The sequence below is a fragment of the Sitophilus oryzae genome, unplaced genomic scaffold (genome assembly GCF_002938485.1).
Source record: "Sitophilus oryzae breed Bouriz unplaced genomic scaffold, Soryzae_2.0 scaffold_2014_pilon_pilon, whole genome shotgun sequence".
Classification (NCBI taxonomy): Eukaryota; Metazoa; Arthropoda; class Insecta; order Coleoptera; family Curculionidae; genus Sitophilus; species Sitophilus oryzae.
In genome coordinates this window covers 976,296-1,085,970 of record NW_022146741.1, presented here as the reverse complement: position 1 = coordinate 1,085,970, position 109,675 = coordinate 976,296, and the positions used below count along the sequence as shown (strand labels likewise).

The following is a 109,675-nucleotide window of genomic DNA, read 5'->3' as shown; positions in this document are numbered from 1 at the left end:
TTTGACCCAACCGGTACACATAGTATACTAAATAACTAAACAATAAAGTTACTGGAAAAATTCAAGTGTCGTCCCTAACATATCATTTAAATTAAAAATATAATTAAGAACAAGCACTTCTTTGGTTGCTATACCAACAAAATTTGCCTTATCAATTTTCGCATCACTTGAATGTTTAGATGAATTGCCTACTACTTATATTTATTTATTAATTTTCATTTCAATGCTTTCCTGTTCAATTTTATTGAAGATTATTTTTCTTTAAGATTTTTTTTTCTTTTAAAGAATCTTGAACAGGAGTTAATATGAAAAATTTTAATTTTGCCCGTTTCCTAGGGTTTTCATACCTCCGGATTTACCCGGACCTGTCCGGATTTTTAAAGTATCCGTGGCGATTCGGCACGCATATTTGTAAATTCAAACACAATTTAACTTAGTAAAATATTTTACCCCCCAGTTACAGTTGAATTACTTTCGCAGTTATTTTTTGAATATTTTAGTTTCTACAATGCTACAGCTCTACTTAACCGACGCATGTTCGAAAGTACCCATTTCTACAGGGTTGTTCACCACATACGACACGGAGTATTTTAGCTAAACGATTAGATTTTTACAAATTGTAAGTTTTGGGTTCGTTGAAGGACTATGGAGCTACAATTTAAAAATATTTTTACAAGATACAGAGTGTCCCAAATAAGTAAAAAATATTATAGTTGTATTTTTTCAAATGGAACACCCTGTATATTTTTTGATTAAGATTTGTCACACTTAAACGATACCGTTTTTGAAATATTTTCAATTTTATAGAATTGCAGTAAAAATTTTAAGGCTTCATTTCTCCAAGGGTATCAAAGTTTTTAATACCCTTGTATATATAAGAATATATAAACAAGGTTAATACTAAATATTTACTGAAGATTATTTATTGATCAGATATTGTGATGCAATAATAAAAATTTTACTACCATATACAGAGTGTCCAAAAATTTATATTAAATAATTACTAGCTTTAAACGGCAATAACTTGTTTAATTTAAATGGAACACCCTATATATTTTACGTGAATCAGATGCATAATATAATTGTCTATTAAATTGTATTATACCATTTTTTACCCATCTCTTCAAGTTTTCGTTGAAAATGCATTTTCTAATAATTTAGACTTCATTTATCACTATACCCATGGAATATTGACATTTTAGATTATTTCTAGAGATGTAACAAATTTTCAAAGAGTACATATGCTAATATTGTCGATATAGTTCGCTTATTTCATTAAAAAACTGTTTAAAGATTTTTTTTTAAAGAAGACCAATTAATATGATCCCAGTATTCAAACTACATTAATTGATTGTTTACGTTTATTAATAATAATTGCTCCAAATACTAAAACACTGAATTTTGTGTATGTATTGAACAGTGTGGTAAAAAGTAACACCTTATAAACTTTATTTAATTTTTTGAAGAATGCTTATTTATAAAAACAGAGACGTTCATTTTCATACCTTATTATTATATTGATGATTTCTAAGCCAAATCCACATTTATTTAGAATACTTTATTAATTAAAACAATTTAAAAGTATGTAATTTACTAATTCTTGTTCGGAAATAATGGTGGTATATTTAATTGGTATACTCTTTTACAAAGATCTAAATACTTTTTTTGTATACTAATGGGCTTGCAATATTTACTACCTGTACATTTTGTACATATATGTTGCTTTAAAAAATCTGAAATGTCAATATTCCATGGCTATATTGATAAATGAGGTCTAAATTATAAGAAAATGCATTTTCTACGAAAAATTGAAGGGATTGGGAAAAAAATCTATAATAAAATTTGATAGACAATCAAATTGTGCATATGATTCATGTAAAATATACAGGGGGTTCCATTTAAATTAAACAAGTTATTGCCGTTTAAAGCTGGTAATTATTTAATATAAATTTTTGGACACTCTGTATAAGGTAGTAACATTTTTATTATTGCAACACAATATCTGATCAATAAATAATCTTCAGTAAATATTTAGTATTAAAAACTTTGATATCCTTGGAGAAATGAAGCCTTAAAATTTTTACTGCAATTTCATAAAATTGGAAATATTTCAAAAATGGTAAGGTTTTAGTGTGAAAAACCTTAATCAAATTTACCTTTATTTTAATCGTAGAATCTAAAAATAAAATAATATACAGTGTGTTCCATCTGAAAAAATACAACTATAATATTTTGTTACTTATTTGGGACACTCTGTATATTGTAAAAATATTTTTAAATTGTAGCTCTCATAGTCCCTTAACGAAGCCAAAACTTACAATTTGTAAAAATCTAATCGTTTAGCTACAATACTCCGTGTCGTATGTGGTGAACAATCCTGTATACATTGGCGCTCAAATTTTTCGCTTTTTCTGCATTCCTGGAAAGTGAATGTTTTTTAATATTTTGCTGATTCCGGGACATATTATTTGCGTCTTATAGAAGTTCATCAATAAATGTATAGTTTCTTTTTTGCGACGACCGGATTAGTGACTGATAAAAGATGGATAATAAAAAAATAATAATATGGCAAAAATTTCTATTCATTGAACGTAATTTCTAAGATGACATCGTTTACGATAGTTCTTTATTATTTTAGTTTTTATCTGAAATGAACTTCTTAACATTATTTCTACGCAAAATAAAGTAAAGGTAAAAAAAGAAACATTTGAAATAACTTAGCATTTTATTTAAAACCAATAAGTCATAAGCATGGCACCATCCGCCGCTTTTTGAGTGTCCATGACACTTTCCTGCCTCACTATTTTTTTAATTGAAATCTTCCTCTGTTGTTCCGGAGTGGGATCTAATGGTGTCTCTTCTGTTACTTTGATAGCTGCCATTTCTAAATCTTCATATGAACCGGTCGTATCAGAAGGACTGAAACACATTTCAATAATAAACCAGAATCGGTTACTTTAACTTTGGAGTCACTACTTCAGTCACTACAAGCTACTACTTCAGTTGCCGAGGAATACTTAGAACCCCAGTCAAATTAGTTAAAAAAAGGTCCATCGGTGGAAAAAATTCTCACAGTTTTGAAAATGGTTTTAAACGATTTCTCTAGGCTTGGGCTAATATGTGTCGAAAGTCCCCGAAGATAGACGATGAGTGGGGAGGTGTTAAATGTCAATTTTTTCATATATTTTTTGCTTATATCTCGTAAACTATGACATCTACCGAAAAACGCTCTAAAAATAAAGCTGACAAAATTCTCTATAAAAATTATTCTATACATTTTTGTTTCCAGACTTGTTTCCGAACTATGCTTTTCATAAATTTGGATACTAAATCAAATGGCATATTCCAAATCCGTACAAACACATTTCTTTTTATTGCAAGTTTTCCGTTCAAATAGTGTTGAAGAAGTACGATATCATGATTTTTTAAGTATTAAGTATAACTTTTATTATATACTGTGATGTTATAAATTTTAGACGTGATGTGTTCACACCTTGGCTGCGCAAATTATTTGCTAACATGGATAATGTTTTCTGTTCATTTATTTTGTTTTATATTTTTGTGTAATTAAAAGAATCAAGACCGACATTTATGTACATAATATATTAAAGAAACAAAATAAATAATAATACATTTATAAAATAATAGCACAGATAATAGTGAATTATTATGTTTCTGAATTAATTTTTGTGGAAATAAGAAATACCTTCATAACAATTTTCAATTCAAAAGTATTATAATGAAAATTAAAGCACCTTACCTTTAATAACATAGATTTTTTGTAATTTAAATGTCATAATATATTATACGATATTGTACAAAATTAAAAAATAATTTGAAAGACGTACTAAATTAAAAAAGTAAGCCATACATGCATTATTATAAATAGTAAACTAAAATCATTTTTGTTGATTGAATACAAATTACTTGTTTAAAACGTATAATGTGGAAATAATATAGATAATTTGAAAGTATGGGGACTCATGTTATATATATGTGGATAACATTATTGTATTCAATTATTGTAGGTTGCGAAGATTCAGAAATCACACTTTCATATGCGCTTTTAAGACTCTTTGACTGGAAGACTCGGAAGACTGATAATATATTGGCGAAATAAATTGGGTAGTGCAGATACGTAAATATTTCACTTACGTTAACTGTACCTACAGGAAGAAATCATGTAGAATATCATAGCAATATACAACCTCAAAGAACCAGACCTCAAATGCTAATGCCTCAAATGCTTCGTGTTACTTTATCATTAGAAAAATCTGCTGCAGGCGTGGATAGAAATCTTCAACTCTGAGCAATCATGGACCATAAACCATGATTCTTGATTTTTGTATACTTTGTACAATATTTGCAGCTGCGCTAAATGCTGTAGTATACTTTTTTTTTATCGTACAGCAGGCATGCATTAATCTTTAACTTGCACTTATTATTAAGTCATGTGTGCACTAGTGCTCTCCAACAGAAGATAAAAAGTCACGATGCAATGAAGACTTGAAAGATAACATAAGGACCCCTTAATAATACCATTATTAATATGAAAGGTTAAATTTAGACTTTAATTGGATTTTAAATGCGAAAATACAATAGATATGAGAAATAGTGTTAATTTTGTCAACCCTGTAACTCTTAAAAGGTTAAACCTATGAAAAAAGTGCATTCAACCAATTATTTTGTCAGCTTTACTTCTATATATAGAGCGTTTTTCGGTAGATGCCATAGTTTCCGAGATATAAGCAAAAAAGTGAAAAAAATGACATTTAACTCCTCCCCACTCCTCGAGCTCAACGTCTATCTTTAAAGACTTTTGACATTTTCAAAACTGTGGGATCATTTTCCACTGATTTTTCTAATTTGACTGGGCTATAGAGGAAGAGCGAACTGGAGATGGGACCATGATATTAGGAAATTAGCAGGGATAACTTGGGCCCGCATAGCCAACAATAGACAACAATGGGCCCAACTACAAAGAGAGTATCTAAATATGTGAGGGAGCCTACACCATAGTTGGAAATTGTTGAATAAGCTGAAAATGATGATGATGATGAGTACGTCCCCACTTATTGGAGACAAAACAGGAGAACATTTATAAAGTGAATTATTTATGTCTAAAATTAATATTTTAATCCTCTTCCACTAACAGTCTAGTCAGTCATTGGCGTTCTGATAACCTTTAAGGATTGTAATATCTTTTATAATTTCCAGGGGAATCCAGTTCTAGTTCCGTTTCAGTGGCGATATTCTCAGAAACTTACCAATTACGGTATAAAAGGCAAAAAGGTATTTGCAGAGCATTCCTGCCTGATATTGCATACGAAATTTCTAAAGAAGTACAATAAATCACTGGACTGCTTTATATATATATATATATATATATATATATATATATATATATATATATATATATATATATATATATATATATATATATATATATATATATATATATAATATATATATATATATATATATATATATATATATATACAAATCAGTTTAGAACGTTCTTCGCCGTCTTCTGATTTCCAGTCTCCATTGGTCTCTGTCTGTCCAGAGGTTTTCGTCTATTCCTCTTGTTCTGATGTCCCCGTCTATTCCTTCTATCCAACTCCATCTAGGTCTCCCTCTCTTTCGTCTGCTTTGTGGTGTCCAATTGAGTACCTTTTTCGGGATTCTGCTCTCTTCCATTCTTTGCACGTGTCCGTACCACCTGAGTTGGTTAATTTTGATATCTTCTGATATTCTGTGTTTAACGCCCATGATGTTTTGAATTTTTCAATTCTAACTCTATCCAGTTTCGATTTTAAGGTTTCTTTCTTTCAAAGGCCATACTTCACTACCATAACTAATGATAGTTTTAACTATGCTGTTATATATTTTGTGTTTGTTTTCTTTTGATACGGCCTTATCCCATAAAATACTGTTGAGTTGTCTAATTGCTTGTCTTCCCTGGTTGTTTCTGCACTTAATTTCTTCATCAAGGCTACCATCGTTGGTAATGTGCATGCCAAGATATTTATATTTTTGGCAGTGTTTTATCTCTTGCTGTTGCTGTTCTAGGATTATGTTCTGTTGTTCGCCGCCGATACACATATATTCCGTCTTCTTAAGGTTTACCTCCAGCCCCCACTTGTTATACTCTTCAATTAGTTTGCGGGTCATATATTCCAGGTCCTCGTAGTCTTGAACCAGTATTATTTGATCATCAGCAAAACAAAGAGTGTAAAGTATCGAGTCGTTTAGTGGTATCCCCATCTGTTCGCACTTCCTTTTCCACGTTTTCAGAGCTTGTTCCAAATAGATTTTATGTTTTTTTTATGAAACTAAAGATGTTACACACAGATTTGACCTAGCCCTCTTAGTTCCTGAAATACAGGGCGAATTTGAAAATTTTCCATTTTTTTGACTTCTCTCGTTCCTCGGCTATCCTATAACTTATGGAAAATGTGAAAACTGAGTTTGAAACTTCTATATTAAATGTAAAATCAATCAGCACAATCCAATTCTCAAATGGATACCAGTTATATATATATATATATATATATATATATATATATATATATATATATATATATATATATATATATATATATATATATATATATATATATATATATATATATATATATATATATATATATATATATATATATATATATATATATATATATATATATATATATATATATATATATATATATATATATAAAAAATATATATATATATAATAAAAATATATATATATATATATATATATATATATATATATATATATATATATATATTATGTTGTTTAAAAATGTAGCAAGTAATTGATAAAACAAAATTATAAAAGAAAATAGGCCTATAACTAAATCCTAAATAAATCAAAATGGTTTATTCTAGAAATATTACATGTAATAAATAACTAAATGTCTTAATCATGGAATTAGTAATCTAAAGAAACATGTTACCAATTATTATTGTTTTTTTATATCCTTTTAAGACATATTTATATTTTTTTCTTGAAATAAAACAAATGTTTATTAATCTTGTTTGAACAATGATAATAAAACAAAAATGCTTTCAATATTTTAAAATAATAATACTTTATAACTTCTATGGTTTATGTGAGGTTTTATATACGATTCCAGATCATTTCTTTTTAACAATACTGCCTTTTGCCTCTAGTTCCTGAAAACAAAATGTTTGATATAATTCTATTCTAATCCTTATGGCAATCATGCTTTAGGTGAAAATCATACCATTTAATTGTTAGGAAATATAATTAGTATAGGTTATGTTAGTTTCATTCTGGTGCTCAATATTAACCAGCCTCTACACTATCCCCGAAATATTTTTGGAAATATTTCGTAAAACATTTCTGGAAATACTTTCAGAAGTAATCTCAAATAAAAGCCCGTGTTATAAAAAAACTAACAACCAATCATGGCGTGTCTCGATCAATTTCAGGAAACGTGGGAACTAGTTAACTAAATATCATCGTAACAACAGCTATTTTAGAAACGTCTAGCTTTACGTATTTCACTAAGATTTATAAAAAAAAGTTCTTTGCCTCGGGTACAGATACCGCCACGTTTTGGAAATTGCTCACAACGAAACAAAATTGAACGAGGCAACAAGAATCGCGAAAAAGAATCCCCCCATGCCGTCCTCACGAGTAGTTTTCAGCTGCTTTTAAGAATCGAAAGTAGGTCGAGGCAAACCGAAGTGGGTCAAGACAACTGGAAATAAATCAAAATACCACAAAGTTGGGCGACGAAATGCGACCTTGACCTGTTTCGAAGAGTTTTCCGCATAGTGTAGAGGCTGTTTTACACGAATTGAGCAATTGCTGATATTAGTTTATACCGAGAATCTGAACATGCTTGTCTGCCCTTAAAAACTCATGCATTTTCATGCAAAAATCTATTATGTTAGTGGAGAACCTCTGTCTATCGTCACTGAAACACTGAACTAAACAAATACTTTCTAGTAATGAATTCAAATAAATTGAAATTGAAAAGACCTACATTATTTATCTAAAAGTTGTGTACACATTTCAACAGCCATGCGGTGAGCCAAAAAACACACATGCAAGCCGAGCGCTGTAATGGAATGTAATGTAACACGAGCATTCGCTAATCAATACCGGAAAGTAATCAGCAAACCGAGTATTTCATGAACAACAACAGTGCTCCACTAAGCTGTCGTTTTTTAGCGAATCTCTTTGATAATTACATTACAAGTCAGTACAGGTTAGGCGATTGTATTCCAACTATCATATAAAGACGGAGATTGACTTGAGCCGAACGCTGTAATATACTTTTTCGCTGCTCGCGAACGTTTCGTTCCAAATCGATACGCGAAAATCTCTTTTCGAATGCTTGGCTCTAGAAATTATGGAAAAGGACTATATTATACAGAAAAGAAGCATATGGATAGGACCAAGTGCATTCGCATGCGTGTATTAATATTTTAGTGTAAATGATGTGAACACACAGCTTGAGAGCGCACACAACAGCCTCTAAACCAGAAGATTAGGCTTGCGGATTTAGTCGGCGGACTTGGCCTGTCACGTACCAAAACTCTCGTATTTTAGTCTGTGGACTGGGCCTGCCGATTAGATCTTTGCTTGATTAAATATTCTCGTTTGGGACAAAATTTGACGTTTTATACCAGGATACACGGTGCTACAAATTCGGGGTACGAGCATTTTGGTATCTCGGTAACCGTAATAGATACGAACATGGTTAAATTTGGGCAAAGTTGCGCATGATAAATGTTTATCGGAATAAAAACCGCCGCATACAAAGAAAGAACGTTCGTTTTTTAGAGCAATCTAATTTCACAGATCAAGTCTACGGATATCGCCTGTGACAGGCTTGTCCGCCCCACAAATGCAAAGTTTTTATCCGCAGGCTAAATCCTCTGGTGTATAGAGTATAGAGGGTTAGTAGATAGCGATTACATTGGATGCGAATTCTTAGGGCCGAAACGCATTAGGCTATTAATTGTGGTCCCGTCGCATCGCGGACAAGAACCTTATATATCTTTCCGTCGTTTTCTGCCAAATCGATCGGTTCGATAGTCACAGAATCGGGTTCCTGATTGAGGAGCGAAGGGACTGCGACTGCCTAATGCTGTCTGGCCTTTCGGAATTTTACTTCGTACGATATCATACGATGCAAGCCACTGATGTAAATAAACTGATGTCATTACTTACTTTAAAGGAATACATCTTAAACAATCATCTACTGTGAAATTTTTACCAAATTCTTCCCCTTCCTCTAAAGTTTGTGGTAAGCGGTGATGCAAAGTTTCCGGTAGTCTCAGACCACAGAAACCACCAAATATCGATACTATGCCCATTATTATAATGGGAAGAACTAATACTTCTGAACCCTAAAAATAGTTGAGTTGTTGTAAACAGTCGAAGATATCATTAAAGTAATCTATTCTGTGAGAGCCCTGTAGTTAACGTAATATAGCATTATAGTAAATGGAACCTGAGATAGGTATTCTTACCAAATAAGTCACAAAGGGTATAATTATAAGTCCTAAGCCGGCAATATAAGCTGAAGTTCCGATTCCCAATCCACGTATAGCAGTTGGATATAGTTCTCCAGCAAATGGATATATGATGAAAAATGACGCTGATATGGTTGATTTTGAAATTAAGAATAGAACCAGTGTGGCAACTTCATTATCTAAAAATTGATTATTATTTAAAATGAGGTAAGTAACATAGAAGTTTTAGTCAGCATTATTAACAATTATAGCTTAAACATTTTATTTTTCTAATTTAGTAGTTAGATGGTATGGAAGACTGAAACTCTTTTAATGTTTGTATTACTGGCACTATAAATGAAAAACACGTTACATCAGTAATCTGAAGTTATTCATCAGTAATGTAATCTATACATTAATCTGTTTTTTTTATTATTAACATTGAAAATGTTTCTGTTATCCTATATAAGGGAGCCCAAATCGAATTAAAATGCTACATTTGCCACACCATGACGTCATATATACAAGGGTATAGGAAATCTCGGCGCAGCGGCGGCAGTCGGCCAGCGCGCGCAAAAACCATTACATCGCTAATTGTTTATTGGTATATCTTTATTAGTTTAAAAGCAAAAAATATGGGGTTTGCTTTGATACCTTGTCAAGACATGAGCGAAACTTTTAAATTGTTTCTTTTTTTCATTTAGGCCTTCGTTTTTCGTTAAATGAAAGTTATATTAAAAAAAAATCTCTATTTTTAAACCAAATTTTCGCATGATTGAAATGATTATTCATGTTTAAAGTTTTTTTTTGGTCATAAGCGCTAATGGAAATGTTTTTTTGTAAATAATTATAAAAAATTACTCCCTACGAAGACTTTATTCTGTACTGGATCAAAAAATAAGTATTTGTTTTCTCTATACGGTGGTATTAATATATCGATTTTTGATGATAGTGCCTTTTTACCCTGTTTAATTTTGTACTACTTTCGGAATAAGGGTCCCCATATCATGTACTGTGATGTACTGTACTTCCATCCCTGAAAAATTCAGCTTGTGACACCGAAGTGAGAGGTAACGTCAAAATAAGCTTTAATCTACCTACATCATCATAGGTAGGTGTAGGTACTCTAGGTAAATTCTACCTAGACAGTAGCTGAACTAGCTGACAGTAGTAATTAATTTGTTATCCGATAAGTAGTTGTCATTATATAAGTTTAATCGTCTTATACCTCCTATAACGGTAGGTTTTGGATTTTTCCTGATTGGTTTGTTAAACAAAAATATACTGGGCATATAAATGTCTGTTACAGGTTAATTCGTTAAAGAAATATGTTACACACATATTATTTTAATAATAATAGTATAATAGTAATGGCTATATTATGTTATAACACATTATTGAATTAACAATTGAAAACAGTATTGAATGTACTTATTTTAACCAATGCATTGTTTTGTTTTTTTAATCTCACAAATAAGAAATATTTTATAGTTTTTATTATAAAAAACAGTGATTATACAATTTATTTACACCCCTTACACTGTTTTCTGTAAGGGGTGTAACCAGGAGTATATTTCGTAACCTTTTACGATATAAGAGGGCACAAAGTGTTTTATTACTTAATGCTTAAAATTTAATAATATATTTGTACATAAAATAAAATAGACTAGAAAGTCAATTAATTAATATTGACGTAATTACTAAATAAGTACAAGATTTTTTTTCTAATTATTTTAGTGTATTTTTAGTCACCGAATTATAAAGGAGAGATATCCAACCATTGCATTATTTTACTCACAAATAAATGTTTTATGGTTTTTATTATAAAACAACGATTAATTTATTATACACCCCTTAACCCAAACACTCCAAGGAGGATATTTCGTGACCCCGTATTTAAAGTGGACAAGGTTTATTAGTCAATGTTTTAATTACCCAGCGTCTTTAATAAAAATCTAATGTAATTTTTCATAGAAATGATCTGACATGAAAAGCAAATTTTATCAAAAAACTTTTTGATTATCTACAAGGAGTAAACCGCTGACAAATGTCTGTATACTAATGCCAAAGTAATGCCAAAAATACAAATTAAATACCAAAATTTCTCATATAATGCCCCACTAATGCCAAGCTGATTCCAATATAATACCACTAATACCACGAATAATATGTAACACATTTGTTTCACGAATTAACCTGTAACAATACTGGTAGGTACGTGCACAGATTTTTTCCTAGGTAACTTAAAAGTCGTTAAAAAGTCTAATTATATTTAAAGAAGATATAATTCCAACAAATTACATTATAAGGCCAATAATGCACAAGTAATACCATTAAAATTTTAGCGTTTTTAACTTGTGTAACATATTTCTTTAACGAATTAACCTGTAACAATAGTGGTAGGTACGCGCACAGATTTTTTCGCTAGGTAACTTATTAAGTCGTTAAACAGGCCTATAAAAGCTATAACAACATAGGTAACTAATATTTATAATTTAATTCGAGTTTTAATCTCAAATAATAAATGTTTTTACTGGTGTATTTCTGAAGTGTTCATTATTAAAAGTAGATATTCTTCAAGTTATGCGAAGTAATAAGTAATGTTTCCGGTGAGACCGCGTATATGTCACCGGATTCTGGTTAGTATAAAGACTTTTTCTATAGAAAGAGTTTTTTCTATATTTTCCTTTCAAAATAAGACTAATTTCTTCTTATTCTTTTAAATATTACAGTGTTTCTTTTTCCTAAAATGTTATACTTAATTTTCGCTTAAAATTAAAAAATCACAAATGGAGGAAAATATACGTTATTGAATAAAGTTTATACAAATCACTTTACCATAACAAAAAAGTAAAAACATGTCATGGCGGAAGATATTCAGGTGGCATTTCACACATTTATCTATTAAAATCGAGATTAAAATAATAAACTTGCGTAACATGTTATACACGAGATAGAAAGTTTCAGAATCGATTAATACGCAATACGCTACGCAGTCAACTTATTCCTATGCGCGGATGAGCGTCTTCAAGACTCTTCCTTCGGCCAGGGTCACGACGCCGCCGAAGAGGAATCGGCCTAGTTTGGCTAAACAGGCTGGACACGGTGGAGTACGATATTGGCGAGTCTGAATATTTATAAAAATTTGCAAAGTAAAATATGTTGGAAAAATAATTAATCCATACATATATAAAAGCTCAAAGGGTTTTTTTGTTGCATCCATCCCGCCGAAACCGCTTTACCAATCTTGATGATCCTTTTTTTTTTAAATGAAAGGTATATATGTGTAGATTTGTTATGAAGTATTTTTATAGTGCTTAATGGCTATTTCTTTGTGTAAAACGACTAAATACTAAAACATACCTGAAAAACACATACACACAATACCTCCAGAAAGAAATTATTTGTCATTGTCAGTGGTGTGTCAGTTAGATTATATATTACGTTTTTAGATATTTTAGAGTGAGTTCATGCCGCCAGCTTCAGGTACATAAATATTAGCACAAAAGTTCCTTTAAACGACATTAGTGAATTAGCTACACAAAGCGATTTTAGGAAATTCATCCTCTTAGAGAGTAAAATTATCTCGGAACAGTTTGTTGTATGAAAATTCCTTACTATTTGGTCTAGAAGAATGAAATCCTACAAAAAGAATTAGAAGAAATTTTTGAAATTCATCAACTAAATGGGTAAAGTTAGTAAAAATTTATATAAAACTTGGTGACCTCTGGATTATACACATAAGAATTGGCACAAAGGTAAAGCGAATTTATGAAATTTATACCCTTAGGGAGTAGAATAGGGAATGAAAGTTTGCTGTACGAAAATGCAATACTATAACATTATAAACCAGACAGTAAAAAATTTTATACAAGGGTTTATTTAGTGACATCATAACGAAATATATCTTCCTCAATTATCCTTCAAAGAGTAAGAAATAACCTATAAAGAGAGTATTAGTGCTCTTAATAAATAAAAAAAAAGATGAAAAATAAAAAACATCTATGCTCACTAGCTCTCTATAAAGAAGTAAAAAATCATTTAAATCAATGCATGAACGATTCGAGGTGTAACGCGAACGTAGTCGCGAGAAAAAGCTAGTAATTTATTAAATTATTTTATTTAACTCATTAATTTTCATTGAAAAGGAATTTTTGTAATTCGCCACTATATTAGTTAAAAACTAAGAAACTCATATCAAATTTAAGTTTTGCGATTTTGACTTATACTTTTTACAAAATCTGAACACATTTTACATGGGCATGTTAATCAGTGACGTGACGCACAACAGCCAAGAAAAACAGAAGCGTGGCTAAGAATTTAGTAATTTAAAGAAAAGTCTTTTAGATACAGTAGTAGGAATTAAAAAGTTTTGTGTTTAAATGGGGTTTGCCTTTAACAGTTAAAAAATTATATCGTAAAGTGTAACTTTCCCTAAGAATTCTTTTTTTTTGCTTGCTTGTTTTACGGATAGGTGCGATCGCATAATTATTATTGATAATGTTTTATTTAATTTTAACATTACTACTTTTTCAGTTAATCTTTAAATCTGTTGTTTTTTGTTAAGTTCGTTATTTAAACATATGTATGTAATACACTCATATTAACACTAATCATATTTTTACGTTTTTATTCATCATTTTCAATGCCCCCCCGGTTGCATCTTTGTAAAGGACTGTGAATTTTTAGAAGTTAGAAGTAGTCAATAACATGTAATTTTTTGAATGTGATTCAGTATATACTAAACTACTTCAGTTGATACTAAAATAATCTTGAACGCATTGTCTTTATTTAACTTACACACAATGTTTTGTTCAGATTTTTCACTGACCATTTTCGAGTGTAAACTAATCTAAATCCTCTTCCATAATACATTGTATTATTATCCTCTTCTGCTGAGTTTAAATACCGTATGATCGAAAAAAATGGCGTCAGCGATGGCTATGAAATGAAGATTGCTGTCATTTTATATGTAAATTTATATTGGAAATGTGATCGATTGTCATTTCCGAGCCAACTGGACGCCGTTTTCTTTCGATCATACGGTACTAGAGCAAGTTATTCACCCGTGACGGAGTTGTTCAATCAGGCGTGAGATTGTCTGCTGAGGATGCCAGCACTGGTACGTTTGATAATTGGTGAGTATTGAGGAAATCTCTGGTGGTGCCATATTGAGGCTCCATACTTGAAGATCTCATTGTTACTTGATATAAAAAGGGTTCTTTATATGTGGACAACCCGAAATTCCGATCTCATATTGTGCTGTTTGGACCACACATGATCTTCAATACCAGACTTCATTGTTTCACCTCTTTGTGTATAGTCGTAAATAGTCGTATCGTCGTAACTTTAGAGGACATTCAGTCTCTCGAATGTACGTACACGACATTCAGGTAGATGCACCCTTTCTTTTGTTTTAATGACTCCGATTTTGTTTGCTCGCCTGTATGTCGGACTCGCTAACGCTCGTTTGTCAAACGTACAGCCTCGCCACAAAGAGTGTCATTTTTACTCATAATAAAACAATATACTACTTTTAAATGAAATCCTATATTTTTTATTTCACTAGTGAGAAGATTTTTCAATTCGTTTCTTTTTTTATACATGTTTCTATACCTAAAATAAATCATTTTTAAGTTATTTAAGGTTTAGTGTTAAAGCATTTTTTTTTTGATTTTATCTAACTTCCTTTTTCATCAGAAAATGTATTTCTTTCTGTCATAAAACGAATTATTCGAATTTCATATATTACAAATACTGCTGTGTAAAACTTTATAAAGTGTATTTATGAAAATACTTCTTGTATTTTCGCACTTTAATGATATGCAATAGTAGATATTATTAATAATATACCGTATGATCGAAAAAAACGGCGCAAACAGAGTGTAACAATATGACATGGCCAGATATACATCGCTTGACTTTTAAAGTCATAGGCTACTATATAAAATCAAGAAAAATATACGCTTTAAAACTAAATATTAAATAAATTAATAACGGTTTATTTTAGGTATAGAATACCTAAACCTTTCACCCTTTTCACTAGTAGAATAAAAAATGGTGTTTCCATTCGAAAAAAAATGACTTATGGTAATTTTTTAATCGTTCCATAATAATTCCATTGCAGTTATGGCCAATATTATTTGACATTCGAACAATTTAATTGTTGAAATAGATAGCTACTTTTTTTAGTCCACGGTCTTCTCTTTATGCCACAGTGGATGTGGTAATCACTAAATATGACATTTAGGCTATACAATTTTTTTTCAGACAGGCAGTTTTTTCCTCCAAAAGTTTTAAATATTTTTTTTTTCTCAAAAGCGGTTAAGGTTTGATATAAAGTGTTTGATATCAAAAATGCATAAAATTTTATAGAAAATTTAAATATGAACAAGAATAGGTTGTGAGTTGTTGAGGGCTGAGCCGTTTAATCTTTTCCTTCTTTTTTTATACATTTCCCTCACTATTTCTTTCTTGTTCATATTGGTACCACGGCTAAGGGTATTGCGGCGGGTTGCTGTTGGCTACCTCCGCGGCTGTTCTGGACGAAGCCCACATCCTGGGCTACTCTGGTTCTGGGCTGCAAATTGGGGCTTTAGGCTCCGTTTGCTCCTTTTATTTTTAGATCATTAATTTTCATTTCTTCATCATCTTTTTTTCATCTCCTAGGTTGCACACCGTGCCTCGTGCATCGTTTGCTTCCTGGTTTTTGTATTTTGGGATCGGTTTGATCGCTTCCTGATTCCTTACCGTACTGATGAAGCCTGAAGGCAGTATTGGTGTACACTGGTGTATACGGTTACGAGTTGTTGAGGGCTGAGCTGTTTAATCTTTTCCTTCGAGAATTTAAATATACAGGGTGTCTGAGAAACGAGTGCAGATATTTTAAGGGGTGGTAGATCTGGTCAAAATAAATATATTTTCTCTTTACCATTTTTAAAATAAATTGAAAATAACCGAGTTATTTAACTTTGAAAATTTTAAAAAATAATCGCAACATTTTGAGAACCGCCGGCAGATATCGCCAACTACATCCAATTACCCGGATCAAGCCCGGATTTCAGTTAATTCGACGCACTGTGTTGCCATAGGGACAAGAAAGTATATGTTAAAAGTAAGTCATAAAATCACAACACCTGAGGAGTTTGCAGAGATGCATTACATTTTTAAGATTGTGATATTATTACATAAAATAAATTAAAAGTTAAATGTTTAATAATGTGTTAAAAAATGTTTTAAAAAGTTAAATTAAAAAACTTACCCAACATTAAAAAAGATACTTATGACAGATCGATGTAACTGTGACAGTTCTCTTTTTCGATATACACTTAACTAAAATACACTTCACTGTGCTGCTTTACTTGTACATGCTATTATAATAACTACTAAAATAACAGTCCCCATTTTTAACACATTATTTTCATATAGGCCTCATCACAATTTGAACCACTGATTTACAAAACACCTTGAAAAGCACACATTACTTTGAATACCTTTCTGAATGAATAAATGTTGAGAATTATTGTCTCTTATCGCCCCTTTCCGAACTACTTTCAATCTAAGAAAATACATGTTTCACTCAACAATTTTAAATACGTATTTTGTTTTTTCGCTATTTTTTCTATGTATTTCAACAATTCCATCGTCAGCCAAACCGTCGCGTCGGCCGTCGGTCAAGAGAGCGGCGCATCACTGGTAAAGGTTGTCACCCACTAGACCGCGGCGCGGCGCGGCGCTGGGAAGAGAATATTTTCTGGCTGCGAAGGGACTGCGCCCACTATAGCGCGCTTTTGAAACACGGAAACGCTATTTAGTTATAGTCGAAGTGTTTTTTACTTACTGTAGTTTAGTTTTTAAAGCAATGAGTTCAAGTTCGGACGAAAGCGTATTTTTTGTGCTTTTCTAACAGAGGAAGAGGAAGAGGGGGTGAAGAAGAAAAGGAAAAGTTTGGACTCATACGATTAACAAAAAAAGAAAGAAGTTTGGAGAATTTTACCATCTTTTTCCAGATTTAATAAAAGACAAGAGCATTTTTTTCAGTATTACAAAATATAAAGGAAACATTTTACCCACTTCTCAATTGAGGGTTTTAGAAACAAAACACCGGGTATCTCTATACTTATCATATTTTTTCAAAAGAGACAAATTACTAATACTTTTGATAATTTTTATTTATTCTGATGTGTATATTAGTTATGTGGTGAAAAAACCCTGATCTTTTTTATATATTTAGGTAATTAGAATTTAAAAATTGGAGATTGTCACTTTTGTTAAAAAGTGGAGATTGCCGGTTTTGCCTCTAGACCCCTCAATTATATTGAATCTTTGATAGAAAGGCATTTCGTCCATCTGTCTCTAGTGAGGGGAGACTAAAAAAAATATCATATTCCTTTATGAAAATCGATTTGCCTAATTTACCTTTAAAAATACAATTCTACCATTGATACGTATCACTAGTTCCTAGTCAAAAAGCCAACTGAAAAGACTCGAATGCAAAATTATTTCCGTTGTGAGTACGCACACTGCAACACGCCGAAACGCGGGAGACGGAAAAAAGTTGCTAGAGAAGTCTTCCGACTTCTTGACGGAAATCCCGCGGCGCGCTTCGGCGCTGCGCGCTTCGGCGCTGCGCGCTCTGATGTACGTTGGTCCATTTAAATACATGGCAAGCAGACAAAAGAAATTTCTACATGGTGCCGCGCCGCGTCGCGCTGCGGTCTAGTGGGCGACAACCTTAACTGCTCCTTTGTCGCGCCGCCGTGTCGAGCTTGCGTCAAGCGAGGTTGCCGTAGTTTCAACAATTTCAAATTCAAGACACTCGAAGCAATCAAATTCTTATTAAATTTTAAAAATAAAACAGGAAAACATGAAAGGAAACAAACAAAACACAAATGAATTGGTTACTGATAAGGTCACAAAAAAGAAATTTCTAAAATGTTTATCGTAATTCAGAATTCAATACATCGAAAACAGCCCGACGAATAATCAATTCATTCTTGTTTTATTTATTTCCTTTCATGTTTCTCTGTTTTATTTTTAAAATTTAATACGAATTTGATTGCTTCGAATGTCTTGAATTTGAAATTGTTGTAACTCCGGCAACGTTGCTTAACATCGTCGTCTGACGCAAGCCCGCCACGACGGCGCGACGACCTGCGACTCAAAGGACCAGTTCACACGCGGCAGTTCTTGGCTGACGGTTAGGCTGTCGAAGGAATTGTCGAAACACATCGAAAAAATAGCGAAAAAACAAAATACGTTGTCAATAATTGTTGAGTGAAACATGTATTTTCTTAGATTGAAAGTAGTTCGTAAAGTGGCGGTAAGAGACAATAATTCTCAACACTTATTCATTCAGAAAGGTATTCAAAGTAATGTGCGCTTTTTAAGGTGTTTCGTAAAACAGTGGTACATGAAAGTACAAATAAAACAGAGAAACATGAAAGAAAACATACAAAACAAAAATGAATCGATTATTCGTTGGACTGTTTTCTAAATTTCTTGAATTGAATTCTAAATTACGATAAATATTTTAGGAATTTCTTTTTGTGACCTGATTGTGAATAATATGAATCATTTTATTAAATTTATTCCAAAATAAAGTTATTTTGCAGCATAACAAAGATTTTCGTAAACGTCATCAACGTAAATGTTTTAGTTAATTTTCGGTGGTTTTTGTTAAGATTTCATTGAAAGGGTAATTATTAAAAATAATTAATGTGTTTTTTTTTCTATAATTATTAATGAGCACTGATAAAAGATTAAATTTAACATTCCTAATTTTTTGAGTAGAAATTTGTCTATGAATTTATAAATGTAGAACTATGTTCCGCCGAACTATGTAGAATGTGGATAACATAGGAGTTTGCAACACTGCAAGGTTTAGATACACCGTAGGGAAATCTCAGGTGAATAAACAAGTGGCACTAAAAAGTTTTTTCAAATTTCCCGGAAAATGTCAAGAAAAAATTTAAATTTTCAACATTTTTTTTTCGCAAAAAAAAACCTCATAGGCGTGTTTCTGGCGTTGAACTATACTACCAGTTAAAATATTTGCACTTATTTCTGGGACACCCTGTATAATAAAAAATGGGGGTATCCATTTAAAATAAGAAAGTTGCTGTCAACTTCCGGTATTTCCGGAATTGCCGCCATATTGAAAATATTTTTAATCGATAGACCTCGTTGTGAAACAATGACGGTCAAAACATCTCCGATATAAATATTGTAGTTACTCGTGTAGTACTCTAGAATCTACTAATGCACGCTCAGCCTGGGACATCCTGTATACATATTACGGCCAGTGAATAATCTGACAGAAACGTGTAAGTTAAATCAAATAAAAACAATGGAAGCTCGAATATTCGTTCCGATTTAGTAGAACACCAGTTGTATTTTTGAAGTAGTACCGTATGATCGAAAAAAAAAACGGCGTCCAGTTAGTATCATATAAAAATATGTTAAGCTCATTCAACTTCCAGGATCTACACGCCCGAAGAATCGTGCAATGTTTATTAATATTATACAGGGTGTCCCAGAAATAAGTGAAAATATTTTAACTGGTAGTATAGTTCAACCCCAGAAATACGCCTATGAGTTTTTTTTTTGCGAAAAAAAAATGTTGAAAATTTAAATTTTTTCTTGGCATTTTCCGGGAAATATGAAAAAACTTTTTAGTGCCACTTGTTTATTCACCTGAGATTTCCCTACGGTGTATCTAAACCTTGCAGTGTTGCAACCTCCTATGTTATCCACATTCTACATAGTTCGGCGGAACATAGTTCTACATTTATAAATTCATAGACAAATTTCTACTGAAAAAATTAGGAATGTTAAATTTAATCTTTTATCAGTGCTCATTATTAATAATTATAGAAAAAAATCACATTAATTATTTTTACTACTTACTCTTTCAATGAAAACTTAACAAAAACATCCGAAAATTAACTAAAACATTACGTTTATGACGTTTACGAAAATCTTTGTTATGCTGCAAAATAACTTTATTTTGGAATAAATTTAATAAAATGATTTATATTATTCACAATCAGGTCACAAAAAAGAAATTCCTAAAATGTTTATCGTCAGGGGCGGATACAGAAATTTATTTTAGGGGGGGCCCAAATAAAAAGTAATGTAGAATTTGATTTTTAAGGCGCCATTTTTAACCCAAAAGCCTAATATTTAGCCCAATTTATAAATTTTAGGGGGGGCCCGGGCCCCATGGGCCCCCCCTCTGTATCCGCCACTGTTTATAGTGATTTAAAATTCAATTCAAGAAATTTAGAAAACAGGCCAACGAATAATCGATTCATTTTTGTTTTGTTTGTTTTCATTCATGTTTCTCTGTTTTATTTGAACCACTGTTTTACAAAACACCTTGAAAAGCGCACATTACTTTGAATACCTTTATGAATGAATAAATGTTGAAAATTATTGTCTCTTATCGCCACTTAAGCTAAGAAAACTTCGCCAAGAAAATACATGTTTCACTCAACAATTTTAAATACGTATTTTATTTTTTCGCTATTTTGTCGATGTATTTCGACAATTCCATCGACAGCCTAACCGTCAGCCAAGAGTTCCGCGTGTGAACTGGTCCTTTGAGTCGTCGGTCGCCGCGCCGTCGTGGCGGGCTTGCGTCAGACGACGATGTTAAGCAACGTTGCCGTAGTTACAATCAAATTCAAGACATTCGAAGCAATCAAATTCGTATTAAATTTTAAAAATAAAACAGAGAAACATGAAAGGAAACAAACAAAACAAAAATGAATTGATTATTCGTCGGGCTGTTTTCGATATATTGAATTCTGAATTACGATAAACATTTTAGAAATTTCTTTTTTGTGACCTTATCAATAACCAATTCATTTGTGTTTTGTTTGTTTCATTTCATGTTTTTCTGTTTTATTTTTAAAATTTAATAAGAATTTGATTGCTTCGAGTGTCTTGAATTTGATATTGTTGAAACTACGGCAACCTCGCATGAGGCAAGCTCGACACGGCGGCGCGACAAAGGAGCAGTTACCAGTTATGCGTGGTTCTCTTGGCCGACGCGACGGTTGGGCTGTCGATGGAATTGTCGAAATACATAGAAAAAATAGCGAAAAAACAAAATACGTATTTAAAATTGTTGAGTAAAACATGTATTTTCTTAGATTGAAAGTAGTTCGGTATTCAAAAAGATATTCAAAGTAATGTGTGCTTTTCAAGGTGTTTTGTAAATCAGTGGTTCAAATTGTGATGAGGCCTATATGAAAATAATGTGTTAAAAATGGGTCTGTTATTTTAGCAATTATTATAATACCATGTACAAGTAAAGCAGCACAGTGAAGTGTATTTTAGTTAAGTGTATATCGAAAAAGAGAACTGCCACAGTTACCATAAGTATCTTTTTTTTAATATTGGGTAAGTTTTTTAATTTAACTTTTTTAACTTTTGAACATTTAAGTTTCAATTTATTTTATGTAATAATATCACAATCTTAAAAATGTAATGCATCTCTGCAAACTCCTTAGGTGTTGTGATTTTATGACTTACTTTTAACATATACTTTCTTGTCCATATGGCAACACAGTGCGTCGAATTAACTGAAATCCGGGCTTGATCCGGGTAATTGCATGTAGTTGGCGATATCTGCCGGCGGTTCTCAAAATGTTGCGATTATTTTTTTAAATTTTCAAAGTTAAATAACTCGGTTATTTTCAATTTATTTTAAAAATGGTAAAGAGAAAATATGTTTATTTTGACTAGATCTACCACCCCTTAAAATATCTGCACTCATTTCTGGGACACCCTGTATAATATAATAAATAATTATAAACTCAATAATTCAGATCTAATAAATAATATCAAATTTCATGTCCCAAAAATCAGCCTACGTCGCACAACAAATTCAAATAAAGCATTTAATATCTATACGGTCAGTTCATATATGCGCCACATCCTGGACGAATGTAATGCAGTGTTAAGTCAGTTTAATATAGATATTTTCCATACAAATGTAAAAGAAATAAATAAGATCCTAAATCATACCTCCTTCACCACAGTGAAGTGAGATATCTGCACATTTTTGTTTTTTTACTTTGTATATTTTAGTTTCAATTCAACTACTTTTTTTTCTTATTGCATTCATTGTACAGTAGTTTTAGTTTTGTTAAGTTAATTAATTTAGATTTAAGTCCCTTATCTGTAACAACTATTCTTTTGGTGTTTGTAAGGAGTAGTTTAAAATAAATAAATAAATAAATAATTTACCATATAAAATGACAGCGATCGTCATTTGATAGCCATCGCTGACGCCGTTTTTTTTCGATCGTATGGTATATTTGATGATTCTTGAGATACATATAACTTACCAGGTGGTATTAAAACTGTCGCTATACAGCTGAGTCCACTCAAAATCATGCATATACATAAAGGCCATCGTCTGCCCCATCTATCGATAAGCAACCAAGCTGAAACATAACTTGGCAACTCTACTACAGACGATAGTAAAAAACTCAAATATTCGTTACTTCCTAACGATGGTCCGTAATAGCTCAAACCAACGTAAACCATATTATTTGCGAACCAATTTAACGTAATCAATAACGTTTTTAATCTCATATTCGGAGTTCCACATAAATCGGACAATCCCAAGTTTTTTGGCGTATCATCGTCATAGTCCAAATTTCCTTTGTTCATCATTTTCTGTTTCAGTTGCTGTTTGAAACTAGAGGGCAACTCTTTTTTGTTGGTTCTGGCCAGAGATTCTAATATTGTGGAGGCTTCTTCGAACTTTCCTTTGGCAAGCAACCATCTTGGACTCTCGGGCAAGTAAAACCAATAAATATAATAGAGCACAAAAGGTAGTGAAGTTATTAGGTTCAAATATACCCAATCTCTGACGAGGTAAGTAATTCCGGCCAGCATTATAAGACCAACTGTGTAGAACAGGCATGTTAATACTGTGACGAAGGACCTGTAATTCGGTCCAACCAGTTCTAGAGCTGAAATAATGAGAGTTCTATTGATAAAAATTTCTAAATAAATTCTTAATGGTTATCAGGGGCGGATACAGGATTTTAGGGGGGTGGGGCAAATAAAAAGTAATGTAGAATATGCTTTTTAGTTATTTGCAAATAATAAGAATTTCTAAATTTAACATTATATTCGGTTAGCTAAAAGTCTGGATCCGGCTAATTATCACAAAGACTGGTAATGCGATACTTTTGAAATTTTGGTAGGGGAGTATACCGGGTGCATCTCAAAAGTGGTTCACCTCTATAATTTTCTTATTTTTTCAGTTAAAAAAAAAAGATTTGGTATGTTAGTATATGACATAAATTAGGATTGATTGACGTATTCAATTGTTTTTGGCCACTTCCTGTTTCACCGGAACTACAACTTTTGATTTTTAAATAACACCCCCGGTATATTTCTAGTTTATTCTATAGAAAATGACACCCTGAGTAGAATGTTATATCATATGTCAACTTTTGACATTTTCGCATATCTTCTCTTTTTCCTGTGCCTTGTGCTTAGCCGCACGTTGGCGATTGTCTGTACTCTTCATACAATGTGTAAAGTGCCGTTTTCGGCTCTTCGAAATATGGTGGCTGCGTCGCTGATGTTACACCAATCCCGTATGTTTCTTAGCCAGGAATGTTGTTTTCTTCCTGGGCCTCGCCGTCCCTCTATTTTTCCTTGTAGAATCAGCTTAGGAATATAATATTAGTCTCCTCTAAGGATATGGCCGAGGTATGAAACTTTTCTTTCTTTAACTATATTAAGCATTATATTTTCGCATATGGTTTATTTGAAATTGTAACATGACAAACCTAACCATAACGACAATTTTACTCGAAATAACAAGGGTGTGGTACCAAATTCGTAAAAAAGGCTTTTTCCAAATATGCAAATGAGTCATCCTTGTTCTATCAGAAAAAATTGATATATGATTAAAAATTCGATTTCGCCACCTTTTAACAGGCCAAGACAAGACACGAAAAACATTAGACGATCAAATCTATTTTTCCCAGGCTCCTTGATTAAAAATTAGTGTTTTAAAGACAGCCATGGCACTTGAAATTTAAAATATACCTTTTAAACATACATTTTAAGCGAAAATGATAAAAGTTTTTCTTTTCGATCAAGTAAAGTAGAAATATATCGAGGATGCTATTTAAAAATCAAAAGTTGTAGTCATTTCCGGTGAAAAAGTGACCAAAAACAATTGAATACGTCAATCAATCCTAATTTATGTCATATACTAACATACCAAATCTCGTTTTTGTATCTGAAAAAATAAAAAAGTTACAGGGCTGAGCCACTTTCGAGACGCACCCGGTATTTAAAAAAATGTGTTGTATCTTTTTGAGGTGGAAAAAATTTCAGACTACCCCCGTATAATATTTATTAATAATAAACTTACATATTATAAATGGGATTTGGTAGATTGCTGGTATCGTTAATCCGATAACAAATCTACCCGTTGCCCACCACCAGAATTCCGGTGAAATGGCAGTCATAACGCCTCCAATTATGAAAGTGGTGAGGCAAAAGAAAAAGGTTTTCTTTCTTCCAATCCTGTCATTCAACCAACCAAAGAAATATACTCCAAAGGGTCCTCCCAGGTTAAGGGAAACAAGTCCAAGTGTGGGATAGATAGCTTTATCGCAAACTAAATCAAACTGAAAAAAAATATTATTTTCTCCTGTTTAGTTGGAAAATCCACTTAAATTATTTTTTAACAGAACGTCAACGGTTTCTTGTAGACGTATCTGTTTTAAAAAAGTAAAGTGTTCCCGAATAGTTGAATTTAAATATTTTAAATAGTTTTTTTTCTATATTCTTTGTATTTTTTTTGCTTCCGACGACGGAAAGAGATAACTTTCCGAAACGTTAAGCATTTTTTTTCTTTGTTAGGCAAATTTGTATTACTATAAACATAACTTCTGACAAGCAGCGTCCGTTTAGGTGTAACGCAGAAGTGTCTACAAAAAATAATTATTTTATTTTGTAGATTTTCTTGCAGTGCAGTGGCGAAATACCCATAAAGGATTTTTTTTGGAAAGATGAATCCGCCACATAGGTATAGACATTTTTTATTTTTTTACACTTAGTTTGGTGTGTGTTAAACAAAGCTGCAACAAGTCAATTTTAAAAAGACTTAAGTTTTAAGTCATTTCTAAAATCAGAATTACCTATTTAAGTCTTAAGTCAAATTCAACATAAAGTTCAAATTATTTAAGTCTTAAGTCTTTGACTTAAATCATTTTATTTCAAGTCAAGTCATTTTTGTAAAGACTTAAATCAATATAAGGTTATTTAAGTCGTTTTTATGACTTAAATCTATATTTCTGACTTAAATCATGATAATTTGCAAGTTAAGTCAGTAAAACGACTTAAATCAACATAATTACCCTCAAGTCAAGAGAGCCAAAATTCAATTTAAGTACCTTTTTATAGCAAAATAAAAACACTAAATCACCACAATACACCAAAACACTTTTACTTTTACACTGGACGCGCGTTTCGCTAACCATGTTAGCATCATCAGCAGATGATTATAAACTAAAGTACAATCTACAAGTTGAGCGTTTATATACTTGCCCAGTGGGCACCGAGTGGGCGTGGCAACATCTAGCCAACCGAGTCAGAGCCCACTGAGCGTAACAGTTAGATTTCCGCCACTAGAGTAGTAGGAATAAAGAACTTGAAGGAATTGGATCGTTGTCTCTGTTCATACTATCTTTACATTTATTAATTCTGATGCTTTGATATGCATCTAATTGTCTGTAATTTGAGACTTGTTTAATTAATTTTAAATTATTAAGATCTATACAATGTTCTTTATCAACAATATGTTCGGCAACGCAAGATTTATCCGGTCTACCATATCTTATCTGAGCTAAATGTTCTTTAAATCTAGTTAATATTGATCTTCTAGTTTGCCCAACATATTTCTGGTAATGGTAATCTCTCATTGTTCTCAATTTCATGCGTAAATTTAATGGAAGGAAAACGATTATTTAACTTAGAAATAAAATTATCTATGGTGTCTGAATGTGTGTCAAAAACAACAAAAATATCATCCACATACCTAAACCATACTCTTGGAAAATACTCAAACTGATTCCTAGCCTCCACTTCAAACCTGCTCATGAATAAATTAGCCAAAAATGGAGACAATGGATTACCCATTGCTGTACCTTCCCGCTGTTCAAAAAAGTTGTTATTAAATTGAAAACAATCTTTCTTTAAAGAGGAAATTGCAAGTATCCAATCCCTCATTACCAAAATTATATGCTATGCCAAAAATTCATAAACCGGACAAGTCTATGCGCCCAATTGTTTCGGCTGTGGGTTCTTCGACTTATAATTTGGCAAAATGGCTATCAAGGGAGTTCGAAAATTTACCTGATCATGAAGCTTCTTTCTCAGTTAAAAATAATATTGAATTCATTAACAAAATTAAAGATATAACATTGCAAGAAGGTGAAATTTTGGTCTCCTTTTATGTATCTTCATTGTTCCCAAGTGTTCCAATTCCACATACTTTAGGCTACTTGAAGGAATTACTGAACGCAAATGGTCACGACAACAAAACTGTGAGTGAATATATTGAGCTTACACCGTTATGTATGAAACAAAATTGTTTTCAATTTAATAACAACTTTTTTGAACAGCGGGAAGGTACAGCAATGGGTAATCCATTGTCTCCATTTTTGGCTAATTTATTCATGAGCAGGTTTGAAGTGGAGGCTAGGAATCAGTTTGAGTATTTTCCAAGAGTATGGTTTAGGTATGTGGATGATATTTTTGCTGTTTTTGACACACATTCAAACACCATAGATAATTTTATTTCTAAGTTAAATAATCGTTTTCCTTCCATTAAATTTACGCATGAAATTGAGAACAACGACAGTTTACCATTTCTAGATGTATTAGTTATTAGAAATACTAATAACTGCCTGGAATTTGATATCTATAGGAAAAATACGACCACACGCAGATATATTCCTAATGAATCACATCATAGTGTTGAACATAAAATGGCTAGTTTAAATTTCTTAGTTCATAGATTACTTAGTTTCCCACTTTCCACCGAAAGATATGAAATAGAAAGAGATTACATTAGAAATGTAGCTTAGTGTAATGGATATTTTCCTTCACTAGTTGATAAATTAATTAGAAAATGTAGGTATAGGTTAATGATTTCTGAAAATTCGACTTTTCAAGTGGAGAAAGATGCGTCCAAATATTTTTCGATAACGTTTGATAGAGAGTTATCCCGTGGTCTAAAAGGAATTTTTAAGAATATCAATTATAAACTTGTGTATAGTGCTAATAATAAATTACAACAATTATTAGGTAATCCAAAGGATAAAACACCTCCACTGGAAAGGTCGGGTATTTATGAAATTTCTTGTAAAGATTGTAATCAGAAATATGTTGGGCAAACTAGAAGATCAATATTAACTAGATTTAAAGAACATTTAGCTCAGATAAGATATGGTAGACCGGATAGATCTTGCGTTGCCAAACATATTGTTGATAAAGAACATTGTATAGATCTTAATAATTTAAAATTAATTAACCAAGACTCAAATTACAGGCAATTAGATGCATATGAAAGCATCAGAATTAATAAATGTAAAGATAGTATGAACAGAGACAACGATCCAATTCCTTCAAGTTCTTTGTTCCTACTACTCTAGTGGCGGAAATCTAACTGTTACGCTCAGTGGGCTCTGACTCGGTTGGCTAGATCTTGCCACGCCCACTCGGTGCCCACTGGGCGAGTATATAAACGCTCAACTTGTAGATTGTACTTTAGTTTATAATCATCTGCTGATGATGCTAACATGGTTAGCGAAACGCGCGTCCAGTGTAAAAGTAAAAGTGTTTTGGTGTATTGTGGTGATTTAGTGATTTTATTTTGCTGGGTAACACCAAAGGTTCCAACTCTCAACTGTTACCTTTTTATAAAAAATATTAATATACATTTTCTTGTTTTACCGGTGTTATTGGCGATTTTATTCTTTTTTTATTGTAGGTATAAATGAGACTAGAACCACATAAATTAATTAAAGTTCATAATAAGGACGGTTAAATTTTTTTATAAAATTTAACCGATTTGGAAGTACTTTATATGTATCCATTACATAGATGTTTAGATGTCATCTAATGCATGTCGTTGTGTTAAAAAAAGAAACAAAGGGGTGATGTGTTTTGATCACTATGTAATATGTCGATGGCATAAGCTAAGGGGCTGGAGGATTTCAAGGTACTCTTCAATATATTTGAGATAAATTTCTTTCCTTCGTCTTTCGGGCTACATAATGGAGTCGGGGATTCACTTGAAAGACAACAGACTCACTACGTACGCGTAACGCGACAAATAATCAAAACCGGTTCCGAAAAACTAACGTTTTATTTACTAGTGGTATTGAGCATTGTTTTTTATTTTTCTGCTTGGCTGCCGCCTAACAGTTTAAAAAGGAATGATGCTGTTAAAAAATTACCAAAAAAAATATACCGCTGCTTTCCGTCAAAAGCAACACAACTCAAAACTAATAAACTTTACAGTAGAGGCAATTGAAAATTTTTGAATCGCATTATGGTTTCTTACACAACCAGTTTTTAACTAATCTTTAAAATGGGGTTTTATAGTAAATAAGTATAGTTCTAAGTATATTTTTAATACCTATTGCCTTTAAAAAGTTAAGTATTTAATATTAAAAAAAAGAAGTGACCTTCTTTCTCGAAAAAAAGCCGCAAATGACCGAAAAGTCTTGCTCGAAAATATTATAAAACAATTTGGTCACTTTTTGTTTTGGGACCCTTTACTCTCTTACGGGTTTCAAATGTATCACCTCTGTTTAAACTAGCACTTTTTGGATTGGGACCTTTTTTCACATAAAAATATGACCCAACGTGCACGAATGATGCAACCCTGACGCAACAAAACTGGTACGGTCTTCCACGTTAATCATAGTCCAATACTCAAAAAGTGACAGTTAGTCCAGATGACACCTAGCGGTGAATTATTTAATATTAAATGGGACGGTTTTGCTTATTAAAAAGGCGCTTTTTTATTGCCATGGGTTAGAAAAACCCAAAATCACAAAATTTTGAGTTGTGTCACTTTTGTCGGAAAGAAGCGGTATACAAATCTGACTTGAGCCTTTTATAAAAAGACTTAAAACTTTTTAATGACATAAGTCCATTGTAAGAAGACTGAAGTCATTAAAAAAAGATTTAAGACGACAAATAATTTTGAAAAGGACTTAAATTTTAAGTCTTAAGTCAGCTTTCGAAAAATGACTTACAATCAAATGACTTAAGTCATTAAAATGATTTCATCAAAAAGAGACTTAAGTTTTCTGTAAGCTTGCAGCTCTGGCATAGTATAAGGAACAATTAAATATTTCGGGGTATGGTGAGTGAGATAGAGGAGAGGAGAGGTGCTAAAAGCATTTTTACACCGGGTGATTTTCAAAAAATGCTCACCCCTATAGCTTTATATAAAATTACAGAAAGTGTAACAATACTTACATCTATGACTATACTAGACTGTACCACACTCGTATTGTACTCCCAACCATTTCTACATTCCTCAGTCTTCCATAAACTTCTATTAATCGAATTGCTAGGGTATTCCCAAATTTCTTCTAACACTGTTGTAAAATTAACGGCATATTTAGAACATTTTGAAAATGTCCCATTGGTACGAGGTATGGACAAATCTTTCCTGTCTTCAGCTGTAAGATTCTGTAACTCGGGAACATAACACCAATGCTCCGGTGTATCTGTCATGAATAACTGATTAAATGCGCCAAATCCACAGGGGAAGCAAGCTGGAAGACATATCAGCCACAGCATGAGTTTTTGATACGTTCCAAATTCACCAACTTGTGGAAGGATATCATCCAAATCCATTGAATCCTGGAAACGATAGACTACAGCGTGTTAAATTTAGAAAGGATTCTGTAATATTGAAGAAAAATAATATAGGTACCTACTAATTTCTATGTTTGATTTGTTAGTTTATTTAAGAATAATGTACTCAACCTACGGTAAATACAGAAACCTTTTATTGTATACAATGTTATAATAGAGCATACATATCTAAACCGCGCCAGTAAAAAACGAAAACCTTTAAATGATGCCAGAACATCGCTATAAAAATTTCAAAAGTCGACATACGGTAATTGCAAAACATTTTCCGATGCACGTCATCAATCAAATCGAAATTGACACTAAAGCCTATATAAACCTGACTAAATAAAACTTCGGCCAAAATGTTTAAATTTGTTATATAATTAAGATACCCGCGCAGCTCTTCATTTTACTTTATAGAGCAAATGGTTGTAACAGATATTTTATTTAGATTAAAGCTGCAAAAATGAATTTAAACAGAATTTTATTATCGCTATTTTTGTCACATTGCGCCGTGTTAACGTTGTCGTCTATTATTTGACAATTATCATAATGTCAGTCTTTATTTTGTATAATATCGTGTTGTTGAATCTTTGTGAGTAATCCTCGTTTTTTGCCTATTTTCATAGGTTTTTTAAACTGCACTTTTAAGCAGAAACAGTTCTTTTGAGAACTAAATTTTCGGTGCCCGGTGGCGTAGAGGTACAGGCACAGGCTCTCGTCTACCAATCTCAAGGTGTGGGTTCGATTCCCACACACGGCATTTAATCAGCCGACTATTTTTATTAAAATAAAAATAGTTTGGGTACCTAGGTCGACTCAGCCTTAAATGAGTACTTGAGATTCACAATCCTGAGGTAATAATAGACGGTTGAAGCGTAGTGCTAGCCACATTACCTTCCTTGTATACCGAACGGCTCTAGTATAGAAAGCTGTATCTTGCTACTCCCAAGGCGTTAAACGCTATATACGGGAGCTATTATTATTATTATTTTTTTTTTCTTTTAATTTCGCAGTTTACTGGTTATGATACGGCGCAGATCGGCCAGCATGGCAAGATGCTGCGCTATGAGCCTAATCCAGAAAGTGCCTGACAATGTTGGTGGCGTCCAGCACAACAGACTTCTGCATTTTATGGTAAGTGTTATACGGTATCGATATTATTTTTAAATTTTCTTTTAATGTTGTAGGTATCAGACCCATCGTGGATAAGATCACCGGTACGATGAAGACCGATTCCATCCGCCACATAGCTTTAACTTCTCTACGGAGCTCAGCATACTTGGTAAGTTTCTCAGTGTATTTCTGTTTTAGGTTGTGGTTGTTCGGTACTGATATATCTATCAAAAACGCTTTTTTCTCTTGCTTTAGAATAACTGTTATATCTGGTCTGTTATGCTCCATGCGTTTGTCCGTGATTATATCTTTGTCCAAATATATTTTTGCTATATCGTTCTCAACCACCGGCACGGGGACATATTTATAATAAGGGTTTTCGCTCACAGGCTTTAGATTATATAGTTTGAACAATTCAAGGTATACAATAGTTGCCACCCTATTATGCCTTTCAAGGTACTTCGTATGAGCCAGTACAGAGCATCCCGACAATATGTGCTCTACAGTTTCAGTACATTCATTGCAGCGCCTGCAGAGGTCGTTGGACATTTGTTCTCTTAAAATGTATTTCCTGTGATTTTTCGTATTGGTAACATTGTCCTGGATACTTAACATGAAACCCTCTGTCTCTGGATATATTGTACCATTCTTAAGCCAATATAGTGAGTCTGCTCTATTAACTTCTTCTCGTTGGAGGTCATTGTAAAATCTCCCGTGCAATTCTTTCTGTGCCCAATTTTTCAACTCGTCTTTGACATTTTGATATTCTGGTTGTATCGTTGTTGACTTTAAGTTTAAGGGAGTGTAGTTATCGTCAGTGTTTACGATAGCACGGTGTAGGTTTTCAGTATGGTTATGAAAGTAGGTTCTAAGATTTTTTATCTCAGTGGCACATACATTATGTATATTTAAAATACCTCGGCCACCCAAATGCCTAGGAAGCATGAACCGATGTTTTGATGCACGTGGATGATGCATTCTATGTTTCGTTAATTGTACTCGAACATTCCTATTAAGCTCTTCGAGATCAGTTTTAGACCATGCGATAATGCCAAAAGAATATGCAAGTATAGGAATTACATACGAGTTTATAGCCTTCACTAAGTTTTTGGAGTTTAATTTAGTTCTTAAAACGGCCTTCAGTCTTGCATGAAATTGGTTCGTAAGAGTTTGCTTCATCTTTTTGTGTTCCATCTTATTTGTCTGTAGAAATCCCAGATATTTATATGGGTCCCCGTTGGTCCCCATTGCTGAAATAATCATGCCGTCGAGCTCTACTTCAGGTGCATTTACAACTTTGCCTTTATGAACATTCACTATTTGACATTTGGAAAGACCAAATGTCATACCAATATCTTGACTAATACTATGGACAACTTTCAATAGATCTTGTAGCTGAGTGTTGTTAGAGGCATATATTTTCAAGTCGTCCATGTAAAACAAATGGTTTACTGTTTCAGTTACAGTAGATGCTTTTAATTTGTATCCATGTCCTGTTTCTTTTATGGCATTAGATAGAGGATTCAATGCTATACAGAACCATAAGGCACTGAACGAATCGCCCTGGAATATTCCCCTACGTATTTTAATATCTTCTGTCTCGACGGTTCCAGCGGAGGCGCGAATAACTAGCTTGGTGTGCCATTGTGTCATTGCGTGCTTCAAGAAGGTTGAAAGATTTTCATTGATTCCGTAAATTTTAAGCACGTGCATTAACCAGGTATGAGGGCCAGAGTCGAATGCCTTTTGGTAATCGATGTATGCCATGTTAAGATTTCTGTTTTTCTTTCTGGAGTGTTCTAGTACTACTGCGTCTATGGCCGCCTGTTCCTTGCATCCCCTTGCTCGCTTCCTGCATCCTTTCTGCTCTGGAGTTAAGATGTTGTTCTACTCAAGGTAAGTAAATATCTTGTTTGAAATAATAGCTGAAAGTATTTTGTATAAGGTTGGTAAGCAAGTAATAGGACGGTATATTGAGGGATCATCATAGTTTTCATTCTTCGGGAGAAGGTAGGTATATCCTCTGGCCATAAATTTTGGCATTGTTTCTGGTTTTTGAAGGATGTTGTTGAAACACGTTGCCATATATTCGTGTAGCGATGAAAACTTTTTAAACCAGAAATTATGTACACCATCCAGTCCTGGGGCTCTCCAGTTTGCAAGTGTGCTAACGGTATCTCGAATGTCCTTTTCTGAAAAAGTTACTGGATTCATTTTCTTGTCTTCGTACTTCCTCGTCTCCTCCGCAATCCATGTTTGATGTTCGTTATGTTTTGTATCCACGCCCCATATACCAGTCCAGAATTGTTGTATAGCTTCAGGGGTGGGAGCATTTCGAGGCTCGGGCTTTTTACTTTTATCAAGATCCCTATAGAATTGTCTCTCACTTTGTCTGAAGCGTTTGTTGTCTGTTTTACGCTTGTGGCTTTCCCTGTATCGCTTTAATCGTTTGGTTAATGCAGCTAATCGCTGCTTAAGACTCTCAAGGTAATCGCGAATGACACTATCTTTTTGGGCAGGATTGGAATGCGAAATCTGGTAATAGATTGCTGGTGGTAGGCTTTGAAGTATTCGCGGTTTATTATTTCCCATTGACAATTGTTGTGTTTTGCCTATTTGCTTTCTGAGGTTCTCAATCTTCCGTTTAAGACGAATCTGCCAAGGTTCTCCAATATCTTGGAACTTTTCAGCCCGGGTGTTACTAGTATATATTTTCTGTCCATTACCCTCAATGACTGCTCTTGCACCGCAGTAAACAAGGAGGTGAATATCTTCGAGAGAAGGATCTTGTTCTAACAGTTTTACTAGTTCTTGATTTACAGCTGAGATAACGTGGTTAACGTTTGGCTTGTACAGTAACACAGGTATGCGCGGTCTTTGTAGTGGATCTGAGCCGCGATATTGGATTATGTTCTTCTGGATTAGAGTTCTGTATTGGTTGGTGTTGGTGTCAATACTGCTATTAGTACGACCATGTTGTGGGCCATCAGGTTTATAGTTATTGTCTGCTTCTTCATCTACGGTGTTTATCTCGCCCTCCCCATCTATATCGAGGTTATCCCGGTCAAAGGCACCCAGGTTAGACGGACCACTCTGTAAAATCTCTCTACGGATATCTTCTTTAATCTGATTAATTACCAACTGAGGAAGTAAGTTCCTAGCAACAATAGCCCGTCTTTGGTCTGCTATTCTTTGTTCTGATAAATGCTTGTAATGGGGAAGAGCTGCCGTAAAGTCTTTATGCATTCTTTGCCTGTACATTGTCAGATCAGTTTCAAGAGATGTTACTCTAAAATATGATCGCATGACTTGTTTATTGGTATTATTATCCCATTTCATGCGCTTTTTTTGTCGGTTCTCTGCACGTGTGGGTCCAGCATTTTGTTGCACAACACAATCGACAGTGGAGGATCCCTGGTGTATTTCGGTGTCCTCTGAAAGTTCGGCTGTAGTGTTTTGGTTGACAGGGGTCCGCCTGCTCAACACCCTGCCGCCGATTATTATTATTATTATTATTATAATTTTCGAGTTTTTGTATTGCATTTCTTTAAATTGCATGTTGAAAATATGCCGAAGCATATAAACAGTGGAAGCAAAGAGCTTGTAGCCTTCCCTGATAAACTCTTTTGAACCAGAACGTGACAATAAAGATCCTTTATAATCTTTGACTGCGGTCAGAAAAGTAAGTATGATTGATAAGCACATTACACCACTTTCAAAGTTATTTCTACGTTAGTTTTTAGTAAATTCTGTGATTATTAGTTTGTGCATTAATGGCACCCTCTCACTTGTTATTACCACTGTTGGTGTTGTAAGATGTACATCAATAAGTAAAGTTTACAAATAAATAAATAACCCATAAGAACGCTTAGAGTAATGTGTAAAAAAAGACTCAAAGTCTCGGTCTCAACGTTTATATTAAGTTAAACAGTGACACGTGTTTCGCTCATACGAGCATCATCAGACAAATACAATAAAAGTCAATCCACACACACGTTCACATTTTACATAAAAGTGTTGTTTTAACATGTAAAATATGAACGTGTGTCTGAATTGACTTTTATTGTATTTGTCTGATGATGTCGTATGAGCGAAACACGTGTGACTGTTTAATTTTGGTCTGACATAATTTGAATGTCAATAAAAAAACAGGCTAGTTTTTACAAAGAACTGTTTTTATATAAGTACATATTTTTTTACTGTCAGAGGTCGCGTGGGAATAACGTAATATTATGTAAGTTTATGGTATTTCATGCCATTTTATATTAAAATACATGCTTCGTGAAATATCATAACTTCAAGAAATTAATTATATATCACTGCATTTTAAAACGTTGCGGTGGGACATCTCTCCCATCGTATTGGGAGAGATGCCACATAGAAAGCTGGTAAAGATGCCCTACTAATTCATTTACTAAAAAGTAACTTTTTTTAATCATGCCTACTAAATATAAAATAAAATGTCCCGAAAGCGCTCAGTGGTTTGAAAAATCATTGGCTGCTGCTTTGCAAGCCATTAATACCGACCAAATGGACATAAAAGAATAATGCATGCTTTTGGAATCCCTGCAAGGACTTTGAGACGTAGGGAGGTAAACAACAACACAGAAAAAGCAAGCATAGGGCCATCCTCAACTTTTGGATATTAGTTAAAAAAATTAAAAATAACCTTAGATATTTAACCAATATGTATATGTATTTTTTTGCGGGGCATTTCTCCCATGTTGAAAGGCCATCTCTCCCGCAACGTAGGGAGAGATGGCCAATTTTCTATTTTTTTATTGTTCTCTTACTATTATCCCTATTACATAGGTATACATACTTATTATATTACTATCTTAGTCCTATTATGAAGTATTATTAAAGATAGTTTAGGATTGCATCATTAGTTTCGTTTAAAATTAACTACCAATATGTATTATTAGCCCCAAAAGAAAAGTGGGGCATCTCTACCGGACTTACCCTACTATAGGTCATTTTGATCGTGAAATACAGGGTGGTCCGAATTGTATTCGGGAAACTTCGGCAGCATATATTCTGTTGATAAAAATAAATAAAAAGTTCGTATAAATGTATAGCCTAAAATGCTTCGTTTCGGAGATGCAGGGTGTAGAAATGTTATTTTCATTTCAATTTTTTGCAAATAATTTTTGAGCTAATGTCAATATTTAGATGAATATTGGGATATGGGATTTTTGACATGAGAAATTCGATTTCGATGTCAATATGACTCTTATTTGTAGGGGGCGCCACTTACATCTTTTTAACTGATTTGAATAGTAATAACTTTTCGTCCGTACCTGTATAAAACTACCGAGCGAAAAAATTGGTAAAAATCAGTTTTCAAGATATTTGAAATGGAAATAGTCAATACATATCATTATTGACAAAAAATAAACATGTTGACTAGATAGTTATTTGACTGAAATGATAAATTTGGGAACTTTTTATTTTTTTAAGCTAGTCATGATAAAAAATACAATAAAAAAAGTATCTGTTTAATATTTGACACTGAAATATTTCATATTTATATTTCAGATTCAGACTAATAACTATCCAGCACAACATGTATAATTTTTGTCAATTATGACATGTATTGGTATTTCGATTCCAAATATCTTGAGAACCATTATTCGTAGCGATTTTCATAAAGAAACCTTATTTACGTAAAAAACGGCGAACATTTATATTTTTTCACTTAGTAGTTTTATATGTATATCTAGACACGAAAAATACTGATGGTATAGCAAGAGGAAAAGAAACATCCTAGAGAAAGCCGGGAAAATCCAAGTGGAACTAGGCAGAACAAGAGCAAAATTTCCCAGCAAAGAATCAAATAAATGTTTCAGATGCTGGGAGGCGGGACACGCTGCTACGGACTGCAAGGGTCCAGATAGATCAAGATGTTGCAGAACTTTTAAACGAATGGCATTTTGCCAAGACATTCACCAATAAAAACCTAATACTTTAGAAAAAGGGGGACCTCAAGAAAGTAGCCCGACTGAGCGAAAAAGAGAAGAAGGATAGGAAATGAAATGGAAGAAAAAGAGCTGGTAGCTCTGGGGAATAACAAACCGGCTCTATCCAACGTTTCAGAGGGTTTTGTAAATTTCTGTAAAATTAAAGTAAAGTAAAGATTTCAGTTAACGTCTCCTTTTTGCTGCCAGGGCTAATATGGACGGGGCCTACTTTGTTTACGTGGAATCCGAACCGCAGTCCTCGGCCATATCATGGTCAATGGCCTACCGACTTGGCAAGTGTCTAAATCGACTCTTACTCACGAGATATCCGATCTTATCCGGCCTCGAACCGGCGCGAATGAGCAGTGTGTGTCAATAAATTTTACACTTTTGCCTTTTTTTTGGACAACAGCACGATACACAGTTTCGAACCGGTCACCCGTCCATCCACTAGTACGACGGTAATTTCACAGAGTCCAGGAAAGAAACGTTAGAGATTTTGGCCCAAAAGCACTTCCCAGGCTGCCCGATTCTAGGTGATGAAGAACGACCCCCCAATACTCATGAGTCGCAAAAATCGGCCCAAAAAAGAGGATTGGGAGATAGCGAAGAAAGTAATCACCTATAGGGAGACTAAGGGGGCGATCGAAAGTTTTGACCCATTTAAATCTCCAGGAGAGGACAGGGTGTTCCCGGCCTTATTGCACAAGGCTGAGAGCATTATCGTCCCTCGCTTAGTAAGGATCTTTAGGACAAGTCTGGCATGGTCATACATGCCAGCGGATTGGACGAGAGCAAAGGTGGTATACATACCGAAGGTGGGGAAACAAAACCTACAACCTGGCTCATATCGACCAATAAGCCTTACATCATTTCTGCTGAAGACCCTGGAGAAGGTGTTGGATGGGCATATTAGGGGAAGGATCCTTACGTCTAATCCCCTGAATGTCCGACAATATGCCTATCAGCAGGGGAAATCAACAGAACTGGCCCTCAACAATTTGGTGGGGGAAATTAAGAACACCTTTGTCCCGGAATGGAACATGCCAAGACAATCCTAGTAGGGCCATCCAAACGTAGAACAGATGAACTCCTAAAGGCTGGTAGGAACGGAGCGCGTACGCTTACTGCAGTATACACGGGCCACTGCCAACTGAGATCACACCTACAGAGGATGGGACTGGTGGAAGACGCCGAATGCCGACTCTCTATGGAAGAGGACGAAACAATGAAGCACGTTATGTGTACCTGCCCCACTGGGGGCAGGACCAGGTTTGAGGTGTTTGGCAAACCCACGCTAGACCTATCGGACCTAGAAGACATATCACCCTCGGACATAACGGCCTATGTTAAAAGGCTGGGTCTTGAGGGTGAACTTTAATGCTCTTCTTCTATTAAAGAGCTTGTAGAAACTGAGCCACAATAGGCCCTCGCGGCCTCAGTGGAGAGTCCCACGTGGGACCCTCCACTGAGGCCGCGAGGGCCTATGGGACCACACGTGGTCCCACTCTTAGTAAACGAGTCCCACGTGGGACCCACTCTTAGTAAAAAAAAATACAATCCACTAGTATCGCCTTACGTCGCTTAACTTCGGTGTTCTCATGGGAACCAGTGTTTCGACGTAGCTGGGCCATTGCCCTAAATTTCTGTGATACTGCTTGTGATACAGCCTGCGATCATGTCTGTGATAGCGATACGCACCTCGAGAATAATATTTATACAATGTGTAGTCCCCGTATACTGTGTGTTTCTTTTTTTTTTCTTGTACGTATATTTGTACAAATGTAATACTTTTTTTACAATTAGAGACCTACGAGTATTTCAGGTCTTTATACACCCGTATATCTTCTATATGTGCTGTATATTTTTTATGTATGTTGTACATATTAATCAACTATGTATGTCTGACAAGGTAACTTAAACAAAAGCAAATATCCTGGCCTGAAATATGATGCCAATACTGCACTAGTGTCAGAACCAAACAAAGCTGTCCTTAACAAATACCTCGGATGGGTTTGTAGTGAAAACCTCAATGCAGTTATCTGGCTGAGAAACGGAGCCTATCTGCTGGGAAATGCAGCTATCTGGCTAAGCGCTTAATTAAAGCGGGGCTGCATGTCCACTTTCAGCAAAGGTGGCAGATCAAGCATAGTCGATGTCACCTTCTGGAAATCAGGGGCAAACAATATTAATGCGGAATAGCAGCTATTTGACAAAGATTCCGCGATCGACCACTGAACCATAATCGTTCACACTAGTCTAATATTGAAAGAACATAGTCCACCTCATAGGCAAATAAAATGTAATAACCATGTTACTGCAACATTCAGAGACAGACTCGCTGAATCCATGAATTCATGTTCACTGATCACTGTCAGGGAAAATAATATAGAGGCAATCGAAAAAGCACTAAAGACTGCGTGTTATGTAAGGCCTCAAGGGCGGCTACGAAAAGACACCGTGTATTGGGATTGGGGGACTCCTCAAGTCTCCGATGCTCTTAGATCAAGGAATGCTGCACATCGCAGGCTTGCGAGGTTGCACAAGAGAGGTGTCCCAAATGGTTGCCGCTAGACAAGAACTCGTAATAGCCAGGAGAGCTGCTAAATGCACAATTGAGGCCGTAAAAAAAGATTTGTTTAGAAATCCCATCAACGAAGTGGAGAACGTCATTTGGGGAACGACATGCAGTCTTGTGACAAAGAGATTTGGTAAACAGGCGAGTCCGGTAGTACCGGATAACATTACAAGAGTACAGGTAAAGAGGCTGTTTCCTGACACACCTATAATTAGATGGGAGCTATATAGATTCAATTGATGGAAAGTATCACTTATATTCGCATTTGTATTGGAACCAAACAGCTACTATTACCGTGAATAACAGAGAATCTAGACCTATTAATATTAAACGGGATGCATACTCTTTCCCACCCTCTTTAACGTTTTTTTTAGAAAACATATTTAGATAATCCCTAAGTGGCCGAAAAGGAATTATTGTAATTAGAGTAAAAATAGTAAATAATATCAGATATGACGACGCACGATACCGTAATTATAGCAGAAAATCTCGTAGATCTACAAGAATTAGTAAACAGAGTCAATGAAACTTGTAAGAACTGGGGGCTATCTATTAATATAAATAAAAGTAAATATAATGTTGTGAGTAAAGTAGATGTCGGCGAGACCTCATTATTGTCGAATGAAGAAACGTCGGAGGGAGTGGCGAAGTGTAAATACCTAGGCGGTTGGATTAACCAACATATCGATCCTTCATACGAAATCAGATGTCGCGTAGAACAAGCAAGATATGCATTTCAGAAGTTTAAGTCGCTGCTTTCAAATAGTTCACTAAACATCAAAATACGAGAGAAGTTTACAAAGTGTTATGTGTGGTCGATTCTTTTGTATGGATGTGAGACGTGGAGGCTTAATAAAGAAATGATAAATAAAAACCATTTGAAATGTGACAGACTACTTCTGAATATTATCAAGCGACGAAAACTTGAATACCTTGGCCATATAACTAGAGGATCTCGATATGAGTTTCTCCGCCTAATCCTTAACGGAAAAAGCGAAGGAAAAAAGTGGATTGGGTGCAAGAGGATTTCGTGGTGGAGGAACGTGCGGCAATGGACAGGCTTGAGCGCGGATGAAGTACTCCATGTAGCGCAAGATCGAGAGCGATTTTAGAATTTAGAATGAGTGGGAGGGGGGTTAATCACTGGGACCTTACAGATCTATTGTGTCCCCCTTTCTTGAGTTATATCTCATCTTCTCCCTCTCCAATATCAGTCGCACCAAAGTTCATGGCACGAATGGTTGTCGTCTCGGCACACTCCGTGATGAGGTGTTCTGATGTTTCCCCATTTTCCCCACAGAATCTGCATTCGCCGTTTCTTCTTAATTTCAATCTACTGAGGTGTTCATTAAGGAGACAGTGTCCTGTTAAAAACCCCGTGAAAATCCGAAGATTGTTCTTACTTTATTCCAGGAAGTTCTTTGATTTTTTTTATCGTAAGCCCTCAGAAACTTCTTCGAGTGTCTTAGACCGTTGCTAGATTCCCATTCCAGGTTGCGGATGGAGCCTTTCAAGTTCTTGAGTTCCGCCTTTAGTTGGTTACCACTTGGGAAGCAGAACGGTTCTGTTCCTGTTAGTGGAGTGTTTGCTCCTTTTCTAGCTAGATCATTTGCTTTTTCATTGCCTTCTATCCCTTGGTGAGCAGGCACCCAGAGTACGAGGACTTTATTTTCTTTGCCCCTAATTTATTCACCTTCTCTAGGCATTCTTTGACCAATTTCGAATTGATTGATACTAAGTTGATCGTTTTTAATGCTGTTTGACTATCAGATAAGATGGCAATTTCTTTTTTCCGACAGTTCCTATCTAAGATAAGTTGTACGCATCTGTCGATAGCGTAGATTTCTGCCTGTAGGATGCTAGGGTAGGTACCCATTGATTCGGAGTATTATCGAGAGCGAGATATTGTTAACATGGCAGTCGTCAACGTTCACTAAGAACATGACACTTGAAGAAGAAGATGCGGCCAGAGATACGGCGGAGAATGCCAACTGCCAACAACTGGTATCGTACTGTCGCATCGAACCCCACACCTCGGCGCCGGCGGTAAATTGCTTCCCCTCTTCTCCAACAAAAAAAGGTATATTAGTATTGAAGATTCATAAGTAAGTTAATATTTTTTCGTAATTTAAAGCAATCTGAAAATACCTTAGTTTGCTCTAACCCACTCTAACTTCTTTATTCTGTTTAAAACAGTGAGTCACCAATTAGTGATTTAAAAAAAATGTTTATGAATACAATGCCATGGGAATCCAAGACAAATTAATTTTCAGTTGCGTATTTGGCTGAAGGAATTTCTGAACTGCTTCTATCTCCTTTCATTGGCTTTATTCCACTTCAATTAGATTCATTAAGTGATATTCTCTTCAGATCATCCGATAGTGACTCATCAAATAACAGTTACAGATTGTTGTGATACATAATGATTGATGGTTAAATATATACTGCCAATAAGCATATTTTGCTATAGGTATTTAAAATAATTAACAATGAATTATGGTGCGAGAAATTTTAATAATAAATAATGAAGTACTACACTGCAGCGAGAGATATAGGTTACCTACTATATCTAGTGTGTTATAATTGAAAAATAAGACTATAAAGAAATCATTGATGTATGATTTTAATAAGAGCCCATATAACATTCTATTATATTTTTATGGTTTCAGTTTATACTTGATTCTTTAATTTTATAAAAGTATGTACATATTATAAGGTGCCTTTTTATACAACTATCAATGAATAATAAAAACTGTTTTTGTTACAAAAATTATTAATAAATAATATTAACAATTTTTGTCAATATTATCATTCTTCAAAATCCTTTAAAAATCAGAGCAATTTATTTGGTAGCATTCGGCAGAATAGAATTTACAGGAATAGTATGTAAAACATCGTTAGAAAACTATCGATTCATCGATAGTTTACAGTAGTAGTACTAAAAATTTAGGATCGATGGTAAACATGTATGTTTTTTGTTATTGAAACATCAATGTTTTAGAAACATCTTAACAGGCATCATTGTATTGTTTCCATTCCTATTAGTTTAGTCAAATTGTACTGGAAAAACTTACTTTTGGAGGAAATTTTAGGGTCATTTTGATTTCTTTTATTTATTATTTTTATTGGGGTGTTAAATTTGAATCTAATCTCTTTTTGAACAAAATTTCGTGACGAAAAATGGAAAAAACTGAAAAACATTGGATTTTTTGTTTATAACTTTAAAAAGCTTTTTCGCAAACAATCTTTTGTATTCAAAATTAAAGTACATACAGTTTTGTATAATTTTTGTTATTTAAGTTTTTTTCCGGAAGAATTCTTCGGGTTCAACAGCCAGTTGAAAATTAGCGTTTTTTTGGTTGGCAAATACCTACTTTTTGTACTCCAAAACTCTTACTCCTTACTTCTTAATTTATTATTAAATTCTAGTATGTTTTTTAGGTTTGAGGGTGGTAACTATGGGTGATAAGTCTTAAACTATCAAATTTAAATGAAAAAATAAAATCCCGTGAATATATGTAGAACTCTGTACAGAAAACAGAATTATTATAATTCTGTTTTCTGTACAGAGTTCTACATATATTCACGGGATTTTATTTTGAAATCCAACCATACTCCCCCATAATTGACAAGAATGCAAAGAAGGCAATCTGCTGTAATACTATTTGCTGAGTACATAGTGCCTACTGTCTCAGAGAAAAAACACATATTGTATCACATCAAGACGAGGCGGATGCCGATGTCCTTATTGCGAGAAGCAATTAGGTTGGCTCCATTAAATAATTGCGTCACAATAAGGGGATGTTCATCTTTTGGTAATTTTGATTGGCCTATGTAGCCCTGATATAGAGAATGTAGGAAAAAAAAACAGACAAAGGACAGGTATCTCAAACATTCTATGATCCCCTTTCTTATATCCGACAAAACTGTGTGTCCTGATACTCTTATACTATATTAATCCTTCACTCAATAAATGGGGGTTTAATACAAGTTTTTGCTATAACTTCGGTAATGCTTAACCTGAGGAAAATAAAATTCTTAAAGTTAAACAGAAAAAATAATGACTTGAAACTTGTAATCCGTCATTAATTTTTTATAGATCCCCAAGCACACTAGGACGATATTGCTGAAATTGAACACTTATTTCTAATGGATCTGTGTAGTAAATAATAATACGATATAAGGTACAGACATACGAAATGATATGTATCATATTATACGATATAAGACAATACATATCATTTCGTCCTATAAAAACAGCACATAGCACTCACGAAGAATTTTCTTTCAAGTGCAGAAGTGGTTATCCAAAAAAAAAATATATATCATATAATGAGCAAAAAAGAAATCCAAAAGAGTGGCAGTGGAAAAGCATATGAGGGCTCGTTCCAGTTCTAACCACTTTGAATTAGACCAGGCTGCACCAGGCTGTACGTTTGACATACAGGCGAGCCACAAAAAGTCATTTTTACTCCGAATAGAACATGCTATTTTTTTCAAAGGTCACAAATAATTTTATAATAATATTTTTATAAAAAGATTTAATAAAAATTTTATTAAAATTTTATATTTTAATAAAAAGATTTAAAAAATAATACCTAGTATGTAATTATATATCGAGAAATTATGGTTACGCTTGTTGAATTTGACACTTTATATCAGTTTAATAATATATTTTGGTACTTTTGTGCTTAGGCGTAAAAGTGCTTTACTTTTATCGTCAATCACGTCGCAAAAATTAATACTTTTGTGGCGGATTGTCTGAGGAAAAATATAAAAAGCTGAATTTTTAGGAAATTTTGTCTACTTTTATTTTGTATTAAAGTATCGTTTCTGAAAATTTTATATTTTTGGAGATAGAAGCAAAAAAAAACGAAAAAAAAAAATGCATTTTTTTACGTTTTTCGCGTTTTTATGTCTATGTATTATTTTCGTTTTTTTATAAAATCATGTTTTAAGTATAACATTTTGTGAATTATCTCTCGATAGTTCATGATTTAAAAGCATTATATTTGGGATGAGTGTTCAAATATTCGTTTGTTAACGATGTCACTATATTGATATTAATGTTTCTATAACAAATTGTTTTTAATTATGTTTTATATACAGTGTGACCTGTGTTCCGAAAAAAAGCTTCATATCAGGTTTTCAATTTGAGATTGTCCTATAGTTTAATACTAAAACTACAGGAAACTTATTAAACTACATGAAGTGCTTAAAAACATTAAGTTAAGTCTGTATTAATTTATAATAAAAAGTACAAGGTTTTACATTTAATACAGAGGAGAAATGCATTATGTTTAGTTCTAAATCACCCTGTATACATTAAGCAAATTAGCTTATTTTAATATGATTAATTTTGAAGACGCCGATTATATAAAAATACTTCCAAATAGAGACTTTAGCTTTGTTCGGGTTCTTGTTATTACCGATTCTGAACCGTCCTAGAACTCTGCAGCGTATGCGCAAATGAAATAATGTCTTCATATTTCCTTCTGCGCATACGCATTACAGTTCTAGGACGGTTCAGAATCGGTAATAAGAGAAACACGAAGTAAGCTTTTATAACTTTGAATCGGCTTTGAATGTATGGAAAATTTACTTTCAGAACAGTTATGTTTTAAAACATACCTATTCCAAAATACTTCATTGTATTTATAAAATGAGAAAATGCATTATTTAGGAAAATTAATGTTGCCCTTATATTTTCTAAAAAAAAAGATTGGTGTGAAAAAAGCCCGATGTGAAACCTTCTCGTAACACTAAGTCATCCTGTATATTATCTAATCCTTAATTTTTATGACGTTAAAATAATTGATTTAGTTAGATAGTTATTAGTACATACCTCTTTTGCTTCATGATCTTTTTGAGCCATATTCCTTGAACTTCCAAAAAAAGTATTATCTATAGTGAATCCTTGCGATTTCACTATCTAACAGATCTAAATGTAACTTCCATATTTCACTAAAATAAATATACACTCTCAAATATTTTACAGCAAGCGGTATCGTTATAAAACATACTACATCGTTACTAGGTCTCATTTCCTATATTAATAAAAGAATATAAACATTTCTATCTAATTGATTTGTCATCAGTCAGCGTTTCTTCGTTAGGTTTGACACTATACGATATTTTTTATGAATGCTGATTGCACTATAAAACTGGAATTGCATCAGTTCGTAAAAAATGACTAAAAGTATCGATACCTGAAAATGCATCAACACAAAAATGTAAAAATAATGCGATAAAAGCGAAATATATTTGCAAGCCAAGAAAATTATGAATGTTCCATAATTTGGCACAAAGCAAAATCTTTTTTTTACTCAGATATTTTAGATTTTAGTTTATATGAATGTAAAGCATAACGTTTATATCAATTCTTAAGATTACTTTTTAGTTATAGTGTAATAATTAAATATTAAGATCTAATAGTAATAATTATAATTACCTCATTTCAATTATTAATTTAAAAATACAATCACTTATTGTGTATATTATAGACTGTAAATAATTTTTTATTTTTTCTATAATTTAATTTTGGTTATTTTGCGGTATTCATATTAGGTAGGTACTAGGTTTTATAAAGTACAGGAATACATATACAAATATAAAATCCTTATGGTCAACATAAAATATCATAAAAAATGGAATTGCCTCATCGTTATAGTTTATATCCTACGATTGAAAAAAAAGCGTCCACTTTTCTGTTGTTAGCAGAATTGTGCAGACTGTTTAATGTAAATTTAAAACTTGTCTCTTGATATTTTATCGATTTCGCTCTCATTGATGCAATAAATGCAATTATTGTATTAATTTACCTTAATCCAAGCTTAATAGCAACCTTTTAAAAAAATAATGTGATTATCTGGTCAAAGGACTCATTGATTTCTCTTCAAAAATTTGAAAAAAAGTCAAGATCCCATATAACACACAATATCCGCACGATATCCATAGAATGCCGGAATGTCCCACTACTGGATCATCCTATAAAGATATCTATAGGATATCCTCTAGACATCCTGAAATCCTGTAGATGTCTCAGAATAGAATATCCTATGGATATCTCTGTCGTATATCTAATGTACAGGGTGGTCGAAATTGGTCTGTTTTAACAGAGAAAACCTATTTCCTGACTAGACAGAGCAAAACCGACATAGATGTCATGGACTCGATTTCTGCGAAACGTTTAAAGGCCTAAACCGCCTGTTCATATTTTCACTGCCAACCGAGATACGGAGTCTTTTTGAATTTTTTACCATTTGGAAAATTGCCCATAACTTTTATATTTCTCGGAATAATAAAATTCTGTAAAAACATTCTTAAGGCACTTTTTTAAGCACAATTCAGTGGCGTAGTCAATTTTTTTCTATACTTGCTTTTTTAGTCAGAAATAATAAAAAATGTAATTTTTTAAATGGAAATCATAGTTGGCTATGAACTTAAAAAAATGCTGGCCTTTAACCCTTTCTAACGATATAAAGTTATGTGTATTTATTTCTAAAAATGAGAGAAATATTATGTTTTTTATCTTTGTATCGAAGCGGGCCTTGATTTTGTGTTGACTAACGTTGACTAATTATTTTTTATCACAATTTAATATTCTATATCATTATTTATCTGCATAATTAAAGACTTTTGAAAAGGTAAATCAACATTCCATACTAGTATTACCATCTACAATTAAAAAGCCAGGGTTACAACTGCACTATGGAGAATTTAGAGAGAATTGGATTGGAACAAGGAATCCCATATCTTGGTCTGCTAGGTCCTATGATGTAACTCCTTTTGACTTTTTCTACGGGGGAAATTAAAAGGCCTTATATATAAGGGAAGAACCATTGGGACTTGAGAAAAATTACAGAAGGCTACTAGGCAAGCTTTTGGACTTATTACACCAGTTCGCCTAATAAATTGTTGTAACTGTGTGCACAAAATATGTTTATTGTGTATTCAACAAGGGGGTGCTCAGTTTGAACATCTTTTATGATTTTTTTTAGAAAACTATATTCGTCACTCAAAAAAATATTTCTTTTAGTTTTATTCTTTGTTTATTGTATCGATTTCAATTGTAATTACTAATACTAATATAGAATGTTAATTTACTTTTACAAAAGTCTTTAATTATGCAGATAAATAATAATATAGAATATTAAATTGTGATAAAAATTAATTAGGCAAATAGGTCAACACAAAATCAAGGCCCGCTTCGATATAAAGATCAAAAACCTAATATTTCTCTCATTCTTAGAAATAGATGTCCATAACTTTAGATCACTGGAAAGGGTAAAACGCCAGCATTTTTTTAAGTTCATAGCCGACTATGATTTCCATTTAAAAAATTATATTTTTATTATTTCTGACAAAAAGAGCAAGCATAGAAAAAAACTGACTACGCCACTGGATTGTGCCTAAAAGAGTGCCTTAATAACGTTTTTACAGAATTTTATTACTCCGCAAAATAAAAAAGTTATGGGCAATTTTCAAAATGGTAAAAAATTCAAAAAGACCCCGTATCTCGGTTAGCAGTGAAAATATCAACAGGCGGTTTACGCCATTAAACGTTTCTCCGAAATCGAGCCCATGACATCTATGTCGGTTTTGCTCTATCTAGTCAGGAAATAGGTTTTCTCTGTTAAAACAGACCAATTTCGACCACCCTGTACATCCAGCTGAGATATCAAAACATGCTCATGATAATAAAATATCCTAACAATATGGTCTAGATATTTAGGAAAAATAAATAATTTACTACTTTTTATATTACATAAAATGCAATAAACCATACAGATAGATATATATTACGTAAAGGCAACTTGGTATCTTCTGGATAATCTGGATATTTATGAGCTTGGCCACTCTCAGTAATACAGAGAATTTAAAACGCCCGCTCAAAAAATTTCCCACAATCCATCTCGATAGTTGTTTGTTTTTGCATCGTGTATTATTCAGTTCTTTGATTTAGTGAAATTCGAGGTGAATTCGGTTCGTGTTTGACTTAGTTTTTTCTTATACTCATAGTTCTAGCCTGGTTCTAGCCTTTTTCTAGCAGAAATTCTATCCTAACCTCAACTAATGTCGAAAAACGACGAACGACTCAGGGTCTCACAATGAAAAATTTGTGACAAAATTATAGGTGAAAATTTGTTGAAAATCGCTTGTTCTTTATCCCTGAACCCATTTTCATGTTTGATCTATTCGAACAGAAATCCTATTTTTGTGTTTAAATTGTGAGTTTCTGGAAGGTGTGGTGTTAGAAATTATACCTGTATCCTGTATATTTTACTATAAACTAAGGATGAAGTAAGTATTGTCAAATAACAGTCTTCATATAATGTCCTAAAAATATTCTATAATGCTCCCAACCTCATCCTTGTATTATCCTATAAATATCCCAAATAATCGTAAAAGGTTTGCCTAGGGATGTCTTGAAGATCACTTTTTTTGTCCCATCTGGATATCCCATAAATATCCTCCTCTGGTTTTTGGATATCCCTAAGATATTTACTATATCCTTGGTGGATATCCTCAAGATATCTATAGGATTGTGTTGTGTTATATGGAATACAACTTTTGATCAGTATACGATCTATACAATGTGCTAACCTAATAAGAGAAAAAAGTCGAAGAAATCGACAAGATATCAAGAGGCAACTTTTAATCGGCATTAAACTGCTTATTATACTATTTCGCTAACAAAAGAAAAAGTCAGTGGCGCACATGTTTAATTAGAAAAATATTCTAGTGATAACCTATATGCACACCCCTGACGAATTTGTCGACATTTTTTTAGCATTAAAATATTTTAATATTTTACCCTCATAATTGTTTTATGATATAAAAAATTTAAATATTTTTAAAATCACCCTGTACAATAACGTATGATCGAAAAAATAGCGCTCAATTGACAGCGACCTTAGAATAAAACATTTTCTAAAATACAAGCAACATAAATTTATGAAAAATATACATTGATACTGAAAAATATGCTCATTTTTTACAAAAAATTCAGTGTTTCACAAAACATCTCTCGTGGGGAGATTCACGTAAAAATAAGATTTATTTTTCATATCAACATAGGTCCGATTCTGCTTTGTTTTGTAGCTACAGGGTGTTAAAGTCTTAATAATCTTTTAATGTTTTCTTCCAAATACCTACTTTACATAATATTTGAAAGCTAATAAAGTGTCCATAAATTCATCAGGGACGTGCATATGGGCTATCACTGGAAGATTTTAAAAAACATGTGCGCCACTGACATTTTTCTTTTGATATCAAAATTGTGTAGGCCATTTAATGCCAATTAAAAGTCCAACCTACAGCAATTTCAAATAAAATAATAATGGTATTTAAGATAATTACAAAAATCTAATTTTAACAAGTTTTAACATCCTGTAAATCTAAAACTATGCATTTTCATATCCATGCTTATAGGAACTTTTTTTCATATTTTTGATGGGAAATCAATCGCAATCCTTAACTTTCGCAAGTTAATGATATATTATATTATTAAAAAATTTTAAAGGTTGCTATTGGACTTGGATCAAAGCAAATTAATAAAATTGCGTTTATCTCATTAAGGAAACCGAAATCGACAAAATATCAAGAGACATTAAACTGCTTACACTATTTCGCTAACAAGAGAAAAAAAAGTCAGTGGCGTACATACTTTTTTAGATAAATTTATACGTGAGGAATCTCCCCATGAGAGATGATACATATTTTTTGAAACACCCCATAAATGTATTTAAAATAAGTAAATTCGCAATCGCTTTCGGTGAAACCGGAAAGAACCAATATTTTCTAGAAAGTGGAAAATATTTTAAAAAGAAAGTACAAAAGGAAATTACACACAAAAAACGTATATTGAACCGGGTAGCGTGAAAAACCCTGTAGTACGATAATGTGGATGTGGATAAGAAAATCCTAATGCTTCCTCACGAAAAGTATTGGCTTGGTTTGGGAACGGACGTTTCTCAGAGTAGTGTTAATAGAATTATAAAAAAATAAAAACACATAAATTTCATCCATATCAATTGGAACCAGTGGCGGATACAGGAATTTATTTTAGGGGGGCCCAAATAAAAAGTAATGTAGAATATGCTTTTTAGGGCGCCATTTTTAATCCGAAAGCCTAATATTTTACCTTAAGAAGCCCTAAAGGTACCTTTAAAAGTAATGAGTGAGAAAATAAACGTAATATCATTATTATGTGAAAGACAACCCACACTCTAGAAGATATTTTTGACACAACTGTTGTCTTATATTTTCAAAAAAAAATTCTCATTAAATATCCACAATATCTATTTTAGGTATAGGAAGTGATGCTTAATAAAACACGTAGATTATAGATTATACAAAATTCTGTTCAATTATAATACAAAATACAGCGTATTTCATTTCAATGAGTTGAGAAAATTACAACATTTAGTTTTGACTCACCCTCTATATATCAAACAAGATTGCAAACAGTGGTAGACTGATTTTTAAAGAAGACACTATTATACAGCACTTTCTGTGAAAATTTTTAAAAATTCTTCGAATTTTCATAGAGCTTTATAGAAGCAGTAAATTTAGATTAAAAACAGTTATATTTCAAAAACCACTCGGTATAGTATATGACATTATGGTATTTTTGGTTGGGTTGACATTATGGACATTTCATGGCAAATCGACTGAGCTAAAAGTATACAGGGTGGCGCACCTCATTCGCCTCGGTTGATTATACGAAAACGGAAAGATGTAGAAACAAAAAATTTTATGGGTATATGTAGAGAGAAAAGAAGACTGATCCCAGATAAACGACCTTGGGTTAATAGAAGGCTGTTTCATGTCATACCACTATAGGTTTAAAATAGGAGAATCACCAAGCTGTCACTATTGCGAAAACACACAAGATGATGTAGAGCATACTTTTTTCTCGTGTCCCCGTTGGACAGGAGAGCGAAGGAAACTGGAGTACGAAGTGGGACTGAAATTAGACCCGAACAATATAATAGAACAAATGTTAAAGTCAAGAGTTGTATGGAATTCTGTATCCGATATGGCAAAAAAGATATTAGAAACAAAAGAGGCAGACCTGAAGAGAAGACAGAAGGATTAAATAAAAGACAGCGCTGCATGCTGAAGTAATACCGGTAGTTCCAACATGTAGTGAAGAAAAGGATGAGGTTTTTATTGGGTGGAAATCCCACACTATCTGTCATGAACATCCGATAGATGTCTTTAAAAGATTTTTCCTCTCCTCAAAAAAAGATGTAGAGAGACAATGTACATAATTTAAAATTATTTTCAAATGTACAGGGTGTGTCAGAACTAAGATCCATACCAAAGTTATATTTTTTCTTATGGAACACCCGGTATTTTATTTCATTTTTGGATTCTTGGACATAAAATAAGGCATTTATTATAAGGGTTTAATATGTTTAAATGCTTTGGTTTTTGAGATATTTAAAGATATTTAAATATGCAGGCTATAATAAAAAAATGTTAACACCCTGTACATTCATTACATTTCAAAGTTAATTCTTGTGCTGACTTTGAAGCCAAAAAATAAACTTTACTAAAAAAATGTATACAGGGGTATCAAAAATTGCTGGTCTATTTTAAATAATTATTTTACATAAAAACAAAAACACACTATGAATTTTTTAAAATAAGTCGAAGCAGATTTAAATGCTCTTTCAAACTATATTAGCGTTTCCTATACCTATCTGGCTTAGATTTGAATAAAAAGCGATTTTTCAATAAAATGACAATCAAGATGGCTGGTGCCGCCATGGCAATTTGCTAGTAACAGTAGCTATTTTCAAAATCTACATTAGCTTATTGACTTTATTTAAATTTATAACAGTTTACTTTTACTTAATTTACCTACCATAGTTTAATAAGTAAGTATTTATTACTTCATCAAGAAAAATAAAGAAGTAGTTCTTTGATTTATATACGATGACTTATAATTAATGGTAAATAAAAATAATTAAATATTGGATTTTCTATAAAAGAACCAATTAAGGCAAATTTATTTTCTTCACTTCCAACGACAGGTTTCTGCCTAATAGGTTTTTCATATAGGTACATATCAGCTCTGCGAAATAGGAAAAGTAGTTTTTCAAAGAAAGTAGTTTATCAAAGAAACACTTGTCAAGAAAACTCCTATTTGGATATCTTTTAGCATAAACCTTCAGGCCAACAAACAATTATCCTCACAAAATCACTTGTAACATATCCATTCCTTCTGCCAGCAGATACTCCTAAATTTTTCTTGATAAAATAATAAATAATTACTTATTAACCTTATTGTAGGTAAATTAAATAAAAATAACTTATTATAAATGTAAATAAGGTCCATGAACTAAAATCGATTTTGAAAATAGGTAAGTGTCACTAGAAAATTGCCATGGCGACAACAGCCATCTTGATTACAATTTTATTGAAAAATTATTGCTTTTTATTCAAAATCTGAGCCAGATAGGTATAGGAAACCCTAATATAGTTTGAAAGAGCATTTAGATCTGCTTCGATTTATTTTAAAAAATAAAGGGTGTTGCACTTGAAATAACGAAGTTTTTATGTAAAATAAATATTTAAAATAAACCAGTAATTTTTGGTACCCCTGTATACATTTAAGGAAGCAATCAAATTTTTTTGTAAAGTTTATTTCTTTGGCTTGAAAGTCAGCAGAAGAATTAATTCTGAAAAGTAATGTACAAGGTGTTTACAAACTTTTTATTATAGCATGCATATTTAAATATCTTTAAATATCTCAAAAACCAAAGCTTTTAGACATGTTAAACCCTTATAATAAATGCCTTATTTTATACCCAAGAATCCAAAAATGAAATAAAATACCGGGTGTTCCATAAGAAAAAATATAACTTTGGTATGGATCATAGTTCTGACACACCCTGTACATTTCAAGATAATTATAAATTATGCACATTGTCTTCCCACATATACTCATAAAATATTTTGTTTCTACATCTTTCCGTTTTCGTATAATCAACCGAGGCGAATGAGGTGCGCCACCCTGTATAGTATTCCTTTTAAAAATATACAAGTTAAGTTTGAAAATATGTTTGAATCATCCTGTATGTTGCCAGAAATATTTTTAAAATGTGCGTTAACATTGCCCCCATATGTAAAATTGAATTGAAAGTAACAAACCAAATACCTAATATAGAACTTTTTCGGAAGCATGGGTTACCTTTATGCATTTTTTTAAAAGTAAGCAATTTATTAAAATCATATAATTAAGTACCTTCTAACTAAATAAAATTATGTATAAACCATATTCTATAGTCCTATATAAACACTGTTGCACTTACAAATCGACAGCACATACTAAATCTTTCAAAAGCATCAGTTTGCGAACTCCTGTCTATCGGACCATCTCGTCGAAGACAATAATTAAGGAAGAAGTTGGCCGGCAAAAAAGTACCATAAGAACCCACTGTTCGGCTGGCCACAATCACCTGATCGTGGATATTAGCTTCTTGGAAGAAACAGCCTAACTGTATTTGTTAGAACGCTTAATGTACGGTTTTCGCACTTCTTTCTATTATTAATATTACAAAATAGTAACTATTGTATCTTGCAAATGCGGTACAAATTAATATACCTAATGGTATAATAATTAAAGAGATCCATTACAGTGACAAAGAATACAGGGTCTATGTTAGGATGAGGGCTAACGTGTTTTAAACATTTTTATTTCATTTAGTGATTTGAAAAATTTACTAATTTAAATTTTTATTAATCTACTTTAATTCTAAGGCAAATCGATATTTTCATTTTTTGAATGCCATTTGTCGTAATCATCCCTACTAAGTTGTAAACTGTTTGCTTTGGACCGGTTATACAGGGTGTTTCAAAAAACATGTGCCATCTCACGTGGGGAGATTCCTCGCGTAAAAATAAGATTTGTTTTTCACATAAATATATGTAGGTCCGACTCTGCTTTATACCCTGTATCGTAGCTACAGGGTGTTAAAGTCTTAATATTTTTTCGATTTACTATAATTTTCTTCCAAGTACTTTTAGCGTTTCGAATGAATTCTACTAAAATATTTTTCTAAAAAAAACATGTACGCCACTGACTTTTTTTCTCTTGTTAGCGAAATAGTCTAATACCGATTAAAAGTTGTCCCTTGATATTTTGTGGATTTCGGCCTCCTTGATGAGATAAACGCATTTTTATTAATTTGCCTTGATTCAAGTCTAATAGCCTGTAAAAAAAATTAATATCATTAACTTGCGCAAGTTTTAAATAAGTACTCATTATTATTATATTCATCATAAAATATGAAAAAAAGTTCTTATAAATATGGATATGGAAATGCATAGTTTTAGAGTTACAGGATGTTAAAACTTTTTAAAATTAGGTTTTTTGTAATTATCGTAAGTAAATACCTTTATTTTTCTATTTGAAATTTCTGTAAGTTGGACTAATAGTAATAATAACTAATAGTAATCACATTTAATAATAAATTAGGTAAAATGTATAATTTATTAATTTTATTTTTATTAATTGTGATTAATTGCGTTTATCTCATCAAGGAGGCCGAAATCGACAAAATATGAAGAGATAACATTTAATTGTCATTAAACGGCCTACACAATGTGGATATCAAAAGAAAAAATGTCTAAGTTATAGGGCAGTACTAATTACTTTCTAGTTTGATCAAAATTTACTACAAAAATTATAAACTAGCACAAAGGGAGCACATATCCTCGTTTGTTAAAGTATCACAATTTCCTATAACTATTATCACCTTTTCTGTAGCATTGAACTAAATAAATTTTGCGCTTCTTTAACATTTTCCTAACCAATATATTTTAAAATAGCAAAAAATATGACGTCAATTAAAATTAACTCAATAACAATCTATCACAGAAAACGAAATTACAAAAAATTCAGCTATATTTTCATGTTTTTTTTAATTTTCTCTAAAACGATAAGGAAATTTGGAAAAGTATAAACGGGATTAACCATTTTAGAACAAGCAAAAATGTTTATGAAGAATGGATTTTTCTCAAAATGTCAATAATAAAAAAAAATCTTCTTGTAAAGACAATCCGAAGACAAACTGTAGTGTTAAAAAAACATAAATATAGACACGAAATAAAAATACTTGGTATATGATTTTCATTGATTGTCCTCTATTCCAAACTGCTAATAAATATATGGCGTGATGTGTTGTTGAATGAAAAAAAAACTATTTAACAGACCAATGTCGATAATACCCAATGATTCAAAAGTTTTATGATCAAACGTACATTATATTCTTACAAACAAACATTACTTTTTTTAACTGTCAATGCTAAAAGCCCACTTGATCATAAATATCTTTGATCATGCTGTAGCATATCATATCTCCATATTAAATTTACAAAAAAAATATAAGGAAAGTAGAAAATACATTTGATTCGCACAAATATAAAAGTCATGCATATTCCAAAGTGAAGATAGATAAATACAACACTTCGAAATCATGAAAACTAATAATTATTGATTTATTTTTAATAGCATAAAAATTAATTATTGATCTATTCTTAATATCACTGAGTGTACCACTGTACATACCACTTACTTATTTATATTTTTTTTGTTATTCCAATATACACTTTTTTACACAACTTAAATAATCGAATAACCTGCATAATTATTAGCTTTAACAATACAGCAATAGTTGAACGCTACTTGAAATTCTACTGGAACGAACGTCGTCAAGCAACTAATAATCCTAATCCAATTTTAAAAGAGGGCTTCAATCATTAAAATATATTGGAATCATCAACACCAGATGGACGGTTAATTTGTAAATGGTACGTTACGTGAAATAAAACTAATATAATATATTTATATTTTGTCATACACTTCCTTATTATATGTTGCTAGTCTTAATTTTAGATATGTAATTAATATACAGGGCGTCCCAGACTGAGCGTGCATTAGAAGTTTCTAGAGAAGTACAATAATTAGTCCAATCAGTGGGGGCCATTATAAGCCTCTGCCGTACAAAAGGTGGTGTAGTAGTCATTTTTTAATATGTTGTTAAGGTTTAGGTCGACCGCTCGAGCCGCCATCTTGCATTAAAGATACAAAAAAATGTATTTTTCAAAATATATCCACAGCGGTTAATCTTACGATCAAAATGTTGGAATAAAAGTTAGATATCGATATTTTTCGATGTATCAAGTATAACGGGACATTGTAAAAAGGGCGGAACAATTTGGGTGGAGTAATAATTTGCGGAGGCAAAAGTGCGAAGAATATTTTGCAGATAACGAAATTTCCGCCCAAATTTTTCCTACAATCTTTTTGTTAACGCCCCTCTTGTTTCCGCCCAAGTGACGTAGACCCAAGAATACAAGCCCAGTCGCATAATAATAATAATAGTTTAATTAATAATAATAGTTTAAAACATGAAAAAGTAGCTGAGAACATTCTGTTTCCTCCATGCTTTTAGTGGCTGTGACACGACATCGTCAATCTTCAACCAAGGAAAAATGAAGTTTTGTTCGCTTCTCCAGAAAACAGCAGGACTCAGTGACACCATTGGCATTTTTAAACATCAGGATGCAACACCATAGGACATCGCAGATGCTGGAGCACGCTTTTTCGTTGCTTTGTATGGTGGCAACTTGGAAGAAGACACCTTAGAAGAAATCTACTACCAACGTTTTGCTAGATCAACCACAAAAAGTAAATCCAATCTTGCTTTATTGCCACCAACGAAGGATGCTGCGCGGTATCATTCTTTCAGGACATATCATCAAGAAATGGTATGGAATCCAGAAAAAACCTGACTGGGGCTGGAAACTGGGGCTGGAAACTGGGCAGCAATGGGCTTGTTCCACTCACCATGACAAAACAAGCAGCACCCGACAACTTATTGAAATTCATTTTATGCACTTGTAGAAAAGGATGCGGCGCAGCATGTGGTTGCAGGAAAGCTGGGTTGAAGTGTTCCGTTGTATGTGGCTTCTGCAGTGGTCAGTCATGCGAAAATGTCCCGGAAGTTCACATCGACATTGTGGACGAAGATGACCAAGACATAACAATGGAAGAACAATATATTCCCATAAGCACCGATTACGATGACACCGAAGACAATACTCAAAACGTTATTAATAACCGACCATCAAAGAAAAGAAAACGCTAATAAATCGCCATGGCACTACCTTATTTTTCAGTTTTTTTATGTTATGCGTTATATTTCAATGAGACATAGGAAGGTTATAACACATCGCTCCGTGGCACCGTAGCACTACCTCACCAGCCGCTGCTATTTATACCTAAAATAGCGAGAATTTCGGAAAAATTACAAAATTGGGGAGTTTTTCTATTTTTTCTCAAGTTTTCTATTTTATTCTTCACTCCAAGGTCAAAAACTTGGATTTTTTGTCAAGACCCAAACCTTAAGATATAAAAAAATTACTACTACACCACCTTTTGTATGGCAAAACACCCCACTGACTGGACTAAATACTTAGATCGGAGATTTTTTGCACCATCATTGTTTCACAATGAGATCTATCAAATAAAAATAGTTTCAATATGGCGGCACTTCCAGAAATACCGGAAGCCGACAGCAACTTTTTATTTTAAACTAATACCCTCATTTTTTATTATATACATATTTATATTCTCTATAAAATTTTATTAATTTTTATTCTTTAACAGTCGCACTAGGACCAGAATTGGGTACCCGGAAAATGTGAAACAGGGGGGTTAGCGACTAACCCCAGGTTTTCTTAAAATCGGAACGGGGGTTAGCGACTGACCCCACGTTTTCTTAAAAGTTGGATAAGTTTTTAACGAAAAAAAGTTTAGAGAACCCAAGGATTTTAATTAAAACTAATTTAAATTAAATAAACATTTATTTTTTATTAAATTTAACGAAACAGTATTCAAATCGTATATAAAAATGTAAAATACCTAAACATTACAATTTGTGCAATTTCTTATTGTGGTAATTTGCTCGCTGGCTGTATGCCTAGGGCAAATATACTTTTGGCAATTAGAACATGCCTTCATATATTTTCTATCGGCCGACCTTGGACAAACAAAACATCTTCCTTTTTTGGGAATATTTTGCACAGCGGATCGAGTAGCTGGTCCTATTGATTCACGACGAACATGACCTCTTGTCATGGGCTGGTCTTATTGACATTCAAAACCAAAAATTTTCAAAGCAGCTACAAATTTATTTTGAAGTCCCCTTTTCTTTGATCGATTACTCATATTTATTTGGCACAACTCCTTGCCTAAGCATTTTAAAAAAACTTTTCTTCCTGATTTTTGTTTTGGATTTTCTCTTGCCCAGTTCTCGTTAGCTTTTATGAAAATAATATAGAAGTTATAACTAACTATATTGATCAAATTTAAAAAAACCGCCATCGGCCATCTTCTTGTGCCACGCCGACAACTATATCCTCTTACACATTTATCAAGCGTATCGACGCCGGCTTTGGTGGAGTTATACTACAAAATAATTTCTGGCTTGTCATTTTGCACTTGCATGTTGTGATGTTGTGTAGATAGCACAGTGACGACCTTCTTCTTTTTTGGCACATAACTTACAAATGTTTCCCGGTCGCGAAAAGCAAAGCGAATTGTGCCAGGTGTTGCATCCTTCAAAGATTGAGGTCTTAGTTCTGGTGGGACGTCTTTTCTGTTACTCATTATCGTTCCCACGACAGTAAGATTTTGATCTAACAAAGCATTTGCTGTTGGGAGAGATGTAAATTTTCTGTCCATTGTGATGTTGCGACCACTGTTATGCAATTTTGCTAATGCTACAAGATGTTTTACAACTGCCGGACCACTATTGTAATCTTTGGGCTGATTTATTACTTTTCCAGCGTATGGTTCTGCAGCAAAACAATAGTAATTTTCTGAATCACACAGCACATTAGCTTGAATTCCGTATTTACCAGGGTTGGTAGGAATATATAAACGAAATTTGCATCTTCCATGAAAGGTTATAAGCTCCTCGTCTATTACAACTGACTCTGAAGGAGCCAAAAAGTCTGGAAATTTGCTTGTGACTCGCTCCCAAATATCTCTTGCTGCAGCAAAGTTGTCATATTCTTTACGAATACCTCGAGTAGCTTGATCATCAAACCTCATACATTTTTGTAGTAGTTGGACACGAGAATGTGAAAACGTAGCCCTGTAAATTGGCAAATTCTCTTCACTGAATAAGTCGATAAGTGGATCTTTATTTTGCTTGTAAGCACCTGCTGTTATTAAAAATCCCATGTATCCTAATATTTCATCTTTTCAAAAACTCTTGATTTTTGTATGAAAGCAGATTGCGGAGTGCTTTCTTTTACAAGGGCGAGTTTCTCATTCGTATATTGCAAAATAAAATCAATGATATCATCATCGAAAAAGAGCCGGAACGCTTCAATCGGCAGCTTAGGATTTATTCCGTTTTTTAGACCTGGTGCTTCTCTCATTAGATTGGCAGCTATTTGCCTTCGTCGAGTAATGGGTTTAGGTTTCCATGTCAGACCTGATACAGAAACCATGTCAGAACTGGTTTGATCTATTATACCTTTAGGTCGTGGACGACGTCTTGCTATAGTGTCTAGAAAAACAATCAAAAGTACTACTAAACCATTTTGAGAATAAATGTACCAACCATCATTATTTCCCTCCGTATCACTACTTTCTTCGGTTGAATCCTCATCCATGGTTTCTTCAGATTCGTGCTGCTCCAACTGAGAATTTGGAGCTAAAAGATTACAAAAACATTTAGGATATAACAACCCCTATCAAGTATTTGCCATGAATATAGCATTCTTTTATGGTTTTTTGAAACCATCTATTTAGTTGCTTACAAGATGACTCATTTTCTGTTTCTTCAAAAAAGCGATCCTGATGTTCTTGTTCACCTTGGTCGATTTCGGATTCTTCGTCTGAGCTTTCCAAATCTCGGTCTATGTAATCCCTACACAAATCATCGTCATCCTCATAAAGAGCTTCTTCCAGTTCGCGATCAGTCAAATATCTTCCACTCATATCTAAATGTAATTGAATCTTTTAGAATATAAAAAAATCAACACTAGACTAACACTGATTTCTGCAACAACTGAGATGATACTGGTAAAAAGTTGCCAGACACATCCATATCGTTATTATTAGGCGCGTGGCGCGCGCGCGGACGTACTATGCCTTATAAATACGTCCGGCGAAGGTCAAACTCTTAGCAAATTCCAACAAATTGTATGTCTAGGGATTGAAAAAATATGTAAAATAAATGTCCTAAAGGATATTTGAAAAGAATGTAAAAATAGGTAAGTAGTGTTAAAAAAAGGTAATTGGGGTCATCGCCTGACCCCCCACTTCCAGGTGCGACTGTTAATCATTGTAGTGTATCAAATAAAGCAAACGAATTAAAGTTGTTTTTTAATAGACCGTTAAACGTTTATATTTTAAAGTCGTATATTTTATTTTCCTTCAATACCTAGTAAGAGTTTTTTTTACAATTTTCTAAAATTGATAGTAAATATTTTTATACTTCATTTCTGTAGGTATATTTCTAGTATTGTGTTGAAATAATAAAAATTAATACTATACAGGGTGGTCCGAATTGTATTCCGGAAACTTCGGCAGCATATTCTGCAGATAAAAACAAATAAAAAGTTTGTTATCGACACCTATGATCCTTATGATAGGCAGTCATTTTCACGCCGTGCCTGCACCCCGTGTCCGCTGATGTTTGCGAGTAGCGGAGTGGTAGGCTATGAAAACAGTTGAATGTCGGAGTTTGTTGATTTCGGCCCAGGGAAGACGTTGTTTGTCAAGATCTGGTCAAGCTAGTTAGAATTATATTTAAAATATCAATTTCTGTTAAATATATTAATCTCCCGATTACATCAGAAGTGGCGATGAATTTAATCCAGCGTTCTTAAGCCGTAACGGCGTATTTCTGACTTACTGACGACTATTGACTTGACTTTGACCTTGGAGACTATCGTTTCGTAAATGCGTCGATTTCGAGGATCGATTCGGTGATCGATCGTCTCAGATACGGGTACCCGTCGGCGTCGGATTTCGGATACCGTCGTCGGATCGAATAGCGAATAGGCGTGGGCCCATAGTTAGATTTAGATTTTACAATTTACATTTTAGATTTATATTTTAGAATTTAGGTTTAAGATTTTAGAGTTGATATTTGACTTTATTTTGTTGCACGCAAGCTGCAGATTGCGTGTAACACCAATATATAATAAGTAATTCGTTTATTTTGCCTTTTGAAATTTTCTTTTGTCCCTGAACAATTTATTTATCCATCATGAGTTTTTGAGTATTGTTGCGATATTTTATTTTTACTTATTTAAGTAGCAAATAAGACGTAGCTCCAGTATGAGCAGTGAATAATCTAACTATATTTTTATTTCAGCTTTAAAAAAATGTCCTTTAAACGATTCTGATTATGTTTCTCCTTTTAGAGTGATGTACCAATGGTAACAATTAGCTGATAAGGTTTTGTCAATTGGTTTTGTATCAATTGTCCAGTATCAGCAGCAAACAATCTAACATACCTATATTTTTATTTCAGCTTTTAAAAATGTCCTTTAAACGATTCTGATTATTTTTGTCCTTTTAGTGTGATGTAACAATGGTAGCAAGTAGCTGATAAAGATATGGCTCAGCAGCAAACAAGCTAATAAATATTTTTATTTCAGCATTTAAAAATGCCATTAAAAGGTTCTGATTATTTATGTCCTTTTTAGTGTGATTCAGAGGAGTGAGGACACTCATAAGTCAGGAATGGCCGAATGTTATCGACGCCTATGATCCTTATGATAGGCAGTCATTTTCACGCCGTGCCTGCACCCCGTGTCCGCTGATGTTTGCGAGTAGCGGAGTAGTAGGCTTTGAAAACAGTTGAATGTCGGAGTTTGTTGATTTCGGCCCAGGGAAGACGTTGTTTGTCAAGATCTGGTCAAGCTAGTTAGAATTATATTTAAAATATCAATTTCTGTTAATATATTAATCTCCCGATTACAAGTTCGTATAAATGTAGGTCCTAAAATGCTTAGTTTCAGAGATACAGGGTGTAGAAATTTCATTTTTATTTCGATTTTTTCTAAATAATTTCTGAAGTAACCTCAATAATTGGATGAAAATTGGTGTCTGGGAGTTTTTTGACATGAGAAATTTGATTTTGATGTCAATATGACTCCTACCCGTAGAGGGCGCCGCCTACATGTGTTTTAACTGTTTTGAAGCGTAATAACTTTTTGTCCGTACCTGTATAAAACCACCGAGTGAAAAAATGTACATCTCTGTGACCTTTTACGTAAAAAATATCTCTTTCTAAAAATCACTACGAGCAACCGTTCTTAAGATATTTAGAATGGAAATAGTAAATACATGTAATTATTGACGAAAAATAAACACGTTGAGTAGATAGTTATTTCACTGAAATAATAAATTTGAATTTTTTTTTAATTAATCATAATTTTTTCTGCAAAAAATGATGATAAAACATTTTCGGTTGAACTTTTGGCACAAAAATATTTCAAATTTATGATTTCAGTTTAATAACTATTTAGTGAACATGTTTAATTAATGTCAATGATGACAGGTATTAATAAATTCGATTCCAAATATCTCGAAAAACATTATACGTAGCGATTTTACCAAGAGACCTTTTTTACGTAAAAAACGTCGTAAATGTATATTTTTTACACAGTAGTTTTATACAGGTACGGACGAAAAGTTATTACTCTTTAAACCGGTTAAAAAATATGTAGGTGGCGCTCTCTACTAGTAGGAGCCATATTGACATCAAAATCCCAAATTTCTATTGTCAAAAAACTCCCAGACACCAATTTTCATTCAAATATTGACTTTACTTCAGAAATTATTTGGAAAAAATCGAAATAAAAATGAAACTTCTACACCCTGTATCTCCGAAACTAAGCATTTTAGGACATACATTTATACGAACTTTTTTACTTATTTTTATCTGCAGAATATGCTGCCGATGTTTCCGGAATACAGTTCGGACCACCCTGTATATCGTCGGTGTAATGTGATAAACTGCTAACTCCATTATTCCTAATCTTACAGGAGAGCAAAAAAAACGGTACAAAAAAATATGTACGCATGTAGGAAGTATATTCATGCGTTAATATGGTAAAGACAAACTGAATATTTCGTGTTTCTTCATTTTTTTCAGACACAAGACTTTTTGTGTCATCTTTTGATCCTAACTCCATCGCCTGCAACGTCTTTAGCTCGGGTCTCTCTGATCATGAAGCAGTTTTAACTGAATTTTCGATAAAGTCCAAAATCAAAAATGCCCCTCGTAAATTATACCGAATTATAAATTATGCATTTTCAGGAAAGAATGCTCAAAAGTTCAGCCACTTATGTAAAACAACCAACTGGGATACTAGCTCTTATGATGTCGACACCGAATTTTCTATTTTCGTAAAAACATTAACCAGTCTAGCGTTCAAATCCTTTCCTCTTAGGCCTATAAAAAATAAGCATAATAAACTTTGGACCACTAAAGGTCTACGCATATCTTCTAAAAACATGCGTTCATTATCTCACTTAAAAAAATTCTCAGACAGTCTCTTCTTCCACAATTACGTAAAACTATACAGAAAAATTTATCATAAGACTATAAGATCCGCTAAGGACCTTTATTATAATAGGAGAATAGTCAATTCTGGTAATGTTGCTAAAGAAACATGGTCTATTGTGAATGAACTGAGAAATAAAGCTTCTTCGTCTAGCAATATCTCTACCTCACCTGAGAACCTTAACGATTACTTTGTAAATGTAGCGAAAAACTTAACTAATACCATATGTCCTCCTCATGATCCACTTTCTTATCTCTCTAATGATAATGTAAACTTACACAGTTTCTTTTTTTCGCCCGTAGTTTTAGAAGAGCTTCGCAGTACAATTAATACCATCAAAAATAAATCCTCTTCTGGGACCGACGGGCTAACTTTAAAAATGTTTTCGAATCTGCCAGAAAGCTCTCTGAATCACCTAACAACTTTAATAAATATATCGTTCCAAAATGGTATTTTTCCAAAATGTCTTAAGACGGCAATAATCATTCCTCTGCATAAAGGAGGAGACAAAGATGAAGCTTCTAACTATCGCCCAATTGCACTCCTCACAACGCTATCTAAGATCATAGAAAGGTTGGTTAAAAGAAGGCTGGTATCTTTTCTGTTTAAGTACAAAATACTTAGTGAATATCAATTTGGATTTCTAAGCAACAAGTCCACAAATGACGCTATGTTTTCCCTCCTTAATAAAGTTTACTCCAGCCTAAACAACCATCATTCTAGAGCAACAAATTTCTGTGATTTTTCTAAGGTGTTCGATTGTGTAAATCATAAGATCCTAATTAATAAACTGCAGCACTATGGGTGACTATGGGTTCAGGGGATCATCTCTCGAATGGTTTAAGTCGTATCTGAGCAACAGTCAACTTGTGATGGTGGATACCACGTTGTCTTCTAGCAAGCCAATAGAATGTGAAGTACCACAAGGCTCAGTACTAGGCCCTATTTTGTTTCTTCTTTTTATTAACGACATTGCTAACATAAACATCAGTGGCAAAATATGTCTTTTTGCGGACGACACTAGCTTCACTTGGAGCAACAAGGACATCACGGCTTGACACATCACGACAAGGACATCACATTGTTGTGGACAATTCTCTGAAATGGGACATACATATCGAAGCTTTGTCGAAAAAATTGAACTCTGCCTGTTTTGCATTAAGGTCTGTTTCTAAGGAGCTTAACTTGTCAGTGGCTAGAACTGTTTATTATGCACTTTTTGAGTCGCACCTAGCCGCACACCGTCAATTTGACCGCATTTTCAAGCTCCAGAAGAGAGCTGTTCGATATTCACTGGGACTAAACAGCAGAACTCATTGCCGGGACTTTTTTAAAGAATTAAAAATATTGACTCTTCCTTCCTTATTTATATTTGAATCCGTTTGCCTAATACGTAAACATGTATCAGCTTCTCAAGAAAGGCCATCTCACACTTATCCACTCAGGAACGCGGAGCAAGATCTTTATCTACCTACCCCACGCTCAGAGTTAGTTAAAAGTTCAATATTATACAACTCGAAAAAAATGCACAATCACCTGCCATTTGAAATCAAATCCATAACATCATTTTTTTCATTTCGCAAAGCATTGAACTCTTATTTACTAGACAAGGCTTTCTACGCCGTAAATGAATTATATTTTGAAAATCGAATTTCATCTTGCTATTGCTATATTTACTAATGACAACGAAATGAATTCATTTAGAGGTTATTGATATTTTACTATAAACTAGCTAAATATTTTTGAATATTATTTTAATTTTTCTGTTCTTTGACATTGTAAACATTTATAAATGTTTATTTTAACAATAAGACTGACAATATTATTTGTATAATGCTTTGTATTATCTTTTGTTTGTTTGTTTGTGTACCTTGTTTTTTTACTTTGTTTGTTAGTTTACCTTTGTCTACAAATTGAAAAATTTTTTGACAATAAAGGCATTTATTTATATTTATTTATTTATTTACAATACGGAGATAGCAGATATTCGTCTTGCAGAAATAAGAAATAAAAATATATTTCTGGAGATAGCAACCTTTATTGATTGAAATTTTGAAAATGGAATATTGGCCAAACAGATTTAAAAATAACCAATTAAATTTAAAAAAGATATGATATTCATAACCATATATTTATAATATCGTCGATCTGGAAGCAAAATACACAAGTCTAAAAACGAATAAATTTTTAATGCATTTTTTATGAACTAAAATAACGCCATTTTGGACTTAATGAATATAAAAATAATTTACAAATTTAACTTATAGTTCTTAGAAGATATGGTAGATTTTACTGGAAATAGCTCTATATTCTGGAAGAAATCTACTATAATGATATTACATTGGTTACTTGCAAATTTGTCGAATTTTATTGACAGGATGCTTAGCCAAATTTTTTACGAGACCGGTAGCAGGCCGAACTTGGAAAACAGTGAAGTCGTTATCGGTAAAATAGTTGTGTGATTTTATTAAGTTTTTATTTTTTTTCTAATTAATTTTTTAATTTTTATAAAGATTATGTCTCATTTACGTGGAAAAACGTTGAAAACTTTGAAAATTTTTGTACAGCAAGCAGTGGCAGTGGCTGTTCAGATAATGATATACTTCTGATGGGGTTTTAAATAAATCTTAAATAAGTTTAAGAACGATTTATTTTCGGTATAGGAACATGTATAGTCAAAGAGTAACTAATTGAAAAGCCTTTTCACTGGTGAAATAAAAAAGTGAATTTCCATTTTAAAAAAATTATTAATGAAAATTTTTTAATCGCTCAATTAATGAAAGCTGCGGCCATTATTATATGACATTCGGCCACAATGCTTTATTCAGACACAATTTAATTTTTGAAATAGATAGCCACATGTCTTCTCTTTATGGTACAGTGGCTGTGGTAATCACTAAATTTGACATTTAGGCTATACACATATTCTTGACAAGAAGTTTTTTTTGTCCAAAAATTATAATTTTTTTTCCTCAAAAAACAGTTAATGTTATGAGTGTTTAATATCAAAATTCATAAAATTTTACAGAGAATTTAAGTAAGTATGTAAAAAATGAGGGCACCCGTTTAAAATAAGAAAGTTGCTGTCAACTTCCGGTACATCCGGCAATGCAATTTGATATAATAAAACAAGTAATAGTCAACTAAATTAGAGGTGGCAAAATTAAATAATAATTCACCACAATACATAAAACTCTAAGATTTAATCATCTGCTGATGATATTAACATGGTTAGCGAAATGCGCGTCTATTAGTGCAAAAATAAAGTGTTTTGGTGTATTGTGGGGATTAGTGTTTTATTTAGCTGTTGTAACACCAAAGGTGCCAAGCCCAACTGTAATCAATTAGAAGGATTAAATTAATGAACATAATTTTGCTAACGAGCCACATACTTCCATTCACGGGCCCTGCAGTACTAGATCGGGAAATCCCCGAGCGAATGTTCGCAATGGCAACTTATGATGACAAAGTGATAGAAATACCGGTTCCATAAATGAGCCGCGTTACTTTCGCGACCGTTCCAAGGAAATACCGCTACAAAATATCGCGATATTGTAAGTCCTCCAAGATTCGAGGGGCCCCTTCGCTGTCTCAGGCTCGTGGCCCCCGTTATATTAAAGACGGCAGTACTCACCATCGGTTAGAAAGTAGAATACAAGTTATACTGTGCATTGGTGGTTGTAATTTAAAATGTTTATTCAATAAAAATAAATAATGAAACCATTGAAATATAACTTAACAGCTAAAATAAATAAATTCAAATTTATATTCATAATTATTGTAATCTTTAAAGTTATAAAAAATAATTATTTTCAATATTTTAAACACAGAAAATTACCCCTTGATTTAATTTCCTAAATAGAAAATGCTATTGAGAATTACTGGTGCCTGATAATTGATAATAAGTAAATATCTGCTTCTATTTATACTGTTTATAGTTTGCGTATACGTATGGTTTGCATACTCCGCCTACAAATTGCTTCATAACTACTGAACACATATTGGTCTTGTTTGCCAGTTGAATAAAAAATTACTTATTGAGATTTGGAGACCCCTAAAAGACGGGGCCCGGGGCGGACCGCCCCTTCCGCCCCCCCTTAGTCCGCCACTGACAGCAAGTAATATTATTACTAACAATATTAAAATAAACAATATTATTTAAAATATTTATAGCACGCCCATGCATTGTTCGTGTAGAGATAACTTTGTTTCTCCCTTAACCCTTTACGGATACCCTGTATTTACAGAATGGATCGACGCAGGGTCGGACTGGCCATATAGTTGGTTGGTGATTGCCAAAAAATATTTGCACTTATTTAAGACTCAGATAATAGAGAAAAACTGACCAAAACGTAAGGCGAAAAAATACGCAAAAAACTGCACCGGGGCTCATCTGGCCTAGTTCGACCCTGGATCAACGTACTGTACTAAAGAAACATACGAGTAAAGAATTCGCGTATTTGCTTCAGCGTGATCGTAACGGAAATTATGGAGAGAGCAGCATCTCGGCGGCTATTTCAGATCACTGGGAGTTAGCAGATATAATAATAATAATAATAGCTCCCGTATATAGCGTTTAACGCCTTGGGAGTAGCAAGGTACAGCTTGTTATACCAGAGCCGTTCGGTATACAAGGACGGTAATGTGGCTAGCACTACGCTTCAACCGCCTATTATTACTTCAGGATTGTGAATCCCAAGTACTCATTTAAGGCTGAGTCGACCTAGGTACCCAAACTATTTTTATTTTAATAAAAATAGTCGGCTGATGAAATGCCGTGTGGGGGAATCGAAACCACACCTTGAGATTGGTAGACGAGAGCCTGTGCCTGTACCTCTACGCCATCGGGCACCTTAGTTAGCAGATATTATTGAGTTAAAATAACAATTTTTTTTAATTGTAAAGAATTTAGCTGCTTTCCATATTTATAGAGTATTTTTTTTCTCTTTCTAAGGGCATAAAAAAACTTATTCACGTAAAAAATGGAGTTAGCAGGTTATCACGTTTCACTGACGGTATACATATATTTGAACGCGTAAATAAATTGATTGATATCACAGATTACATAAGATCGCAGATTACATTATCTTAACAAGGCTTAGATGTAAAGAATATCTAACATAATAATTTGTAGGAAAATATTCTAACTTCTATAGGGTGGCTCAAAAAACTGTGAGGGGATCGGGATGATTTTTTAGATGGAGAGTTAAAATAAATATTTTTTGTATTTAAAGCATTTCAAAATTTGGGAAACCATTAAACATTTCATATGGCCTTTTCAACGGTAAAATACAAGAGAAAAATGATTTGGTGGCTTTGATAAAAATATATTGTGGAAAATGCCATATGAAATATCTGCGAAACCGTTAAAATTTTTGAAATATTTTAAATACAAAAAAATGTTCATGTTTTAAATCTCAATCTATTGAAAAAGTAATATTCAAGGAGTTCCATTTAAAAACAAAGAAAATTTATTTTATATTTTAGAAAGTTTTTTGAACATATCTTGTATGGTTTACGATTACCATATTTATAGCAAGGTAAGTACAGACCATCTAAAGTAAATACCTAATATAATTTTGATTTCAGGACAGTTCTTATATTATTGTTAATAAAGGCTGAAAAAATATATATTTTTTATTAATATTTCTGAAACTATCGAAATATATTTTACTCATATCTTAAGATTATGTAAAGTGATCTGAAAGAAAGCCAAAAATGCAATAATATACAGGGTGTTCTAAATAAAAAAAAATGATCCCGATCTATTCACACTTTTTTGAGCCATCCTATAGAAGTTAAAATATTTTCCTGAAATGCATCCTAGTACATACTTTAGGTTTGCACAGAAAATTCAAGTTTTTTTTATTCTAGGAGCTACAAATGCCCGACGCACTATTACCGGACCCTGTATAGAAAATGTATTAGGTATACTTACCTTTTTCCTTTTAGTTAACTTTTCCGGTTATCACACTGTCCAATAGTGATCCAATACACATATTAATAATAATAGAATAATATTCAGGTATTGGATTATACAGGGTGAGTCTTAAATAAGTGCAAATCTTTTCAGGGCTGGTAAATCTCGATAAAAGAAACATATTTTCTCTTTATCGTTTTTCAGATAAGTCCAAAATAACCTAGTCATTTAAATTTGAAAATTTAGAAAAAAATAATTTTTTTTGGAAAAAATTTTGAGAGCCACCGGATTTTTTCTGTATGTGCATCCACAAGTGCATCCCTTTTATTGTCGTAACCATAGAATGCAATAAGAGATTATACCGTGGGAAAATTTGCGGTGAATAGGCAGTTCTAAAAAGTTTTCGAAAAACATACAGGGAAATTTAAAAGAAAATGCACGATTTTCAACATCTTTTTTAGCGAAAAAAAACCATAGACGTGTTCCGTTATTTCCTAAGTTGATATTTTTTGTGGTTCCACCCTCTGAAGTTTTAGTTTTTGGTCTAAAAAAATTATCCAACGGAAAAAAACTCTAAATTTTTAATTTAAACCGTGCCGGAATCATGATACTTTTCCCATTTAAATAACATGGGATTTTCTGACCTTTTGCAATTAATTTTTTATCTCCAAAGCAAATGAACCTACTGCTTCGACAAAGACATATTCGAATACAAAATTTTACGCTCTACAAAAAAGATCTCTTTGATTTTTTCCATAAAAACATTCCTTTAAAAGTTATTCGCTGTCAAAGTTTATGCAGCATCATTCACTGCAAATTTTAATTGGGCCTTTTTATTTTGGCTAAAAAAAGATCTACAGCCATACTTTTTTCAATAAAACAATATTTCTTTACCAACTTTAATATGGAAAACTAATCTTGCGCCATCTATGATCAATTGATCAAAACTGTAACTGTAATTTTGTATTCGAATATGTCTTTGTCGAAGCTGTAGGTTCATTTGCTTTGGAGATAAAAAATTAAATGCAGAAGGTCAGAAAATCCCATGTTATTTAAAAGGGAAAAGTATCATAATTCCGGCACGGTTTAAATTAAAAATTTAGAGCTTTTTTACGTTGGGTAATTTTTTTTAGACCAAAAACTAAAACTTCAGAGGGCGGCACCAAAAAAAATATCAACTTAAGAAATAACGGATACCCTAGTGTTCCTGGGGTCGAAATATACTACCCCTGAAAATAGTTGCACTTATTTAAGACTCACCCTGTATAATTATAATAAACATTTTTTAATAATTCTAGGGAGGCTTTCCTCCCTAACGTTTAATTTTGTGAAATATCATTTTAGTCTTTTATGGCGATTTTCTCTCATAGAAGTAGGCATGTCAATTTTTTTTGTTTCCTAATTTAAACAAAATACCGAAATTATTATTTACTTACCCGTCTTCTTATATAATGCCATATTCTGTACAGAGCGTAGGCTACCTCTCGTAATATGTACTTATGATGTGTGTCATCAGTTTTACCCGTCATACCTATAAATGTTTACATAAAAAATATCAAAAAAAAGTTTCTGCGAAACTGTTGTCAACGAATATGTAATTTATTGTAGCCGTCAACACTAAGCCATGTTTTTTGAACAATTCAAATAAATAAATGTAATATAAAATGAACTCGGGATTTGAATTATTGTAATCGGGACACTCGGCAACATATCTGCAGATAAAAATAAGTAAAAAAGTTCGTATAAATTTATGTTCTAAAATTCCTCATTTCGAAGATACGGGATGTAGAAATGCAATTTTTATTTAGTTTTAAAAATTTTTCGTCGAAATTGGTATCTGGATATTTTTTAAGTAAAAACGACAGAAATATATAGTTTTTCTTTCAGCGTAATACAGGTACAGGGTGGGTCAAATTCGACGCTTTTAAATGGAAACATCCTTTTCTATAGATGATAGACGAAAACTAATATCGGTGTCTGGAGCTCAATTTTCATCAAAAACATGATGGTGAAAACCGCACATCAATATCTGTTACCGTTTCGGAGTTACGGGGTGTTTTTCAAAAATGTGCATTTTTAACAAATCGCTGTAACTTTTTTGCTATGGATAATTTTGTATTTCTATGAAAACATTTCCAAAGCACCTTTTTACGTAGAATTTAATGATTTAAGTATATTTTTTTTAAAGTTAATAATTTAAGAGTTATCAACAGAAAAATAATTTTTTTTATTTGGGACACCCCCTATATTTTTAATTAACTGAAAAGAATTTAAAATTACCTTTCCAAAAATATCGCACACTTGATATTTTGTTATAATCCCCTTCAAAATACAGAATTATTAAAAGTTCGCCACTTTTAACTAGTAGGCTTTGGACCTCTTATTGATGATATGCCCTTAATGGAACTCGAAAACATATTTTTCCAGTAAGACGACGCACCGCCTCTGAACGCTGGCTTAGTGCCCATGGATCTAATCCTATGGATATATTTGCGGAAGAATAAAGGTTCCTTATTCTTCCGTATAATCTAGACAAGAATTAAAAATACTTAGCAGTTATGAGAGGGTATCTTTCACCCCTACTGAGTTAATGAATTCCGCGAGAAATGTTCAAAAACTGCCTGTCTGCCCATAACAGAAGACGGTCGATATGTCGAACACCTGTAGCAAAATCTCATGTCTTGGTTTGCTATTTATTTTTATTGTTATTAGATATAGTTTAAACGTGTTGATGTTGGTTAAATATATTTTAAATTGTTATTTAGAATTTTTTAGAATTTAGAATGAGTGGGAGGGGGGTTAATCACTTCGACCTTACAGATCCATTGTGTCCCCCTTTCTTGAATCATAACTCATCATACAGTCCCAGGGCTTTGACAAAAGCCAGTATCTGGGACGGTTTTATAGAGGGTAGTTCTCCATCTCCAATATCAGTCGTACCAAAATTCATGGCACGAATGGTTGTGGTCTCGGCGCACTCAGTGATGAGGTGTACTGGTGTTTCCCCATCTTCCCCACAGAATCTGCATTCGCCGTTTCTTCTTAGTTTCATCTACTGAGGTGTTCATTGAGGAGACAGTGTCCTGTTAAAAACCCCGTGACAATCCGAAGATTGTTCTTACTTAAACCCAGGAAGATCTGTGATTTTTCTTGATCATAAGCCCTCAGAAACTTCTTCGAGTGTGTTAGACCGTTGCAAGATTTCCATTCCAGGTTGCGGATGGAATCTTCCAAGTTCTTGAGTTCCGCCTTGAGTTGGTTACCACTTGGAAAGCAGAACGGTTCTGGTCCAGTTAGTGGAGTGCTCGCGCCTTTCCTAGCTAGATTATTTGCTTTTGTGCAGGAGGACTTTGTTTTCTTTGGCTAATTTATTCAGCTTCTCTATGCATTCTTTGACCAATTTCGAATTGATTGATACTGAGTTGATCGCCTTTAATGCTGCTTGACTATCAGATAAGATGGCTATTTCTTGTTTCCGATAGTTCCTATCTAAGATAAGTTGTACGCATCTCTCGATTTAAATTGTTATAAAATTCTGCATCTCTCATAGCAAATATTATTTTCGTTTTAACTGATGCTCACAGCTAGAATTTTTTTGCATTACAGCCGGTGCCGTTCACAGCCTACTTATTTAAAGCGGGCGAATTTTTATATACTCTATATCTCAAAGAGGAATCGAGCAAAATATCAAGTATGTTATATTTTTGGACAGGTAATTTTAAATTCTTTTCAATAAATTAAAAATATACATGGTGTCCCATATAAAAAATCAAATTTTCTGTTGATAATTCTTAAATTATTAATTAAAAAAAATATACTTAAACCATTAAATTCTACGTAAAAAGGTGCTTTGGAATTTTTTTCATAAAAATACAAAATTTTCCATAGCAAAAAAGTTACAGCGATTTATTAAAAATGCATATTTTTGAAAAACACCCCGTAACTCCGAAACGGTAACAGATATCGATATGCGGTTTTCACCATCATGTTTTTGACAAAAATTGAACTCCAGACACCGATATTAGTTTTTGTCTATTTCCTATAGAAAAGGGTGTTTCCATTTAAAAGCGTCGAATTTGACCCACCCTGCACACAGACAAAAAGTTATTACTCTTTAAAACAATTAAGAAGAAACATGTAGGTGACGCCTCGTACAAGTGGGAGTCATACCTGTGGTCATACTAACATCGAAATCTAATTTCTCATGTCAGGAAACACCCAGTGCACCTAGACATTAATTTCCATCCAAATATCGACGTTAGTTCAGAAATTATTAAAAAAAAGAAATAAAAATGAAACTTCTACACCCAGTAACTCCGAAACGAAGCATTTAGGACATAAATCTCTACGAACTTTTCTACTTATGATCTTCATTCTTTGGATCTTAAGCTTCTTTCAGAACCTCGCAATTAGTGGAATAAGTAGTGGTTTCAATTATACTTCATACTTTTTAGTTTACGATTATTCACAATATCTAAAAAACACAATTAAAATTAATACCGTATGATCGAAAAAAAAGGCGCCCAGTTGGCTGGGAAATGACGATCGATGACATTTCTCATATAAATTTACATATAAAATGACAGCAATCTTCATTTCATAGCCATCGCCGACGCGGTTTTTTTTCGATCATACGGTAGACAGTTGTATCCATAGAGAATGTCTTATGGTGCGTTTAGACTTGGGCACGCACGAGCTGAGCGTGCGCGCACGGCATTCGTTCGCACTCTCGGCTCCGTTCAAATTAAAAACTTATTTTTCGACGAATGAAGTGATCCATTTGTGCGCGCACAGCAGAGTTGTGTTGGCGAAAATAATGGACGACCATAAATAGTCGAAGCTGCAGTCATTGTTATGCACAGCTTAATTATTAAAAAGGAGAAAAATCGAAAACATCGTCGCTGGTGGCAAACCCAAATGTTTAGAAATCGATATAATTTACTGGAACAACTTAGTATCTGAGGAGGGCTATGAGATCAGTTCAAAAACTTTACAAGAATGACCAGACCCGACTTTGAATATTTACAAATTTAATAACACAAATTACGAACAAAAGATACAAATTTTAGAATAGCAATTTCATTAATATCGACATATTCAATATTAATTTTATTTACAAGATCTTGCCATGCGTTTTTTTATTTTTTAATAATACCAAGAATGTTTAACATCCCATAATATTGGCAACTTTTCATATTCTTCAGTTAATAATAACGAAGATTCATTGATCCACTTCATAATTTTAATAAAGAAAACGAAAAAAAAAATCACACGCACGCACGAACGCAGACAAAACAAATTGCCGGTGCAAACTGAGCGTTCGCGCACCCATAAAATCCTTTTGAGCACTGACCAAAAACCGACACCAGATGGCTCACGTTCGCGGCTGCTCGCGCACAGCCGTTTACACTTGAGCATTCGTGGAGGATCAGTGCGTGCGTGCTCAAGTCTAAACGCGCTATAATATTTACCTTTTAAAACAATAAACTTTTGATTTCTAACCACAATTTCTCTTGACGAATGATAATCAAAGGCCAAAAAGACATTCATCGCAAATTTTGAAGTATAATTAGTGGAAAAGTTAAAAGTTTGATAACTGTTTCTACAGCTTCATTCAGAACCTCGCAATTAGTGGTTTCAATTAGCGTAGAAATTTATTCCTCTTATTTCAATGCAAGCATCCAGAACGCCAAAATTAGTGGTAGTCATTTTCAATTAGTATGGTCCTCCTAGTATTGACTACATATTTTGTCTCTTGTAAAAAACGTCCTCGCGCATATTTTTGAGGATTTTTTTCCCTAAGCTGATTTCCAAAAAATGTTTTTTTCATATCAAGCTATGGAGACGCATAAAATCTATTATGCTCTAATAATCTAGTTGACAAAAATATGGAATTTTATGTTAGTATCACCAATCATATTTGGCAATAAGCTTTATAAAAAGCTTAAAAAAATAATAAATTTAAAATTAATTAACGTTCGGGTTTATTTTTTTATTAATATCCTCTAACGGACAAACGAAGCACTTTTTTATAAAGGAAATTATGTACAATTAACTTATTTTGATTCAAAAAATACTAATTAGTCTACAAAGACTTACTACAAAAAGCACTATGTCCACGGAATATTGAAACTCCCTGTACATTTTGTAGGTCTGCTTTGGAAGAATAAACTCTCAAATTTTTTTTTAAACTATGCAATGTGACGTTTTTTTTATAAGAGACAAAAATGTAGTAAATCTAGAGGCACCACTTAACGAAAAGAAAATCTGTCGGCGGTGGAGTTTGGTTTGGTTTGGAAATATTTACACTAAAATTTATGCAGGGTTGGGGGTAGTTTTCACCCTTCCTGTACTTTTTCTAGATTGTTGTGAAAGTCAAATGTAAAAACACTAAGTAAAACATAGTCACCCGAAATTTCATTCAAATCGGAATAACGGTTCTAAAAATATCTGAAAAATGTGTACAGGGTCCGGCAATAGTGCGTTGGGCATCTGTAACTCCTAAAATAAGAAACTTAGGAGTTTTGTTTAAGTGCAAATCTAAAGTATGTACCAAGATGTATTTAAGAAAAATATAGGCTCAAAAGTGTGTGTGAATCTGGATGATTTTTTTTAAATGGAACACCCTGTATATTATTGCATTTTTGGCTTCCTTTCAGATCACTTTACATAATCCTAAGATATGAGTAAATATATTTAGATAGTTAGGAGTTTATCGGAGATATTAAAAAATAAATCAAAAATATATTTTTTTCCGCCCTTATTCTTAGGGCTGCTTTTCAGCCTTTTCTTTATAATCAGCTCTTCTTCGCGCCAATTATGTCCAATGAATTTATTTTGATTCCAAAAATAAGTAGTAGCTCTATATCCACGGAATATTGGAACATCCTGTATATTATTTTATAATCTTATACGCTTCGCTAAATATACATTTTAAAGCCCCGTCTAGACATAAGTTTTACCTTACGTTTTGCATATCAGTCATCGCAAGTTAATAGTTGAAGTAAAACGTCTGTTTTCTAGTCTACACAATGTTTTACTTGATACGATATGATTGAACAAGACCGCGCACACACGGGTCGTCTAAAAACCGGCCTTAGACTCGAATCGAAAGCGTCTTGAACTTGGAACAAATCTTCCATTCTACTTCCTACGTAAATAATAGTAGGTCCACGAACGGTACGTTTGGCGGTCGACGCGGAGTCGAGGCGATTGATACAATAATTATTTACATATGAAGGTAGAGTGGAGGGAGATTCGCTCGGAGTTTGAGACGCATCGGCTTCGAAAGCCTACCCGTGTGCGGACGCTCTAAGATGTAATAGCCGGAGAGCTGGCGACATATTTAGAGAACATATTTTAGGCAAGTTAGAACAACAAAAAAAAATAAAGTTTAATAACTTGTGAACCCAGAATCCTAAGTCTGGCTGGGGGGTTGGGGGTATTTCGCTACTGCGCAACCCATAACATTTGCAAAAAAATAAATCCAAAAAACATTCTTTAGGCAACTTGAAATTTGTTTATTCTTAAATTTTAGCATCTATTTAACCTAGAAATAAGTGTGCCAGACTTTTTTTTCGGGTTTAAAGTGTAACCAGACCATTCCTAATATGTTTAATTATAATACCTGGAAACATACTTTAGGCATTCTAAAATTTTTACAGCGTGTTTATTAGATGATATTAAAAAATATGTGTTAATTGCCAGACGAATTCAATGGGATTTAATACTTGCCAGACGCGAATAAATATTTTAAATGAGCGCGACAAAAAAGTCTTATGAGTATCTATAAGCGCGAGAAAGATAGTTTATTGAGACCCGTCGGCAGCCGATGCGGCTGACGTAACAGTATTTTGGAGTATGTACTTCAAATTTTCATAAAAACAATTTTTTTTCGGTTTCATTTCAATTATTTGCAGGCTTTTAATTCAGAGATTATTTTGTTAGTTACCATGTACAAATATGTATTTATAAATTAAATATTGACGTCCATAGTGTAAATAGTTTAGAATAATTACTGCAAATAAATATTTTAGTAACTACTAATTTCGCTACTAACTACTAAATCACAATGGATAAAAAACATTTAAGTTGTGTAGTTTGTAAAAAAGTTACTAGTGACAAAGTTATTGTTTTTGATGAAGCCAGACTACAAAAATGCAAAGAATTTTTAAAAGTGCGTCAACAACATGGTTTAAAATTTAAAGATGTGGTTTTACCAGAAAACGTAGTCCCGACAAAAGGGTACCATGTACAGTGCTAAAAAAATAAGTATTCTGGAATTTTATTAAAGTACATACCATTGTTAATCTTTCTAAATAGATTCAAAAGTAAGTAAAAGTGCTTTACTTTTATGCTTAGGCGTTAAAATGACTTTTTTATATTGTCAATCAGGTCGCAAAAATTAATAATAATATAATATGTCACAAAAGTATAATAATAATTATACTTTTGCGACGTTTGAAAAAAATATATTTTATATTATGCTAATTTTTAAATAATTATTCGTCTTTTTATTCTTTCAGATACAAAATACTTAAATTAAAAAGTCTTATTGAAAGGATTTCAATCATACATTTTTATTAAAAAATGTTTCTTTTTATTTATTCAATATTAGTTAGTTTTTTTTAAATTTTACGGCTCCAAAATGCTGTTACGTCAGCCGCATCGGCTGCCCACCGGGTCTCAATAAACTATCTTTCTCGCGCTTATAGATACTCATAAGACTTTCTTATGGCGCTCATTTAAAATCTTTATTCGCGTCTGGCAAGTATTAAATCCCATTGAATTCGTCTGGCAATTAACACATATTTTTTAATATCATCTAATAAACACGCTGTAAACATTTTAGAATGCCTAAAGTATGCTTTCCAGGTATAATAATTAAACATATTTGAAATGGTCTGGTTACACTTTAAACCCGAAAAAAGTCTGGCATACTTATCTCTAGGTTAAATAGATGCTAAAATTTAAAAATAAACAAATTTCAAGTTGCCTAAAGAATGTTTTTTGGATTTATTTTTTTGCAAATGTTATGGGTTGCGCAGTAGCGAAATACCCCCAACCCCCCAGCCAGACTTAGGATTCTGGGTTCACCAGTTAATAAACTATACATTTTTAGTTATTCTAGCTTGCCTAAAATATGTTCTCTAAATATGTCGTCAGCTCTTAGGCTATAAGGTAAATCGTGTCTGGACGGGGCTGAACATTTACTGAACTTATAAACAAAATATGGACATTCTACAGTAAATAAAACTAATAGGTAATTTATTACTTATTTAGAATTTTAAATATTGCTTTTAGGCAGTCGAAATTTTGTGGTGCCTGACTTACTTAATGAAAGACTATCTACGAGTATACAGGATGCTACAAACTCGAGGTACGAGCATTGGTATCTCGGTAACCGTAATAGATACGAACATGGTTAAATTGGGGCAAAGTTACGCTTTAGGATGTTTACCAAGATGCCATCAATTTTTTTTAAAAACACACATATATTCATCACAACAATATTGATCAGCGCTAATTAACATTGAATAAGGAAAATAAGTAAAAATTGTTTTGGACATTTGAAATCAATAGATTTCAACAATAAGAGTACAAAAATCAATTAAGGAGTAATAAAAAACAATTAAAGAGTACAAAATGCATTCGGAAGTATAAGATCTGTTCAAAGAGCTATAAATAAAATTGAACGAAAAACAAATGTGTGCATTATGGAGGGTGGTAACCCTTTCGAACATGCAGAGCATTAGATACTAGTTTGTAGAAGTTGATTTATTTATAATAACTACGATTAATATTATGCACATTATTAGATCTTACACTGAGATTTCAAATTCACAATAAAAAAAGTTAAAAATAATAGATATCTTTAAATTGCTGACCTGGATATTAATTATTTGAATCTTTCAATGGGCGTGATTTTCCTTATCCAATGTTAATTAGCGCTTATCAATATTGTTGTGCAGAATATAATCAGATTAAATAATTAAAAAAAAACAGAGTCGGACTTGAAATTATTTTAAATAATAATTAAATAGTTTTTTTGTTATTAAGGTACCGTAAAATGGGGTGAATAGAAACAGTTTCGTAGGCTATTAGCGATATAACGGTTGATAAAAATGTGGTATTATTTTCCCGAATATTTTAAAACATGGGTCTTTGTTTGTTCTTTGCGTATACATATAATTTGATTTTTGAAAAATATGCGTATAAATATTAAATAAAAATAACATTTGTGTTTCTATTCACCTGCTATTCGGGAGAATAGAAACACACATTGAGAATGTTAAGGTTTTTATCTATTCTACTTCCAACAAGGTGATTAGAAACAGTAAATTATTACATATTTAAGTAAGTTTAACAATAATTAACAATAATATAACAACTTACATGTACCAGCTTATGTATTACTTTAAAAATATATATTTTTTTTATAAAGTTTTCGCGCCATACAAAATAGGTGATAAATCGATCTCACATTTATTGATCAGCTGATTGACAGAAACAGTGCTGCCACAGATAAAAATATAGTTTTTACATTTTATTGTGTATTTACCAATGATAGAAAAATTAGATATGTCGACTCTTTTTACTTATAATATGCTATATATGAATATTTCTAATCGTGATTTGATTTTTTTCAGAAATTTTGTTTCTATTCACCACTATGTTTCTATTCCCCCCATTTTACGGTACCCAAAACAAAAGAAAAATATAAAGTGTGGCCTATCATTGTACTCAGAAGTCCCAGTTCTTTCAAAACCTGAAATAAAAAATGCAGGTCCGTATTTAAAAACATTCAAGTTGGCCTCTGTCTCACAAATTATCAGCTAATTTGAAAATCTAAAAATACCATCAGATAACCCTAATAAAATGTCTATGAGAACGTGAAATTAGTTTTTTGATTTCCTAAAAAGTAACGACAGGAAAAGATTAAATTGATTTTACAAAAAAATCCGTTTTTTCCAAAAAAACTCATCAATCCTTGACATTTTTAAAACTTTTTTGATGGCATCTTGGTAAACATGCCAAGGAGCAACTTGGCTCCAATTTAACCATCTTCGTATCTATTACGGTTTCCGAGATATCAATGCTCGTACCTCGAATTTGTAGCACCCTGTATAGGCATTTACATTGCTCAATAAAAAAGATAGAAGTTTTTAATATAATATCCTGCAACGTAACACTTAAAATTACATGTGTCCAAAAATTGTGCCTAGCTAATCAACAAAATTTTCACTGATTAACAATGCGCGATGCCGTCATGAAAATGCCCGTTTTATTCCAAACCACTCTAAATTTATTTAACCAAAAATAAATGTTTAATTTATAAAACGAATTATATTTTACTACCTATTATAGTGTTTATAATTTGTGCTCTTTGAGATTAGTGCCGACATTTCGTAGTTATGTGTATATACAGGGTCTCCCAAAAATAACTGCAAATATTTTAACTGGTAGTATATTTCGGCCTCAGAAACACGCCCATGAGGTATTTTTTGCAAAAAAAAATTTGAAAATTCGAAATTTTTTGAAAAATTTTATTTTTTTTAATAATTTTCTTCCAAGTACTTTTAGCGACTCGAATGAAATTTTGAGGGTAAAAGTTACTATAAGTGCTACATATTTTAATGCTAAAATAGTGTCGATAAATTCATCAGGACGTGCATATGTTATCATTGGATAAAAAAAAAATGCCTTTAATGCCAATTAAATGTTATCTCTTGATATTTTGTCGAATTCGGCCTCCTTCATCAGATCAACGCAATTAAAATAAAAATAATAAATTATATATTTTACCTCATTTATTATTAAATATTATACTGTTAGTCCAACCTACAGCAATTTGAAATAAAAAAAATTGGCGCCGGGAGGCACGAATAGCCGCCCATACTAAAATGTGTTAAAAAGTTGATAGGCAGTTCTTGTAGTTTCAAAGTAAAGGAATTTTTCCAATTTTTTTTATCAAAAACTGTGACTTTGACTGTTTTTGATGTTATTACAAATTTTGTTGCAAATATTATTCCAAATCTTAAATTGAAAACCGCGTTTCGCTAGTTACTGTAATTTTGGAGTTGAAACTTTGTATTGAAATATTGTACGATTTTTATTAAATTTTAACCCCCCCCCCCCCCCCCTTATCAACCTCACACCTCCACCAAAAACTAATGGCCAGATTCTCGGGTGCCACAGTATTTTTGTGCCAAATTTGGTTAAAATCGGTTTAGCGGTTTTTGAGTTATCGTGGTACAGACCGACGGACAGACACCATAAAAATATTTTGTATTTAGGTCATTTATGACCCAAACAACTCATTTTGAGTGAATTAAAAAACTTTTTTTTACCATACCTGTTGGTATGGTCGGCTAAAAATAATGGTATTTACGATAATTACAAAAAACCTAATTTTAAAAAGTTTTAACATCCTGTAACTCTAAAACTATGCATTTCCATACCCATGATTATAGGAACTTTGGTTCATGTTTACTGATGATGAATCATTTAAAACTATCGCAAGTTAAATGATATTAATTTGTTTTTAAAGGTTGCTATTAGACTTGCATCAAGGCAAATTAATAAAATTGCGTTTATCTCATCAAGAAGGCCGAAATCGACAAAATATCAAGAGACAACTTTTAATCGGCATTAAACTGCTTACATTATTTCGCTAAAGAGAGAAAGTCAGTGGCGTACATACTTTTTTAGAAAAATATTAGTGATAACCCATATGCACGTCCATGGTGAATAGGTCGACACTTTTTAGCTTTAAAATATGTCGCATTTATATTAACTTTTACCCTCAAAATTTCATTCGAAACGCTAAAAGTACTTGGAAGAAATTTATAATCGAAAAAATATTAAGACGCACCTTAGGCTATGAAAAAAAGCAGAATCGGACCTATATTGATATGAAGAATAAATCTTATTTTTACGTGAGGAATCTTCCCACGAGGGATGGCACATGTTTTTTGAAACACCCTGTATAGTTTTCTTGTATACGGTTTTGGATGATTTAAAATAAAGATATTTTTAAATGTGTATACTGCGTTTTCATCATTTAAAGCCGCGTATACACTTAGTGAACGCATACGGTCGCGTGCGGTTGTGTTCGCTGACTTGGCGGTATGTACTTCAAAGGGAATACAACCGCACGCAAACAGATGTATGATGCGTTCACTAAGTGTGTACGTAACAGCGAACACCGAAAAACTACTTCAAACAAAATCACCGCATGTGTGCGGATTTGGTCGAACGTATGGCGTTCGCTAAGTGTGTACGCGGCTTAAGAAAACAAATATTATCTTATGACAATTCAACTGATTTTTAAATTTGAAAGAAATATCATTTTTTATAGGTTCTTACTGATACAGAATGGTGTTCTTTCAGATTTAAAAATAACTTGAAATGTATAGCAATATAAAAATGCCGCTAATTTTGCAGGGAATGCGGTGAGGCAAACCTAGCGACATTACACCATGCCTTTAGTAATGTTTCGACAGTGATAATCATAAATTCGGATAATTTTTTAGCACCGAGTTGGTCGTCTCGAAGTTGTCTCTGGCATAAGTACTTATAGAAATTTAATAGCATTGATACCTTTTTTAAGCCTTTTTATTCTTCAATTTTAATTAAAAATCCTTTTGTTTTCCTGTGTTGATCTACCAATTTCTAAATAAAAAATAACACAATTTGACATTACCATATTTATTATAATCTAAGTGCATGAACAACCATTAACGCTTAGCTATTAAACACAGTAAAAAATAATAATTTGAAACCAATTTAGTGTTAGACAATTAAAATTGAAGCCATATATGCAAAGTTTGACAAAGTAACCATTATTAACTAAAATATTTAAAATCACTGTGAAACAAGTATTTTCTGAAACAAGAAAAGGAAAATTAATATTTATCCAAGTATATTTATGTAAACTAAAACAATAGATTCTCAAATGAAATCTATAGAGGAATAGAGACAGATAAAACTTACTAAGGTTTATTTTTAAGCATATCCTTGTTACGTTCTAACATCTCTTCTTTTTTATCTTTCTTCACTTTATCCAGAAACTTATCCATTTCCTCTATGTTCGTTTCTACTGGAATGTCTCTACTACCGGGTGGTGACGGTTCACGATCGTTATCGTCTTTATCTGCCCATTTTCCAGCAAAAGCATCTCTGTCAATAACCTGAAAGCGATTTTTATTGAAGAAAAGAAAAAGCTATTATAATACCTTATTTACCCTATTACGAGAGAACAAATACTATTATTTCTCTTCAAATAAATATAAAATAAACTGACAATTCTAACACTATAAACGTTTAAATAATTTGATTCCATTATAACTTCTAACACATGCCAGTGAACAGTAATTTCTGGTTAAAAAATAGAGCCAGATATTAAAAAGATAATGATTAAGGTGTGCCTACTGCAAAGATCAAGAACAAGACTATTTAAATCAAAGAATTTTATTGAAACAACACTAAAATAATACACTACTGTTTTACTTCAGTTACCTTATTACTATCATTGTTAGTATAATCATCCCGATCCTCTCCTTCTGATAAGGGTCCGTCGTGTTTGACTGGCTGTTCAACATTTTCAGCAGTCTGACCTTCTGAATACTTGTTAATCTTTTCCTTGCTTTCTTCCCTGGTTCTTCTCGGAGAGTCATCAGATCTGTCGGGACTTCTGCTGTATGACCTATGCAATAATTACAAACAACAAAAGTCAGTAGGTTGCTACTTGTACAACATTCGGCTTATCATGATATACCTGCTACGATCCCTTGACCTGCTTCTGTCATATCTCCTGTCTCTATAATCTCTATATCCTCCCCTTGGATATCTGCCTCTATTATTTCGCCTATTTCCTCTATAATCGTACGGCCGGCCTCTGCCTCTAAAGTTGCGGTCGAATCGATCCCTTAAAAGTATAAAAATATTATTAAATAACCTAAGTTAAATCGTTATTTATTTAAAATCGGTTAAAGAGTTTGTGGCAAGCTGCTTTCGTTTTGCCCTTTCGGTTGGGTTGAACTGTTCAGATCAGTCACATTAAAATTTGGTAACATAACCGACAAAGTTTTCTAATTTGATGCAAATTGTGCAAAATGAAACTAAAAATTAACTGGTCCTTTGCGAAGGCAGAGGCGTAACATTTGGGAAGATCCGCTTAGGAAAAAACTATGACAGAAACTGAACCCTTCAGCTCCATGCTACCTAAGGAGGCAAAACAAAAGTGCCTTATACTGTTTTTATGAAATTAAAGTTTAGTATATATTCATATTAGTTGTGTTTCATTTTATAATTTTAGACACACAAAGCAATTTTAGTAATAAACATATAAGTAACAAACGGATTTGAATTCCTTGACAATACAATCCAGGACCCGAATTCTGCAACTTAGAAAACGCTAAGCACTTTTGGACGCTCTGCGTATATCAACTTAATTTTCGCTTAGCTCGCACTTGACTACCGATTTGGGTATTTCATTTGATGCGCTTAGCATCTATACCTTTGAATAAGAAGACGAAGGAAGGAGCATATCAACAATCTTAGGTACACCGCGATGGGCCTCAAATATGGCCGACTTAAATTCCGGTTTATTAGTGTCGTTCTAATTTTATTTAAAAAATGTAAAACTATGATGTAGGGTAGATGTGGGGTAGACTCAATAATTTGTTGTTTTATTTTACGTTGTGAATAAATGTTGGTAGGTATTAAAATTGTTATAAAAATATATAATTCTAATAAAAATATTACAGTTGAGGGTTGGAACCTTTGGTGTTACACAGCAAAATAAAAACACTAAATCACCACAATACACCAAAACACTTTTACTTTTACACTGAAAAGTACCTTCAGTGTAAAAGTAAAAGTGTTTTGGTGTATTGTGGTGATTTAGTGTTTTTATTTTGCTAATAAAAATAGATAAGTTATAATAAGTATTTATTAACACAAACATCCGATACGCTACTGAAGCAGGTAAGTCAAATTAACGTATCTAAATTCTTTGACATCTAATCTTTGACAAATAATAAATAAAAGCTAAAATGCAAGAAAAATATATAATTTAGTTAATTTAAGTGAATTTCATAAATGATCGGTTTACTACATGTATTTATATTATAGAGTCACTTACTAGTGAAAAGTTGTTCCATTATTTCAATCAATTTTTGCCGAGATCTACCGCACGCTACACAACCAACTATTTTAGAGTCTTTTTCGATAAATCGCGATAGTGTCACTGTTAATTTAAGTTCTGCCACAATTTCCATCTAGATTTACTAACTTTATACAACTATCAGTAGTAGAATAAATAATAAATAACATAAAATAAGCTCCGTAAAGACTGACAAATCCACAAAATTTCAAATCAAATTCAAATGTGTCAAATGAATCGTCAAACAGAACTGTCAAGGATCCCCACCCTAGAGTGCTTTTTCCGCCCACCATGCATGAATACATGGATAGCATTAGGCTCCTTCCTTAGTCTTATTCAAAGATCTATACCCATTGCGCTAAGCGATTCGAGAACGGCTACCCTAAAGGATCTTTTTGCTTGTCGAACTGTCATTAAAAATATAAAAAATTGTGATTTTGTGCGTTCTCTTGCTCTTTAGTGAAAACTACTTCTTCTATAAATTCCTCAATAAGTAATTTGAGAATTTACGACTTGGCAGCTATACATGTTCAAAACATCGAAAATGCTCAGAAGCATATAAGTAAGAGTATAATAAGAATAATGACATATCCGTATAAAAATAGGTTGACATAACTCAAAAATAGGTTATGAAATTCACGTATCATTGACATTTTCATCGTTTTATCCTCATTTGACTATCTATTAGTAAACTAGTAGATACCTGAGAAATTGCGATGCTGTTAATATGTGCTCAATTCAGAAAACAATTCGCACGACAACGAGAATACCAAAATCGATTGCTTAGCGTTCTGCTAATCGAATACTTTTGCTTGCCGCTTTGAAAGGATAACGTTTTTATGTCGAAGTTCCAGAATTTGGGCCTAGTTTTAATTTTGATACTAATTGATCACCGTGAACATCATGATCACAAAACTGAAATGACAGCGATGTGCGATGGCTTCCGAAAATGACGCAACGATCTTGAACGATAATTGTACAGAATTCTATGACTATTGGGAGACTTGTATATTATTAATAAATTTACCTGTAAAAACCTCGACCTCTGCCACGATTGTCGAATCTGGGATTGGGATAGCGTGGTTTATAGTACGTGCCCCTGTTGTTCTGGCCTCTAAATCCGCCCCTCCTCCTGAACCTCCGGTCGCCCGAATAGCTGCGCGACCTGGAGCGGCTACGCGAATACGCCGAACCGGACCGGGAACGACTGCGCGAGTAGTAGCTGCGCGACCGGGAGCGATAGCTTCTGGACCTGCTGCGCGAAAGGCTGCTACTGCGCGATCGGCTGGGTCTGGAGCGAGAACGACTGCGTCGTTTAGGAGAGTTGCTTGCTGAGCGCGGTCTGCCCGGCGGTTCCGGTGGTCTGCGGCCTAGAAAAAATACAATCCTATGTTAAGTTTGTTCATTTAGATTCATTATCACAAAACTCCATAAACCGTATAGTTAAAATAGTTTGTAACGTGTTCGAAAGAGAAAAACGTTAAAGTATGCGGGAAAATATCATTTTCCACTTCAATATCCATCAAAGTTGTTTGAAGCCCTTTTTAAATTGAAATTCTTGAAAACATTTTTGAAACTTTTTCAGTTTTTAGTTGATAAACATAATTTGTTGATAATATGGCAACATAGATAGTGGATTAAATTTACAAGAAAGAAAATACAGAAAAGAGCCAGTGGTTCTTAAAATTTTAACAAAAAATCATTTTTTTTTGGAAATTTTCAAAGTAAAATAACTCGGTTATTTTGAACTTATTTGAAAAACGGTAAAGAGAAAATATGTTTCTTTTATCGAGATCTACCAGCTCTGAAATTATTTGCATTTATTTAAGACTCACCCTGTATAATGGAAAATAAAAACGCTTTATTATTTATACTTCTATTTCAGAGACAAAATAATTAAGATTTTTCAAAACATTAACCTGCCACAAAGGCCTTAAAATATTGAAGTGTTACATCTTTCTACCTTGTATGGTTATTACATTTTTGGACATCTTGTTGATCATTTTATATAATTCTACACATTGATATTTTTCAAAAATGAATTTGAAGCTTTTCAATAGAAGATATAAACTTTATGGGGAAATATATTTTGAACCCAAGTTTAAAATTTATTGAACTAAGCACAAATGAACGCTTGTGCATTGTTAACATGGTCCCCTAGTATAATATATTTATATACATATTTTCCCTATATAAATGGCTAAAAACTACTCACTACTCACTCTACCATAAATAATAATTCAATACACCTCCTACAGCATATTGGACTATTCATCTAGACTGAAGTATAAAAATTAGAAATAAACCATGCTAGTATTATAATTACATAAAATACTACACAAATCTACTATCTCACTCCCAAGGAAAAGCACATACGCTAGTGGCATATTATTTCTGTTACTAATACTGTTTGGTTTATACAAAAAATAAGTAGAATCATTCTATTGCAGAATTGAAAAACATAGTTTTAAAAGTTTTAGGAGTATTAGTATAATATAACTTGCTTTAACTGCATACTTAAAATAGACATTGTATAAAATATCGCTATTTAAAATATTTGTTAAAAAGTTAACCTTTTGATAAACTGAAAAATGTTTATTATACAGTCCGTTGCATCGCCGACCTGAACATAGAAATTACCATGTAAATTTTGAAAATGATATTTAAAACTTTTTAAAGAGTTCCTTAATTCATATGACAAACTTGTGATTGTGTTTGTTTGCCAGGACCGGATTATTTTAAATTTTCGCTTAATTTAGTATTTTTGTATCTCTCATAACTCAAAAACGAATTCGTATAAATTATTCAAAATGAACAATTTGCCTTATTTTAAGGAGTTTTTTAAAGGGATTCAACTACATTTTACTGTAAAATAAATCGGGAAAAACTTGCTTTATAATTTTTTAAATTCACATGGGATTTCCTATGTTCAGGTCGATGATGCAACACACGGTATTATATCACCATATTATAAGTACAAAACAACAATTTAATTAAGGAAACTAGGCTGCGAAGCTCAGCCAACCAATAACATGCAACAACATAATAAATTAAGAGCTTTATTACCAAAACTCGTCTTAAAACATGCTTTTTAAGGCCCTTTCAAACTAATTAAAGTTTGTCTCTGTATTCTAAAATCTGAAAGAGCCTTTAGTTACATCCAAGACATCTAATATTTTGTTTAATGACTGAGCTCTACCTGCTTGGTCTCCTTTATTGCTGCTAGAAAGAGCAGTACCTGACATTACGTCATGACCTTTCTTCATTTCCGGCGGTGTCATAAGTCTGAAATTCCCAAATTTGTCTAATACCACTTGCCCTTGCGGAATTTTCGGCCCTGGTGGAGCTGGCGGCGCAGCTGTGGGTTTAAACTTCTTAGGCGATTCAGAAGGGTGTTTAGCCGGAGGTTCTTTCATTGCCATTTGTTTGCGAACACTGACGGCTTTTTCTGTTGGTAATGGAGGCAAAGGTGCTTTCTTTGGGGCAAGATTATCAAAGCTAAAATGAGAAGAAAAATGGAGATACAATCAAATATATAACAATACTCTATATTCTTGTTTGTTTCTACTGTATAACAGTAAATTAGGTATAACAAAAATTATCAGCTATATATGTGCTTTAGAATAATCATCGACTTAAAAAATATTTACCTGTCATACCATTAAATATATTAATTCAGGATTAGTTCAACACACTTAAATAATTATTATCTATAAAAAAGAAGTTCTTGCAGTGAATTGCACGCATAAAATTAGTTTATAAAGAACTTTGAAAATACCTATCACTAATGTCAAAAATGTTTTGTTCTATAAAATATTGGGTTGACATGACTACTACACAGGTAAACAATCATATAGGTGTCTAGAACAATTTTATTAAAAAAAAAATCTTTTAAAAAAGTGAATGTGTGTAAGAATGAAGTAATGTGTAATGAATTTGATACAAAAACAAAAAAAAACAAAAGAAAAATAATTTTGTCAAAATATTCCAATCATATTACATACATGTATAGTAGACTGGGGCGAGTCTCAAAAGTGGCTTACCCTTATAACTTTTTATTTTTTTTAGTTAAAAAAACAACGAAATTTGGTATGTTAGTATATGACATAAATTAGGATTGATTGACGTATTCAATTGTTTTCGGCAACTTCCGGTTTTACCGGAAATGACTACAACTTTTTATTTATAAATTACATCCCCGGTATCTTTTTTACTTTATTCGATAGAAAATATCACTCTGAATAGAATGACATATCATATGTCAACTTTGGACATTTCACATATGGTTTATTTGAAATTATAACTTGCGGTTCATAACGAAAATTTGACTCCAAATACCAAGTGTGTGGTATCAAATTATTCTTAAAAAAAAAATGCTTTTTCCAAATATGCTAATGAGCCACCTTCGTTCCATTTGAAAAAATTGAGATATGATTAAAAATACGATTTGAGCATTTTTTTAACTGGCCAGGACAAGACACTAAAAACATTAGACAATCAAATCTATTTTTCCAAGACCCCTTGATGAAGAAGTAGTGTTTTTAACATAGCCATGTCACTTTAGATTCAATTTTAAAATACGAACCGCAAGTACAAAAGATAGATACAAAAAAAACTAACTTGTTTCTAGATCTGGGTTTCTCTGGTGGTAATTCTGGCGGCCATTCAGGAGATGGAGGCCTTTCTTGCTTCTTCTTAAATCTGGATGATGGTTGGGTTGCAGGTCCAATGTGCATTTTCCACTTTCCAGCCGAAGCCGCAGCCTCAGCCACTGCTTGCCTGGCTTTCTGTTCTCTTGTCGGAGATGGCGAGTCCAGAAGAGAATGTTTTGGCGATTCACTTAATTCGCTTCTAAAAATAATATATTAGTGAAATATTCTCCATATTGTTTTGACAATTCATTAGACATATTCTAGCTTTTCATATTAAAAAAAATTACACTATTATAATATATTATTTAAATATTTTTACCTCTTTGATTCTTTTTCCAGTGCATAATATGCATTTAATTTTGATTCAAGTTCTTCTAAATCTGGCAAGTTCTCAATAAATCTGGAAAAATATTAAAAAAATTAAAGTAAACAGGTGCTGATGTTAAATATAGCTGCCAACCTTTTTGAAATGCCTGATTTTTGAAGGAAGTATTCTTCATCATCAGAAAGAAGGCTATGTTTCTTCTTCTTCTCTTTGTTTAATTCTTTCTTGATAGCATCTCGCAGTTTCTTATGATCGTCCAAATCTAAATCAACTCCTTTACGTTTCAGCTTATCCTTTTCCTTCTTCTTCTTTTTCTTACTATCCTTTTTAGCCTTTTTCTCTTTCTTTTTCTTCTTCTTCTTGTCAGTATCACTCTTACCCTTTTTCCATTTGGCACTCTCCTCTAAGAACTTCCTCACCTATAACAAATTTTAACTTAATGCTGATGTGAATTACATTATAAGCAAAAATATACTGAGAATTTTGTTTGTTTCGAAAAGCACAGAAAACTGAATATCAACAATTATTTAAGTTACCTTTGTTTCATAATCTGAATCGTCCTTGGTTTCTAGCAGGAATGATTTAACCTTAGCTTCATAGTCAACCTCAACAGTCTTGGGTTTTTGAGGTTCTTCAAATCCAAAATCAAAAGCGTTGGTCGCCGGCTTGTTGAAATTAAAATTGCTGGTTGATGGGTCTTGAGCTTGTGAATCCATCATCGCCATACGCTTACTCAATGGACTTAGAGAATTTTCACGTTTCTCCCTTCTGTGAGACCTTTGATGATTAGAACATTTTTAAATAGGTCAACTTTTATTTTTATTATTTTGGCTAAAATAAATTTTACTAATATACCATTACCTCAATATTTTCAATGTAATTTATACGTAAAAAAATGGCGATCTAAAAATAAAGGCGTGACAAAAATCTACCTACAATATATTTTATAACATTCTACTATTTAAAGAAACCCAAAAATTAAATAGTCTGTCCAATGGGAGGGCCCTGACAGGGGTAGTCGTGTCAGTCAATTGAATTCAGACCAACTGTATTTTCTGTCATTTTTTTGATTGTCATCTATTTAAATTTTCCCCAAGTTATTGGACAGACCTATACTAAATAAAATAAAATTATAAAACACCACTAAACATTTGAATAAAAAGATTAAAGAAGTAGTATAATGCTATCTCCATGTATTTGTGTATGATAGACAGAGGTGGGGAGCAAGTTGTTTGGCAATTTATTTAACACATTTGAATTTGATTTGAAACCCCGACCCAAGTTTTTTGATGTATGCTCCTTTAATCTTTGTAGGAAAAGCTTTGAACAACTTAGAATACGAATTTTAATAGGAATGATCCTGAGCAGCAAGTTCGTATAAATATATTTCTAAAATTGTGTCTTTCAAAAATCACTCTAAGAGCGCTTTCACACACACCGGCAAGATCGATGCCGGTGCTTAAATCGATTTTAATAACATTGCAATAGAATTAAATACAACTGTCGAAACGTACGCAAAGCCGGTGTATGTGAAAGCGCTCTAAGGCCCACTTAGCGTTTATCTTGTTGAACTGTTTTTTGCACCTCAATACATTGAAATATACGCGTTTTTAATTTGTATTTTACTTAACTTTATGACCATTTGTATTTTGTATGTAATGATGTATTGTGATATTTAACTGGTTGACTACCAAGCACAAGTAAACTTGTTGGCTATCTAACTCCAGACGCCCAGCTATGAGTTATCTTGTTCCTGACCAACAATTCTTCAGCGCTCAACACGAGTAGATTCGTGGTGTTTGTGTGAAAAAATAAACAGTTCCTTTCTATGCACAATCATCTTGAATTAACAAGTTCTTTTAGTGTAGTACCATAGCAGAACTAAATAACTGTATGTATACAGCCGACCTAGTAATTTTTTTCATCTTTATATGAACTTTTCAGCTCAGAACACCTAATTAGGTAATAATTAAATGTCTTGTAGTAAACCCTTTACAGCTAACAGTTTAATTAAATATTAATTTTAACTGGCGTTAAATATAATGTTGATAATAGAAGCAAAATTTCTTACCTGGAACGATGTTTCTTGCGCTTCTTAAAATCAGAATCTCCACTTGAACTGCTCGAATCGCTACTACTACTAGATGAACTGCTGGAACTCTCTCCGCTTCCCGAAGAGCTAGAGCTAGAACTGGAACTAGAATGGCGTTTCTTTTTCAACTTTTTCTTTTCCTTCTTCTTCTTTTTCTTATCTTTCTTGTCAACCTCTTCGTTCTTTAGCAGTTGGTTTAAAGCATCATTGACATCTGCGGTCGGTTTTCGTACAGATGCCAAGTTTGGTAAAAGAAGTTCGGCTGGTTCAATAAAATTTTTGGGTGTCTGCTTTTCCTTGTTTTTCAAAAATTCCAAAGAATTCTGGACATATAAAAAATGCATGTAAGAAATTATGTGATGAATGAATTTTGTGAATACATAATATTGTATTTAGATTGTTGGCAAATTGGCTTTATATGAGGGGCAAATTTAGCCATTTAAAAAGTTAGCCATTGTTTATTTGTATTCTCATTTTCAGTTTGATTTATTAGCTATAATAAAATAAAAATATAATGTTTAAGTATCATTAATGGAGTAACCTAAGTATTCACCTCCAAGCCGACGATTAGTTCAAATAAGCACCTAAGAATATTTCTAACACTTCATGGCGTTCAACATTACTATTATTAGTGAATTACTACTTCTGAAGTGAAACTTCTTTACGCGCACTGAGAGTAAAAATTCAAGGACGGGGCACACGAGCTAGTGGTAACGATCGAAAAAGTGGTAAGGACGCGATGTGGTATTTGTGCTCAACGTGAAAGAGAATCAAATTATTACGTGAAAAAACGATTTGTTACACGTAAAAAACTATTTTTACGCATAAAAAAGGTCTTTTTCAATATATATCACTTCTTCAATATTTTAAACTACACTTTTTCAAGCATGTCCTTCAATTTAATAGCCGTTAGTAAAAGTTTCACTTCAACCATGCGCATACCGGGTGCGTCTCAAAAGTGGCTCACCCCTATAACTTTTTTATTTTTTCAGATAAAACAACGAGATTTGGTACGTTGGTAGATGGCATAAATTGGACTGATTGACATATTCAATTGCTTTCGGTCACTTCCGGTTTCACCGGAAATTTTGATTTTTAAATGGCAAAAAACTTTTGATTTTTAAATGGCACCCTCGGTATTTTTTTACTTTATTTGATAGAAAATGACACTCTGAATAGAATGACATATCATATGTCAACTTTTGACATTTTTGTATATGTTTTTTTTTTTGAAACTCTAACATGCAGTTCATAACAACAATTTGCCTCGAAATACCAAGTGTGTGGTATCAAATTATTCGTAAAAAAATGCCTTTTCCAAGTATGCTAATGAGCCACCCTCGTTCCATTTGAAAAAATTGAGATATGATTAAAGCATTTTCTAACTGGCCAGGACAAGACACTAAAAATATTAGACGATCGAATCTATTTTTCCAAGCCTCCTAGATGAAGAATTAGTGTTTTTTAACACAGCCATGGCACCCTAGATTGAAATTTAAAATACAATTTGTTTTTGAGCGAATATGTCAAAAGTTGGGATATGATATGTCATTCCATTCAGAGTGTCATTTTCTATTGAATAAAGTAAAAAAATAGCGAGGACATTTAAAAATCAAAAGTTGTAGTAATTTCTGGTGAAACAGGAAGTGACCAAAAACAATTGAATACGTCAATCAATCCTAATTTATGTCATATACTAACATACCAAATCTCGTTTTTTTATGTGAAAAAATAAAAAAGTTATAGGGGTGAGCCACTATCGAGACGCATCCGGTATAGTGCACACACAATTTGTTAATTAAATTGTTTAAAATAATCGGATTTATTATGCCGTATAAAACCATGTGAATGTGGCATTAACTTTAGTTTAATATTTTTATTTGTCGAAAACAAACTTAAATTGTAATACGCTATTTGTTTGCCATTACTCTAAATTTTAACTGTTCAATTTTATTATTTTTTTTTTTATTATAAAACTAGCTTTTTCCCGCGACTACGTTCGCGTCACACCTCGAATCGTTCATACATTGATTTAAATGATTTGGTTTGAGTGAAGTTGATTAGATTTTTTTACCTCTTTATGGATAGAGTGAGCCTTACACAAATGCGCTATTTAAATTAAGTTATTAACAGGTTTAAGAGCTACTCGTATTTCATATGAAAGTAGGCAATTGTCGATTTTCTGGATATTATACAGGGCAAGTTTTGAATAAGTGCAAATATTTTCAGGGCTGGTAGATCTCGATAAAAAAACATATTCTTTTTACCGTTTTTCATATAACTCCAAAATAACCGAGTTATTTTACTTAAAAATATTTCTAAAAAAAATGTTTTGCTTAATTTTGAGAACCACTGGATCTTTTCGGGGTTTTCTGTTTGGTAAATTTAATCTACTACCTATGTGGTCGTATTATCAAGAAATTTTTATTTAGTTTTTAACTAAAAACAAAAAAAATCCAAAAATTGTTTTCCAAAAATTCCAAATTTCCAAAAAAAAAAAAATCGTTTTTCTGGGGTCAAAATATACTACCGCTAAAAATATTTGCAATTATTTAAAACTCGCCCTAATTTTTGACTTATAACACATTTTTTATTTGAAATTTATAAAAAGCCGTCAATATGCCAATTTCAAGAGCATTTGTATTCTCTTTAAATACTATTATGTATTAAAAACCGTTTTTAATTTTTTCATCCCCTGTATATACTTTATGGCACACTTTGTATTACTTTTAATTAGACCCGTTTCAAACAAATAATCTTGATAATTCTAAGTCATCGAAATCAAAGCATTTCAAAGAAGCTTAATTTTGACCTCAAAATGATTTTGAAATCTTGCTTTTTAACACTTTTTTTCAATTGTATATTCGACAGAGGGTGGATGGCGCTCTTCCGTGGCGGTTTTTTATTTCTTACTTATGTATAGGGTGTTTTTGAACACGAAACAAAGTCAAAATTTTGCAAAATCTGGAAAAAAAGAAATCTTTCGAAAATAATAAATAGTGAAATGACTATTTATCTTTTGATATGGATTTTTATATAAATTTTTACCTTCTTTACTCTTTTAATTGTTCCTCACATATTGATCCTTTCTTCATAATTTCATATTTCTAGACCGTATAGTTGGAAATTTACATATTTCGAACTTTACATAATTTTACTCTCAGAGGATGAATTTCCTAAAATTGTTTTTTCTGGCTGATAATCTAATGTCATTTGAAAGAACATTTCCGCTAATATTTATGTATATAAAGCCTGGATCATATATATAAAGCCAGCGCAGCAGTAACGAAATTTTATATGTATAAACTCAATAAACTGACCTGTAAAACAATATCTGACACACCACTGACAATTACGAAAAACTGATTTCTAAAGGTATTGTGTGTAGGTGTTTTTCAGGTATGTTTTAATACATATTCGTTTCACATAAAGAAATGGCGAATAAACGATATAAAAATGCTTCATAACAAATCTATACAATATACCTTTCATTAAAAAAAGAAAGAAAAAACAAATCATCCAAGATTGGTAAAGCGGTAGCCGCGGGATGGATGTAACAAAAAACCCTTTCAGATTTTATACATGTATAGAATGCGAAATAAATATGAGTATAAAATTGGCATTATAATTGATTATTCACAGTAAAAATATGGTAACACACTGAATTGTTGAACTTTATAAAAGACTAAAATGTTAAAATTATTAAGCAATCTTATTACCTTTGCTTCTTCATGATAGGGTATGATGCTGAGACAACTTTGATACGCTTTACGCGCCTCTTCGATCTTATTCTCCTCTTCGTAACTTCGTCCCAAAGCAACAAGCGTTTCACCCATATATTTACGGGCGTTTGCGTGGTTCTGATTTAATTTCAAAGCTGTTTCAAAATCTTCAATGGCCTTTTGAAAGTTGCCACTGTTGGCATAAAGTGCACCTCGTGCAACTAGACCTTCCACATTTCGTGGGTCTATGTTCAATGCCTTGTTCAAACACTGGAAAGCTTCAACATGTTTTCCAGCTTTAAAATGATCAATACCGTCAGCCACGTTACGGTACGCCCATTTGCTGGCTTGTACTTGACGCAATTCAGTTGCATACTCGTTTTCAGGAAATCTTCCCCTGGAAGATATTTTTTTAAATAACATAATTAACTTAATACATGTTAAAATAAATTTACCTTAAACCACTCATAAGTGAAACATGTTCATTAATCCCCATCTGATCAGCCAAATATTGAATATTATTTGGATTATTGAAGCCGACGCTCTTCTCCAACACAGATTCATAAGATTCGTTCTTGTGATCCAAAGATTTTCTGAAATTAACAATAAACACATTTACATTTGTTACTCTATGTAACTCGATGTGGACCATTAAAATTTACCTCACAGTAAAAAATTATATTTATATAAAAATAGTTATCATCTGCAAACTATTGCAGTAAAAATATGGATATATTCAGATGAAATCCTTAGTTTTACCAAACTGGCTTAATTAAAAATACATACCATAGATGGTTTCCTCTCTCCATCATATCTTGCAACACTAAACGCTATAAATTTTATCAACACACAATTTTCTCCTTACATATTGGTATAAAAAATAAATCAAATATCTCAGATCACTGCATGTTATTTAAACAAAAACTTGTTCGTCCTTGACATATTTAGTAAATAGTAATTTTTTGTTGGGGAGAGGAAGTCTGCGAAAAATATGGCTTATAAAAAATATATAATATATACATAGCTTTTTCATAAAATATCCTTTTGATGTAATGGAAAGTGCCTCACCTGAACAGATTTGTGTATTAGAATGTACAACTTAAATTGGCAAAGTTAGGTGCACAATGGATGTATAACTCATCACAGCAAATACACGTATGATCATACACAATTTTGTTTATATTAATTTAGTTGTTCTTTTAAATATTATTTTTCTCTGTTTTAAATATAATTCACCTTTAATATTCTAAAAAGAAAAAGTTGTTATAGTTTTAAATATTAACCCACAATTCAGCCTGATATACACAATTATATACAAATACTCTGACTATACACCCTTTATAAATATAAAGCATTAAATTGTTTATAAATTTCAGAATAAAATATTTTAAATTTCGTTAAGACAAATGTAACACAAAAAATAAGCTAAAATCAAACCAGTGAAAAAAATCAAACTTTTACACAATCAATATTTTAGAAATAAAAAATAAAAATAATGAATTATATTAAAGTCAAGTGTCCATCAGCATTAATTTCTCAATGAGAAGTGGCATTATAGAGGGTTAAACATAAAACCATAATCATCAAATCCCTAGTAAAATATACTAATATGTTGATCAGAAATGCTATAAAATGCGGGTACAAGGGTATTTACTAGAATATGAATCTTTCCAATAACACTGTGTAAACTTTGCATTCCCAATTCAGATTCTCCAGTTCAGTAAATCATGTTCAGAAACTATTTCTTCTTAAGGAATATCAAATTTTCTTTAAATTTGTCCTATATGCATGTACATGTCCTTTTTAAATTTCTTCAGAAATTCCTATATCTAATAAATCTCTGCTTAACTGATGTTACTTGAAGTTTACAAGATACTTCTAAATGGTTTTTTGTTATTGGGTACATAACTGGCAGTAGGATAAAGTTCAAGTAATATGTCTTTAATCTATTATGTAAACTTCAGTTGTCTTTTATGCATTCTTTATTGTTCACCATGCTAATCATTCTACTTTTGATCCAACTTTTTGCCTAACTTCAATGATATTTGTCAAATATCAATTTTATCCAAAATTTCTAAATAATCTTGATAACCAAACCTAGTAATTTTTATAAAAAATAGGTGCATCAGAAACAAACACTTACTTGTAAACCAGTGGAAAATCATCTGTACTAATAAGTCCCAATGGAGGCTGATGTTCAGGGTCGCCGGGTTTCCTAGTAGTACCTTTCATTCCACAAACCATTTTATCTGTATCAGCAATTACTTCTAGTACTTCACAACACACATAGTCGTTCATCATGTAACTGCGAGAGACACCCTTCTTATCTACTGCTGGAATTACATTGGCAACAGGACAAAATGCCTATGTAAAAAATATGTTTTAATATAAATATGGCTTGTTAATTCCAAACTTACTTTTATGTTGATATCAGCTGCATATTTGACATTGCCATCATTTCCTGCTGTACACAAAACTTTTAGCATCATACCAGACTGCTGCTTACTGACAATAGTACCCAATATAAGATCACCCACCTTAACATTCTAAAATCAAAATAAAATTCTAAAAAGCCAATAAACAAAGGATCAGTATTGTGTTAGTTTTTTATCTAATTTAAATTAATTTAAATATTTGGAAAAATTGGGGACAATAATTTCCTTTGCAAAAAATTCAATTTTTGAGTTGTAGATTACAAATATGTAGACATATGTGTATATTTGACAGACATCGTATTTTCCAGAAAATGAAAGTACCATAACACATTTTACTTTTCATAGCTTATACATTTTAGCATTAAAATTTTGTTATAATTATATGAGACTCTTGACTTTTAAACTGAAAATTATACAAAAATCTAGCTGAGAAATCCTTCTTTTAAGGCATTTGCAAATGAGAATATTAATTTGTTGTTAAAAAATATTATACATATTTTTTGTTTGATAATTTATAATCAAAAGCTGATTATAATAACAAACCTATACCAAATATTTCTGAAGGCTGATTACAATTGAGTATAATTGCAAGACTATGTTAAGCTTTTATGATAAAGTAATAAAAATTATAATTAATATTTTGTTTATTTTACCATGTGATTTATTTAATTTTATGTTAGGTATTTATTTTTCAAAGATCGATATAATAATTCGCATAAAGTTTGGATATTTGAATATCAAAAAATATGTGAATATTCATGATGAACCCTTTCTTTAATTATTGTACAGAAATAAACTTTGGAACAATCTTGAACCAAAACTAAATTTTTGGTCGCAGATTATAAATTCTATCAAATATCTATTCAAGTTTTAGTGTCTATCAACTTTTTTACAAGTTAAAAAAAAAGATTCTACATTTTGTACCATTTAAAGCGAGGGAAACCATTTCCCTTCCATTAATCTTAGAATCTACTCAATTTAGATTTAGTAACATGTTTTAATTTCATCAACACTACTAATTAACCTTACTTTTCAACATAAGTAACTCAGGTTTGCAATTTGCACAACCAAAAATCCATTACTCAAACGGTGTTTCTTTTGAGAAAATGCAGTTTCCAGATTTTTCAATAAGTACTTTTAGATTCTGTTTTGAATAAAAATAAATACCTCAGTAAAAAATTGGAGTCTCTTTTGTCGATCAGCATTTATGTATGTCTCAAATGGAGGTGTAACTGAATATAAATCTTCTGCTGGAGAGGTTGTTGTATTTGATTTCAACTCAGATGGCTTAGTTGAAAAAATTTGTTCAGCCTTTTTTACGATAAACTGTTGCAAATTAAGCCTTTTGCCACGATCTTGAAATGGCAAATTTCTTTGCCTTTGGCCATAAACTTGAAAATTGAAATCTTTAACTCCTCGACGGGCCAAATCATTATCTCCAAACTCTCCTTCCCAAAGTTTCTGGAACTGTTGCCCATGAAATCCGATGGCTTTTGTGATAAGTTGATTGTTCATGGGCTCCATTTTGGAGTCCTAAAACTGTGTGGGTTTACCAGACTCTGAAAATTTGACGCTTTTTACAAATACAATTACAAACAATTATGCAATAAATAGCCATTCAATATTTCGAATATTATAAAGTATATTCCAACAATTTGTTCGTTACTTAATAGATATACTCATTTTAAATCGTTATAGGTATATTTAAAATTATTCCTTTAATCGTTTTGTGCCAAAGGCGGACGCCTTCAAAAAATGGCGATCAATAAATTACTCAAGGACACACAGAAATCTGTTATAGGAATACACACAACAGTTATTTATAATCTATATATAATCTTAATAATTGTACTCACCGATTATTGCGTTTTAAGCACACTTATAACACAAAATACCGATAATTTTTTAACATCACAATAAATATTAAGGGAGCAATCCTACCTCGATGCTACATAAAATTAAAATGGCGCCCAATATGGCGCCACAATTATCACTTCCTTTTTATAACCACAAACATCAGCCGCTACACCGGTTCGGCGCTAGTAGTAATATGAAATTTGAAATCTTGGCGCGGACATAACAGAAATTTGGAAAACATTTTTTTTTGAGGAAATTTCTATTTTATCATAAAAAGGTAAAATTATATAGATGACTAATATCATTAACATCAATTAAACTTAAAAGTAAAGCATTGGGGGCAATACTATTATGTTTATTTTTATTTTATTTTAATATATTTGATGAATGATATTATTTGTTGAACGCATAATATGATATCGTAGTTGTATTCTTGTTGTAATGAATATGTATGATGATGAATATGATATAAAATTTTTACTCCTATACAGGATGTTCAAAGGTGCCCGGTGGCGTAGAGGTAAAGGCTCTCGTCTACCAATATCAAGGAAGAGGTTCGAATCCTACACCAGGCATTTGATCAGCCGACTATTTTTATTAAAATAAAAATAGTTTGGGTACCTAGGTCGACTCAGCCTTAAATGAGTACTTGGGATTCACAATCCTGAGGTAATAATAATATAGATAACAGGCGGTTGAAGCGCAGTGCTAGTCACATTTGTGGTCACATTATACCTTCCTTAAGGAGGATTCACATTTAGTAACATGTTATACAGGGTGTCCCAGAAATAAGTGCAAATATTTTAAGGGGTGGTAGATCTCGATAAAAGAAACATATTTTCTATTTATCGTTTTTCAAATAAGTCCAAAATAACGGAGTTATTTTACTTTGAAAATTCCAAAAAAAAAAAAATTGTTAAAATTTTGAGAACCTCTGGATCTTTTCTTCTGGATTTTCCTTCTTGCAAATTTAATGTAATACCTATGTTGCCATATTATCAAGAAATTATGTTTTTTAACTAAAAACTAAAAAAATTTCCAAAAAAATTTTCAAAAAATTTCGAATTTTCAAAATTTAGTACGACGGTAAAGGTGTGGATCCGGTGGCTGACCTTGAAGCCCATATTTGCTGCATTTGATCATCGATACTACGCAAGCGCACATGGTCGATGTTGCCAAATTGCAGTTTATTTTCAAATTATTAACAGTTGAATTTTTTTTTTGAGTGTTTATCAATAATAATACAAATTCTATAATTAATTTTATAATTTCAGATTTATCTTGATATCCAAAATTAAGAAATGATATATAAAATTTTAATAATAATAACATTTATTTATATATTTACATTAGAATTAAAAATTATCTTTTACGGATATTTTCTTAATGGTTTTAAACTTATTAGAATTATTTTATTTCTTTCAAGTTATTTAATTTGTAGTTATTTACAGGCAACAATAGTTTTGATTATATGTATTGATGTATTAATTGAAGTACTACCATGACGAGTCTTATAGAACAATACACGTCAATGGGAGATAGAGGTAACATTTTACTGTGATTTTACCTATAATGTTTAATGACAATATGGTGAAGGTTGAGTTCTGATCTTATTAGCACAGTTATTAGTTTTATACCTGTGTTTATATAAGACCAAATTAGATTTAGTTAGTTTGTGATTTATATTAAGATCTTTCTTATAATATTTGTTATGTCTTAATCTTAATACTATATTATGCTTTGTCTGGAAAATAAATGTTAAAATATCTTAATTTTGCATATCCTATTATATTAATTAGGTGTAAGAATAGAGAAATCTTAAGGTAGCAGAAAAATGCAATATATGTATAAGCAGAATTAAACAAGGTAACTGTTAATGTTGCTGAAGCTGATTCTACAATTTTAATTACGGTGGCTAAAAGGCCTTTTAAGGCCTCCGTAGTTTTGATGGAATGAAAAAAAACTATTATGAACATGACATGGAGCTACAGCTCTATAAAAAAAGAAAAAACTTGGACACATCCCTTTTAATTTCCCGAATTTTTAATAAAGCCCTTTTTAAACGTAGCATAATAATCTAGAGCAATTAGATTAATTATAGGAATTTAGACTTTTATTTCTATTTAATTTTATTGACTATGAAAATACATAATAAGCGTTCACGTGTTGTTTGTACGCAATATTAAAATAATGTTGCGAGCCGGTGTGGACTCGACCTAACCTCACAATATGGCCCGCCCTCGGATGACCTTAACATCGCATAGACACCGCAATGATTCATTCGTTCGAGAAGAATCGAGACCCACTAGAATGGACTAGTACATACGAGAACATTCGAAAACCTTCTCTATGCGCCTAACGATCTATGGACTATTCTAGAGTTCTTTACCTGTCGGTATAAAAGCCGGCGGCGGTGGCCTACAGGGGGCAGTTATAAATATACAGTTGACGCGCTAAAATTCAAAATAACTTCTTAGTTATAAATCGTTTGTAAATAGTTCTATAAGTCTTTTATCGTTATTATTTTTGTTAATTAGTGTTAAATAAATAGTGTTTAAATAAATTGTGACTTTCTATCCACACGGACCGACGAAAAACGTAACAATAATGGTATCAAGTGTATAATAGTGTGTGACAGACTAGAAAATAAAAAGACTAACGGATGGCTCCAAAAAAATTGAAAAAAATAGCGTCAGCGCCGATGACTATGAAATGAAGATCGCTGGCATTTTAAATGGGAAATGTCCTCAATCATCATTTCCCAGCCAACTGGACGCCGTTTTTTCGATCATACGGTATATATTGACAAAAAAAAACACTGAAAAGCACATATTTGTTTTCTACTGAAAATATTTCCATATTAACTTGCTATCTGGCAACATCGAAGATGTACGCATGCGTAGTATCTGTGACTATATGCAGCAAAAACTCTTTTCAAGGTCAGCCACCGGATCCACACCATTACCACGACTACCCAAAATTTTTTTTCGCAAAAAAACCTCATAGGCGTGTTTCTGGGGTTGAACTATATTACCAGTTAAAATATTTGCACTTATTTCTGGGACATCCTGTATAACATTGCTATTTAACAAGCTACATGCACAGATTAGGTATCCTATAAGTATACAGATAAAAATCTTGTCCCTAATTCGTGGTACGAAAATTGTTTTTATGACGACATTGCAAACGGAGTCAAAGGCAATAAGAGCAACAAGCAACAACTCCTCTTAGAAGGGCTAAGGGCGGATTTACCCAATTTCTTAATTGCTATTCCTTAATTCTTATTTCTTAGTCTCTAATTTGTAATTCTTAATACACAATTCTTTATCCCTTATTTTTTAGAGACAGTTATCCAATGTCTTAATCCTTATTTCTTAGTTCTAAATCGTTTGACACTAGTAGATCAAATCAAATCGTTTTTATTTCGCTGTGTTATTGTGTGCAATGAGGTCCATACAAAAAATTGCAGCACTTTCGGGTTTGTTTATAACCATGGCTTGTTGAGTCGCTACTCTCGTGAATCGCCACCGAGGTTGTAGGCGATTTGGGGTTCGCCCCATAAATAGAAGAAAGGACATGGAAGACAATTTTGGAACTCTAATACAAGACATGCTTTCCTTGGAATGGGACGAACAACAGTTCACAAAATACACAAAAAATTAACATTTCAAAATTTCACGCATGCGCATCTACTAACCTAACTTTCAAAATAAAAATTACGAACCGTGGTTAGAATTAAGGATTAAGACATTGTATAACTAAACTAACTGCATAACACGTATTTTATCTTTTTATAATTTAGCGAATAAGAAATAAGAATTAAGGAATAGCAATTAAGGAATTGGGTAAATCCGCCCTAAGTCGTCATCTGCTGTAAACCTAAGACTCTTTATAGGTTCTTTAGTAATGGAAGAGGTGGAATCCATATTTTGGGCCATATTTATTTAATTAAAACTAATCCCAGCTACTTAAATATCAAATTACCTAATAAAACTAAAACAATAATTCAAAACAATTCAAACATAACCTAAAATAAAAGATCTCGCCGGCCGGCTCCGGTTGTCAAATACCCGCACATGCCCATTTAAGCAATTTTTAAACGTTATCAGAGGTTATTTAGAAAGAGCGCTTGGTGCAGCTTGCCAAGCTGAGCTTGGTGTAATTGGATCCGCCCGCGGTAATGTTATTAGCGGGTGTTGCGTTGACTCGTGCATATCGTAACCATGATAAGGTACGCGTAAATACTGGATGACGCTATTCGGTTGTCGGATATCTCTCTAATAACTGTGCCGGTCAGGCGCTGTGCACAATTTTAGAGGCCATAAGTGGGCGTGCTATGTGCGCAAACTAGTCACCTAACTAGTGCCCGATTCCGAAAATTGGAACCACGAAAAACAATAAAGAAAAAACAAAGATTAGGTATAATCTGTATAACCTGTGCTACATGTAACATGTTAAAAAACCGGGAGCCGTCCACATTATAGTTTTCGTAGTCATGAATCGTTTTGGCGAGAAAGAGGTTCAGCTCGCAGCAGCGGCGTGCGTAATTATTTTTGAACAAAGAGAAAGAAAGTCGAGAAAAAAAAGCGGTTTTGAGTCCGCCATAGCCTACCAGCAAGATCTAGATACAGTTGAACTCAATTAGCTTATCTTTTCAATACTTGCCTCGGCTGTTTCTCGTAGTGTGTTTCTGTATTTTAAAAACATTAATAACTTAAAAGCAAAAGCAAACCATTTTGAATTATCCACTTCATCTAAACCATGCAGTACCTGATTTGCATTTCTTTTGTTCCCTCTGGAACTGGCCTATTCGATAACGCATTTTATTCTCAACTTTTTCTCTTTCCAAATACTTACTATGAAATGAAAATCGCTGTCATTTTATATGAAAAATTATATGGGGAATGTCATCGACGTCCAAGCCAACTGGACGGGAGGCCGACAGGAAGCAGTTTTTTTTCGATTATACGATATTATTGACCAGTAAATAAACAAACGAGAAAATATGAGCGGCTAAACTAGAAATTTAGCAAGTGTGGACGCGTTGTTTCATGTTACAATAGCAATGTTGCACAACATCTTTTGATCTTTACCGACTACAAATGGATAACATCTAGCAAGTTATATAGCATCGAAATTTGCTAAATATAACTAAAAAATATGTAACATGTTATATAACTTTGCTATATAGCAGTGTTATATAGCAAGTGTGGACCGTCCTTTATATACCGAACGGTCCTAGCATGGCAAGCTGTACCTTGCTACTCCGAAGGCGTTAAACGCTATAGGTATACGGGAGCTATTATTATATTATATTTCGACTCCAGAAACAATTATAAGGTTTTTTTCGTGAAAAAAATTGATATGGATTTTTTTTTTAGTTTTTAATTAACTCTCGGACAGGCGCGCAATTTAGAATCACACGACCGGGCGCGTAGCGGTATTCGATACCGCATTTATATTTTTTAAGTATTCTGTAATTAAAATATTTTATTGTAAAATTTAGCGTGCTAAACAATAACAAGCAACATTTTTAATATATATTTAATTTATTAACACATAAAGAAACTTAAACGTATTATGAAAAATTGAACCAAACGAAACATTTTTAGTAGTAGAAGGGTAGTAGGTATTCAAAATAAAAAAAATATAACTTTGCTCATACTCATAAAAACTAATAATCATACCGAACATATTACGTATAATAAAATAAACTAAACAGAACCTTTTAAAAATTAAAGAAAAATATTTATCCCTATATAAGCATATTTAATGGCACCGCCGACCTACGTTCAATATGGATATTTTCTTTTAACGAAATTAGTAAAATTGCGTTACAAAATTCCGCACTCGAGCGTCAAAAAAGATAATTTCTTGATAATATAACAACATAGGTAGTAGATTAAATTTACAAGAAAGAAAATCCAGAAAAGATCCAGTGGTTTTCAAAATTTAAGCAAAAAATGTAATTTTTTGGACATTTTCAAAGTAAGAATAACAACTGTTATTTTGGAATTATTTGAAAAACGGTAAAGACAATATATTTCTTTTATCGAGATCTATCAGCCATGAAAATATTTGTACTTATTTAAGACTCACCCTGTATATCTAGAAAATTATAAGGGTATATCGGTATACCGAGACCACCCTGTATATACCGGGTGCGTCTCAAAACTAGCTCACCCCTACAACTTTTTTATTTTTTCAGATAAAAAATCGAGATTTGGTATTTTAGTATATGATATAAATTGGAATTGATTGACGTATTCAATTGTTTTCGGTCGCTTCATATTGTTTCACCGGAAATGACTACAACACGGCCGACTATGCTATGACTACAACTTTTGATTTTTAAATGGCACCCTCCGTATTTTGTTGCATTATTTGATAGAAATAGAAAATAAAAAGTGACACTCTGAATAGAATGACATATCATATGTCAATTTTTGACATTAAACGAATATGGTTTATTTGAAATTGACTCGAAATACCAAGTGTGTAGTAGGTACCAAATTATTCGTAAAAAATGCTTTTTCCAAATATTTATTATTTCGTTCCATTTAAAAAAAATGATGTGATTAAAAATATGATTTGGGCATCTTTTAACTGGCCAGAACAAGACACTAAAAACATTAGACGATCAAATGTATTTTTCCAAGACTTGTTGATTTAAAATTAGTGTTTTTAACACAGCAATGAATTCTAGATCGAAATTTAAAATGCAATTTTGTTTTAAGCGAAAATGTCAAAAGTTGACATATGATATGTCATTCTATTCAGTGTCATTTCATTTCGAATAATGTAAAAAAATACCGAGGGTGTCATTTAAAAACCAAAAGTTGTAGTTATTATTTCCGGTGAAACAGCATGTGGCCGAAAAGAATTGAATACGTCAATCAATCCTAATTTATGTCACATACAGGGTGGCCCGAATTGTATTCCGGAAACTTCGGCAGAATATTCTGCAGATAAAAATAAGTAAAAAAGTTCGTATAAATTTATGACCTAAAATGCTTCGTCTCGGAGATACAGGGTGTAGAAGTTTAATTTTTATTTCGATTTTTTCCAAATAATTTCTGAAGTAACGTCAATATTTGGATGAAAATTGGTGTTTGGGAGTTTTTTGACATGATAAATTTGATTTTGATGTCAATATGACTCCTATTAGTGATAAAATACACATTTCCGTAACTTTTTACGCAAAAAATGTCCCTTGGTAAAAATTGCTATGAACAACCGTTCTCAAGATATGTAGAATGGAAATAGTCAATACATGTCATTATTGACAAAAAATATATATATTGTATAGATATATGTAGTTCTTTTTTGACTGAAATGATAAATTTGGGAAATATATTTTTTAAATTAATCATAAATTTTTCTTTGAAAAAATGAAGATAAAACAGTTTCTGTTGAACCTTTGTCACAAAAACATTTCAAATTTATGATTTCCTATACCAGGTAAAAATAGATATTTATAATTTTAAATACTGTGAATTTGGCGATGCCATTAAAATTACCCTGTATAGGATAATATAAATCTTATTTTGCGAAAATATTCTGTTATCTTAGTTTTATACAAACTACAACAAATGATTGAATTTGTTGCTGTATTTTAAGCGGAAGTAGGTATTTTATAAGATAGTACCGTATGATCGAATAAAAACGGCGTCGGCGATGGCTATGAAATGAAGATCGCTGTCATTTTGTATGTAAAATTATATGGAAAATGTCAGCGATCGTCATTTCCCAGCCAACTGGACGCCATTTTTTTTGTGATCATACGGTATCTTTTTCATAACT

At 32.6% G+C, this 109,675-nt stretch overlaps 3 protein-coding genes across 10 annotated transcripts; all 3 read right to left on the bottom strand.

Annotated features, from left to right (window-relative positions):
• Window positions 1-2,706: 2,706 nt before the first annotated feature.
• On the bottom strand, window positions 2,707-72,125 carry LOC115884083 (carcinine transporter). Of its 6 annotated transcripts, XM_030902564.1 has the most exons (9): window positions 56,676-56,801; window positions 46,107-46,292; window positions 45,929-46,047; window positions 30,046-30,435; window positions 24,917-25,175; window positions 22,860-23,492; window positions 9,520-9,701; window positions 9,218-9,396; window positions 2,730-2,919 (listed from the first exon to the last, which is right to left on the bottom strand). In XM_030902564.1, the coding sequence occupies exons 3-9, from the start codon at window positions 45,956-45,958 to the stop codon at window positions 2,730-2,732; spliced, it is 1,863 nt and encodes a 620-aa protein (XP_030758424.1). In that variant the 5' UTR covers window positions 45,959-46,047; window positions 46,107-46,292; window positions 56,676-56,801. The 6 variants fall into 6 exon arrangements, with proteins under 6 accessions (XP_030758427.1, XP_030758424.1, XP_030758425.1 ...); XM_030902567.1 differs by lacking the exon at window positions 46,107-46,292 and having other exon boundaries at window positions 2,707-2,919; window positions 56,676-56,821; XM_030902565.1 differs by lacking the exons at window positions 46,107-46,292; window positions 56,676-56,801 and adding an exon at window positions 72,058-72,120.
• Window positions 59,573-60,352, bottom strand: LOC115884102 (piggyBac transposable element-derived protein 4-like). Its single transcript, XM_030902591.1, has one exon. It carries the CDS (start codon window positions 60,350-60,352, stop codon window positions 59,573-59,575), a length of 780 nt encoding a protein of 259 aa, XP_030758451.1.
• A 12,190-nt stretch (window positions 72,126-84,315) lies between the features above and the next one.
• LOC115884118 (tetratricopeptide repeat protein 14 homolog) lies at window positions 84,316-102,013 on the bottom strand. Of its 3 annotated transcripts, none has more exons than XM_030902609.1 (17): window positions 101,872-102,013; window positions 101,183-101,574; window positions 99,998-100,126; window positions 99,724-99,944; window positions 98,036-98,173; window positions 97,578-97,977; window positions 93,838-94,181; window positions 92,303-92,543; window positions 91,902-92,185; window positions 91,761-91,841; window positions 91,410-91,640; window positions 89,989-90,287; window positions 87,817-88,159; window positions 85,401-85,550; window positions 85,142-85,328; window positions 84,617-84,813; window positions 84,316-84,508 (listed from the first exon to the last, which is right to left on the bottom strand). In XM_030902609.1, coding segments are annotated over exons 2-17 (3,603 nt in total). In that variant the 5' UTR covers window positions 101,540-101,574; window positions 101,872-102,013; the 3' UTR covers window positions 84,316-84,507. The 3 variants fall into 3 exon arrangements, with proteins under 3 accessions (XP_030758469.1, XP_030758471.1, XP_030758470.1); XM_030902611.1 differs by having other exon boundaries at window positions 90,028-90,287; XM_030902610.1 differs by having other exon boundaries at window positions 92,303-92,534.
• Window positions 102,014-109,675: the final 7,662 nt, after the last annotated feature.

Coding starts and splice junctions, on each gene's coding strand:
- LOC115884118 (XM_030902609.1), bottom strand. CDS start 101,539: ATGGAGCCCATGAACAATCAACTTATCACAAAAGCCATCGGATTTCAT. Junction 98,174..99,723: donor GATTTTCCACTGGTTTACAA/GTAAGTGTTTGT, acceptor TGTTAATTTCAG/AAAATCTTTGGATCACAAGA. Junction 94,182..97,577: donor CCTATCATGAAGAAGCAAAG/GTAATAAGATTG, acceptor TTATATGTCCAG/AATTCTTTGGAATTTTTGAA.
- LOC115884102 (XM_030902591.1), bottom strand. CDS start 60,352: ATGGGATTTTTAATAACAGCAGGTGCTTACAAGCAAAATAAAGATCCA.
- LOC115884083 (XM_030902565.1), bottom strand. CDS start 45,958: ATGGCTCAAAAAGATCATGAAGCAAAAGAG. Junction 23,493..24,916: donor CCAAATCCCATTTATAATAT/GTAAGTTTATTA, acceptor TCATTATTTCAG/CTCTAGAACTGGTTGGACCG. Junction 9,397..9,519: donor TACCCTTTGTGACTTATTTG/GTAAGAATACCT, acceptor AACTATTTTTAG/GGTTCAGAAGTATTAGTTCT.